The 144,179-nt window shown below is 37.0% G+C and overlaps 1 long non-coding RNA gene across 1 annotated transcript; it reads left to right on the top strand.

Annotated features, from left to right (window-relative positions):
- Positions 1-40,941: 40,941 nt before the first annotated feature.
- On the top strand, positions 40,942-102,327 carry LOC127466967 (uncharacterized). Its single transcript, XR_007902911.1, has 3 exons — positions 40,942-41,209; positions 99,777-99,878; positions 102,199-102,327. It is a non-coding gene; the product is annotated as an uncharacterized LOC127466967 (long non-coding RNA).
- The last annotated feature ends 41,852 nt before the right edge of the window (positions 102,328-144,179 follow it).

Genomic DNA, 144,179 nt, shown 5'->3' with positions numbered 1-144,179 from the left:
GAGTCAGGGGGTATCCACACTGCTGGAAAATTTTTCTATCTGATAACAGCAATCATATCTTTAGAGGTCCACAATAGTTTGGTTTTTGTAATCTTATTTTTATACTAAGAGGTTAAAGTGCACGTTTATTTTCAATATTTAAGACCAAGATTGGTCTCCTAAATTGGAGGAAAAAAAAAAATCTTCTGTATTTACAAGTTTTAGCCTAATCCCTGGCTACAAAGCAAGAATCCTGGAACATATGCCATTATGATCAGAATCACCATCTTGAAGATCTTAGGTGCTGTAAATGGAATATATCAACAGTGCACGTTGATATATAAAAGGCATAAAAATATTATAAATAATTTAAAAATATCAAGTAAACTGCATTTCTTCTTAATTCTACCAATTGCTACTTCCAGTACCAGGAGTAACATACCAGCAATATTCCACATTTCCTGTTAGTTTTACAATTCCTACATAGAAAAAAATACTCTCCTGACAGGTCTGAGCAGAGCCCATATTGATTCTTTCTGCAAAGCTTTTGTTATGCAAGAAAACTAGATATTCTAGAAGTTCTGTTCATTTTTCAGTGACATATCCTGCCCCGTAAAGGCTGAGGAATGATCTGAGTCAATGTTTTTGACATAAATCTCTTCTCATATCTGACTGACTGCATCCAAAGATCATATTCTAAGTTAAACAGATTTAAAGAGAGAGAAACACGAACAAAGGCATATCTGTATTTCAATAGTGCATGGATACCCTTGTGCTCTACCTGGATTGCTCTGTATTAAGTGTTTATAAATCTAGAGACCGCAGGTAGATACAGACAGAAGACAAGTGTTTATACAACTACTTATTTTTGCAGCAAGATTTTAAGAATAGCAAGCAGTTTCTTAACCACTGTAAAGTGTTCCGGCAAAGAAAAGCTTTGAGAGGAGTTTTGCAATTGCATGAAGGTATTTCTACGTAATAAAAGGGGCATGAGAAATCTGAAGGGCACTGAGCAGATAACTGGCAGTGTTGGTTAAGGAGGGAGGAAAGTTTTTGACAATGAAATGGGGATAGCAATTAGAACACTGAGAGACTGGGATAAATAGTTGCATCTACAGGACCTCGAATAAACTAATGGTGACCTCTTCCAGCTCTCGCTTACCACTGTCTGAGGAGAGTCCTCTAAAAGACCTGGATATTCAGTCATCTGGATAGTCAATGACATAAACATTAGCATTCAGGAAATGCCCTCCACATTGTACCATGAAGTCCTACAGGTGGGGTGAACATGACTGATGGTGAGTGCGTGAACTCAGAGTTTTACTTGGTCACTGAATTTCCTTGAGGAAGTCACTTCATGTCTGCTTCTCCTCTGTCCCTTCACTGCACTGCTCTGCTTCTCTCCTTCCCCCATGCCTTAACTCTTTAGATAGTAAGCACTTTGATACAAAGGCTGTTGTTTCCTGATCACAAGCAATGATTTCTTAGACTTTCATTTTATTCTTAAGTCTGCTACATACTGCATGGGTGACCTTGGGAAATTGGATCTCATTATTTGTCAGAGAGGAATGATCATACCTGTTCCCTCTCTACAGTATTTTGAGACTGGCAATTGGCATATTAGTGTATTACTTAAACTATTAATGTAGAGAAACTCCATCTTGTTTTGATAGGCTGTATTCCTTTAAGTGTTTTAGCTGACTGTCCATCTTTTGTGGCTATTAGTTCACCTCCTATAAAAGATACTCCAGAGATCATAGATCAAATATGACTAATGGATAGGTCAAACATTGCAAGTACTTGGAAAGAGCTCAAAGGGCTCCAATTTCTTGTCCAACATAGTAAATGTTTTGGGCATCCCATATTTTCTGCTCAGCTCATCTCAGGAGACTGTGGCTAAATGGCAGCAGAATAAGTGTTCCTAGATTAACTGTCTCCAATTTCAGACTGCAATCATACTTATAGGATTTACAAATGCCACCATCACTCAAGGAAATAACAATGAAAAATCAGTGTTTTTAAAAAGAATCACTTCAATGTTGACATGAGAACCTGAAACAGAGCAGACCTACATCCAAGTTAGAAGGTGAACAGCAAGGATTCTAAAAAGGACTGGCACATTTAAAGGACAAATGGCCATTCCCACTGAAATAAATAAGTCAAAACACATAAATAATGTCGAAATAGGAAGAAGAATTTCAAAGTAGCTTAAAAATTACTTTTAGGCAGCAAGTCTTTAAAAAAAACTTTAACCTCCTTTGCGCATTAATGGCTGAACACCAATGCAATGCATTCAAATGCTGCTACTTGACTATTGAAACTGGCAATAAAATAAACGAAAGAAGCTCAATTTTCTGCTTAATTTCAAGGCATTAAAGTGAATGTGATTCCTCACAGTACTTTCAGCAGAGACTTTGGTCCTCGTTGGCAAGAATCATAAATTATCTTCAGCACCAGAGCTCTGGAACATGTTAACAGATCTAAACATTTTGGTCACATACACTATAGGCCATTAAAAAAAAAAGGCTTCAACTCAGCTTAATAAAAAAAAAAGTATCCTGTAAAGTAGAGGACATAATCTCAGACTGAAACCCAGTGAAGACAGGTATTTATTCAGCAATCAGTAAATACATTTTAACTTATTTGCATTTGCAGAGAGCATTACAATTCTGGCATTCTAACAGCACTCTCATTATTCTAGCTGTTTTTGTTGTTAGGATTGTCTATTTCTTTGTGCTTATAGTTAGGAAGAAATGCCAAATGAGAAGTATTCCTAATAAAATATGATATACGATATAATGCCTGCTCATTATTTATCATAAACAGTATTTGCACACGAATATTGGATAAAAGACATTTTCACATTTCAGAGTATTGAATAAAAGTAGGTTTAGAAGGGAAGGGGCATTTTACTTTATCTCTGCAATTTAATTCCTAAACATGAAGGTTATATTTATAAAGGCAGCATGAAGTACAGTGAAAGACAAAGCATAAGCTAGGATTTTTGACCAAAAACATGGCGCTTTCCTTGTTGATGGCTTTAATATAATTTTCTCCATTTTCAAAATGAAAATAATGAAAAAATGCTTCAGAATGAGTAAACAGAGAATGAAGAAATGCCAAATCTAGCTGTTGGCAATAAAGAATTTGTTTGCACATCATATCATATTTGGTATGAGGGCAGGCTGGAAGTACTGCAGAAACAACTGATAATCTTGTTGGTCTCTGACTTTTTAACTTTACTTGAGCAGCTGTTTATTTATTCTGCTATTAATATCTCAACTGCCACTTGGAACATGGTCAAAGTATGGCAGAAATTCCCAGTAAAATAGCTTAAATCAGATGAACTGTGTTCCAGCTTTCTTTCCTTAAAAAGGGGAAAGAATTCTAGAAGTAATATATCTCAGAGAAGCACACATCTTAACTTTGAAAAATATTAGAACAGGACTGGACTGACAGGTCCAAAGTTTAATTTAGGAGGTTTTTTTTGTCAAAGCACAATTCTTTCAAGCTGTTATCCACACGGAAAACACTTCTCAAGTTTGTTTTTTAAATGTAGGTCCAAATCCTTATTCTTAATTTCAAGTCCTTTAATGAGAACTAGTAAAATATACTTTCTATGCAGGCAATCCTTCTTTGATCACCCAACCAGAATGAATTGGAGAAATTTGCTTTCAGACCCCCTGAGCATCTTGCCAGCAGTAAGGACTGAAATGCTGATCAGGTGATCTCTTGTAGAGGGATGCTACCTTGTTTTCTCAGTTCAAACTAAGCTTTCCCAACATACACTTTGTGGTTGTTCCATCTATGTTTCTTTCAATTTGTCATTCCAATACAATCACTGGAATAAGGGTTCATACTTCCAGTTGAAATTAAGTACCCCACTTGAAGCAGCATGTTGTGGTTTAACTACGAAAAGCTAAGTTTTGCAGAAAGTTATTTTTTACCATCTATTCAAATAAAATATTACAATAATGAGTTATTGCCATGGATAAAAGCAATATATTCTAGAGCTCTAGAGGACAAAGCTGTCCAACTTCTTCCTTCACTTTGATCTTCTCATTCTTTGTCCTTTGCTTTATTTTCTATCCTTCTTTCCTGTTTGAGAGATGACTTAGTTCCTAGTTTCCCACTGGGTGTCTACGCAAATACTGATCTAACTTAGCAGCGGCAAAAGTCAAACTTCAGCAGTCTTGAAGAAAACTACAACCAAGGAAGAATTTAACAGCACAAAAACTTCCAAACTCCCATAAGCAGGGAAATGGTGCTTGCAGTATGCAACTACAAAAACTGAGATAGAGAAATACAGAATGACTTCTCAGTTGAATTTTGAAAATGAATGTAGTTTGAATTTAGGATGTAAGCCCAGGATGAAAAATCTGAAATCCTCAGGTCTGCAAAGTCCTTGTTATCACTGATGAAATTGCAAAGATACCTAAGATCGTTCCTCCAAATGCTCCTTCCTGAAGCTCTGTGTCTTACCTGAGTCCAAACTGAGATCCTTTGATTTGCTTTGCTACCTAGTTTCTTGAAAAACTCTATCAAAGATATGCAAAATATACCTGCAGTATATCTCTGGGATTGAGTATAAAAGCATCACCTACTTTCATAAGGCTAGCTTATTAATTAAGAGGAAAGAGAAATCACTTAATTTCTGGTTTACCTGGATCAGATGTCAGATACCATGGGGACAGGTAACACCCACACACAATCTCTTTATGCTGGAGAATTTCAAAACCATTCATCAGGAAACTATCCAAACTAAAGATGATCTTAGCATCTGTGGGACACTTGCATTTTTCCTTAAAGTCTTTTTGTTGTGCAACCACAGAAGAACTGACGAGCCCCTGGACCAGAAAACTAAAGAATGAGCAAAGGTCTTTAATAACGTTATGAGGAAATTTGCCTAAAAAGGGTAAGTTGTGGATTCCTGTTCTTGTCCTAAGCAGTATTTATTAAACAGCCAGTGAATAAAATAAACTAACATGCTTGAGAGCTTGGATGGAACCTGTGACTTTATCTTCAAGGCAGAGAGCTTTGCTGTCATGATGGCCCAGCTAATCTTAAACTCTTTTCTACAGAAATTCAGGACACCATAACAGAGAAATGATTTCTAGCTTGCAGTCCAAGAATCTTTGCTGGGAAATGGGTTATTTGGCAATATCCCAGGCCAACAAGTCTCCCCTGGGGTGTAATAAAAAGCTTCAGTACCCAGATGAAAACTTCAAGAGAAGGAGTGGCAGGGCATCTGTGAAGCAAACTGTGTGTAGCGTGCACACATAGTTGAGGTGTAACCCAGCTTCACTCTTGAACCAGAAACTTTTGCCCTTGGCCTTGGTTGCTTGATAGAAGTATCAAAGGCTGAATTTCCCCCCCCCTGATTGCCCACAGTAAGTAATAAATGCTTGCATAAAATCAGCCTTGATCATGCTAACTGCCTTTCATTTTTAACTTCTAATAGAAAATATCTGTTTGGGCCTTTTAATATAATTTGCTAATTTCAGTTTTGTGAAATGCTTTTAAACACCATTTTAATTAATGATTGAAGTATTCTGAATGGCCATTTCTAGTTTTGGATGACAAAATATACCAACAAATCTTTAGGAGTCCCTTGACTTACCTGGAGCTGCTTTATGCAAACTGACCACAGAGTACTAGACTATTTGTTTATATTTCAAATACACATTTAAACACAGAGATTTTAAAACTTTGGCCCCAGTGTGCTAATGAAGCAATTTGTCCAGTCCATGGCAAGCCACAACTTTACGTTATAGTGCAAAGACCTCAGGACTGAAGTGGATCTTGCCCTTACTTCATTCCTCTCATTTGGATAGCAGACTACAGTAATGACAGGACCTAATGAGCTGTGGACTACTGCTCATGGATGCTTGAGTTAGGAGCAAGACAGGGCATTCTGGCCCACCTTTGACTGTTGCCACCAGCCTGGTGTTAGACCTCTAAATCAGGGCAATATCACTTCATTATTGCTTTTAATGAATATTAATGCTCACTGAATCAGCTGTATGAGCTGGGCTTAGCTGGCAGAACTGTCAGATGTTCTGAACAGCATTATATCCATAATCCTGGAGAAAATAAAACTCTTATATTACTATTTATTTGGATATTATGTGTAAGAAGAAAACATCTGTCAAGCAACAGAAGTTATGAACTGCTTAGTGTGTTTCTCTGCACATCAGCCACCATCTTTTGCTCTTTAGACAATGTATACAGATTATGGCTAAGCCTTATGGATCATATGGTTGACAAGTGTGATTTGATGTAAGTTTGTAAGTTCTTTAGAGTTGTGGGAGCTATGTAATTTACATAAACTGAAGAGTACTTTTCAGGTTCAGCTTTTTTTGGGCCATATTCTCTAGCTTCCACACACTGACAAGACTGCCTATTTGGATATACTCAACTGTGTATTAATAGCAATATCATGAACTTGTTGCTTGCAAAAATCTCACAGCATTTTGGGAGCATATATATAAAAGTGAAATTAGAATTGTATCTATTTTTTATGTGCCTACTACACGGCAGAAACATGATCTTGGGCTCTAATGGGTCTTGCCATTCCACTTTGTAGCACTCAAGTGTTGATAAGCCTTGTACTAGGCATATGATATGTACAGCATCTAGTCAGAAGTCATTTTGGGGAGGTAAGGTAAAGGGTTTGTAGACAGACAGGTTAGCATAAAGTTTGTTTCCAGAGGAAACTGGATACTTCTGCTTTCTGTCTTCCCCTTGAACTACCCTAAAAATCTGAAATGTCTTTTGATGATAATGTGCAGGGCAAACAAGAAGTTTATCTGAAAAAAGAAGTGTAGTTGCACAAATTTGGCAATATGATTCATTTTATTCTTGTACCATTGCATTTTCCCAGGAGCAGATCCACTGGGAAGATCGCAGGAGGTACAGAAGATTAACTGTTTCTTTTAGTTTTCTTTGATATAAATGTTGGCAAATATTTTGTTAAACCTGAAGAAAACTGGGGAAAAGGTACATTTTAAAGACAGAAGTCCTATGAAAAATTACTTATGACAGAGAGAAAAGATACATTTAATATTAAATACTGTAAAATTTTATATTTAATTCAATATCAGTTTAAAAATCTTAACATGGTCTTTCTATCATTCCTGAAAGTAATTTGTTCCAGAAAGTAATGCCATCTATTGTTTTATTCACCAATATCTGTATATCTGAATTGATCACAACTGCTCAGGAAATAAGTTCTTTTTCTTTTTCTTTTTTTTTTCCCAAAAAGGCAGAAGTTCTGTTTCATTTTCCCTTTTGATCAGAGATTTTGTTCTGCAAGTTTTTTCCATTAAAAAAAAAATCATGTTTTGTCTTTCTGACTCTTGCTTTTTATTTTTTTTTCACAAGAAAAAACATATTTGCAATTCAGTTAATAAGAAATGAGTAATCATTCCCATCACAGAAGCCAGATGTTCTTCTCTGACTGTTGTCTCACATGCAGTTGCAAAGGAAGAAAGAAAGTCAATGTAACTGATATAGTGGCAAAAACTATCTGAATCATACCTGTATTACCTCTTCCAAGTCCTTCAAGCTAGCCAGTTTTTGCTATGTTTTTTTTTTTTTCTTCATCAAGTGTCTTGCTGGTGTGGCTGCACTGCCCTTAGTTTCTCAACTAATAGTTTTCATTTATATGATATATCAGTTTTCTTTTGACTAAGAGGATTGCATTGTGATTTCTAAACTATTTGTAACCCACAAGTTCTTTTGTTTGTCTGTTTGATAATTCTTCTAAGGATATGACAATTCTTACAAATAGTACGAAATCCTATTTTAATTTCACTGTTGCTTATATACCTCACACAAGATCAGGAGCTGAATTTTAAACCCATATAAAGATGGAGAGGGATGATGAGTTATGAAGTTCACCTCCGATTATAAAATAGTTTTAAGTGCAGAGATAGAGCTGGCTAGGGTAATCACAGCACAGCTATGAGCTAATTCTCCTGTATACTACTTTATAGCTTTGGAAAATTGTACAAGATACTAAGGAAATTAGTCATTCTGACATTTAGAAGAGATCTCTTTTTTGAAAGCTTCATCATTCTGTGTATACTGTCGAAGGTGTACAAGGTGTTTGAGAGGTAGCTTACAGGAAACAGGCCAACATCTCCTGAGATAACCTGGTGGAAACTGGTATCTAATTAGTGGATTAAACCATTTCTTATTTATTAGTGCCATCTTCTATTATATATTTATTCATCCCCCATTTTAGATAGGGGAAGTGTCAAATAACAGCAACTTTGTTTGTTACAGAGAAATCAATTTAAAAATGCATTGACAAATCAAGGACTTTAGAGGACATAAAAGTATTACAAACCATTTAACAAACATAAACTATGAGGAAATGGATTTATTTGCTTAAGAGAAAACATGTTCTTAACAGTTTCCATTTCTAGAAAAAGTGATAACAATGATAGATTATTTTCCATGTCTCCTACTGCTAGAATAAAACAGGAATTGCTTGTATTTGCAGCAAATATTTATGCTTGATATTAATAACTTTTTATTTTTTTCTTTAGCTTTCTGGTGAAACTGTGGTAGAGCAGCTACCAGGAAAGGCTGTGGTAACCTGTTTCACTGGATATGTTTCAGAGGCTAATTCAAATATAAATAACCCATAGCACAGTACTAAGACTAGGGGAAGACTTTTAATAGCAAAAATGAAAGGTGAGTGCAGAGCTATGAAGAAGAGCCCCTTGAATTTTGCTGTATGCAGAGGAAAAGAACAAATTAGTTGACCAGCTAGACCCCATCCCACCATGATGCATTCATGCTGGGTGGACCTTAGGAATGAGTCTGGGATTGGGATAAGGAAGGAAAAAAATAGTGATCAAAAAAGTGAACTGAGGAGAGAAGAAGATAAGTAGCATCCAAAAGTATGTCACCTTGAACAAGCCATAGCAGAATTTACAAGCAAGGTAGGCAATGAGTCAGCAAACGGGACCCTAGTGGGATTTTTGGAAGCACTTAGACACAAAGAATGTAATTTTTCATCTGAAATTAGAGTCTAAGGCGCTTTAAAAATTTCACTTGGGCTACGTGTGTCTGTAGGGATGGTGTTACCTTAAAAATATGACCTCTCAGCAGCCCACTTTTCTCCAAAATAGAATAAAAACAGCTCTCTTGCAGCTGCCTCTGAAGACAATGTTGTAAAAAAAGGAGTCTGGGATTCTCAGGTACTGTGTTATGAAAGCTACAAAAGCAGCAAAAATATCACTCTTCTTGTCGGTGTTCATGGTCAAGTGTGGGCCCCAAAGCTCAGCTCTGCTCCTGGCAGGCCATAGAGACAGACAAAGTCAATCAAAATGAAAAAGTCACTGCAGCAAGAAGACTCAGTAGCCACAGCTACTCTTGACCTTGACATATTTAAACCTGAATCTAAGGTGCAGTTATGAACTATGGTTTTTGATCTGATCTAAAATTGGGTGGGATTTAGCTTCAGAATAATCCATCTGACTTCAGGTATTTACACAAGCGCTTGTATATAAGCTACTGTTCAGTGGCCACACAGCCAATACTGTCAGTGCAGCCTGGACATCTGTCCTGTTCATCTTAAATAAGAAAGCTGCCTAAATTTAGACACCAACTGCTATTTAAGATGTCTTCAGGCTTCCAAAATGTCCACTAAAGGCAGGCAGAAATGCACAAGACTTATGGGAGATTGCCTGCCCTGGATACCCTCGCAGTGTCTGAGGTGACATTGTTCAGCTATGTTTAGGCCCTTATCTTGGGTTAGATGGATACATCTGCAGACTACAGAGACTGTGGTGGGAGCCTAAACGTCTCTTGACACGTGTAAATCCCCACCCAGAGAATGACTGCCTTACATAACTATATTTTGGGCAGATAATTATGTGATAGTTTCAACTACAACACTTACATGGACCTACACCTCTGAGCAGCATTTAATAAAAACATACCCTTCCTTCTCAGAATACACCTCTCTGAGCCCATGCAAGAGCACCAGTTTCAGTTTGTTTTGGCTTCTTTCCCTGTCTGTCAGGAGATAAGATGTCCAGTAGCCCTCCTCTAAACTTTGGTTCTCCAGTGTCCCTCTAGTTAGCACAAGGTGATTCTTCTCCATTCCCAGTACATTATCAATCGATCTCTAACCTGAGAGCACAGTCCAAGTTTTGCTGAAAAATTGAATGCATTTACCACTTTTTTATGATTTTGCAAACCTGAGACCTTTACTGAGTCTCCTGCTCCCCACAGAAGATGTTAAAGTGCCATATACTTCTGTAAAGAAAAAAGACAATATATAATTTATGTCAATTATTTATACATTTCCTTTTTATTATTTACTTTGCTGATACAATCTGATTGCTAGGGATAGTAAAGGGCAGAGACTTTAGCTGAAATAACTATCATAGAGCACTGGTTAGTGGGTAGCAAAGCACAGGTTTTGTGTTCTTAATTTTCTCCCTCCTGACAGAAGAATTGGAAATCACAGCCACACATGCTCTCTTAGTACCCTGCCTAGGCATATATCAAAGGCAATCAGTGCCATTTTGGTTCATTTCTGCAGAACTGCAGGGAAACATTTTGGTGCTTAAAAGACTCACTCCGAACACTCCTTATTCCTCATACTTTGGCCTCCTTTAGTTTCCATAAACATTCCTCTTGAGCTGCAGAAGCAGCAGTCAGCCAGCCTTGGATATGTGTGCAACTATTAAAGACCCTTCCCAGAAAGATGCTTGGGAAGATATGCTCTTGTTTGACCCTTGGGCCCTTCATCTACACTGCAATGAGTCCTGTAATCTGGGATACTTTACTGGTGATTCAGAGGCGACAGGTTTTTCTTCTTTTCTTTTTCTCTATAGTTGTTTTTCTTTGCATATTTCCAGGCCTGATGCAAAGTCATTCTCAAATAATCATGTTTGTCTCTATCATTAATGAAGACTGTACATGCCACACCGTGTGTTTGGTGACAGTTACTGATTGATTGATTTGTTTGCTGTAGAACAAGATTATTTTGTTTACGCTGAACTTTTGGTATCTCGGTTTTCAGAAAGGAAAGGAAGGAGAGAAAGAAGGAATAGGAAGAAAAGGAGTGGCAGGAAATCTCATGGGGAGCCTTGCAGACTTGTTGCAATGGGCCACCAACACTTGTTCCTAGCGCAGGAAAGGCAGGGTGCCCGAGGGGCCAGGGGAGGTTTTATTCCTGGAGTCCAGGGGTGAAGATGAAGGCGATGGACAGGGGCTGGTATGCTGTGCCAAACACATTGGAAACTGCAGCAAGAGAGACAGGACTGGGAGGCTGGTGGCAGGCACAGCTTGCCTGCTGGGGGTTACATGCATGGAGAGGTTTGTGCATGTGCTGCTTGGCACATGGAAAAAGCTTTCTCTTGTCAAAGCACAACAGTGTGGAACAGGACTGTCCTGTAGTGGCTCGCTCCATGCAAACATCCCAGCTCCACAGAACGGACCAAACAACTCGACAAAACTTTTGGCTGAAGATGCGGAGAAGAGCAGGTTTGAGAAGTAGAAGGCAGGAGATAGTGTAGTGTGTGTTTCAAATACCTGTTAGCTCTCCAATGAGCAGTCTTTCACAAAGGCTTAGTTAAGTACTAAATAACACTTTACTTTTAGGACAGCTGCTGTTTTTTCACCGACCCTGAGACACACACTTGAGTCAGGGGTATAGCAGAGTCAGCAGCAGGCAACAAATATGTTGAGATGATGGGGTGAGGAAAGAGGATGGTCAGGGATTTCAGAGTAAATATAAATTTAGACATGGAATTATTGTTGGATATTTAGTGTTCCTGTGGAATAGGTAAGAACACAGTCTTCTCTAAAGGTCGCTGTAGAAACACTCACTCAATAAAACTATGTTGCACCCAGTTTGGGTGAATTCCCATTCATCTGCATCTTTTCTTTTATCCTAATTTTCTGAGCCCCTGATTCAGCGCTGCAATTACAGAGACATTTTCCTCCTGTGCTCTGCAGACTTTGCAAGTGATGTCTAATTTTTCTATCATGCTATCCTATTGAATCTACTTGATATGAAAGAGCATTTAAATAACAGGGCTAGTGGATGACAAATATATCTTTTAACACCTTCAGTCACTTTTCACAAGTATCCAAGTGGGTTTTATCAGCCTGTTGTGTTTGTGCAGTATATTCAAAGGCATATAGTGTATACATACATGAACACTAATCCCATTCATTTTGGAGAGGTCAGGCTAAAATAAATTCAAGTCAAATGATCAGAAATTTGTTTCTAAGATGAGAAAACAAATAGATGAGATATTACTTAACCTTCCTTTGTAGAATATTAACGGAAACTGGATTTCACTAGATGTCTAAATTCAAGTAGCTAAGTTAGGCAGAAGAAATCCCATTCCAACACTACCCATCTCACTGCAACAGTGGAGATAAACTGGCAATTTAATGGTGGAAATATCTTGAAGTCTTTGGCTAAAGATAGGGTCAAGAGGTTAGTGGTTATCCTGTAGCTCTTAGCTTTTAATTCAAAAGTCAGGCCATATTTCCAGACTGTAGATAACTCTGTGTGACAATCAGTGATAAATTATGACAATTTAATAGCAACTGCCTTAAATAGAATACCAAACCCCAAATATTTGTTAATGTATCAAAGAACTACATCTGTCAAAAATATGAGTGGGCCATCATTCAAACTTCTGTTTCAGTTCCAGCACTGCAGAGAGCCTGTGAGAACCACAAAGAAGACATTGAAAACATTTTAAAAATAACCTCAGGATACATAGGAATAATAATCATGTCCGTTGCGCCGGCAATAACACTTAGGATAGTCTAGACAGATTCAACATGATAGACCTTTGGTTAGTTGGAAAGTTTAAATCGTAAAGAATTTTTAGTGAGATAAATTGACAATTTTCTGCTGAAAGTGAAAAAAAAGTTTGCCAGCCTGGTCTGTAATATATAATTGCTGCCTGTGGGGTAATGCCAGGTTGCCATGTTAAGGTCAATTTAGATGATATTCAGTCTTCACACTGACATTTGACACAGATTTATTTTTAAGACTAAGGTCAAGTTCCAGTGTAATAACCTATGCTTTCTCAGTCAATATTTATGAACATGATTTAATTCCCCCAACTCTGTTTTCACTGATTAAAAGTCCCCAAACTATTAATCTCATACTCAAGTCAAAACCTTTAAAAACCAGAAAGCATGCCTGCAGTTATGATGTTGCCTCTTTAAAAATAACAAAGGAAGAGGCTAGAAGATAAACTTGGGATAGGCATGCTGTTTATGGTACATGAAACATTCCTCCTCCTAGTGCAAAAAAGTGCTTGAAAGTGTTTACCATTTGATTAGTGTTTCAAAATGAGAAGAGCTGCTGGGAAAGAAAAGAATCATGTGGAACCACAGTCTCAGTCTTCAAATTTAACCTGCTCTGGTAACCCAGACAGTATTAAACCCATTGCTGGTTTTAGTTGCTCATGCTAAGTATGTCTTGCTTAGTGACCTCTGCCACATCACAGAACCCTGATCAACAGTTTTCAGGTATTGTGAGTCTCAGTAAACATGAAAGCTTGTTCTAGAGCAACTACTACTTTTATATCTTGCATAGGTTGGAATCCTGAACTGTGTTATGCATCATATTTGATTCAAGAGGATTTAGAAAGTGCAAATATTAGAAGGCAAATAAACAATATGGAATTCTGACCTGTCATTATTTTCAACAAGCTTTAGTAAGAGCTTTATGGTTGTTCGAAAGAAGGCAAGATTTATGAGACAGAGTAAAGGGGTGGCATAGAATGTAGCATTTAGTAATAATGTTATTTTTTCTAGTGAATTACTTCATAATCTGTGGTAAAAAAGGTTTAGTGAAGGAGAATCTGGACAGCTAATGACACTACCTTCAATAAAGGGAGTGAAACCAAAACCTGGGGCATTCTTGTTCTTCAAGTCCTCTAGAAGGTTATACAGTAGGCTGCAGGGAAAGGGATTGAGATAATGAAAAGGTACCACAGAAAAATCAGCAGATGGTGGTTGTCCTAAAATGCTAAATGAAACACATTTATTTAAAGTAATGAGTATTTTATGATGAGAGATTCCACCACGATCAATTTAATGGTTTTAAAATATTAAAATGCAATGAGTCTAGGGAAGGTAAAAGTATTTTAAATATAAATCTATTGATTATAAACCTAAATGGGGAGGCTTTGTACTGTCAGTTCAGAGAGACACAAAGTTAAGGAACAAGAACACAGTCAGAGGTCTTTAAAATAATTGCTTTTGATCTAAGCACTTAACCAAAAATGCAGGAACTTAAGGGTTGTCTCAATTGTTCAGGATGACTCTTTGACATTAATTGGAAAAGAAATGCAAAGTCCTTTTCTTCTGAATGCACTGTGAATGAAACAAGAGACAACATCTTAGGAAAGTGAGTACACTACTAAAGGAGCTTTTTAGTCAATGCTAATCCCCAAATCCCCCCTTCTTAAAGCCAGTTTTTAGGGCTTGTTCAGGTTGTGGTGTTAATTTTTCTTTATTCTTATTTCTCTTTGGTGTTTGCACTATAGGATCAGGAAACATTTTGCCTACTGGCACGTTTGATTTCTGCTCTGCTTTGGTCCCCAGGTTTATGCATACACACCTTTGCTGGTTTTGATTGAACATCATTGGCAAGCTCCAACATCCTCTGCACAGGTCAAAGTAGTACTATATTCACCTATTTGAAATAGTTTTTGCCAACTCATCATGCTACTATAAGCTTGGTATTTGATTTGCTTTATTTTATTGGAATGGCTCATTCTTACCACTTAGGGTTTTTTACCCCCAGAAGTATATCTTAATCAATGCAAAAAATCCCAAAACAACAAAATGTGAAACTTTCTTAACTGATGGATGGATGCTAGACTTCTAAAGAACAAAGGGAAGCTTTCTTTTTCACTGTAAAATGCCATGAATTTCTAGACCTTCAATATAGTCAATCTAGGATGTAGCAAGTAGAGTTTAACTATGTTCTTAGAGGCAAGCACTTGGCTGAATGCTTTGCTAAATCAAAGCTCAAGATATTTGTAGACTAAAACACGCTGTGCTTAAAGGAGGAGATAGACCATTTTTATTACAAATGTTTGTACAGTTTAAAAAGTGTTATTGCATTTGTTCTCTCAGCATGAGTTAGTTTGCTGTCTGGTTCTCTCTGCATTGCTTTTGCTGCTGTTTCCAGTCTGTTCATGCCCTAAAAGAAATACTTACAAAAGTAAATCTTGCTGTAATTTTATACAATGACATTCTAGGGTTCTGTGCACTTGTTTTAGTGGACTTGATTTAGAAACCTGCAATTTCTAACTATTAAACTTCTTATTTTCTTAACTTACCTAATTAATGTCCCATTTGGCCTATCCAGCATCCTATCAACTCCTAGTGCTGAAGTGACCAAAAATAGCAGTGGTTGACCATGATACATGAAGACTGTAATAACAAAGAGTGATGTTCACCTCTGTGTTGCAAGTGTTTATCCAGAAATTATAATTTATACTGTAAGCAATGCCATGAACCCTTTGGCCATGTGAGTTAAGTTGTGCAGATATGTCTCATAGCTTTGCCATTGGCTCTGTTCTGCAACCTGGCACCATTCCAGCTCTCTGTGAGGATGAGACCTGAGCGTGACCATACACCAGTGTGCCCTAGTTTGTTTTGAAAGGAAATCTGAATATATGGGCTGGGAGAAAACCATGGACTTTTCTAGGAAGTCTCTTGGTCTGCATAGTTAAGGTCCATGGCCATCTCACAAAATGTACCTGTCCAGTGGTGCAAATGTACTGACTGAAACCAGCAGGAATCACACTGCTGTCTTCGATGGGAGTATAGATAAAATAGAACTGGCATTTACCACCTCCGCAGGAAAGTCTTAGCACATCAAAAGTAGTATACTCACTGTTGCTTGTGCAAGCTGTTCAGGAGTTGACAGCTGTGAGAGCACAGTCAACTTCTGTGAAAGATCAGTGAACTACTACCACTCATGCTGGCTTGGTGGCACAGGGTGTGAGAAAACCGGGGAGGCTTACAGGGCACTGGAGACTCACCAGTGCTGCTTCTGGGTGAGTGGCACTGACTACATGGGCTGAACCAGCCCTTCTGCTCATACTGGGGATGCTGCTGCCTCCTGTGTGGGTTAGAGAGCTCCATAACTGGAGTGATTAGATCAGGAACTAACAGCCCAGTTGTTGGTGTACTGAGATCAGCTCAGGTCCATCTTGTTTACTCTGAGCTCCTGCAATTGAGCAAATGTCGAGCTGGCTCAAGCTGGCTTAGACAGAGCTGGCTCAGACAGAGCTTCAGTCAGGGCATGCTGAAGGACATGGTTTAGTGGTAGACCTGGCAGTGCTAGGTTAATGGTTGGACTTGGTGATCTTAGAGGTCTTTTGCAACCTTAAGGATTTCGTGATATTATACCTGACCATTCTAACTAGGCTTGAAGACCTAGACACTATAAAAATCAAAGAGATATTACCATTAACTTCTTTGTAACTTCATGGCCACAAGACTTTATAGTTTCATACACACATTGATACTAATGCCAGTTTTCCCAGATAGCAACAGAAACAAAAGAAAAACTGAGATCAGTTCCTAATAACACTGAGATCGTGGGTTTCATCCCTGTATGGGCCATTCACTTAAGAGCTGGACTTGATGATCCTTGTGGGTCCCTTCCAACTCAGAATATTCTGTGAACTGCCTTTTTGCAGCATGAAGTAAAATTGTCTGCAGTATTTATTTCTTCAGTACTGATTTTACTGGTATTTGAATTATGCCAATAATTTGTAATGTGTTCATGGAATATGGTTAGAACTTTTATGGAAGTAATGCAGAAGTATTTATTTGTTTTCTTTCCCTTTAGAATTTTTCCAATTAAAGAAACAGCTAACTAAAAACCATTACCTGATTCTACAATAACTATTGTAATTTCAGCCGCAAGAGGGAGAAATTTTTAATAAGAATTTACATATAAATTGTTTAGTGATATATTTGCAAAAAAAACCCCAAGCCCACGAGCTTTAATCAGTCAGATGAACTGATGTTTTATGAAAAACAAATCTCAGGCACTAGTCTTTTATAGACTACTATGTATCTGATATGTATAGATTTACTGAGGCCAGAAAAAAGTGGGACTTGTTCAAAGAGCTTGCTGGTTAGACAACCTGTTCTTTCAAGACAGTTTCTTTTGAAAGCTATTTTCCTAGAAATAAAATTAATGGGTTAATACACCCTTCAGACTTTTTCACGGAATACCTAATTATATTGGAAATGTAAATTCTGTACATGCAGGGCCACCATCTCATTTGACTACAGGAAGGACGAAAAAGGATTAAGTATTTGCCTATGGTTTCCCTGGTGGTCTCATTTTGTTACCTAGTTAACGGTGTTTTACCTTTTAAAATCAGAACAATGAAGAAAAATCCCTGTTCCGAACATGCAGCGAGAGAGACTTCATCACTCACATCATTCTGCAATAACAGCAGCTGCACACAAAGACTGTAAGTCAAAGTGAGAGGTAACCCACGACCTGTGAATCACAGCTCTTGACTTTTTCAACTTGAGCTTTAACAACTTGCTCTTCCACTTTTAAAGCACTTTCTGCATGTGATTGCTTTGTGAGATCAACTATTTCTCTTTGTCCTTTGAATAACCACTTCTTTCCTTATGGAAAATTTTCCATTTGAAAGAAGAATATGTAAGAGCACTCAGCCAAGTCAATCTTTTTTTTTTTTTCCCCTTTTTTTGATCAAACACTAATTGAAGACAGTTACAAAGAAAATACTTGGAGCCTTGTTTCCATTTTGCCATCAGAACATTCTTAAAAATAGCTGCAGCTTCAGGGAAACAAACTCATTTCTGTTTATGTTTTATCTTGACTCTCAAATGAAAGACAAACAAAGTAATAGCTTGCTTAGGAAGACATTGAAATCCATGTATTAAGCAGCAATGTTCATATTCCACAAGATAATTTTCATTCTTATAGCTAAGATAAATATTTTTCTCTGACAACATTGATAAGAATAGCAGACGAAATGGCAACAAGCTCAAAACTATTTTATGATCAAATACCAAACAAGTAATTTAATAATCCAATTCCAAATGAAGCAAATGAAACAAGTGTTACAACACAGCACTTGCAACCTTACTGGTATTTGTGCATTACATTAAAGAAAGGCTGTCAGAAATCAAATTCTTGCTTTTTTTTTTTGTTGCTCATACCAGAATTTAGGCCCTTTGCTATGAATGGTGGTGCTTAGAGGCTTACAGACATGACACTGGTTTTGGGCTAAATAAGGGATGTTAGGTCTGCAGTTAACACTACTCTTGCCAGGTAGCGCTGCAGGAAGATAACTGCTGCTATATAACACTTAGGCAATTTGTGAGCAGGTACTTACAGGACATGGAGACCTGTATTCAGGGCAATAACACAGCTGGCAGAAGAGGGGACACCTTTTGCCTGCAGATGGACAGTGTGCCACTGCCACTGAGGTCACCGGGAATCGCCTCTGGTTCATTCTGCTACTGAATCCATTTTCAGGGCTGTAATGTGAACAAAATCAGCATTATCCTCTCACTGAAGGGAGTAGTGATTTGGCTTATTTGGTGCTTTAACTAAATTCCCATCTCCAGATTCTTCCAAGTATCTGACCTGTAGGTGTCTGCAGGCTCTAAAATGCAGTGTATTTTAAACAGATTTCCTGCATCTCCATCATTTCCTGACCTATTTTTGAAATGAGGTGGAGAGAGGGATGTTTAAGATCCCACTGCCCCACATTGCACGGGTTTTTTTTATTGTCAGGATGTGGATCCTTAGCACTTTGCAGAGAGACTTCCAAGTGTCACAGAACTCTATGTAATGCCTCCAGAGATTTACCTAATTTTGAGCATCTGTTCCCCTCTATCTCACGCATATTTCAGAATTATAAATCTTAGTTTGATTGAATAGTTCTCACTGAATCATAAGTTTTTTTCTTAGTGCTAGGAGAATATACCTCATAGGTACTTCTCTTTTTTGACAATAGTCTCCTTGCAGTTACTTTATTTTAAATGACTGGTGAATATGAATGTTGCAAATCCATAGCAGTGTGATACTCTTCTCCCCGTGACAGTGTATTCTATAAAAAAGTTACTGTGGCAAACCAGAAAATGAAACAAAACTGTTTAATTGTTGTTCCTGTCCCTCAAGAAGCAGAGACTGAACAGTCAGTGAATCACTGATTTTATTCTAATAGTTACCAGTATTTATAATGTTTATTTTCAACATCCACATCCTAAATTTACATTTTAGGAGTAAACTTTTGTTTTGTTTTGGTTTTGTTTTGTTTAGTTTTGGTTTTAAATTTTCTTTTTATTCAACATATACTCTAAAGTATGTACTCTAAAATTTCAGGTCATAACCCTTAGAAGCTTAAAAAAACCAACTAGTTCATTTGAAGTAGAAAACATATAGTGAAATTGTCCATGCATTTCTAGATAAGGCAAATCTTAGATGTGATGAGCTGATCACTGTGCAGAAAGATTTACTGGATGTTAATTTAAAACCAGAAGCTGAGCTCACAAAGCAAGACTTTCTACATTTTCATTATGGCTTCCTAAATTGCACTCCTTCCATCAAGGTTATGCAGTTTATTAAATATTCATAAAACAGAGCATGGGAAAAAAATTCTAATTGCAAATAAGTGCAGTTGATGTAGATTATTAATGATGCATTATTTATGATTCCATTTGTTAAATTAAGACAATAGAAATTGATGAAAGACATTAAGTGGACCAAAATTTAAGGTAAATTTAGCACAGAATAATTTTTTTGTCTGTGTTCTCTGATGGATAGAATTTCTTGGCTTGTAGAATAAGTGTAAAAAAGACTGATTATTTCTGTCAGTCTTAATTAAATCACCATTGCCATATGATATACTGACATTATTATTAAATTTTAAGTGTCATTACGAAAAAAAATTAATAAACGGCCTTTCTGTATTTAGGGAGAAGTTCTCAACATCAGACAACAAGGAATTTGTTATATTGACAAGCCCAAGCAGCTGAATTTCAAATTTAGGCCACTACTCTGTGTCTGGGAAGAGAGGAAAGCTCCTGTTTGCTGAGGACCTGAATGCACTCATGCAAATAGATGCATGAGTGGCCTCCAACTAGTGGCAACTTAATGACACGTGGTAGTAACAATGCAGGGAAAACTACTCAGTTCATTTGGTAAAACCAAATCATAATCAAAATATTTTATTGATTTGTTAAAAGCACTTAATCAGTAGTGTACAATAGATTTAGTATCAATATCAACAACACAACAGAAAAGCCACAATATTAACACCTACAGTTTTTTAAATATCCAAATCCATCATTTTTGTTAGGAGGCTAGAGGGGAGAGGAGCTGGGTAGAGGCAAGGAAAGTGAAGGCAAACTCCTTTCCCTTAGAAGGTGCAAAATTTCTTCTGCTGAATCAAGCATGGCAAGGTTATGAACAACCTGATGTCAGTGTGAGTTACACTATTGAATAAAGAATTCTAAGATTTCACTGGAACCTCTTGTATTTGGAGCATTTCTCCTCTTGATCACACAGGTAAAGGATTCAGCTCCTCCAGAAACCTCTACACATGAAGAGGAAGATTTTCAAATGTTTCAGAAACTTTCTAATTTATAGTCCCACTGGGGTATTAAATATCCATTCCCTTGCACTCTGAAATCTTTCTTTCATGTTTATCCTAGGCTAGTTCTGTTTCCTGAGTGGTGCACAGTACGTCTGAGACATGCCTACCTAGCTAGTGCTAGATTAAGATTGTAACCTCCAGTTTCCTATTCCAGCCTATAAATCTGTAATTAAAATGAATCACACAATATTTCTTCTTCTTCTGCTACCCTTGAATTCCCATGAATAGAAAGTTTAAGAGTTTCTAATTAAGAAAGATAATATACTCACTGAGACTAATGAGACATGCTGCTGAGGGCTGCTGCAGAACTGAAACCCTGCACGAATATTAATTTGTCCTATGATATAAAGATTGAACATTTATATCATGCAGGTTTTTTTATTGACTGGTGGAATTATTAAAGAAACTGTTGAGATTATCATATGAGTCCTGAGACTGTTGCATTTTCTCACAGTGAGTGGCAAGGTCTGGACAGACTGCTCCAGTTAATACTGGATGTCATAAGACATGAATATGTGACTTGTGCCTTTCACATATGCTACTGAATACAGCCATGACATGACAGAAAGTAATTACAGTGAGGCTTCCACATTCCCTTGTAGGTGGGAAGGGTTTGAGCTGCAAGGTTAAAAAAAGAGATGGACAGACACTTTATTATAAATGACATGTCTAGGAGGGACAGGACTGGAAAAACTTCAGGGTACATAAGGACTGGGGAATCTATTAGCAAGCCAAGATATTATATGGTGGGATGCTGGAATGCCATTATGGTTGTTGATACTTTTTGAGAGACACTAACTGAGCATGCTTTACTTCTATCTGCTGTTTAATAATTTCCTCCAGCTTCTGCAATACAGTCAGAAAAAGCTGCTAGTGGGAGTCAGTGATCCATGGAGTCATGTCCTTTCCCTTACAGCAGCAAATCATCAAATTCAGGGGATTCATAGTTGGGAACCTTTTTTTAATTAAACTCTGGATGATGGAGAAGAACAAGATTGGCTTAAAATATACATACAGTATAAAAAAGGTATTGAGTAAATATCTGGATTAAAAGTTCCATTTAAAAAGATTTAACCAGACCTGTTTTCCAGACTTGATTCTAAGTGAAAACTCTGGATTTCATTCTCTCAGTTTCACTAGTTTACAGTGTATTACAGAAAGAGCTAATTCAGTTTCACAAGTTTACTCTGTACTACAGAAAATATTATAATATCTTATACTAATATTATATTTTAGACTTTTATTCATGACACCCCACAATTCTTTTTTAAATCATTGTAATGCATTTTTTAAATCATGGAAATATAGAATAATTTTTTTAAACTCCAAGGTAGATAAATCATAGATGTTTGCAACAATAGCCATCTTGTCTTGGATAAATACAGAACAATGCTGAACCAGACTGAATATTGAACAGAGATGAAGGTCTCTCTAAGGGGTAGCTGAAGCTTGGGGAAGGTGTTTTCATTTTGGACCGGTGTTGTTAATTACTGCCAGAGAAATATTGACTCAGAGTTAATAATAATTCATTTAATCAGGCACAGCTCAGTTTGGGTTGCCATTTTCAATTACTCAAGTGGAAATTTAGGGTACTTAAAGCCCTGTTTCATCTCCAGTACAATCAAACAATTGTGGTGATTGGTTTAAGGTTGGACTCAATGATCTTAGATGTTTCTGTGAAATATTTGCTATATGCAGGTGTTTTCCTATACCTGAAACTTTTGCAAGAAGCATTCTGTAACTCATTGCATTCATTTTCAGTCAAGTATATTTTGATTGGCTTTGCCTTTCTTCAGCTCCAGTTTCTTAAAGTGATGATCAGTAAGAACTGGCAGCATCCAGTGAATAAACTCAGTGAAACCGGTGTTGTTAATTACTGCCAGAGAAATATTGACTCAGAGTTAATAATAATTCATTTAATCAGGCACAGCTCAGTTTGGGTTGCCATTTTCAATTACTCAAGTGGAAATTTAGGGTACTTAAAGCCCTGTTTCATCTCCAGTACAATCAAACAATTGTGGTGATTGGTTTAAGGTTGGACTCAATGATCTTAGATGTTTCTGTGAAATATTTGCTATATGCAGGTGTTTTCCTATACCTGAAACTTTTGCAAGAAGCATTCTGTAACTCATTGCATTCATTTTCAGTCAAGTATATTTTGATTGGCTTTGCCTTTCTTCAGCTCCAGTTTCTTAAAGTGATGATCAGTAAGAACTGGCAGCATCCAGTGAATAAACTCAGTGAATGCCAGAGCTGGTCATTCCTTTGGTGTGGAGAAAAAGAACATACAACATTAGAAGTAATCTCTAAAATTTGGGAAACATATCTGACTTCACTGTGATGAGGTCATGGTTTAATGTAAGAGAGAAAGTTTGAGGCTTTCTTAAGATAAGGAGCTTTGATGTACATGCCTGTTCTGTCAGCTGTCTCTGGTCATTAGGGTACCTTGGTAAATGAAGTATAATTTTAGTGTTATCCTGGATGAATGGGTAAAAAAATCACATTGGAGTAGGTGTTTCTTTTAATAAAAATGCAGAGAATAAGCTCCATTGTCATACCAGAAAAATAATTTTTCCAACAGTCATCCTGAGACTTTCTCTGTTTGCTATCTGTTTCCTAATCCTTTTTTTTATGGTAACATAAATGCCACAGGTTTCTTGGCACTCCTGCAGTGAGTAATGTTCAAATGAGGAAGCCATTTGGCAGTGAGCAGAGGTTGCCCTTTGACCATTTGCCCCAGCCTCTGTGGAATGTGTACATTTCTTTTCCTTCTCTTAGAGAGATTATTATTTTTGTGGATGGCTGAGTGATAGCAATTTGAACCAAGTAGTTTCAGACTAATTTTATTAGTATTTCTTTTTGGCCTCATCTGTACCAGTAAAATAACAGTGTCAGGACCTGTTCTTGGCATAGAACCCAGCTGGCACTGTTTGACCACATACACATCATTAAGCCCTTCCATCCTCAGAAGGGTATGGCTCCATCCAGACTACCTCTTGGGAATATTTCCTAACAAGTGCTAATTTCCAAATTATTTCTAAGATTTTCTTGGGATGATGCTTCATGGCATGAGGCAAATGTGAAAAGATTGCTCCAGAGACTTCAGGAAAAGGAGTGCTCAAGTTCCAGCAACCGGGCTTGCTACCCACCATAATTAATTTACTAGTGCATGTCTCTATGACATAAAGTATATCACTTAAATCCAAACCTTCAAGGTCAAAGACACCCACAAATTTGAGAGGAAACACAACACTTTAAATACACAGAGACAACAACTCTTCTGTGTCCCCTCATCTGGAAATGTAAGTGGAAGTCAGGTTTTGCAAGAGCTACTGCAATACAACTAACAGTAATGTTATCCTGGATGGCCATCCCTGCTTCAGGAAAACTTATAAAAATACGCCTCCTTGCTGAAAGTTGACACTTTATTGTAGACCCATCATGACAGCAGCAAGCCTCATGGGTGTCTGTGGCACAATATGAATTCTCTGTGGTCCCAAGACCAGCCTCTTTGTGCCAATTTTATTTTTCTAGCATACTCCAGGAAGGATTATGCAATTGCTCGTTTTTAGTGCCTTTTTTCTTTTTTCCTGCTGCTGTTTCTTTGCAAGGGTCAGTTCATGAAGCCACTGCAGAAATTCTGGGAAACTGCACTGTGGCTTGATCACACACTCTTTAAAGGACAGTGGTAGCTGAAGTAATTTTTTTCTTTATGTTTTTTTCAATACATGAAATATGGCTTTGGAGAGGAATTAGGAAGCAGAGGAGGGCAGGCAAAGGGGGGAAGCACTTGTGTTCCTGTCTGTGTGTAATTGAGAATAAATCTCCTGAATTTCTCCTCTTAGCCGTCACATACCAATAAATTATGCCCTAATGTAGGTGCCAAAATAGATACGGCTTGTGATATTCTGTTTCACCATCAGCCAGCCTTTGGGTTTCTCTACAGCAGCAGTCTCCAGACCTGGTTTGATTATTATGATCACTGTTATAGAAAGTGAGGCTGGTATTATTATTGCTGAAAACATACTGGACTGAAACATAATGTGTTATTGAACTTGCAATAGGACTGAAACTAATGTTTCCAAAATGAGCTGTCTGGACTAGAGTGGGCTCTTCTGCACCTTTAAGCCAGCAAACAGGAAGACAAGTTCTGAAATCTCTAAATTTCCAAATAAGAGAATTGTCTAGAACTTTCTGTCACATGTGAACTAGATAGGGGCCTGGTCTGTTTGGCTCCTTACAGGAGCATCATCATCATGGCTGGGCTTCACGAACGAAGATTTGGGAAGGGCTCTACCCATGTTTGTTGCAAGCACGTTGGTGGCTAAAAAGGCCAATACGAGATAGACATGTCTGGTTGCAAAAGGCACAGCAGAAAGACTCCTTAGGTGGTATATTCTGCAAGGCACAATTCTTTCTGCGTTGTCTTTTCTCCTCAATGGTGATCCTGCGTGCTTTCTCAAAAGCATCAGCAGCGTTATAGATGGTGTGTCTCCAGGCCTCCCGATTGGAGGCAGAGTAGACCAGTTACAGGAGCAGAAGGTTCTTAATCTACAAAATCCTTCACTAGGCAACAAAACACTATACTTATATATTTTTAGATAGGACATAGTCTTGAGGGGAGGTCTTGTGTGAGGGGAAAAACTTTTTCTTTCTGTGTTACTGAGCAGAAATATTGCACTGTCATGGAATATTTTTTTTAATGAACCTCTTATCTGACTTCTGAATAGGCTTTAAGGAAAATTACGTAAACTTTCAATGGCAAAGAAAGTCTATTGGTGTCATCTTGATTCATCCTGTAGCTAAAAATACCACAATGGAGCTGGAAAAACATATTCAAATGGATTGATTTTGTCAGAAAAAGTAGGTTGCCAAAATGTAAACTTATCATGGGAAAATATTCATTTTGTTCTAATGTTGAAAGAGAAAGTGGTTTAATTATATAATAGATATTATTTCCACTTTTTAAAGAATTGCCATTCAAATTTAAAACCACTTAAATGAGGCCATTTTCCCCCCTCATGGGTGTGAATGATTAATTTTTTTATCTTGTAACAAATATTTTAATGTATATTACAGTTTTTAATTGAATTTCCATTTATGCGGCAGTGAATATAAACGAGACCCTCCTGGGATGATGGAAAATGGAGAATCCTTTATTAATGGCTGAACAAGTTCCTATATTTGAAAAAAGGCATGGTAACAAAACATGGGGGGCCATTGCAGTCCTGTCCAAGCACTTTAAAGCTTCTTCCTGGGACACTTCTAATTGCTCATCTCTTCACGGGCTTCCATCAGAACTTCAGCTCCCAGTATACACCGCGACCATTACGCAACAAGCATCCCGTATTAACTTGCTCGTAACTGCACAAATTTATATTAAACTTCTATGTTTCTGTGGTAATGTAGAATAAAAAGCGGGAGAAATAAATAAGATGGTTTTATTACAAGCAGGGATTTCCATGGTTACCTCATGTTGAGATACATGGAGGTCATTTGAGGATATCGAAGAGCCATTTTGTGGTCAGGAGCTGGTGGATTGCAAGTTGTTCTGGTCACTGTTACTGAGCGCTGCTTGCTGCCTTATTTGCTGTTCTTATTGTTCTGGTTGTTCTGATCATTGTTACTACTGCTGACTTACTGTTTTGCTTACTGGTCTAGTAAGAAGGCAAATCAGAAAGTATGTAAGGCAGTGAGACCAATTTGGGCTCACTGCCAGGGGACCATGCAGCCGGGGTAGGGGAAACAACCTGATAGGGGGATGGGAACAACCAATGAACTGTACCAAAAGGCAGAGATTGCCCTTTGAGGAAGAGGGGAGCAGGGCCTGGCGTGGGAGGTGCGAGGGAGTGGTTATGTAAATTAAGAGACCTTAAAAAGGCTTGTCCCCTCCCAGTCAGGTGTGCTCGAACCACCTCACAACTTCGGTGCACCCAGCAATAAAGTTCTTTGTTTCACTTTAATTGGGTGTCTCCAAAATTTTAATTAGAGATATTTCTGACAAAAGGTAACTCTAGAATTTTCTGTGGAGTGAGTTTTTTGAAGTCTTAGCTCTGTTGCACAGTTCAGTGTGTCCTTGCTGATGAGCTCAGGCTGCACATCACCCCTTCTCCCTGGAGGCTCTACTGCTGGGATTACTGACTTGGCAAATGTTTATAGCGAGAAAATGGATTGCCCGGCCTCATCCTTTTGTACGTTCTCCACCCTGAGTAAATTGAATTAAAATGTAACTTCTAGGTATTTACTACACGACTGAATTGCATGAGACGTGTTTACACAAACTGTTTTCCACGTGGATGATTGCTGAGATATAATTAGAAGAAAATCAGATGTGTACTGACTGCTCCCTAGGCATGCCCAGGACTCCTCTGTGTCTCTCAGCCAGCTGGGTGCTCCCATTGCTACTGGGGAGGGATGCTTTTGGAGGGGAGGCATCATGGGCTAATGCCACACACCAATTGCTGGGATTTTGAGTGCACTGGAGTATTTTACATCTGTTTCTGTTTTAAAATACAACTGAGATTTTTCAGAGGTCTAGGTATATAGGTGTATATAGGAGGAACAAATTGCAAGAAGTTTACTGTTATCTTCTGAATATTCCCAGTAGTTAGAAAAACGTTTAGAATTCTACCAAAATACTATGATGGTCTTTTTTTTTTCAGTTGTTCCCCACCATCTATTATATCCTCCCCCTTAATAGCTTAGCTTATACATTGCAATTTTTTTTTCAAAATCAATACATTGGTAAATAAGTGAAAGGAGTCTTCTCTTCAATGGAGAAATGATGGTGCTAAGCACTTTCAGGTGAGTGGGCCTATTATTTCATCCATTAACACCAGCTAATTTTATTCAGCTGCTGTTAATGAGCCAGTAGAAAGGAATCACAAACACCTCCTAACGACTGTCCTTAGACTGGCCAAAGCCACTTAACATGAAAGCTGACCTGACTCATCTCAGGCTCACACGAGGCTAAACCTGATCCAGTGAAAGGAATGAGAATGGGCGTCAGTGGCTAAAAAACCCACCCATCTAATCAGGAGCAACCTGCACAAAATCTGATTTAGCGTGCAGAGCTGGATCTTCAAGTCCTAAGTCTGGGATGCAGACATTGCCTGTTGTGATAGATATTTGTGACAGATATAGAAAAGAAAACCTATTTAGCTCATAGTAAAGCTGGTAAAATTTCAGTAATCATCACCTAAATGCAAAAAATAAATGCTCAGGTAGAAAAAAACCCCAGAAAATAGTTAAACTTTTTTACTTGCTAAGGATTATTTTTTGCTGCTAAAGTCTGATTTATTCTATGATCCTACATTCAGGGTTTTTCTGTGTTCAAATATGCAAAGAATGTCACTGCACGTAGACTGCACAGCATTCAGAAACCCTGCCTCAGTTTTTAAAATCCTTTTCATTCCCTGTAGCATGTGTGCCACATCATTCAACTACTGGCTGTGAAAACTGCTACCATCTGATGAGGCACTTGAGGGAGTCTGAAAAGAGAATGATTGTCTTACCCAAACGGATGTTTTAAAAGCTAAGAAGGCACATTGCACCTGCAACCACATGCTGAGAGTCAAAGCCAGCATTTGGTCCAGAGTTCTGCAATGAAATTTTAATGTTCCCTCTTTAGCCTTCCAAAGATTCCTCTCCATCCCCTAAGGCAAAAAGGATAGAAGTCCATACAATTCTGCTATAAAAGAAAGATTTTAATAACTAGGAAAGGAAGCAGCACAACTACATTTAGTAGAACATAAAGTTTATTTGGGGTGCATAGACATAATATTTCTGGATTTGACAAAACACCCATAGAACTGAAGCTTCACAGACATGAAGTCCCAGAGATGATGGACATTAAAATGATATAACATGATATGTTATATCATCTAAACAGAAAAACAATATCACCCTCACATTGAATTGCTGATCTTAAAAAAAGCAATGGAAACACAGAAAGTTAGAAGCCAGAAAGAGGGGGAGTTTTTTCAAAGGGAGCTGTTGAGGCTGACATACTGCTTCTGAATTTCAAGGGCCATTAACTTATTATCAAATACAGTGGGGCACCTGCCTTGACATCTGGCTTTTCAAATCTATCTGTAATGACCAGAGAAATTGAATTTAAACTCTGCAGCTACTGACAGGTGCTTTTGTTAAGGGAAATGCCCCAAGGATATTTATCATAGGTTAAAAAAAGAAAAAGGCTGCATTTTATTGCTACTACATCCACTAAAAACTTTACTGTTATAGAGTAGATTTTGCAAAAAGCTGTGTAAATTGCCATTCTGGTTAGCTTGTTTTCTTTAGTAATTATAAAGGGAAGGGATGGATGACTGATGACTTTCAACAAAGTCAGATTATTAGAAGTCATATACACAAAATGATGTAGTTCATTTTTAAGATGCAAAAAAAATTGTCCCAGCTGTCCTTAATGTTTGTAAACTGTGGAACTAAAATTTATAAACAATAATGTAATACGAGGTCTAATTTAGGCTTTTAAGATGAGCCTAAATTCCCAGTATAGTGAGGGGACAAGAGTACATGCCTTTGAATGCCTCAGATGAGATCCTGTCTTCCTACCTTAAATTTAATGAAGGAACTTTATTTAATCTTTAGCCTTTCTTCAATACAATCTTGGCCTCTGAAGTCAATATCCGGGGACAATGACACATACAAAATCTGGTTAGCTGGTGAGCTGGACAATTGTATCAAGAGTCTCACTCTTGATTACTGGATACTGGCACAATCCAGAAGAGCTTCACCCTGGTCTGATGGATTTAAGGAAGTTTGGTGAAGGCAGTAATGAGTTCAATAGGAGGACATATCTGAACATGAGAAGTTAGGATATAGTTAGAGCATGATTCATTTCTTTCAGCTTGTAATTTTTGAAAAGAAGTATTTGGTAAGTGATGCCTCAGAGCTTTTTGGATTTTTTTAACCTTTGTAGATTTTAGAAGTAGTTGTGTAGTAAATGTAGATTTTAATCTGTATTATATCCCTTACCCTGTAGCATAATGTTTACACATACCCAACCCTATTATCCCATTCCATATCAATCCCTCTACATTCTGCTAGTGTGTTTAGTCTTCTTTTCAAGACAGAATTGTAGAAAAGCCTGGACCAGAAGATATCACACAGACACAGGCGATTTTCAAGCCCAGAACTTTGGAGGAACTTCAAGGACTATACTTGCAGCGAAGAAGATGAAGATGAGGAAGAAGGAGTCCCATATGCCCCCAGACCCATTTCCCAAGGAGGCGTGCTGGGAGGAGGCAGAACTGGGCAGAGCCAGTGGGTGGACAGATCTGGGATTGGATGGTCCTTATAAAATCATAGAACCACTGTCTGGGCAGGGAGTGTCATGTGTATTCCCTGGCCTGTAGGCTTCATTAAAGGACCTACTCTCTTTATTTTGTCTTATACACTAAATTGGCCTGGAGTCTTCTCCACAGTCTCTTAAGGCAACATAAGCACAGCATATGCCTGTCAATCGTTGTGTCAGTAGTTAATATTAGACATGGTTGAATCATTTTAGGAGGGGATTATATTTTTACATTCTTGTTAGCAGATGCTGTTAGATAACAATATAATATTACTGGCACAGCACTTTGTTGTGTTACACTTTCTACTTTTTTCTTATTTTTTATCTTTCTTCATGAAATTATGCTTCTGCTAGTGATGGATTTTGCAGTGGAGCATAACTAGTGCACATTGTTTTGTTATTTCATGCAAAATTTCATATCTAAATTGCATGTTACCATTGCCCTGGCATTCTAATTGCATGGTCCACTAGACTCCAATATCCTGCAGCATGAAGCATTAGTCAGTATAGAAAAAACCAAATGTTCAGCCTCTCAATATGAAGCTAAGAATACAGTTACTAATGTGTATTAAATGATGCTCTTCTTGCAAGTAGATGAACAGGGCATTTTTCTGCAGACTGTACAGTTTCTTTGAGATTTGTATCACAAAACGTCTTTTCATATGGAAGACATTTTCTGTGATTTAATGTGGTTTTAGAATAAAGAATTTTTTTATGTAATTGCAACATCTTTTATTCTTTTGACGGATCTAGGTCCTTCACATGTATATGTCACTGTAGACACTCAGGGACTATTGCATCCTTCATGTCTTGGTTATGGTAAAGTAACTACATACAATAGAATGCAGATTGCCCTGCATTTGCTGGTTTCAAATTTCTCTAACAAGGATGAATTTTTTGCCTAATTCCATTAGGCAAGAATTCCATTTCTTGCCTAATACTTCTTCCACAAGATTTAATGGTACAGCTCTGGATGATTTCTGAAGAAAGTAAGTTGGGCCAAGATTGATAGCTTATTCAAAACACCTTAAAAATGGGACACATTATTCAACTTTAGATGATACTTATCTAAGCCTGAGCTTATCAGCCATGTTTCTTTATTATAGACTTTATCCTTTTATACTTTTCAGGTACTAAAAGACAGACAAATTGAATTCTACCTCAAGCAACTGAAAGGCAAAGAAGGACAACAACTTGCTCAAAACTAATATTCTCAGGCTGAAATCCTGCAAGTCTGCAACCTGTAAAACAACAGGATGCACCAATTGTTGCAGTTGAATGGAAGCACTTCACCAACATCCCTCAATTTGGTAAAATCATGGACACAGGTGGTGACTTGTCAGAAGCCCCCTTAGCTCATATATAAAGGTGTGTGTAGCTATGTGTGACCATATCCTGGACACATGAAAACTAGTATGAAACTGGAAATGAAATGGATGTTTTCACCTGCCAGCTCATGAACATTTTTGTACATATTTATGCCGTTTCTGGACTTGTTTGTTCTGTTCTAGTCTCTCTGGATTTATTAGTTTGAATCTGTTTCTTGGGGATTTCTACAGTGTGAGACACAAATGGTCGTTAATAGCTTGCCTGGTTGATGGGAGGGGAATCCCAAATGACAGGTTAATGGTTTTGAGATGCCACAGACATACAAGATGCATTCTATCCCCACCCTCTGCCAAATTTTCCACATGCTAGCTATTTTTCTACCTAACTGCCTACACGGTACTTATCTCTGTTCTGAATGACATTTCTTTTAGCCTTATTCAAAACTAGCTAATTCAAGACTATGTAGATACTCTCAGGAAAGGATGTATAAGAAACAGGAAGCAATGCAATTATGAGAAGAGGTATAGAAAAGCTATCTTCTGAATAGTGCCTTCAAGAACTGTTGAATATCTCCAGCTACCATGAGTTCACAGACACATAGAAAATATGACACGTTTTAGTGGTATTACCACAACTAAGAACTGATTGGGATCACAGTAGATGAAAAACCCTACTGTTTTCATTTAAGTTTGGGAGACGGTGTCTAGACCCTGTGCATGCCCACTTAGTGAGGTTCAAGAGAAGGTATTATCAGCAAAAGTCTGATCCAGGCTAAATCAGTCAAAATATTCAGACACCATTGCTACAGTTTGACTTATTTGCTATATGCTTGGCAAGACAGTCCTGGTTGTTATAGTATGGAGGCCATGTTATCAAAGTTGTGTTTGCTATCCAGCAGTTTAGAATTTTTTTTTATTCCAATAATTTTTCTATAATTTCTCTGTCATTTCAAGTTGTACAAGAGCTCTGTTTTGAAGAGGCGACCTTGGAAAAAAAATTAAACCCCAACCAATCAAAAACCAGCCCAAACAAGTGAACATTTAGTTTCAATCATTCCCCAACATGGTTTACCATGAGGCCATGAAAATACTTGTAGTGGCGCAGGGAGAGGCCAGTGGCGTGGTCAGGCAGCTTCTCTTGGCACTATTAGTTCTTGCTAGTTTGAAGGGGCCACACTAGAGCCTTGGATTTAGGGGGCTATAGAAAGGAGCAGTCTATTCACAAGACCTTTCCGTTTCCGAACAGCAATTGTTAAATTTTAGGATGTTCATAAGTTTCTCTACAATCCCATATGCTTTTAATAGGATATGTGTTTTTAAGTCAGTAAGTCAGCTAAGTTCTTGTAAATTTCCATTTTTGACAAAATTTACAAATAAATAAACATATGTAGAAACATTCTTCTAAAATAAAGGTGCAACAATATGTTACATAATCTCCAACGAGGTTGGAGTTCTAGGACTGCAAAAACATTTTTTCTGAAGGAACTAATTTCTGTTGTCATCTGTTCACAGAATGATCTGTGAGAAATGAAAGATGCAATTAGCCAAGCACAGGGAAAATCAAATTGCAATAACCAGAAACCAATCCTGAATGTTGTAAATTTTCCAGACAGCAATCAAAATGAACATAAAGGGCAGAGACAAAATAAGCACCAATGTTAAAAAGGAGAAACAGTAAACTAATTCATGTGAGGCTGTCAGTTATTGGCTGTGATCATGCAAAGCAGAAATGAATTCTTTTTACCTCTGATTTTTCTGATATTCTGCTTGTCACTGATTATGAGGAATGACAATAAAATGAACACCTTATATAGAGAAATGCAGATTTCCGGTGAATCTTGTTTGAGCTTTAAGGCTGTGTGACTCATGAATTTCAATTGAAATTAGAAACTTTGATATGCACTGTTCAAAGCAAGAGGAATGTAAACTTTCTTTTGCTCAGTTGCATTTGTGATATGTGACTTTCTGAAAGCAAGTTGCTGATTTCAGTTAGGAAAGTTCATGATGAAAGTAAGTTTTTCTCAGGCAAATTGTCAAGGCTGAAGTCTGTCTTTTAGAGAAGCTAAGTCCAAAACTAAAGAAGTCATATTATAGCTTCTTAGATTTCAAAGAAGGCAAGAGACTTCCTGGTGGAAAAGAATTCCACCAAGATGTGTGTGTCATGTTCTTTGATATAACATATACACATCCTTGAATGTGGAAACCAGCAACTCTCATGTTCAAATCAGCAGTTTGGCATTTGAAGGAATTGCCAAAAACATCTACATTAACAATTAGGCATAGGACTTTGCCAGAGAGTAGATGAGGTAGCCAAGAAATGCCTCTTTCTACCAGCTAAATGCTAAAAAACTCAACATCTCCTTGAAGACATAAACTCTTGGAAATATCTGCTAGAGTGAAAGCCCCAGTGCAGCAGTTCCATAACTTTCTTGTTCTGATACCATATGCAACCCAAGAGCAAACGCAACTCACTAAGCCAACATGTCCAACCTGCTGGTACTTGCCAGTGTCCTCCTGGTAGCTGGAAATCTTGACTTGAAATCATTGCTGTGGACAGCTGAAGTAGATGTTCAGCCAAAATTTCCCATTTCCTTTTTTGTGTGAAGTGTCAGTACAGAGAAGTGTCCTCTTCTGGGGCTTTTCTCCAGCTTGTGTACTTTACTCAGAAGGCATCATTTAAACCTGGAGCTCTGTAATCTTTCTTTTCCATCCCAGCAGTACCTTCATGACTGGGAAATGAAGGTCGCACTGACAGTGGTTCAACAGCTGAGGTGCATTCATTCCATGGATGTGGAAGACCTGGGATCAAATAGGTTTGGTATGGAAAACACAATTCAGTTTGAAATGAAGTGAGTCTTTAAAACAACCTGCCTGATGATTTCTGTGAGAGTACATCTTGCTTACTTAAATCACATTTACAAAACAGAGAGATTTCTAAAAGCATAATTGATTTCTCTGCCATTAGCTCTGTTTTCTTTTTAGTCTCTCTCTTTGAGCACATTCCCCTTCCCACTCCAGAATAGGAGAGTAGGATTGTTCACAGATTTTAGACACAAAAGGAAATATTTTGATAATCCACCTCTCACATTCTCTGTAAAGCTTTAAAAAGAAAAAAAAATCAAATAGCTGTGATTGAAATTGAACATATTTAGAAAACCACATCTAATTTTAACTTAATTTACAGTAAAATAGGCCCTCCATGTCGCCTAGTAACTTTGTTAAATAGCCTTACTACTAAATAAAATATCACACCTGAATTTACACTTTCAGACAAACACCTTCACCAGATGTTGCAGGTACTTTCGGGATGAGAGCCTTCTCAGTAATCATATTTCTGTTTCTTCTCTTGGAACTTTTGCATGTCAATGATGCTAATTTTCTCATTAATCATGTATATGAATGTATATGAATGACTCTTTCCTGAACCTTCTCAAAAACTTCCTGCTTGAATTGCAGACATAAGATGTAAAGCAAGTGCTTCAATAAGAGCACTGTCAGTGTTTAAAACAGAGGGATGTTAGACTTGCTAGTTCTACTTCATGTTTTCCTGCATATACTTGCAAGACTGTATGAGCTTTTTGATCCCATAATTGGCAAATGGTTAAGGCTCACCCAGGCCTTAGCAAGGGAAATCCATGTTCTTGACGAAGTCTAAATTATAAGTGCCTTCATATGTGACTTTATACTTGGCTTTTTTGAAAATTCTGTAAGACAGTAATTCTGTCTTTTATATTATTTACATCTCTATCTCACAGACCTTATCAGTAATGGCTTTCAGTAATGGTTTTTTCATTTGTTCTGGGCTAATGATCAAAATAAGTAAACAGTTTAGTCAAGATTCAGTCCTCATTGTTCAGCCTGGAGAAGAGAAGGTTGCATGTAGACCTCATAGGAACCTTCCAGTATCAGAAGGGGGCCTACAAGAAAGCTGGAGAGGGACTCTTCATCAGGAACTACAGCGATAGGGCAAGGAGTAATGGGTATAAATTGAAAGAGGGGAAATTTAAGTTAGATGTTAGGAAGAATTTTTACTGTGAGAATGAGAAGATACTGAAAAAGGTTGCCCTGGGAGGTTGAGGATGCCCTAACCTTGGCAGTGTTCAAAGCCAGGTTGGAGAAGGCCTTGAACAACCTGGTCTAGTGGGAGGTGTCCCTGCCCATGGCAGGGAGGTTGGGACTAGATAATCTTTAAGGTCCATTACAACCCCTTAATATTCCATGATTCTGTGATTCTCATTGGAAAGCACTAGGCATACATCTAGTTATGGATAATCCATTTCAAATTAGGCAGTGAAAAGCACCTGCTCCCTAAATTGCAGTATGCATCATAAAGTTTTATTTTTAACTCTAAACACTGCCTGGAAAAAAGCTGTATTTGCTGGTAAAAATTTTTGTTTGCCACCTTCATTTAAGAAATTTACAACTCTAAGCAAGTCATTGCCATCTGGCTTGCTGCCAAAAGGCCCTGGAGGGACTCTTCTATTCTCCTATTAATAATAGTGAAAGGCTATTTTAGGAACATTAATAACCTTGCCAGTGTGAACTACTGACTACATATACAATAAATATCTAAAGATGGTTTATAGCCTCCTCTTTTCCGAATACTCAAACCAGAAAGGACATGAATTGTATCTTAGTAAATAGCCAGCTTTTAGTTAGCCAACTCTAGGAATGCAGTTCACTCTGCTGAGTTTCCTGTGTGTTGACCAGGGAGCCTGGGGCAGCTATAAGTGCCCAAATATCCAGTAGCGAGAGGGTCAATGAAACCACACAGTAGGAAACAGGTGACAATTGAATCTGAAATGTTCCTTATCTTCTAAACTTTGGTACCATTCACACACTTGAGTTAGGTACCTTGTGAAACTTGGAATGACCTCAAGCTGGGACAGAATGAGGAAGTGACATCCTATTCATCTTCAAAAGCTGAGTAGCTCTACAAATTTCACAGGCCTGTAGGGAGAAAAAGTGAGAGAAAAGATGACCACAGCTCACAGTAGGGTGTGCATTAGCAAAGGGGAGAATGGTATCTGGTCTCCAAGGTAAGCTTAGGTATTTAACATTAAATAGCTTTTCAAGAAAAGAGTCCACAAATTGCTCATTTTTATTCTGCCTTGGTAGAAGTTGATGCAGACTGTGTGGGCTGAAGTACCTGCTTTATTTTCCTCAGAGCAGGATTTTGAAGCAGGCCGTGCAAAGCGTGGTCACTTGGTATTCTTTGTTCCTCCTGGTACAGAGCAGTGAGGTTGCAGATGGAAACACTTGTGCATGTAGACAGCTATGGGGTTGTCTATTCATGTTCAGAAGACATTTGGCTCTTTTCTGGTCTCAGACTAGGGATGCTTCTGCATTCAGCTTAGACCAAATTCAGAAAATCTTTGATATTAGGGGTGTTCTTCAGTTGTTACTCTTAAATAAGAAAAAGAGAAAACTAATATAATCAGACTAAATGTGTGGGTGCCACATAAACTTACTACTTACAAAAGATATGATGTGAAAGACCAAATCTACAAGTTCTTTGCAAGCAACAAAAAAACAGTTGGTGATAAGCTTTGCTCACGGTTTTCATACGATCATGAATGGTTTGGGTTTGAAGGGACCTTAAATATAATCTAGTTCCAACCCCTCTGCCGTGGGCAGGGAACCTTCCAGCTTAGTCAGAGACAGAAATGGCTCCGAGTTTCTCAGGTTACTCAGAGCCAGAAACAGCATGCCAAATGGAGGATGGCACTCCACCAACATTGCTCCTTCTACAGCTTTCTTATCTGGCCCACCCATGGTGCTGGAGTTCTTATCTGCAGACAAAAGACACCATTATGGTTAGAGCTAGGGTTCAGAGAATCAGAAAGTCAAAGCTCTAAGGACACTGGGTCTGGGAAAGGCATAGAAAGGGGAGCGTAGCACTGCACCAACATTTCTCCTTTAAGTCTTGGCCACCCATGGTACTTGGTACTTTAAGTCTTGGTACACCCATGGAGATCTCAGCCTCAGCTCATAGCAGTGAATTAATGTTAGGGTTCAGAAAACTACAAAACCTGCAGCTCCAGGGACAGTGGTGCTGGAGAACACATGCCAAGGGGAGCTCAGCGTTGTACCAATATTTCTCCTTCCACACTTTTTAGATCTGGGCCACCAATGGTGATGGGCACCTCAGACTAAGCTCATAGTGGCCATTACAATTAGGGTTAGGGTTCAGAGGTCCAACAAACCTACAGATCCAGGGACACTTGGGCTGGAAAAATCCCCTTTTCTGAGACTTCTATATAATGAATTACAGATCATAAAAATCCCAAGAACATGTGACTTTGCATTAAATCCTCCAGTACTTCTAGATCTTTGTGATCAGTAGAAACATGATTTCCTGACACAAATTACATTTCATGACAGAAAGATATGCTACTGTTCCCTGTAGTTTGTTAGCATACCATATGCCTTATCTCAGGCCTGAAAAAGCTGCAAGCCACTTTCTTTTCACTCTGCTTGATTTCACTTTTGTTGTTTTAAGTTGGGGGTTTTTTTGCCTTTTTTTCCCCCTCTTCAGTGAGGAAATTTCTTCACTTGAATCATATGAAGTAAAGGAAAAGTCGATAGCTCAAATTACAAGTAATGGGAGCCATTGATTTAGTTATATAATTCATAAACTGAATTAGTAACTAAACAGAAATATCCCCGGCATTGTGGCACAGGTGAGTGTATAACTCATTGAGGCAGAGATTATGCTGATTGCATAAATCCTTGAAGGTCACATAGCTCACAATGGATATTTTTTTCCTTTTGATTTCCTTTCTGTCACGCAAGACTGAGGACAGTCTATCCCAGAAAGGATGCCTTGATAGTCAGAGATGCTAAAGTCATGTGTATCTGGAATCAAATATTCACTTGAAGAATTAAATCTATTTAATTTTATAATCTCAGACAAGACAGATTTTGTGGGCTTGTGTATGTTTAACACAAAAAGATCAAAAACTCTATCCAATATTTGAGGCTAGTGCAATGTGAGTATTGTACAATGCTGGTGGTACTACACAATGGCTTCTCTATGTCGCTGTAGAGAGAGGGAATCCTCTCACTGACTTTGACTATCTAAAATTTAGTTAATTGATCTCACTAACTCCTTTGAACTCTATCTATCATCAATGTGAGAGACATATTTCCAAAGAGCAGTTCCTCTGACCTATATGAGGTTTGGTTTAGGATATGATAAATCATTATCTGAATGTACATATTTCTCTCTATTGAATAGAGAAGGACTGCAAACAACTAAATTATAGTCTTAGATTTCTGTGTTAAATTTATGTAAAAGCCAACACTAATCAGGTTTTTATTACCTCCCATATAACAGTTACTAAATTTTTAATTTTTTATTAATTCTGGTAAAATACTGGTCAACTTCTTAATGCCAGGAATAGTAAAATTCTATATTGTAAAAGTTTTAAAAGCTAATAATTCCTATAATCAGGTCTTGTTTTAATTAAATTTTGCTAGCTTGCTTGAAAAATTAAAGTAATTTAGAGAGTCACAGGTTTCCTCTATAAAGAGCAATAGAAGGTTGCCAGCATCACATGTTCATCTAGGTAATCTCAAACTTGATTTCCATTTCCCCCTCCATTTGCCCAATTGGATCATTGCCAATGCAGTTCTTAAGGACAATCACAGTACTTTCCATCCTCCAGTACTCCCTGATAATAGCAGATTAAAGTAAGGTTTTGGGTTTTTTTTCCCCTGGAACTTTCTGGAGCGTTTCATCTGGCTTTCAAACCTTGCAGCTGTTAATCAAATTATTTTAGCACTTCACTGTTAACCTGTTCTCTGACATTGCCTGTATATTACTTGTATGGGTCTGAAGAATATATTTTACCAATTCATTCTGAGACTAAACTCAGCATAAAGAAATTGCTGTATTACTTTATAATCCCCTCTGTCGAGCAGCCATCAAAAGAGAGGCAAAGTGAAGGAAGGTCAGTGGAAAAGTTGTTCATCTGTAAAAAATGAAGGATTTTTTTTTCTTTTAATATTCACAATGGTGGTCTCTAGATTGAATATTGGCATTAAGAGACAATATCTAACTTTGTAACAACTTTGTGAAAACATCAGCTTAATGCTCATTAAGATTCAACAAAGCAAATATATTATAGGTATTTTAGAAAAGGAATAGAGAAGAACCCATCAACTTATATCACTGTAAAAATATATTTTATGCTCACATCTTAAATACTACACATAATCTGGTTTTCCTGTCCCAGAAAGTCTATATAAAATAATGCAGAGAGGATCATAAAGATGACTGAAGCATAGGCTGAGACTGGGAAGAAGTTGTCTAGGGGAGGCAGGGATAACGATGACATATAATGAAAGTCTTTCAGATTTTATAGATCCTGAGTGTCATGCAGAAAATCAAGAAAGGCTTAGAAAATTCAGCGGATTCCAAGAGGGGATGGGTTCAAAACCACCATGCTCCACATGGTGTGTAGTTTAGGCGCTAATTCCTTCTCATGGGTTATTATAGATGATAAATTTTATGTGGGTTCATGAAACATCTCAAAAATCCTATAATATTTATCAAATATAAAGAAGACAGATAAAAGGCTTTCTCGCTCAGGAAGTCCTCAAGTTACAAATTGCTGGAGGCTGGGAAGAAGCTTTGGGTAGCTGCAGACTTGCTGTACCCTGATGGTTCTCTGTTGTTGGGCACTATTGACAACAGGCCAATACTTGTATCTTATATCCAAGCATTTACAACTTTTTTCCCTCAAGTAAAACCAGTGTGGTTATTTATTATACACAGTTTTTCTATTTCTGTATTTCAAAGGTATCATAAAAATATTTATTTTTCCTCCCCACCTCCCAGATTTCTTTTCATTTACAACTTACATTTTCATTTTTCTATCATTTACCTGAGTTACCATTCCATTTTTTTTCCAGTAAAGATATCCACTTGACTTGAGACTTTTGTTATGACTGGACCCCAATCATCCTTTCCCCCATCACAGTCTGTATTTTTTGCTTTCTTCTGTCAAAGAGTGTTTTCCTATCTGTGTTGTAATGAAGAGAAAATAAAACACTTGCTGATCAATTTGCTCTGCTTGTACCATAGAACTTAAAAGTTCTCTTCAGCTTTTTATAAATTAAAGATTATGTGGCTCCACAGGAATGTTTCTACCCTAAACTTGTTCAAAGCCTTTGTTTTATTGCTTCATAAAAGAACAATCATTGAAAACAAACAAAAAGCTGCCAATCAAGACCCACACTGACCACAGCTGCAGGACTGGGTTTTTGCATTCTCAGTGAGATTCTTTTCAGAACTAATTAGTGAAATCGATATCAACTCATTTCACTAAATGTCTTCTCCTTAAAATTACCTTCCACATTGTAGAATTAAGTGTTTTCTTAAGATAAGATGTAGTAAAGTGCTAAATAAAGGAAAGCATATTAACAATCTCTAACAAAGGGATGTGCCATGGAGTTTTCAGGATGTTCTTAGCAGGGAAATAATTTCAGTTACTTGAGAAAAAAATTAATATAGGTGTTTATGGTGGAAAACCACTTAGAAATTCAATTTTTTAGAAATTGTTTATTTTTGAACTTTAGAATGCCAAGAATATTAAAATACTTTCTTAGACCTTTTTTGGCTTTGTGGTAGTTTAGTCTAGGCCTTCCTTGGTGACCAATTTGTAACCAAGGAAGTGCCCAGATTTACCCAGTATTCCCTACGATTTTTACATAAGCTAGGGTATAAGAAGAAAGGAGGAGAGGCCTTTGCCCTCTCTTTCCTTCCGTGGCTTTGGAGGTGCAGGTTCCCTGCTGTTGAGTCTGCCGTGTTGGGGAGCGAGGCCTGGTAAGGCCTTGCCGACCTTGGGAGACAGAGGTTGCCAGCAGTTGTTCCAGTGTGACTTTCCGTTGTCCCAAGGAGAGTAGTAAGATATTCTTTTGCTAATTCTTTTAGTTGCTAGATCTTGGGCTATTGATAGTGTATATTTTATTTCGTTTGTGTTCCTTTTTCCCTTCCCCCTTCCTTTTCCCTTTTGAAATTGTATGTATATTTCAATTGTATATAACTGTAATATAAGTGTAAATATATTTATATATATTGCTTTAGCTGTCTCTCGTTTCGGTTCTCTTGTTTTTTTTTCCTCTTCTCCCTGAGGTTTGGTGGGGGGGGACTTCTTGTGGTAAGGTTTGGAGACTTGGCAGGGAGTCAGCTTCAAACCATATCAGGTTTATAATACACTTTTGTGGAAATTAATGTTCAAGATCATAGGAGCATAGGATAAGTCAAATTGGGAGGGATCTCAAGAGGCCTCTATTCCAGCCTTCTGCTGAAAGCATGATCAGCTATGAGATCACACTAGGTTCTTCAGCTATTTGTCCAGTTGTGTCTTGAAAACCTCCAAAGATGCACAACCTCATTAGTACCGATGCTTGACTGTCCTTGTGGTTTTTTTTTTTCCTTATTTTCAGTCTGAACTTCTCCTAGTTCAACTCCTGAGACATGGTCTTGGTCTCTTGCCACATCCACCACTGTGAACAGTATGGCTCCATAAGCACCTCAAAGTTACTGATAATCTGCTGTTATCTCTTAGAACCATCTCTTCTCCAGATTGAATATGTTCAGTTCCCTCAGCCTCCCATTATAAGCTAACTACTCAGCCTCATGACCACTGTCGTGGCTCTATTTTTTCAACAAATGTTTGATAAAATATTGATTATCCCCAAAGATTATGAATGAATTAGGAACCAAAATTATTCAGGCTCATATTAATAAGCTACTTAAATTTTTTCACATTATCTGTAGCAGTAGCCAGCAGATATAAAATTGCAGTGCATGTCTAGGAAAGTAGTATTTTAAAAATAATTCAAATGAGCAAGACAGCCTGTGATCATCTTTACATTTTATTCTTTTTCTCTGAACAAATCCCATACCCCTCTCAAACTCTGCCTTAGCACCTGCTTTTCCCCTCACACCTTCCTGTACTGATATCAGTTTCAAATAAACACTATGCATATCAATATGCATTCTTCAGTGTGCTGCAGAGCTTTATTCTGTCATATTGTACTAATGAAAACAACAGGGATGTTTGGAGTGGCATCAGCTGTGTGGCTGTGTTCATACATGCAGGCCTGATTACTCAGCTCAGGTGTGAAGAACCACAGCTTTCATGTGCTGTAAAGCCCCATGTGAAGCCCTGAGAACTGGCTGTGGTTCCTGCACATCCACCCTGCCCCAGGTGTGCTACTATCAAAGTGTGAGCATGGTGGATGTCTTGAATACAGCCACGTGTGCTAAAATTACACTTATAACTTCTGGAGGAAACTTATTTTAACTTGAGAAGAACCATGATTTTTTGTCATACCCAACTTCTGTAGAACATAATGTGTGTTTATGGAACTGCACTTCCTACCAAAGTGTAAGTCATAGGCTACATCTATGAGTCTGCTGTGATTGTAAAGACAATTACTCCTACTGTGATATTTGGTTAAAGTTTGAACTTCAAGCTGTCTTGGATGGGATCAAGATGGATGAGGTCTGTACCTTCAGACTCACAAAATTGGATGTATGATACTTTCATGATTTTTTCTCACCTATTTTTTTAATTTTTTTTTACATGGGATACTGCCAGACCTAGCTATCCAACATAATATAGTACAAGTTGACAAGCTGCAACACTACAATACTAGCACTGCAACAGTAATTTGAACTTACAGGAGTACATTAATGATTACAGACTTTTTTATTAATAGTATATTTTTTGCCATTTATACCTTAGAAGCCTGAATCACAGCTTCCCCATTCGTCAGGAAAATGATCACAATACCAAAGAATAAGGAAATTCCTGCTTTTACTAGGGATGCACAGAAATTTCAGCATAATAGATTTAGTCAGAAAACATTATTTACTGAAATCAGATGTGCAAACAAGAAAAGGTCAGGTTTTTATTTTTTAACATTTTTGTTCCCATTGTATATTTAGTCTGTAGATTATTCTACATCAGCCAAAGAGCCTGAGGTTTATGCAATGTGATCCTTTGTATTAGGCTATTGCTATACACACTGTCAGGTCTGTGGTGCTAGTAGTCTTCCAAATAATCAAAGGTTTGTAGAATGATTTGGGTTGGAAGGTGTCTCTGGGGATTATGTAGTCTAATTTGCTGGTCAAAGTGGGTTTCTCAGTGCCTTGTCCATGGCTAATCCTCTGGCATGGTTGGTGTGGTCTGGGGGTACGGTAGTCAGCAAAGCAAATCTGTTGAGAAGGTAAGAGAGTTTAGTGATACAGATACAAACGATTCACATCAGGTTGGCTCACAACCAAAGACAGTCCTTTGACAGTTTCGGTTACAAAGTCTGTTTGTAAAGAAAAACTAAGTTTTCTTTAACTCCAGTAAAGAAATTTGTACACATTCAGAATGTGACTCATCTCACCTGTCTTAGACACACATCACATTTTCTGCTTTGACTTGCTTTCCCCCTGTGATAACAAACTAATTTGATTTGTGTGCCAGGAAAGGATAAGCTCAGAGGTGAAGCTACCTCTTTAGGTAGCTTAATATCTATATTCAGGTTTTCATCAAGCAGTGGCACTTCATTATGACTAAGAATAACAGTCCAGGAAATAAGTATGTACAGTTTCTGGAGAGGTCTCTGTTAAGTTCTATGTAACCCACAGCAAAATTTACCCAACCAAATGCTGCAAATTTCCTTTTAACATTTCAGAAAGTACATCTTGCAACATTTATGTCCAGGGACATTCTTGTGGTCTACAGAGTATTCTGATTTTCCCAATGTCAGTTTTTTCATTGCAGTAGATCAACAGAAAAATGATGCTACTATCTATTTCAACTACATTTTGATTTATTTCTGTGTGCAAAATGCCACTGCATCAACAGTATGAGGAAAAAATTTAACAAATGAGAAAATTACCCAAAGATAAAATTCTCTCTTTGTATAACTGATTAACAAATATGCCATGAACCCATTGTTTTGTTTTTACTGGATTATAAAAAAGAAATCACATGTCTTTCAATATTGGAAAACATGCCATAGAAAGCAAATCAAATACATAGAGCACATTCCCCAAAGGGAAATTCTTCATGAGAATATCATCAAAAGTTTGCATCAACAGATGGAACAAATGATAACATTAACACTGTCAGTATAGATAGACTATTTTCCTGACATGCTGAAAATACTAAAGTTTTTATAGGTTTATAGTAAAGGTGAAAAAAAAAGACAGTGTTATGTCCTTAAGCCTAAGTATTCAGAGCATAAAGTGGTCTAAATGCTCTAACATTCAAGGTATAGAGTTCAAAAGTTCTGATCATCCATTTATTTTTTAAAATGCCACAGCACTGAAAAATGTTCCTAAAATACTGAAATTGAATGCATTATTTATTTTCCAATCCTTACATGTAACCTAGTCATTCATCCCTTACACACTTTTCACACAATGCAGGATTGCCATGGGATTTTTTGGAAACTGAAAATATAATGAAATGTGGAAAGACATTGAACAAACTCAGAGCAGAAATTCAGGAAAAAAAAAGAAAAGAGCCTGAGTGTCATTTTCAGCTCAAGAAACCCCTAAATTGTTGTTTGCTAGAAGCTGAAAACAAAATACCTGGGGGAAAGAAAAGGCTCCATGCTCTTATTCTATATTCTCTCTCTAGGTATTATTGATGCTTATGGATTTTCAGTTGCATACAGCTTCAGTGATACCCTCTCTTATTTGATTTGGCAAGGTGAGTCCTGCACTTGAGTCACAATAATCCCATGCAGCGCTACAGGCGTGAGGAAGAGTGGCTGGAAAGCTGCCTGGTGGAAAAAGACCTGGGGGTGCTGGTTAACAGCAGCTGAACATGAACCAGCAGCGTGCCCAGGTGACCAAGAGGACTTTTATCAGGAATAGTGTGTCCAGCAGGACCAGGGCAGTGATTGTCCCTCTGTACTTGGGACTGTTGAGGCCACACCTTGAGCTTTGTGTCCAGTTCTGGGCCTCTCAATTCAGGAAGGACATTGAGGTTCTGGAGCACATCCAGAGAAGGGCAAGGGGTGGTGAAAGGTCTAGAGAGTAAGTCTTATGAGGAGCAGCTGAGGTAGCTGGAACTGTTTAGCCTGGAGAAGAGGAGTTTCAGTTTGTCGCTCCATATAAGAAGTTGTAGAGTTGACCTCTACTCCAGGCAAGTAGAGTACAGGATGAGAGGAAATGGCCTCAAGCTGTACCAGGGGAGGTTCCGGTTGGACATCAGAAGGAATTTTTTCACTGAAAGCTTGGTTAAGCATTGGAACAGGCTGCCCAGGGAGGTGGTGGAGTCACTGTCCCTGGAAGTGTTCAAGAAACAACTGGATGTGGCACTCAGTACTGTGGTTTAGTTGACATGGTGATGTTCAGTCAAAGATTGGACTCGGTGACCTTGGAGGTCTTTTCCAACCTTAGTGATTCTATGATTCTATATTTTATATTGCTATGTTCCTATGTCCAGATATGATTCTTTCATTCTGTGTTGTTGGAAATTTAGAAGGAAAGATCCGTGAAGCCATACTACTACTCTGTGCTGGTTTAAAGGTAAACTTGCAGGGGAAATGGACTCAACTCAAAGGAGAGATTATAAGTCAGAATAACAATTTAATAAAATAATACAATAAATACGATTATACAGACAAACAGTTGGTTTTAATCCACAAAATCCAAATGTATAACCCAGCACCTTGGGGCATGAACAGAGTGGTGTTCTTTGGGCCCCCTGAGTCAAAAGTAAGAGGAGAGGGAAAAACCTGTTGGTGAGAGTGCTGTTGCAGTCTGGTCAAGAGTGGTGATTGCAGTCTGGTTGAAAAGTGGTGGTCTGCAGTCTTCCTCTGGATCCCATGAGTGGTTAAAAAAGTTCCAAGACTCCAAGATTATATATATCCTCCAGTTCAGGCAGGAATGCCCAGTACCTCCCTCAGGGCAGGGAGTTCCACAATGGGTGTGAGGACAGGAGCATCCTCCTATCTCGCAGGCCTCTTAACACCCAGTTTATAGCCTGAGGAGTCAGGCTGCTCTGGGCAGAGGGTGTAAATGGTCTAGTGATAACAGTTTCTGGGAAATGGCATGGAAGGCTATAGAATACACAGTTTTGGGTTACACCCATCCAGTGATGAACTGGTCCCAGCTGTTCTAACTCATCATCATGGCTGAGCTTTGCGAATGAAGATTTGGGAAGGGCTCTACCCACGTTTGTCACAAGCGCGCTGGTGGCTAAAAAGGCCAATATGAGACAGGCATGTCTGATTGCAAAAGGCACAGCAGAAAGACTCCTTAGGTGGTATATTCTGCAAGGCACGATTCTTTCTGCATTGCCTTTTCTCCTCAAGGGTGATCCCGCATGCTTTCTCAAAGGCATCAGCAGCATTATAGATGGTGTGTCTGTTCTAACTAGGACATAGTCAAATTCATGTAGGTAAGTAGGTACTTCAAGAAGTTATCGAGTAGTATTGTCCTGAAGCAGAAATCTCAAACTTACCTTCAGATGGGCTAATCACTGCTATAAATCTGAATCATTTGAAGAAGGCCCTGGTAGCTTTTATCTTCAGGTTTATAAGTTTTTTTAAGTACTTTTTAGAGTACTGACCTTGCTCCTGAAAGCATGAGCTTTGTATGGATGGACTGCAGGTACATCTATATGGACCGGTACACCAAACAGTGCCAGGACTAGCCTTGTAGCACAGTCTAGACACACTTAGGCTACAAAACAGGGCTGTTGAATGCAAACTGCCTATGGAAACTGTTCCTGGTCTGTCTTAACTCTGATCTGTTCCCAGGCATTGCTTAGGGGCAAATAGGCTGTCCTGGCCAGAGGAACACTGAGACGAGTCCAAAAATGTGATGGTGCTGGTAGCAACTCCAGTGACTGTCCCCACACTCTGTTACAAATTAGTGTAATACTACACACATCTTTGTAGGCATCTGCACTTCTGCCACATTTGGTAGGGAGTGAAGTATACAGACTTGTTCTAAGGCAGTGGATTAAGGACAGTTTCAAAACCAATGGTGGCTTGAAAAATACAGATTACACATTGACCTTTTCATATACCCTGTGGGTAGGAATGACTACATGCCAAACTTTTCATTTTCCTTTTTTTTATGGAGAGCTTCAGTTAAGCAGTTTGTGACTATCAATTATAATAAAGACAGAAGAAGATGAGCTAGATAATTGAATATGCATTATTACAGAGATTGAACTATACCGTGGTTGTTACAGTGGGCTAATTCTGTAGGTTAAATTGCTTGATAGCACTTTACAACTAATGATTAATGATAGTAGCCTTTTACTGGATTTCATTTATGGAAGCATTAGGGGCTGTTATATGTTAGTGATACTCAAACTTGTTCCTGCAATGCAGTGGCTGAGAATTCTTACAGGAAATATCTCTATAATTTCCTTTGTTCAATGGTACTAGTGTACAGTAATTGTCCTATGAGTGGTACAACATATTCTGCAATCCTTAATTTGCCATTTTGCTCTCAGACAAATTGATTACAAGTTATAATTTATTTAACTACATGTATTTTTATGCATTAGTGACTTTTTTTGGTAATTTAGCAAGCAATTAATAGTTTCTGGTTTGTTTCTTACCTGCAAGAGAGAATGCCAGCAACGGGGCAGATGAACTACCATAGGTGGGTTCACATACTATGGCTAGAAAATAAGGATCAACAGACTGTGGTTGTTTCTTATTTACCAGAAAAAGGCATAGTTGTCTTGGCATCAGCAAGGTTCCCTATTTACCCATCATATGTGATTAAATAGAATCTGCTTGCAGATATGAACAACATTCCAGTCCAGAGGCATTCCCCACTCAATGAGCAGAATCAGCTGTCCTGTCAGGTACAAAGCTGTACAGGTGGATGTTATAATATAGTGCTCAGGGGAGTCTGTACTGCAGCCAGCGCTTAGGATGTAGCTAGTACAGTCATATCTGAACTAGTTTTACTCTGCTGAGCACTGGTAGTAGTTGCAATAAAAATTATGTGAGTTTTAAGATAGCTTAGAAACTGGAGTTGATGCTCAGGGTCCCCTGTGGCATACTGTTTTGTTATTCTCGGTTAGTCTAGTTTGGGTATGTCTACTACAGTAACCACGGTCTTCTGCAGGTAAAGTTACTTAAGGTATGGGTATTTCTCTCAAAGGTTAATATTTCTGGGTATGTGGAGGAAGACAAGTTGCCTAAAATGTTATGTTTTATCATGGGATCTGAGTACAGCAAAGGTGCTACTCTAATGCAGCTGGCAATTTTTGAATTGTCATCATAACATATTTGTTATTAACAGCTGCAAAGTACTTGCTAAACCTAAGTCTGTAAGTCTGTAAATATTCTCCATCCAGTTTCCTAAGAGCTGACTCTACATTTTCCCTAATATCCAGTTGTATAGCCCTACAGGATGTTTGCTGAGCAGTAGCAAAAATCTTAAGTACATTCACTCTTTGCATAATAAATTTGCCTATTCACTGCAGAATACTAATAGTCTGGTTCTGCATCTTAGTTTTTTCTAGAAGAGGAAGCAATGAACTGAAAGTCTGGTAATCAACAAGGAACTGAAGCTTGTAGTTCTGCATTCATCTGCTGCCGGTGGCACAGTGATTATGATTAGAGTGGGATACCTCTGCTGCAGTAGCAACCACAGCCTGAACTCAAGACTAGGGTGTTCTCAGCTAGTATAAAGTATGATGCTCTCAGCTACTAAATATCATATTATATCTCATTGACCAGAGCTACATTTGAAGTGATTTGTTCTGCTTTGGTAAAAAATGGGTATTAAAGTCATAATTAGATAGTGAACTACTGTTAATAACTATCTCCAGCTTTCTCGCTCCTTGGCATTGCTGTCACCTCTGCTTATGAACCATGTTGCCTGGAGAGCTATGAGGATAACTCCTCTTTCCATCCAGAAATCACCATCCCTGACTGTGCAGCAAACCTACAGTCTATTTTCAGTCAAGTATTTTTCCCAATACAACTCTGACCTGACCCTGAGCAAAGCCAGGTATTTAGTCTATATAATGAGTTGGTAAACATACCTTCCAATGTCTTTAGCTGTTTGAAATGCAGCAGCTATGTTAGACAAAGAGAGATAAATACTATTTCTGAAATCCTAAATAAACTGGAGACTACTGAAAGTTGCCATCAATTCCCACACAGTTAAGAGCACAATCTGTGGCTATCATTTATTGCTCAACGTCAATAATGTACTTGGCTCTGTAAGGTAAAAAAGCTCTTGGAAAATTTCAGACTTCATTGACTTCAGTGGATATTGTTTTTTGATAGTGAGGACTGGATATGTACCCCGGGGAGGGAAGTTCAGAAACATAAACATCTGTAATGCTTTCAGTTTTAATACAAAATACCAGAATTTTAAATGAAGAATGAAAGGTCTAGAAACAAGACAAGGATGGTATGATCAGTACAGTAAAACACAAAAATATGAAAAGAAACAGAAAAAAATTTCATCATCTGATGGAGACGATCACATGTATAAGAATAGAGAAGATGGTTCTTAGTACAAAAGAGTATCATGGTTATTAAGAAACTACTACCATTATTAATCACATCAAATGAAGGAACACAAAAGTAACATGTGGTTCCAGATCTTCTACTCTATTATTCATACATAATTTAAAAAATGTATATTTTGTGACTTCTTATGACTCACAAACACTGATTTGTACATTTGGAACACAAGAAATGATACCTGAACAATATTTATTCTAGTCTAGCCAAGTCTCAGTGACAGACAGACATAAATATGTGATAAGCCATAATGCCAGATGATTATTCTAGGAAAATATGATGCAAGTATTAAACACAAATGTTTATATAAAATGATTTTTACAGTAACTTTCACAACATGTAGTAATCATTTGAAGTTTGTGCACTTCATTAGCAAGTCTATTTGAAATGTAATTAGAGTGGTTTCTTCTCCATCTTTGATCCCATCTCCATGTACTTTTTCGGATTTTTAATGAAAGTTTATTTGTTTGATTGAGCTTTGGTTCACATCGGTTTTTCCAGTTTCATTATTTTTATTATTATTTAGTGTGTGTTTTCTTAAGGTGCTAAGTATTGTAGTTACAAAACATTATGCAAATCTAAAGACATTATTATTACAAAAGCCTCTTTTCCTCCAGACTACTGCTTTTTTGTTTGTTTGTTTATTTTTTGTTTTGTTTTGTTTTTTTTAAGGACAATCTTCAAACCTGTTTAAATTGAACATTTAAAGCTGACCTACAGTAAAATGGGAATCAGTATTGTCATCATCAGTGTTGCATATATCTTCTCAAGAATTCTATTACACTGAAAGGTGTGTAAAAATTTTAAGTACAGAAACAAATATATGCTTATTATATATGTTAATATAGTAGATGAAGGGCAGTAATGCTGATTTTCCAGTAAACCTTCTTTAGCTCTGCACCTTTAAAGCACTGATCTCCTGCTTGTTGCATTGTCATTTATACCTTTACAAATTAAACACAACTGGGAGAGCTTCACAGCTGAATTGAAGTCACAGGCTGTGGGAGACCAAGAGAAGTTTGACTTTGAAATGTGGAAAAGAGAAATAAATGTCTGCAAGGAGATCTGTGGAACTCCTGAAAACAACACCTTTAGCACATTTAAGTGACTGCTTGGACTGTTGTGACTCTGTACCCAAGTTTGTATTTTAAGCACATTGTATTTCTACCCCCAGTTTTACCCTATTTTACAATTCTCATAAAAATCCCCATTGCTCTGTATTCCCTGTTATTCCCCTTTTCCCTAATTGGCTATTTAGTGCTGCATTGCAGCATTTCCTTATATAGTTATCCCTTTTCATTTATGGTTATGTCCAACCCCTACTTTCTTTCTTTATGTCTTCTATCAGCATTCTCCTCCCTAGCTCCACCTACCCTTCCAGCACTTTCCATTGTTCCATTATATATGCCGGCGCTGCCTTTCAGTAGAGGTCCATTTCACCCTCTAACTCCAGAGTGGTAGAACCCTTTATTCCCCCAGGCTGTGTCAATAGATCTTTTTGCACATGTGTAAATGAAGTTTGAAGCAGTGAGCACTGCCAGAAAAATTTTTGTAATATGAATTCCTGCTAGGAAACTCTGACAATACGTCAGGTAGATGTGCAAAAGAAAGAGGTGAACATTTCTCACTACCTGCTGCTGGGTTCTGTGCAGAAGGAGTGAGGCAGCTTATAGGCTTAGGGAGACCTTGCCCCAGGATTGGAATCAGCAGCTGACAGGTACGTGAGAGAAGTGAGAGCTTAAAATTCAGCTCTAAGTTATTTGCTCTGTGTGACCAGGTTTGCTCCACAGGTGAACTCTGCCTTCCAGCTACAGCTGGACCAACATGAAAAGTTTTTAGCATTGTGTCCATAACACTGTAGAGCCAGAACAGGAATCAGGACCATGTTAGGTACAAGCTGATAACAAAAGGACTGCCCTCCTCAGTCTGAGCCTTGTGAGGTGTAGGAAGCCAGTGCTAGGACGAGAGACAACAGTAAGAACATGGTGTAGAGAATAAGAAGAGTTAGTGAAAACACACCTTGCAAACAATTTTAATGGAGTTGATGGTAAAAAAAAGAGCTTTCAGGAAGGATTTGAAGAAGGAACAACAGTCATGTGGAAGGCGATGGCTCTCTTGAACTTTGTTTCTGCTTGGAATTGCGATGACTTGCCCCCAGTAGGGCAATACGTGTGCCTATGGAGATCTGTAATAAAAATTGGAGCGAAGTAGCAGGACAGTATGTGATTATTGACTGTTTTAGAAACTGGAGATGTGTTTCCTGTTGCATCTGCTAAGTTTTCAAAGGAAAAACCATCCCCAAGGTAAAAGGGCAATTGCTGCACAGCACAAAATAAACAGAAACCATTTAAATTGAAAGAATGCTGTTGCTTATAGTAGCCTTGAAACACAACCTATGTCTCAACAGCAGAGAGTATTATAACATCCTTGATACAAGAAAGGTCTTGATGTGTATATTTATAGATTTGAGTACAATAGGTTCAGAATCTTAACCAATACTTTGCACGTCGGTATGAGAGCAAGAATTTGTACCTGCAATCCAAACACAAAAACACTGCAAAGCTTTGTCTTGGCTGCTGCACAAAGATGATCTTGACTGTTGAAACTGAAGAGACAACACAGTACAAGCTGAAAATACTCTTTTGTAAGCTTTAATCTTAGTGTCAGGTATTGCTCAGCTACTAAAATGTACCCTTTCATGCTTTTTCCTCTCCAAAATCTCAAATAAACTTTTTCTTTCTTTTTCCCAATAGCCCAAAGGTCAGAACCCTTGTTTGTACAAACATTCTGGTGCCTGAGGAAGTCTGAAGCTGTGTTATAACTCTGTATTATAGCTTAGGACAGCCTCACTAAGTTTTATGTGAATTTACAGAAATGGATGTTCTCCCAGGGGGAATGTTTTACATGCCATAAATTAGAAAACGTTCCCTGGAGTCAAGCTCTGCTTTTGCATTCTTTGCCCCAGGCAGAGTTTTTACTATTAAACTCTCTCTCTTTTACTGCAACTTACATATTTTGTAAACTATCGAAACAAACACTCTACAGGAATTCTGTGTGCAGAAAGGAACCCTCTGGCACAACTTCAGTGAATCTTCTATGTCAATCTTGACATAGAAATGTCAGTTTTAGTGTCCATTTAAAGGTAAAGCTACTGCCTCTGACTGATGAAATAACTGAGCCAAAACTTGCTGGAAGGTGGGAGTCATGTTGGTGAAGTTTTGCCATCTACTTTCTCTGTTTTTCATGTGACTTCCTAAGCATCCTAGGCCAAGCTCAAAGACATAGTCTTCAGATTGACGAACCTTGATTTTTGATGATTTTTTTTAAAATTTGTGTCACACAGGATCTTTGGTGTTGAAATAAAAAAAATTGAATAAATAAATTGTTTTTGAAATTTTGCCTCATATTTGGGTAACGGCATTAATTGAGATGCTTAAAATTGACTCTAAGTCAATCCTTTTTCGGGAAGACAATATAGCTGCTGGGTCTGTACATGAATGGAACTACCAGCCCTGTCCTTTCTGTTGGTTAAGACCAATGTTAAAGATATAAATTTCACTGCTCTATTATCTTGGTAGTAAAAACTCAGAGTAGTTTCTGGCAGTCTGGACTGGATATTACCTTCTTTCCTGTTAAGCACCTGATCAAAGTTCTGGTTAATTGAGAAGTCAGTTGCAGATGGAGAAAAATGTTCTCTTTCATAAGGAAAGGGTATTATACAGACAAAATGAAGAACACTGAGATTTCTATTTCTGTCCACTGAGTAGAGGAAAAGGCTAAACACTCCATAGATTATATACATACATTTTCAGACACTGATGCTGAGGGAGATTAATTTATTCTAAGTGGAAAATAGTTCTGGTTACCAGTTTCAGAGGAAGCTCATACTTTCCACAATTATATATTCTGCACAGCATGAATAGGAACTATAAAGACTAATAAAATCCTATTCAGAATGGAACTTCCTGCCCACAATGCTTTGACATGAATTAACTCTGGCAAAGTACCAAAAGAATATTTTCTGTTTTGAAAATTTGCTCTGACTCTTCACTGGAATTTTGCAACTGAACTCTGACAGTTTGTATTCTAGGATACAATCTATAGGTTTTACATGAAGTACTTGATTAATTAGGAAGTTTTTCTATTAGCATTTAGTAAAAATGATTATTCATTGATTTTACTGGCATTTTCCTTTGATGACTCTGTAGTATTAAAAAGGTAAAACATTTTTCCAACAGAGTGCTGAAAAAACTGAGGCCATTTGTGTTGTCCTTTTTTTCCACCTGATTATTTATAGTTAAATTTCATGAGAACCATGAGGAAATATGATACACATTTTAACAGGGTTTTTCAAATTAAACCATATGAAGGCCAAATCACATCTGGCAGAGACAATCTCCTTTTGCCACAGGGCTTTCAGAGGTTTGGTAAACTGTAATGGATCATTATATATTGCATAGTATTGAATATATCTCACATACATTGCAGTGCTTCCATTTCTTCTGTGAGTTACAGCATATCCCAGAGGACAAGGCTGGATGACAGTGAGTTAACATATCCTATACAAAATGTGCAGATGGGCTTTGAGGGAGAGAGCCAGCTGCCTGAAGTCCTATGGCTCTTGTATGGCAGCACAATGCTGCAATGAAAAAGTGCACTATGGAAAGTGTTCAGGTTGGCTCAGGAAGCAGATGCAAACTTTCTAATGCTCATTGGCCTTCCTCTGGGTGACTGTGCTTTGGTGCATGTGCGAACTGGCTGAGTAAAATAGAAAAAAAAAATCCAGACTTCCATTGTTTGTACAACTAAGCTAATTTTTGGTAAAGAAGAATACCTGAGACTTCAGTACACTGGTTATGAATTAAACATATGAGCTTTTTCCTAGCAGTTAGTGAGAACAAATATAGTCTCTGATTATTTATACTTCTTGCTGCTCCTTTTTTTCATTTACCCAGGAGTTGCTTTTTCTTCAGTTTTATTTTTCTGGAGGCAATAGTGAATGCAATATTTAATGATTTCGATGTACTATGTGGTTTATTATTGCCTAACATCATCTTTATAATAAAAAATACATACACATTAAACTGCTGGGGACAAATTTGTGACAGAACACGTGAATTTATTTTGTCAGTTTTCTCCTTTTCTGTGTCTGTTTGTCTTTCACTCCCACACTGTGGTGTGGGTTAGTGGGAAAAAGTACCTCACTACGTCCTTCAAGTGAATTAAAGACATTCTCTAGTCTTGGAAACCTTGTCATAAAACTACAGTCAATGTTTTTTCATTTTTTTCTTTGTCAACACAGAGAAACCACATCTTTCACTGATTTCATGCTATAGCCCCTTGTCTCCATGTTGTGCTCAAAAACATTTTGGCTTAAAAAGATGTGCTTATTCAAGGAAGACCAAATTTCAGAGAGTCCTTAACCAGCCTATAGTAAAACCAAGCAACCACACTTCTAGTTCAAGGCATCTCTTCAGATGTGGTAGAAATAAACCCATTAAATAAGCAAAATGACACAAAATATACCTTCCCTATAGTAAGATATTTTAGGATCAATGATATTTTCACTTGAGTTCATGACCTCTTGATTCCCTAAAGCAATTAGAAAGAGCTGTGTGGATGAAAATTTGACAGAAACATCTTCACATCTGTGTAGTTAGTGCATGGGACAAAATTTCCAGTGGCACAGACTGGCACAAGTCCAGCACTTGTATGGAATTGCACCAAAGTTGAGAGTCAGAGCCTAGGCTGAGAGTCAGAGCCCTTTTATTTTCCTTATTTTGTGCATAACATGCTTTTCTTAGAAAACTCATAGCATCCTGTTTACCAGTGGGGTGGCAGCTAGGACTAACATTTTCTACAGTCTAAAAAGGGATAAAAACCATCTGCACTGACTGCTTGGTAGCTGTGCTTTTTATCTGGAATTTCTTTCTGCTAAGTTATACTTCAAAAAATCTTGAAATGTTTACCCATATAAGTGACAGTTTTTCTGCAACATTTCAGTTTCAGAGCAAAAGCCAAGTTTTAGCTCAAAAATGGAACAAAACATCATCCCTTAAAAAAAAAACCAACAAAACAAACCAAACCCCAAATCAAACCAAAAAATGTTTCCCTTCCATCATGGAGATAAAAAGTGAATTAAGAGTCTCTGACAACTTGTAAATCTGATTTTGAGCTGATGCAGTCTTAAATGGCTGAGTTATTGACCTCTGAAAAATGGACCTTGTAATGGAAATACTGACAGACTATAAACTACAGCTATGCTACTGGGAAGGGGGCAAGAGGGGGGAAGGAGAATACTGTAATTACTAGTGTATAAATATTGTTCTATGATTACCTTCACAGATGAAATCCAACAAGTCAAATACAAACCTGTCATTTCAAAATCCTAAAGCTCCAACCAAGCTGGTGGAAACCATGAGGTGCCTTTTTGTTCTTCTCTTCTCTTTCCTGTCACACCCTTGTGTCTTTCCTTAAATTCTTAAGTGGAGTGTGAAAGGCTGCCAATTTCTAAAGCAACTACGGTTCTTAAAAATTTATATTTCCCCCTCCTGAATTGGATGGCAATGAGTACAGGTGAAGAGTGGAAAAAGGCAAAAGTGCAACACCTGGGAAGAAAAAACCTAGTAGGAAGGAATGAGCGAAAGAACTGATTGAAAGCTTAGAAGAAAAAGGCAAGGAGAAAGCTTGTGGAGAAAACAATGGAATGATGAGGTTCGGATCAGTGCAGTGATGGAGGTAAATTACAGGGATTTGGTCTCATTGACAGAGAACAGAAGAGGAAACAGTTGCAAGTGACAGAAGTGAACAGTTATTTCCCAACAAGTTCTGTGAATAAACAAAGGCACTAAAATGGACAGATCCTTTCTACACAGAACTGCTATCGTAAGGAAAATTTGGCTTCCTAATATTGAGCAAAATATTGCTTTTCCCTTGAAATCCATAATCCTAATTTACCCAAGCAAAGAAAAAAGCTTCTATGCTTTGTGAATGCTAAGATTGGCAAGATTATGCATCCACAACATAAAGTGGCTAATTAATATGAACAGGATGTGTTTTAAAATTAGTCATACAAACCCAGTACAGAGTAATGAAAAGTTGTTAGATTGACAATTTTTTTTTCAGAATGAAAAGACATTTTGTAAATAATTGTTCATTATTTAGTGAAGGACCTTGATCCTAGATTTGGGAATAACTGCAAAATCATCCAAGCTCTCAGTTAAAAAACATGTTATTTGACTTGTAATAAATTTTCTTTTTTTTTTTTTTTGTGCCAGGTAAATCTATTTTTAAGTAATATAGTAATTATTTTAGTCCCTTGATTTCCTATGCAGTTAAAACCTGCAGAGTTTCTTAATGTATCAACATAGAAGTCTCAACGATCATGTGGAACACTTCACAGGTGCTCAGGCTTACATCAAATGACCATCAGAAAGTCAGGACACATTACCTAAGGTGGGATGGCAATTAAAAGACCTCAAAGAGAATTTGAGTTGGATGAAACTAATAGCCTTGTGTTAGGTTTCTCCTCTTTGGCAAAGTTTCTGCAGAACACTCAGGTCAATAAGAATCTAATACAAATGAGTGCACTATAAATGCCTGCACCTGTTTTTCTAGTGAGTGGATTTTTGTTTTGTTTTGTAAAGCCAAAGATTGTATTGTATATGGCATAACGTCAAAGTTGAAATATTATTAATAAACCTTGGAAAGTGAACCATTACATTAGACTTGACAACATGAATGAGTGTCATAGACTTTTGTCTGAGAGATGTAAAATGTGTTATTTCTTGCTTTAGATTCCTCTCTCACAAATGTAATACGTAGTTGGAAGGCTGGTGAATCCCAAAGGATGATATAATCTAAAGGGACAAGTATCTTACATTTTAAAAGCAGAATAGTGTCTCTTGACTATTAAAGAATGAATGTTTATATGTTAGCCTAAATGTTAGAAATTAAAATGGGCTCCTTGTCTGTGTTCAGCACAGCACCATCAGTGTGCTACCAGTGCCAAGTCACGAAATCCAAAACACTGGAAATCTGAATTCTTCATTGTGAAACCAGATATTAAATCACAAATTTGCTTCATAAATATGCATCTACAGTTTTGGATTAGTTCTAGTGGAATGGGACATAGAGGTCCCCATCTAATCATTGTGGTAGCTCTGTGGAAAACAACCTGGGGGTCTTGGTGGAGGACAGCTCAATACGAGTGAGAAATGTGCTGCGGCAGCAAGGAAAGCCAAGATCCTGGGCTGCAGCAACAGGGACATCACCAGCAGAAATAAGAAAGTCATTATCCCACTCTGCTCAGAGCTTGTCAGACCACGAGTGGAATATTGTGTTCAGGTTTGGTCTCCACTGTACAAAATAGGTGTGAAGAGTGTTCAGAGAAGGGGCACAGAGATGTTCAGAGGACTCGGGAGTCTGACACAAGAGGAAAGGCAGACTAACAACTGGGTTAGTCTTTAGAAAAGAAGGCTTGGGGAAGACCTTATCCCCTTATCTCTTAGGGGAGACCTTCCAGAGTTTAAAGGGTGGCTACAAAGAAGATGGACACTCCCTTTTTACAAGAAATCACATGGAAAAGATGAGGGTTAGGGTTAAAAATTGCTTCTGGGGAGTTTCCAATTGGTCACAAGAAGAAAATCTTTCACAATTAAAACAATCAACCACTGGAAAAAACTCCCCAGGAAAGTCGTGTGTTCCCGAACACTGGGCACTGTTAGTATTCAGCTTGACACAATTCTGGGCTGTCTTGTTTTGACCATGCTTTCTCCAAGAAAGGCTGGATCAGATGATCCTTGATGTCCCTTCCAACCTGATATGCTGTGATTCTAGTGTATAAACTAACACGTTTTGACCTTGAAAGTTGTTGCAAAGAAAACTGTCCTCTATCTGACAGCTCTTCCCACCATTTGCAAAGAATCTCGACATCCAATTAACCAGTCTTAGAAAAGACAGACGTTAAAAAATGTTCAGCATCTGTTTATTTTATTACTTTGTAGGAGGGGTTCTCTCTTTTGAACTTCTTTCTGTTGTTTGGATATTCATTCCAGAAAGTTCACTTAGCCTGAAAAATCAACAAGGTTTATATTAGGATAGAGAAGAGAGAAAAATTATCATTAAAGCACAATTTATTTTGAAAAAGAGGTGATTTAAGTTACATTTATTCTTTCCCAGTGGCTAAAGCTTTGATGAAATTCTGGCAGAAAAACAGGAAAATAATAAAGACACAATTTTATTCAACATTCAAAAATACTAAATTACATTTCATATCTTGATAGCTCCACTTTTTTATTACTTTAATGTCATTTCATGTTGCATCAGTGGTATGCAGGACATAACAATAGTGAGAAGGTGATGAAAAAATAGTGAAAATGATGGACTGGATGAAAGAAATTGAATAATACATTTGTTGCTCCGTAGGAAGGGTACAGGGTAAAATAAACACATTAGGAAGGTAGTGAGTGTTAAAATTTTCTAAATGCATTTGAATAAGGAGAAAATTTAAATGATAAGCACAGTTAGGTGACATGAAAACCTATTTAGAGTACATAGTGTTAAGTAAAGAGAAATAAAATTTCTGTTCTTTGAAAATACAGTATTTAGAAGATGTGTAGATATGGCATTTAGGGACATGGTTTAGTGGTGGACTTTGCAGTGTCAGGTCAATGATTGGACTCAATGATCTTAAGGGTCTTTTCCAACCTAAATGATTTTATGATTGTGGAACAATAGGAGTAGTCTTGGAGAGGCAGAGGGATGAAAGCCTGAGACACACACTGTGTCTGTTTCACTGGGTTTCCTTCAGATTAACTCCTCTCTTTTTCTCTGCACCAAATGCTCACTCATGGCTGGAGTAGGCTTGTTCTGGTCCTCAGTTTCTGGCCTGGTTTAATCTGAAAGGAGTCTGGTCTATATGCTTTGAGACCTTTCTGAGTACACATGGAGGACTGAGAGGTTTACTTTAAAAATGCATTCCCCATCTGAACAAAACACTGCTGTCGATGCCACCTATGTGATGGCAGCACAGTGTGAGTACTGCGCTCCTCTGCCCTTGACCTCGCATGCAGCAGGCTCCAGAGAGCAGGGGCAGTCACTGTGCCTGAGAGGGAAGCTTCTCATACTGTTTATGGGGACTGCTGGTGTGGATGAGAGCCAAGATGGACACAGCTGGCAGTAGACTTGCAATAGCTGCAGCCGAGGTTTTAAAGTCCTGGAGGCATCACCAGCCGGTCAAAAGAGGTGATTGTCCTGCTCTACTCTGTACTTGTGCGGCCTCACCTTGAATATTGTGTGCAGTTTTGGTCACTACAATGTAAAAAGGGCATCAAGCTACTAGAGAGTGTCCAAAGGAAGGCAATGAAGATGGTGAAGGGCCTTGAGGGGAAGCCACGTGAGGAGCAGCTGAGGTCACTTGGTTTGTTCAGCTTGGAGAAGAGGAGACTGAGAGGAGATCTTACTGCAGTTACAACTTCCTTGTGAGGGGAAGAGGAGGGGAAGACACTGATCTCTTGCCTGTGGTGACCAGTGACAGGACCCAAGGGAATGGCATGAAGTTGTGTCGGGGAAGTTGGATACTAGAAAAAGGTTCTGGAACAGGGTTCCCAGGGAAGTGGTCACAGCACCAAGCCTGACAGAGTTCAAAAAGCATTTGGACAAGACTCTCAGGCACATGATGTGACTCTTGAGGATGGTCCTGTGCAGGGCTAAGAGTTGGATTAGATGATCCTTTGTGGGTCCCTTCCAACTCAGCATATTCTGTGATTCTGTGATTCTGTAAAGTCTCTTATTCTGTTCAAAGCTGCTGCTTCTGCAACTGTGTGTTTTGGAGGTTTCAATAAGTGGTACTCTGAATAGTGCAGATGGAAAACTGAGATTGAAGTAGAGCCAGTTTTCATCACAGGACTAGAGTTTGTCAAGTGAAAATACATGCAAGATTTGCTGCTGACAATCCACAAAACTGTGAAAAAAACCCACCTCTAGCTCATCCATGGTTTTATTTCTCTGTGCTTGTTTTGATTTTATAAAGGCCTCCAAAAGGACCCATACCTTGATGCTTCTAAAGAAAGTATAGCTACTGAAAGTGAAGGAATTTCAGGTAACCCATCACAAAACTCATTCCCTTCCTTTCCCCACCCCAACAGTAATTCTTTACTACATGATTACAGTTCTCTCTAGTGTCTTCAAAATCTTCCTCAGTAAAAAAGTCTGGTGAAAAAATGGATTTTGCAACATACCCCGAAGATTGTTGCATTCACAGTACTTGATTTCATAGACAGGAGCAAATTCTAAGGTAGCGGCATTCCTGTGAGAAAGCTTCTGCCATACACAACAGAGCTGTTGCATGAGTACTTTTGCTGATGTAGGTTTTCATATGCCTCAATTTATCAAATATCCAGCAGGAAGTTTTCATTGGAAAGCAAAATTTGTCCATATTGCATATAAAGGATTGCCTGTCACTGAATTCATTATTCTCCGAGCTTACCTTCTGGCTCCTAATCATCATCCTACCTAGGATGTGGTTATGCATCATTTGGCTTTAATGTCCACTGTGAAAAAGCATTTTCAACCCTTAACAGTGAAAAAAATGCATGAAAATTTAAAAACATGTTGAATGATAAGAAATAATTTCCTAGTGGTGATGACTGTATCTGAACCTGGAAAATATAATTTCTTCTACTTTCAGAATGAATCTGATAAAAAGTTTACATTTTCACCTAGTATTATTTTCAACCTACAATAGGTTAGACCTAGTTACCAAAAAGGTACTTCTTCATGTGCATCCGTTGTGAGATGAAACAGAACTAATCAATGGAGTATAGTAACAGTAGAGACAGATTTATCAGTTAACTTAGCTGGAATGACTTGTGGTTAGGACAGAAAAGTTTAAAAAGAAAAGAAGTGTATTATTTCTATGTTTTGAACTAGATTAGAGATGAAAATGCTTCTGCCACTATATTGACCTGTGAAGTGAGGCATCCAATTCATTGTGTGCATATTTATATTTTGATTCCTTATAACTATATAACTAGGCCTTACTGGCTCCTACTGGAGCCAGCTGCAAGAGTATTCTCTCTGGAGAACTCCTTGAGCCTTACATCTCTTTGTGTTGTCTGGTACATGATTTCCCTCTTATGAAACCCATTAGAATCTTTTAATTGTCATTAATGAGAGTTACATCAGCTCCTTAAATCAGGGTGAGTGAAATAGCCTACTTTCAGCCTCAAAGTGAATTCTGCACATATAAAGCTGCAGATCATTGCATAGTCACTCTCAGATCTTATTGCAACTTTGGCAGGATAAGGAAATTTTCTGAATGTGACTGCTTCAAGACTTACAATTCAGGGTTGGAGAGGAATCATGAGTTAAATCTCTTCTTGTGAACTACAGTAGTGCTAGAGGATGCTTTCTGGATCTGTGAGCAGAAGTGCCATGGTCAGACCATAAATTAGTAGACTGTTCTGGGTCCCAAGACATGGTGACTGCTTGCAAATTACTGTTAGAAATGGTCTTAGGTCTATGACAGTTCTAAAATTGTACCTGGTGTAGTTTTAGAGACTACCCATATCAAAACATTGCAGGAGGTGCTCTGTCGGTGTAAAAAGGCAGCGTCCACGTTGCAGCTCTCACACCTATGCCCAGACTGTTTAATTTCTTAACAGAGGTGCACTCAAAGACCTTTAGGACTTATTTGTACAGGCAGCTGTATGCAAAATATCTGCCTCCATTTTAGGGTCCAAAAAGCTCCCATGGAAAGCAGGATGCTGCATTAACATGACACTGTGCCACTGCCTTCAGCAGCCTGGATGCAGCATTGAACTGATGCAGCCGCACTGCTTCCCAACCTGGATCATTTTTGCTTAGGGTGGAGCTCACACAAAACATGCTCAGGATCACTCCTTTGCTCACAGTGAACATGTCCCTAAAGCAGAAGAACCTGGTGGAACATGTTTGTGCCTGTGATTTTATTAGGTGAGGGGATGTTTATATCTGAAGGAAGAGCACACACAGCTGAACTGATGTTTATAGTTGTTTGGTGTCACTGAGCTCTGTTCAGTGGAGTTATTTCTGTTTGATGCTGGTGTGACTGAGATCAGACATTAACTTAGCACAGGGCTGAGAACTAGGAGAAACATGTAGAACTCTGGCAGAGACTAACTGTGACCCTAAATTCTAATGCGCTTTTACCAAAACAATAAGTGGATGATTTATCATCATCAGTGAAATTCACTTTTGAACAATAGCATTTTATTTATGTTTCATTAAAGGCCGAGAAGGTTCAAGGGTAATCCCTTGTCTCCTTAAGTTTCTATGATTGCTAAAATGGCATTCTTATTCATTTGAGTTGTAGTCATCTACTTTTCTTATTCAGGTGACTTGTTTCAAGATTGGTTGTGGATATAAATTAATTTCGTTGGAAAAGATTAAATTAAAATCAAAAACATGCCTTGAAAGAAAGAAGTAGAATTTAATCATAAGGTAGATATACATGCAAAGAATCAAATATTTGAAATATGCCTATTCCACTCAACTTTTGTTGGAGTTAGGAAAGAAAATAGTACCTATGCATATGTATTGTGCAATGTGCATATATATTGAGCAATGGGCAAGTGACTATGTTGTGACTATGCTGGGTGATGCACTGATCTGCTGTAGGGTGTGTTCTCTGCAGAAATCTGTGCATTGAATTTGAGAGCATGATATGCACTGATTGCAAGAGTGCCCTTCACTCCAGAGCATTTCTTGGGCTGGTAAGCTAAATTCCCTTAAGAGATGCTACTTTGCTTCCAAGCAAGTATGAGCCTGAAAATTGAAGTGAAAGCACACTGACAGATTTTCTGTGTTTTCTAATAATTTTTTATTAAGGATTCAAAACAAAACAGTCTGCAATCCTGAAATCATACATACAGCTGGCAGTTCTGCTTTTGCTGAGCCCAAGTGACATACACCAACAGGGAAAGAGAATATTTTCTCTGTTCAGGTGTTTTCATGCAGCTTTCAAAACCAGCAGCAGTAAAAGTGAAGCCCTCATTAAGAAGAAAAAAATTACAGTGGTCTAAAAATTAAGTCAGATCCTCAGTAAGAGTTAATTGACAGCACCTAATGGAAGTCAGTAATAGTTGATTTGAAGCATCTGATTCACCATTTAATGTGGAAGAAAGGAAGAATAACATTGGATGACTAGAGGAGCCTATGCAATATAGGATTTTTCTTTCCTAAAATACAGAGAACAGGGTAACAAATGTGGACATTTGTTCAGTGTCATGCTGCCTGCTAAGGCCTGAGACATCTTTAAGCAGCTAAATGACACTGAAGTGTTATTTAGAGAGGGAACAAGTGAATTCAGAGTGATGGCCCAAAAATGCTGCTTTTTAACCCTTCTTCCCTTTGCCATCCTAGTCACTAAACAGACTCTCATGTCTTCTTCCTGTGTGTTAAGTTTTGATTTTCTAACCAAAGCAACTTTTGTTTAGCAAAAGCTTTAACTGCTAGGTTTTATATATTATCATCAATAGCAGTGTTGTCACCTGCAGTTGAGCTGGAGCTTTGTTAGAGGTTCAGAAGAATGTGCAAAGGCACCATGGAACTATGCTTTTCTTCTACTTGTGTCCTGAGGATAATTTCCCAAGTGTTCTTGAGGGAGCAGTTAACTTTAATAGGTGGTTAGAAAGAATTACAATTGTGCAGTAGATTTAAGAACCACATGCAGCATCAAAGTATTTGAATGTCCCATAAAATAAAGAATAAAACTCTTATAAAGTTATGTGGGCATAAAAATAACTCTAACCTAAATATTTTATTGTTAACTCTATCACACTGTTTCATTGTTATGATGATAAAACTTGATAAACTTGACTTATGGGCCGTACTTGCTGAGTTGGTTAAGTGTGAGCTGTAGGTTAAAGATTATTATCTTCTAGCAGGAAATACAACCATATATAAAATATATGACAATATACTAATGTATTATATAAATGCATACATATATATGTTTTATATAAAATTTAAATAAAAATATTATTGCTTGAAATATAATAATTGAATTTAGAAGTGGTGCATTATGGCTGTGCTATACCTTTATCCATCTTTTTCTCCTTTTTCAGGTATGTAGCAGCCAACATACAAAACTAAAACTAATCTTCTATTGCAACTCATGAAGAGTTAACATTTTGCAGTATTTTTAGGAGTTATTTGAGCCAATTAATGGGTTGATATTCATCATGTGTTTGTGTCCACTTATCCTTTGTGCTATTTTAGGCTTGAAAGCAATAATAAAAGAGTGAAACAAAAGATTAAGACTATCTTTAGAATTTATTAATGGGAAAAAAAGCTCAAATTAAAAATGCTGGACAGTTTTAGAAGGAAATTCTGCAAGATATTCAAGTCAATTTTAATCAAGTCCATTAATTTCTCCAATAAAAATGTTCTATGACATGCTCTGTGTCCAGCGCAGAAACCCTGCCAACGTACTAAGCGGTAATTTAGGGTCTGACCAGGGAATTATAGATTCTGATATCTATTTTAAAGACTGCTTATGCATTCTATATAGAGTAAAACACATAGTAGTCCTCATGACAAAAACTAGAATCCCAGTCTTACCATTTGTTGTCCCCAAATGCTTCTATTCTCGGCCCAGTAAACTTGTTTCTTTTTGCAAAGCAGAATTGTTGAAGCAGATGGTATTCATATTGTAAACAAGCCAGATATATTCTCCATGTAGGTAGAAAATACAAATTTGTGTCTTCTTCAGTTTGATGAACTGTGAAACCCATGAAAGTATGAAACCCATCCTAAAGAATAAAAATTAATCCCTAATGGATGGGTCATGCAGCGATCCACTGAATACAAGGAAGAACCTCCTCACTCTCCTTGGTCAAAGCAGAGCTGTCTTTTGAAAGGTAAAATTTAGAAATCTAAATACAAGAAAAGAATGTGAATCCCAATCTCTTTTTGGCACCTGCTTTTCTGTACAGCAGAGTTAGGTTTTGCATTCATACCATGGTACATAACAAACTCTCCTTTGAAATTCCATGAACACATTATATTCAGCAGCTCTAATTAAGGCTTCATTGCAATGTCATCATGTAGTTTCACTTTAGTATCTATTTAATTTATATAACAGAGCCCAAATCTCTGTTTTACTTTACAAAGATAAGTACTTTTGCACTAGAATATTCTTCCTGGCCACCAGGAAACTTGCCAGAGTGCTGTAGTTACCCCAAAAGCCTCTGGCATTTCTGCTGGGAACTCTGGTCCAAGTATCTTGGTTCTTCTAGGATGCTTTAAATTGCACCATACATTTTTTAGGACCTAATTAGTTTCCTTTACTTCTTAACATCATTGTTTTTGATGAGCTGGTAGTACCTAGTAAATTCCTGTACAGGAAATGCTAGGATTGAGTGCAAATTAAGACTGTGAAGAATATCACAAAAATGGCATAAGAACACATTTTTTATTTTTCCTTCTCTTGGTGATATGTAAGAAGAAGAATCTCAAAATGAAGATGTAAGATTTTTTTTGTCTTATTCAGTGAAAAGAACATGAACAGGCTTTACTAGCTAGTGAAAGAAAAAAGATTTAAAAAATCCTCATTGAGTTCATTAGTAAAAATTAAAGCTGAATGTGACATGTGAAACACCTGAACCACTTCTCTATCAAGAAGTTTTTATCAAGCTATCTATTCTTTTTACAGCTTAATACCTTCAGCTCTGTGCAGTCACCTTCTCCTAGTGATTAGTTTTTAAGGGGGCACTCACTCTTTGGTTTCTAAGGGTTATGATGTGGTTTTTTATAAGAAACAACACACTAACAAATTCAAGTAGGGTAAAGTATTTGTTGCTGCACTAAAACTCAAACAAGAGAGAACATTTCACCACTGTTACCTTCAGGTATTTCTTTTCCTAAAATAAAGCATTAGTTTGTCTACAAAGGGGTTCCTGCAAGAACCCAACCATGCAGAATGCAATGGTTCACTCTGCTCTGGCAGGAGGGACACAGCCCTGTATTTATGCTCTGGATCTGCTGTAAGTGCCTTCCTGGCACCAGCCCCAGCAGCAGAGCTCTCAGGACCTGTCCTTGTGCAACAGCCTTGTGAAACCTCTGGGGAACCAATCAAGCAAATATTTTCTTCTCTTTTTGACTTCTTATGAATGAAAAAACACAGTGCTTTTTCTAGATTGTTCCTCTACAGTCCACACCTAATCCATTAAGTTTGCCATTCCCTATTCCATAATTTCCCTTGGGACTGGACATATGATCTGTACGGACTCAGTAAAAAGAGCAAAACCAGGGACCTTCTAATTCTGTGTTCATAGGCCAATGCTATGCTTGAACAGGGGGCAACCTTCCTTCACCACCCATGAGAATGGCAAAAACTTTTCTGAAAACCCAGGTTGAGCAGCATTTTATTTCCTCTAAGGAAATCCAGCTATGCTCATATGTACATGTACATATAGATAACTTTATCTATATGTAAATAGTTTCTGGTTACATCAATCTATGTTAACTCCGAGTGTATAAAAATAATTTAAACTTTTACAGAGGCATTTTTATCTTTGTATTCTGAAGAGCAACCAATCTATGGCTTCTTAACTACCAATGAGAGGTAATTCATTTTCAGGGTGGGGGGATGGGAGGGGGTAGAGAACAAACACTTATAACATTGTTTTGACAATACCACTAATTATGACTAATCTGTAAGCTGAGGTGGTACAAAGTGTTGCTCCAGCACACATATATGACTGCTAAGTGCAGTGCTTCAGAGCTTTCTGATGTCTTCTGTGTCTACTCCTTTGTGATGTGCTGAAATGAAAAGTAACCTGTCCTTCACATCCATCTGCTGGCGAACAGGGTGATGAATGGAAGTGCTCTGAAAAATGTAATTAATGTTGCAACGCGCTCTGTCACAGTGCTGTTCTGTTAGTGCTTGAATTCTAGTTATTGTCTGTACACACTTGTCTAGTACGTGAACGCTTGTGATTTTTATGCCTTTTATTAGTTGAAGGAGAGCACCATATAAGGCGAAAAAGATGCTGTTTTCTCATTTGAGGTAGGGACAAAATATGTTCCCAGCCCACATTCTCATGATGAAGCACACACTTCAAACCTCTTTCCTTCACATTTTTTTAACAAAAACCTTCAAAATCTTCTGAATCTTTCAGGGTTTGCCTTATTGACATCAGCTCTCTCTCTCGCAAAGATTGAAGGGCAATAGGAAACTGTCTTCTGCCATTAGATTCAGTAGTTTGAGTTTTGTTTTATTGTTATCTCTCTTGTAGTGTGTAAAGGTTCATGTGTAAATTTAGATTGAGTTCCACTTAAAATCCACTAACAAGTAATGCATTTATACTGATTACTGTAAATACCTCAAACATTTAGAATATTGAAATATAAATTCTGTGATATTAAAAATTAAGATGTCAGCTTTGTCCACTCATAGTGAATGGCCACGGATTTTTTTTTCAGGAGTATAGTTTTTATTTTGTACATGGTAAGAAAAGTTTGAAGTCTCTAGCCCATCATGGCTTGGAAGGAAGCTCGTAGTTCCTCAGAAATGGGTTGAGATGAGACCTGAAATGATAGAGCTGGTTCATTCTTGTGCTCCAGCAAGGAGAATAATTCTATTCATGACACACAGCTGGGAGAGGATGAGGACAGGAGAGATGGTGGAAGGGAGAAGAAGGGGTCCTTGGCTCTTTTTTTTCATAGAATAAGAGATAAGCATGAGAGAAAATTTGTGAAATTTCTCCTAACTTACCAGGATAGCTGGATGTCTAACTTTGCTCCCATAAATTGTATTTTATATCTTTGTCACAGTGTAACTGGCTAGTGACATCTTGCTAAAAGTGATATTAGCCATATTTCTTAAATCTGTCTCTTTCTAGAACTAGGTTTTGGTCTATCATGTCAACTTTGGCTCCTCCAAAGCACTTGGGACGCTCCAAGTTGCAAAGGATGTGTTGGCAGACACAGCTGTCCAGTAGCAGACAATGTTGATCCAACCTCACCCTTGGTCTGCCACTGAGAACTGGTGTTACTGGATAAATAAATGCCTGTCTATACACAAACCACAAACATCTATCCAGAGCTGGTCAAAAATTGATATTGACTTCATGTAATATTGAAAAGAGAAAATGAAAAAGTACACATTACTCAAGGAATATTTATACACTTTCAACTCATTCAGCGTTGGTGTGGTCGCACTTTGAGCACTGTGTGCAGTTCTGGGACAGAGTGATGTGATGGTCCTTGAATGGGTCCAAAGAAGGCAACAAAGCTGGTGAAAGGACTTGAAGGAATGTCCTGTGGGGAGCAGCTGAAGGCTCTGGGTTTGTTTAGTCTGGAGAAAAGGAGACTGAGGGGCCTCATTGCTCCTGTAGCTTGCTGAGGAGGGGAAGTGAAGAGGGAGTTGCCAAACTCTTCTCCTTGGGATCCAGTAACAGGATACATTGGAATGATACAAAGCTGTATCAGAGGAGGTTTAGACTGGGCATTAGGAACCATTTCTTTACTGAGAGTGGTTGAACACTGGAACAGGCTTCCTAGACAGGCTGTCAGTGTTTAAGAGGCATTAAGAGAACAATACCTCTAAGAACATGCTTCAGCTTTTGGTCATCCCTGAAGTGCTCTGGCAGTGGACTGGATGATTATTGTAGGTCTCTTGCAGCTGAAATAGTCTATTTAATTTTTTTTTTCGAAGAGAAATCTAACGAATGCAATCAATCACAGTTTGAACATCAATGAAGATCTTACACTGACAAAAAATAAATATAACACCAAATGAGTAAAATGAGTGATTGGTTTACACATAGAGTTGAGTCTGAATCAATTAGATAGACCAGGGATAACATTTATTTTGAGGCAAGATACAGTAGGAATATTAAACTCAGTAATTGCCTATATTCCTGTAAGGCAGAATTTATGAATGTTGCTGCTTATGGCTATTGACTGAAAATAGATATGGAGGGTCAGATTGATCTCTTGTAACTTTATTTCTGTGAAGTTAGATGTCTGGTCTGTTAGTCATTTGTACTACTTCTGTTTTCAGATTGTCATAGAAATAATGCAGGGCATCTGAATGCAACTCTCACGACTTGATGTGTACGTGTCCCTGAGTAGGTATGTGAGACAGAAGACTTACACAGATAATGTCTCCTCTTTGACTATATAGAGAGAAGGTGAAGACAGCCTACCTAATCTCAAATTTAATTTAAAATTAAGCTGAATCCCATTCTGAAACACTATCCAGACAAACTTTGTATGAAATAATGTCTTATTCTTCAGTCTCCTTTCTGAAAATTGTAGGAACATGTGGAGATGGCAGAAAATTTACTAATGTAATGGCATCTTTTAAGGGGCAAAAAACGTACCTTTTTAGTTTTCCTGGAGCATCTTACTATAGTATAGATCCTCCAATGTGACTAGGTAGAAACAGGCAAGTTGCAGTGCTGAGCATGTGAAGGTCTTTGCTTATTTTGCTAGAAGTCTGATGAGGAGAAAAATAGCTTTAAGAAAAAATTATGTTTGGAAAGAATACTTTAAAAGGAGCTCACATTTCTACACCCTCTTTAAACTCTATTATCCTGCTTTCGTGTGGCACTGGCATTATAATTACATATAGAGAACTTTTAGATTTTAGGAACACCAGCAGAACTCCACAAGTCCATCCAGTAGTCTAATTTTTTTGTCAGCTCGAATCTGAATTAAATAATTCTTTACCTCAGAATCTACATAAACACAGAAAAACATAATGGGTAAGTTTGGAAGGGACCACTAGTGGGGTCATCTGGTCCAAACTCCCTGCTCAAGCAGGGTCATCCTAGAGCACATTGCACAGCATTGAATCCAGAGGGTTCTGGAATATCTCCAGCGAAGCAGATTCTGGGCTTCTCTGGGCAATCTGTTCCTGTGCACACTCAAACCCCAAAATATTATCTCAAAGGCACATCCCTCAGTGATGGCTTTTTTTTTTTTTACAGAAAAAAAAACCATCTAGAATTGTTCATAGGTTTAATGTCACCTCTTCACATAAGAATCTGTGTCCCTTTAACCCTTTAAATTGAGCTTAGCTCAGACTTAATCAGTGGCTGAAAGACCATGCTACTCTGCAAAATATAAATTCAAGCCATGCTGAGCCACTTATTTATGGAAGAGGAATGTTTTTCCTCTCTTTTATTGGTGGTGAATGGAATACACCACTTCCATCTATTTGGCAACACCTGAAGCAAATACTGGCTGGTCTGAATTGTTTATTTGATTTTATTTGAGCAAAATGTGATAGATCAGGCTACTGTTGTAGCCTGAACAAGGAGAAATTCTTTCTGACTCCACAACTTGGGAATTAATAAGTTAATACAACGTAGAAAAGCTGGAGCTCACAAGTTTGGGCCACGAAAATGGGTTATCCATCAGTCATTCTAAGCACATTCTTACATTCAGCATTTCTGAAATGTCTACAGATATACAAAAGGTCCAAATTTTCACATTATTTTTCACATACAGTTATAGTTACAGCATTGCTGTATAGATTTAATATACAGCAGAGAACAAGAGTGCAGTTAAAGGAAGGAAGCAAAGACAGGTAATATAACTCTAGAGCCACCACTGAGAAAGTTACTGTGCATCTGCTCACCTTTTGGAACTGCTCATGGACATGATCCTAATCTGAGGGTGTACAGGTTACTTATCATTTACCAAAATCTTTCTTATTGCACACAATTATTGCAGATGCTGAGAGCTAGGAATACATGAATGAAATGTTACTACATGTGAACTGGCATGACATAACTTACCATAGCCAATTGTTAGTGTGTCTGGGCTGTTGGATTCATGAAATAATTGAGGCAAACTCTTGCTATCTTAAGAAAAAAAAAATTATCTAAAGCAACATAAAGACTACGGATCAATTCCAGCTCCCAATTAGATCACCCTACCATGGCAAAAGGCAGGAGTTATTTTGGCTTCTCAGAGTTTGATGAGATCTGGAATTAGTCCATACATGACCAGAATTTGTATAAATTAAAATACTTGAGAATTGAGAGTTTTAGACACTTTTCAATCTGTATTTCTAAACTATCCTGATACATCCACACATGCTTCTTTCCTAATGAGGATGCTTATTTGATGATTTCAAACTTTAACTTTATAGTCTTTGCAGATATTATTGCAGCTGGAATGGAAATTAAGCTTTCCCCCCATGCTCACACAAGAATTTCATTTATGGTGCAAATGCGTGAAGTTTAAATTGCCAAAAATGATTTAAATGACTAACATATCTGATCCCACCTCCAGCTCATTAAACACAAGGCTAACACAGATACACTATTATTGCATAAGTTTGGCAATGGTAAGTAAGATTTTTGATTTCAAGGTGGCTGGTGGAACTCCACGCGTTCTTTAAATGAAATGCAGAAATCAAGCAATAGTGCCATTGACAATTTAGCAGTGATTCCCTCTTGTAGCATCCCTGTGGATTTCAGTGAGACTGTTCACTCAGTCACCTAATTTTTATCATGAATGGAGGGAATTAATTATCATTTTTTCATATCATAAGCCTGGGGGACTCTTAGCTCCATATAAAAAAAGTAATTATAACTAAGAAATTGGGCAATTTTAAAAAGTAAAACAATAATTTCAAGGTTTTGGTTCAACTTTGGAAATAAACTCAATTCATTTGTGCATCGTCTCTAGATGATGATGGTTCATGCCAGTTCTTTGCATTTGAACAAGGAATGTATGGATTCACATTCCAGAAAATTTAACTTAACAAAATACATGATTTACAGTCAGAAATTGTCATGGCAAACTTAACTGAGTGTATCTATTTCATTGCCACTGGCTATGACTTTCAATTTCAGTTTAAATTCTCTCCATGTAGGGAGCACTAAATGTCTGGTGCTGAGAAAAATATCCATATTAAAAAAACAGTGACCCTTAAGGTTCATATAGCTAAGAAGAAGTAACAGTAACAATAATAACAACAACAACTGTAATAAACCATTATTGGAAAAACTATTTGTTTTGTATGTGATGCACTGCCAAAGACTCTGTTCTGAACATGGGCTTAGGGATGCAGTTTGTTTTCATTGGCTTATGTTCTTTGTTACAGTGAATCATGTTATAAACATATGGATCTCTGACATTAGTAGGATGAACTGCTATGGGAACAGCATTTGAATCTGCTGGAGCAGCTAAGCATCAATAGTCTTGCTCTGTAAGGAGCAGGAATTATCAGGAAAGAAGCCTATCATCTGAGCAAAATTGCCCCCATTCTCTATCTAAGACAGTGAGAAATTAATTGTTTATTACACTAAAATCAGTAAGGATGACAGAGAACAAAACTCTATTTTATAAAGATTTAATTATCACAATACCTTAAAGGATAATTTCATATATATATTTATTTTTATAGGCCAATCTAGGCAATAAGCCATAGTTTTTAAAACATCAGCATAACATTTAATATACAGTAATCAATCAGTAACGTGCAATATAAGCAAGTAGACCTGGCCAGCTAAGATATTAAAATACCATTAAATTGCCTTAACACTGTGTAATCCAGTGTTGACATAACCTTGAGAATGTAGCTACTGGTCTGTAAATGTTTAGTCTCTCACATAACAAATATCTTCGCACACACAGAGCTTCAATTTAGGGATTTTCAAAACAAGCAATTGTTATTTATGGCAGGGCTTAGGCTGTCTGTAAAACCAAATTCAGCTCAGTACCAGAGGATCCCATGGATTCCTGCACCACTGAAGCCAAATTTGTCCTTTCCTCTAAATCAGTCCTTAAAGTGGAGAAATATTGCGAATTAGAGCTGAATTTTTTGTTGTTGTTGTTGGCAAATCTTGCACGCTCCAGAAAAGCAGACAGGAAAAAAACCCCTGGGAATTTAGGAAGAATTGGATTAGCACTGTGTCCCTAGCTCTAAACTGGGAACAGCTACAGACTCAACTTTAACATTCCTGAAACAGAACATTCTGATTTTTTGTTAGATTAGGTGTTATTCAGGGAAATGAGCTGATCAAACAATGTCTTTTTTCCCCCTGTAACTCAATTCAATGATTAAGGTAAATAATTTCCAAATTTCAAACTATTTAGTAAAAACTACAAATCATTCAACAATTTAACTCTTCTAACATTGTTTCCTCTACCCCAGTAAATAAAATACATCCAACAGTTCGTCCTTCCTCTTTCAGGGATATGTGAATAAGGACTACAGTTAAGCTAAGTCTAGGTTATGAATTTGCAAAATGATGAATATCTGTGTGGATTTTTTGATACCGTGCTGGTTCAGACTGGGATAGAGTTAAATTTTTTCACAGTAGTTGTATGGGCTTATGTTTGGGATCTGTGATGAAAACAGTGATGATATCACAGGGATGTTCTATTTATTTATTCCTGAGCAGTGCTTACACAGTGTTGAGACCTTTTCTGTTCCTCAAACTGATCCACCAGTGTGCAAAAAGTTGGGAGGAAAAAAAAATCTTAATTAATTTTGAGTAAGCATGAGTAGATAAAAAAATCAGAATATTATTGTTTCACGGATGTGTAGCTTAGAGCAATTACTCCTCAAAGTTAAGTTTCTTTATGGCATCATCTGAAGGAACTGTACTGAAAGAGTTGACAGAATGTCTATTTAAAAGGGACTAGTCTTTTAAAAAAGTAAAAATCACTTTCAGTATGTCTATGAGTACCCGCCGCAGTCACTGAACTTTTTCATCAAAATTCATGAAGAAATTTGAGTCTAAATACTCAAGATGGATATCATTATTTCCTGCTATTCTATACCATGGATACTATATGCAGTATAGTATGGAAGAGGTATACCATCTGACTGCTGCTTGGTGATGTAAAGGAAACATTTTACGGAAGTTTATCACTGATATTCACTTAGATAAGAAAGGAAATCAATTCAAACTTTCCTCAGATGAAAAAGATGGAAGTACAGAAAATCATTCTTGCCTCCTGACAATTGAAAATACTGAAAAAAGTCCTAGGTAACATCTATGAATGCTCAATACTATCTTGATTAAAAATCCAGTAGTTCTATTTTTCAGTATTACACAATAGTGTTCTGGAGTTGCAAAATAGCACATTTTCCTAACTCTGTCATGGGGAAATTTTAAGGTAAATGCAGTATTCACAGTGGCTGTATTTTGTAACATTTCAAGTGAGTGTCAGTGATCTGTCCATCAAAGCCTTGCTGAAATACTTGAAAAAGCAAAAACTCTAATGACAACACTCTTCACTACTTCATCCAGAAATGTCAGCTTAGCAGATAGGAGACCTTGTAGTCATTATCCCACACGTCATTTTGAGAAAAAAAAGAAAAAGACTGGTTAAAGTGAAATATTTCAGTGCCATTGTCTGTATTTATGTTCGTTGGCTTTGTCATACTGTGAGTTTTTATAGCACACTTGTCCTCCACACAGTACTTATGTATGAGGTGAATAGCATTATTCCATTGTTGCAGTAAGAGGAGGGAAAGGACAGAGAAGTGATTTGCTTAAGGCTATTTCTCACATCACAAGAAGTGAGGAGAAGTGCCCCTATGCTTTCCAAACGCTAACCTTTATTCAGTCTTTACCACTGTAAAACATGACTCACTGTGCTGTTCTACTCCATCATTCAATTGTTCCTATTGAAGTCAAATGTAGACTCCTATTGCCTACAGGGAAAAAAAAACCCCAACCCAACACAAACCGAACCAAAAAAAAAAGAAACCCAAAACAAATAAAAAATCCCCCCAAAAACCAACCAAACAAAGCCTCAGATTCTTTATGTGTTTCTTAGGTTGTTACCTGGCTTCATCTTTGAATTTTATTTGCTTTTCCTTTTTTTTGAAGTTTATGGAACTTTTAAAAAGAAATAATTTTTTTCATGACACTTTACTGAGATAAAGAATGCCAGCTATAGCTTAATTTTACAATAAATAAGAACTATAGAATTCTGGTGATTTGCTTATGAACTAACAACAAAACTTAGTAAGACTGAGAACTGAATTAGAGATCACCAGTCCTAACCACTGAAACATAATTTTTAATAAATGTCACTTCAGTTAGCAGAGCTATTAACTTTTTTTTTTTTAATGGAAGTTTAGAGTTTGCATGCTGGGTCAAAGACTTCTAAATTTTTAAATTATTTTAATTAGTTATGTACGTTTTAAATGCCAGGAAGACATCCAGAAACTGTCAGAAATCTTGGGACCTTAGGTTGAAACTACTTACTTCACCTCATGACATCCTTGAACCATGACCTTCTTCAAAAGAAAAAGATTCTTTCCTTGTGATACAGACTGCCTTACATGGTGTTGAAAATATACAACTGGTAAATTGTATTAACATTGGTAAATAAAAATATTTTTCTTGGTAGTGCCCAATGTTATGACAAGCATTGGTGGTTCCTAACTGCAGTTAGGCAGGTTCAGATTTGATATTAGGAAAAGTTTTTACACTGAGAGGGCTGTGCAGTCCTGGAACAGGTTTCCCAAAGAGTCTATGGAGTCTTAATCCTTGGAAGTTTTTCAAGATTTGGCTAAGCAGAGCCGTAGCTGACCTGATCTAGTGCCAGCAATGGTTCTGCCTCAAGTGGAAGTCTGAGCTACTTCTATGACTCCATGAAGAGCAAATCAAATTATTTATTTGATAGCATACTTGTCTTTGATTTCCTTTAAAATGTCTGAATGTACTTGTTCTATAAATAGGCCATAATAGGGCACTTGCAGTTCAGAGCGTTGCAATATATACTAAATTAGTGTTCCACAAAAAAAGTGAGCAATTGATTCAGCAGTCTTAAGAGAATAATGAGGAATTTGACTGAAAAGATGAACCTTAAATACTCAAAAATAACAGACTTTAATCTGGAAAGCCAGTCTACTTAAAGTCTGCATTATAGTGCTTACTGACCTTCATTACAGTGCTCACTGACCTCACTGAAGATATGCACAGCCACTCAAATGGCCACGTAGATGACAGGATTCACCCTCTGAGCACACTGGGGAGCACATTTAGTAATTTGCTTAGAATGGAGATGTGTTGCCAGGCGAATCACTGATGGACAGTGGTACATACAACAAGATCCTTCCAGGGGAGGAGGGAAGGCTTGCAGAAGTGAGAGACTCATCTTTGTGTGCAGCACTCAACCAGCCTGCCAGGGTGAGACTGCAGCTTTGTGTGTGCCAAAGGCATAAAAACACTCATCCATTTGTTTTAAGAGGTTGTAGCTGTATTTTTTGATCCTTTCATATGTTGAAACTGCAATTCTGGTAATGCAGAAAGAACATATAATTATATTAATTTCCATATGATTTTTTTCCCCAGTTTGTTAGATCCCACTGATGGCCCAGTTGTACACGTTCTATCAGCAGATTCTGTCAGCAATGTCTCAAAATTAACTGTCTACAACCTGTTCTCATAAAGCTTTGTCAGGCAGGGTTTATTTATAGGAACATGGCTAAATGGTAATGTTTACTGGTCACAGGCACTGCAGTTACTTTTGAAAATGTATTTGAAGCAGGTTTGATGGGTACTGGCATGCAGCTGGAATGACATTCTTACTCAGCAGACATAAATAGCAGTTTAATTTAAGATCCTTAAGTCACACTGCATAACTTTAAAAAAACAAAAAAAAAACCCCAAAAAAACCAAACCAAAGCCTTTTGTTCCAGGTCAAGTAATAAGTGTAAGTATTGCTGCATCGAACTTTTAGATCCCTTGCTTGCAGTGAAATGAATTACAAACTTGCCTGCATAATGAGATCTGAATCTCAGTTAAGCTCGTCACACAGGGTGAAAACTGACAATTTGAAAGTCCTATAAAAAAATCCAGGAAATATTTACTAACTGTAGGTGAACACTGATAACAAGGTTCTGTCTGTGTTAATGTCCATCCTCATGCCTAGGTATTTGAGGTATGTCCTAAGGTAAAAAAACCCCAAGACTATAAGCAATATTATGACAAAATAAATTCTCTCTGGCAAAACAAATTCTCATCTATTACCTATTTGGTGAAAGTTTACAACTTCTTTTGCATAGATAATTTTGGCATGAAGATTTCAATTAATTATATTGCATCATATCGGCGGTGGCAGCAGCACTGAGTCGAATGCAAATTTGGGGTTTTTTTTAAAACAAGTCATTATAGTCTGAAACACAGAGAGAGATGGAGTCTTTAATGCACAAAACCCCTTCTCTGTGCTCTCTGGCAGATACTTGAGTCTCAGAGCCACATGAAATCAATTGACCTCTATATTGCAATACATTTAACACTGATGTTTCTGCTTCTATTGTGTGCTTAATATAAAGCAACCTCCATTTTTCTTTAACTGCATAACAGAGAGCAAAAATGTTCTCTGCTGCTACTGAGGGAAGCTAATGAAGGACAGAAGTCTCAATGAGACACAGATGTCTAGCTGCAGTCTTGTTCACTGAGTTAAGGTAAAATATTAAGGAGGCTTTTCCAAGCCTTGTTCTTCCCTTTGGATCTCTGGTGCAGCCCTTCACTCCCTGTATCCTTGGTCTTTGGATTTTTTCCTGCCCATTATTGAAGGAAGAGTAGCTTTAACAAACTGTATTTAGGAGCAACTTAAGAAGTGATGCTCAGACACTCGTCTTCTGTAGTACATTTATACAGCTGAAAATGCTAACCTAGGTATTGAGTACTTTATCACTAGACAGTAACTGAACAATTAGGAGGATCTGGGGAATGTGGGTAGGAAATCAGAACTTCCCAGCTCTCAGCTGAGAAACCTAAGCACTGGTCCTACACAGTGGTATACTTTTACTCTCTTTCTTCCTGCCCTTGGTAATTTTGGGAAGATGTGTTTGAAGCTGTCAAGCTGCAGAAGGTCTGGGTTTCCCTCTTTCTCTCTCTCTTTCCCTGGAAATGTAGACTATTATGTAAGAAAGGTATTCTTTAAGAATAACTTTTGTATTTGACTTCTGTTGACAAGACCTATCCCTTTCACCTCTATAATCTCTATTTCTACCTCTATCTTTATAATATGTCTATTGCTAATTGCTGAGGTATCAGTTAGTTCTGGTAAAATTAGTTATATGTTGCAAAACTGCTTTGTAATGCTAAGGTCAGCTCTGGTAGTGCTGAAAGGTTTTTTTTATTTACTTCTAAATTTAGGCAGGTGCTTAAAAGAGGTGTTTTAGAGTGCAGTTTCCGACTTGAGCTCCCTAACCATTCCTTCAGATACTGAATTTGCTTTTATCTTCTGAACCAAAGTGACCCGGCTGAGATAGTGCATGAAATCCTGGAGGAAGAGTCCCTATGTACACAGACAGAGCTGGCAGGTCAGTCAAGGTAGGGTAGGTAGAGCACAGGTGCTCAGTCATTGTCTAATTCACAGCAGGTCTGAATTCAGCAGCCTCTGAGTACCAGTTCCTTCAACCTGCATTATTTTGGTTCTCTGAATAAACAAAGGCTTTTATTCCTTATAAAGGCAATGCCAACTACTCAGTCACCTGACTGAGCCTCTTTTCCTATATCTTTAGATTAGTCAATACTTTATATGACACATTATTAGATATTTCTTGTGATAATGGAAAGCTAAAAGTGAGTAGGCAAATTAATAGTGAATTAATTACACAGCTATAACTGCAAATAATGAGATTTTTTTGTTATAAGCAGAGAATTGCTCATAAGGGGTCCAGTTCAGGTGGTTTTTTTTCCCATTTGATAACTTTTTCTCGTCCTGATACTTGAATTGATTAGAGGACTTCCAGAACAAATTCGGGCAGAAAAATCTATCAAAAAAGATATCAGAATAGGCTGCTGATGTTGAGGAGGCAAGATTTTGGTTTAAGAAACTCAGAAACTAAATATACAAGCAAATATTCTTAAGAAAGCATAGTAAAAGTGGCTTAATAAAACTGCTCAGACAGACTTGACATTTATGGAGATTTTCTGTGGAGTGATATATAAATAGATGTCTTAACTAAGATCATCATTCAAATACATTTGCACTTTTTTGCACCTGCAAGCTAGCCATGTGAAAGAACACATAAAAATAGATGATCTCTTTCAATTTATTAAGAAAAAGAAATGACATACTAATTTCTTTTACAGAACTAGTGCTTAAATCCACACTAGACAAACCAACTAAGATATTAATACATAACATAGATGTTTAGATGTTCTCATTATTCATCACATTTACGTTTTAAAACATGAGAAGTGCAAGGTTTATGGTGCTGAACTGACATCTGGACATTCAGACTGTCTGGGTGCTGTTCAGCATCATTTCTTGGGACTTTCCATCCACAAAGACCCCAGAGTGCTTTCTAAAATGTGAAGCTGATGGAACTTAGCACGGTGCATAGTCATGCAACACCACTGAACCTCAACCATCTCTGAGGGATTCAAGGAGGTAAAGATAACACAGTGGACAAGATGGACATTTGGAAGGGAAAATGGCCAAGGGCATCAAGGCAGCACTTGCAGTGCTAAAAAATATCAAATATCTCAGCAGAACATAACAGGCCTTGATATGCTGAAGTAGCACTAGCACTAGAACCAGTCATAGATCCTATATATCTGCAAGATAAACCTGTCAGAATTAGATAATTTTTTTATCCTTATGAAAAACACTCCAATTTTCCCATTACATGAAGTGAGACCTACATCAGGGTGTATCATTCAGCAAAGCACTTAAGTATATGGTTAAGTTTTTATCATACCAAAACTGCCTGTAAAGCCTCCGTGTAATGTGCTGAATGGAAATGAATTATTCTAATATCTTAAAGGGTTCCCTTTTAACTTTCTGACCATAATACAATTTATCAGGGAAGATGTTTTATACAGTTCCTAACTAGGTCAACTATTTCTGGTTTTCAGTCTGTGTGTTTGGATCAGTATTTTCCTTTGGCTTTATACAAAGATTTTAGTAATGGAACTACATTTTTTCATTTAAACTATCATAGCTGTTATAGTGACATATCTTAAAATCCCATGACCCAGAACATGGTGTACTCTATATTAAAGAATATGTAACTGTCCTAATTAAAAAATAATAAAGACTAATAATAAAAACTATATTATTAATTCTTCTGCAGGCATCGTAAATAGTAGGGTACAGTCAAATATGCTTTTCATATTTCCTAATATCTCATAAACTAGATATACAGTGAATTAGCTGAAACCAAAATGCATCTCCGCATGATCTAAATAACAAATAATTACAAATGTCTAATATGTATGTATAAATGTTCAGCTGGTAACTTTTTATTACCTTTTACTTAGTAGTTTAACAAAAAATTTTGCATGAGTTTTCACACGAATCTGTTTACTACTATTGAACACTGCATCCAGCTCTGGGTTCCTCAGCATTAGAAGGACATGGACCTGTTGGAACAAATCCAGGGCGAGAGCAACCAAGATAATTAAAGGGATGGAGCACCTCTCCTATGAGGAGAGGTTAAGAGAATTGGGCTTGCTCAGCCTGGAGAAGAGAAGACTTCAGAGTGACCGAATTGCACCTTTCCGGTACCTGAAGGGAGCCTACAAGAAAGATGGAGAGGGACTAGTTACGAGAGCATGTAGTGACAGGACAAGGGGGAATGGCTTTAAACTGAGAGCTGGTTTAGATTAGATATCAGGAATAAATTCTTTACGTGGGGATTGTGAGTCACTGGAACAGGTTGTCCAGAGAAGCTGTGGATGCCCCAACCCTGGAAGTGTTCAAGGCCAGGTTGGATGGGGTTTTGAGCCACCTGGTCTAGCGAAAAATGTCCCTGTCCATGTCAGGGGAGTTGGAACTGAATGATCTCTAAGGTCCCTTCCAACCCTAATCCCTTCTATGATGTTATTAATAATCAAATGGAAGCAGAAGCAGAGCTCAAGCTCTAGAATTCATTTATTTATTGACAATAAAATAAATTCATAATAAAGGACATTCTTTTTGGAACTGAGATAACATAAAGTACCTGACAATATGATCAGAGGTATTGTTCTTCAAGTACGTTGATTTTAGTATGGGATTCCATATTACAGAAGAATGTAGGCAGTATGACATTGGTGTGAGCAAAACTGTATATTCCTTGAAGTTCTTCAATTATTTAGTGCTATTTAGTAGTTAAAATAAACATTTTCCAGACAACAGGATTTATTGCTTGTTCTAAATGACTGTAACTTACTATGAGCTTTATTTATTGCAGACAACTTCAGTAGGGTTATTATTGTGACTAGAGGGGATATCTGAGCTCACAAGGCTTGTGAGTGCAGCTCCCAGGCTTTTGCAGTGAATTACTGCAGGGAAACAATTGTGGATTGTACAGAGAGAGGACGGGAAGCTCCCAAGGATTTTTTGACTAGTGACAGCATAGGTCTTTTTGAACTCAAAAGGAACAGTAAGCAAAGCCAAGGTCAGATATTAAACCACTATTGAAAGTGAAATGAACAATTTAGTGAATTCATTGAATGAAGAGAAATAATCATATAAATATAATTCAATGTTGTCATTCACATACCTATGATTTTATTACCATTTGTCAACTTTTTCTGAAAAATCTCTATCATCACTAAAGGCAGAGCTTTTTTCAATTATACAACTTTCAGGTAAAAAATGTTAGTGAAGACCAGTGTGTGTGCCAGGAAAATGTTGCTGTTCCCTGAGAATGTTCTAGAAGAAAAACCTTTTTGCTCTTATCTGTATTTGTCTTGTTGCATAAGCACCAAATTTTTAAGTGTCTTTCAAATACTCTCCAATCATGTCTCCCTGTGTGAGGAGATAATGCAAGAACAAAAAAAATAATTCTTTTGCCTTTATTTAGTTTTCCACTCCACAATTTTCCAAGTGATTGAAACTTAGAAAATGGAAAAATATTCACATCAAGACAAAGGAAAAATTGTGACTCTTTTCATTAATGTTATGATACAGATCTTGAAAGCAAGATGAAGGGGGAAAATAATAATAAAAAACCTATAAAAGCAGAAGGGTCTTTTTGAACAGCTTTCATTTTTCAACAGGTTGCTGGAATTTATTTCTGTGATTCATTTTGATTAATTCTTAGTAAAAGCCTTTTCTTAATAACATAAAAAAGTAGTACTGTATACCTTCTGCAAAATGTTCTTCATCCTCTAAGAGGTCAAAAATTCATTATTTAAAATCTTACTGACATATTAGTCAATGAAGCTAGAGAACCCACCTCCCCACCATTTTTAATGATCAGCAGAACACTCTGTAGTGGCACGAAATCTATCCTCCCCTGATATCAGAGATACAAAAGTCACAATTGAAAGCCAAGATGTGGAACATTTTAGAATGGGCCTAAATACAGAAAATATAGATTGTCATATAAAATAAAGGGACATGAAGGATACTGGTTTGTCATTTGATATAATTTTTTCATCTGTACTGGCAACTTGAAGACTGAAACTGCTTATCCTGGGCTTAGTTTTGAAGACTGCACATTGAAGGGAAAAATGTACACAAATCTAATAGTATGGCTTTATAGATCTTGTTTGTTTTTTTCTTTTCTTCATATTTATTAATTATGTTATTGTCTGATAGTGAAAGCTTACTAAAGATATGGAAGTATATGAAAGCCAAGAAAACCTGCTAAAACTAACACTGCAGATATATCAACCTCATATTTAATCCACTCGAGTGGAACAATAGCTTGAAAATATGGAAAATTTCTCAAAAATAATCTATTATGGAAACTTTTAATCTACTAGTTCATTGAACTCATGAAATCTTGAACATCATAAATTATATTGATACCCATCAGAATACTGTTTGCCTTTTGAAGTCACATACTGGTTGTTGAAATCACACATTTGAGTGTGAATTTTAGTACACTTAACATGTTCACCATGATTCTACTGATTTTTAAAAAACCCTTTAAAACAAAATTCATATATATTCATTCCTTAATTATTCCACTTTCTCAGTTGTCTGTGTTCTGTGGACAGCTGGGACCTGAAATATATTTGTAGTGACAGGAGACTTGGCCTCCCAGTTGTCAACATGCTTGTTTTTTCGGGTTCTTGTGCTGAAGGATGAAGGGTTCAAGCAAAAGCATAAAGGCTGGCTTTGGCTTCCACCCCAGTTTTACACCAGGGTAATTTCCCTGGATGTAGATCCCAGTTCCTGTGAACAAAGCTGGAGTTTCCAGGCTCTGATGAAAGCTTCCTGTGTGAAGACCAGCAAGTTACTTTAAGTGTGAAATCCATCACACTGTAGGAATGCAGACCATTAAACTTCTGTGCCACTGAAAAGTGGTTTAATTCTTGAGTAACTATTTTTTATGTTTTCAATTTCCAATATTAATTTATATAGTACAAGAGTACAGAGATTAATATTTGCCCTATGAGACCAGAGGTCAGCAGTACAAAACAAAAAAATACCTGAAAACAGACCTCCAAGAGTGTAAAAAAATAAAACCCGTGAAAGCCTCATCCTGGTGAGCTGAAACACACAGTGGTTTTCTTAAAATGTGAAACATTACCTTGTATTTAGATAGATAGCAGTGACGCCAGGAAAACAGGCTTTCATGGGCAATGACTGAACTGTAGAATTTCCTTCTATCTCACGTTAATGGAAAGCAATTAGTGTTCATTAAATTGCGCCTGACCCGTTAGTCACTATGGATTTGGTCTAGTGCAGATGTCTGAACACTGAACATTTGGGATCCTGATACCAGAGGCCTTTTTAATGGAGAACAGGGGATAAGGGATAAAATTACCTGAGTTCCAAATATTATTGCACAATCTTATTTTTGAAAAATCAACTAGCACACACCACAGGGTGAAATGTCTTAATTAATCCTTTGCTTGAGATAATTAGTTTTACTAAAGATATGGGGAATGTGATCAGGTAATACATGTTTTTAATTATACTAATCATATTTTCCATATATTTTTTTTCCTGAAAAGTTTGTTTGTTTTGATTATTGTCCAAGATAAAGACTTATTTGGCTTTAAAGTTGCTTTATCCCATTTCCTTAATGGTAGCAAGTAGATGAAAAAAATGTTCTAGAGATATCAAAATATATTAAAAAGATTTTACATAATTTTAACTTCGTGTTTTCAGTCCATTACTTAGCCAGCATGGCATGGTTGGATGCAAAATATAGTTCAGCAGAAAATAAAAGACAGCTTGAGTTTTGCATCAGTAGTGAGAAGGATGCAAATTGATCGGGTCATTACAGTCTTTTAATCACTGAATGATTGTTGTAATTTGACTGCAAAGTAATGGCAGTTTTCATCCAGCATTCTTTGTCCATTACATGAGATATAGAAATGCCCACGACTACAAACATACTGCTTTTACATGATTTACAGCCTTTTAAAATGTCTTGTATTAATTAATGTGTCAAAAATACACTATCTACCTCTGTGGTTCAATAAAATAATATTAATTCTTGTGTTTCTCACTAAAAAAATAAAGTTTTAAAAAATGGGTTTTATCTGAACTGTTCGTAAATTCTGACTAGTTTCAACTAAAAAAAAACTATTTAGAAAAGATTGCTGACATTTTTCAAATTATTTTATTGCTTTTCAATTTAAAGGGTGATTTTTTTCTATCTTTAAGGAATTTTTTTTTTTAGTAAGCAGGATTGTTGTAATTCAACTGAAATTAAATTAATGATTTTTACTCAGTTGACATTTTCTGAATTTGAGTTTATCTAGGTAACTTTTTCATTTTGGTTTAGTAGTTTTATTGCAAGTGTCATTCACTTTTTTTTCTTTTTAACTTTGAAAAAAATTCTATTTACTGACTACTCTGAACTCTGCCCACAAAACCTTTTTTTTTCATCTTTTTTAATGTATTTAATTTTGGACATCATATTGTATCTTAAACTGCCATAAAAATCCCACAATGGCTAACATAGGTCCTGGTGAAATGAGACCCAGGAATAAACTTCATCTGCATGAGGTAAACAACTCATTCTGTTGGAGTAAAGACATAAATCTCAGTGGAAGACCTGCCCCACGAAAGGTATCAAAGCGTCCCCCTCTACAAGCTTGCCTTGGAGCACACGGTAATTTATCTCAGCTCTGCAGTGTCAGGAGAGAAGGCAACAGCAGGAAGGGGAGGCTCACAGCTCTGTAAATAGAGTCTCTGCTGAAAAACCTGTTTACCCAAGATGAACCTCTGGCCTTCTTAAAAGTGGTGACAGAATTCCCATCAACCTTATCTGCGCCAGAGAAGGTTTTGAAAAATGTTCTCTTGTTGAAGGCCACGGAGCTGCGTTTATCCTAGGACAGGTTCAGTACCAGCACTTTCAGCAGCACATTCATTAGACTTGGAACTTGTTTCAACACTGAAACTGCTACACTTCATTATGATTAAATGAGGGCAGCTCCCCTATCATTGATTCAATTTAATGAAATTTAAGCAAGTGTAGCTTGTTCTTCTATCAGAAAAAGGTGGAAGTCGCACTAGAATAAAGCACTTTTCTACTGATTATGCGTCTACTTTTTGTTTGTGTATCAAACAAGACAGGCAGGAATTTGATTTTTGGGTAATAGATAGTATATTTCAGCAAAATATTTATACCAACCAGAAAACTATGATTGCAGGCTAGGTTAGAAAACGGAGCATTAGAAACGTGGCTAATTGTTAAACTTTGACCAAGGCTAATTTGCAAGCTGGCTGTATTGTATTTCCAAAGAACTCTTCAGAGGTTTGAATGATGTCACTGGGACCTTTACAAGGCAGCAAGACTACACAGTCCTCTCTCCCAGTGATTGGGTGGAAAACACGCTTCAGGAATGGTAGGAATTTTAAAGGCTACAGAAATTGTAAATTCAATGGTCTGGATTTTCTGTGGAGTGTTCTGGCTGCCTTTGGTCACACAGTGCTGAGTGTAAACTTCTGCCTTCCCTGGGGAGCAGGGGGCAAGAGAAAAGCTAAAAGTCGATGGAAGTTCAGTAGCAAGGGAAAAATTCATCACAGTGCAGACAGGCTGTGACACCAACATAGTCCTCAAAACACATCTCGAATGGTGCACATACTTGCAGTCAGATGACTTTTGGAATAACGTGAGACTTAGAGTCACAGAGGCAAGAGAAAAAATTTTAGCAAAATAAACAGAATATCTATAACTGCTACAGGCAGGACGAGAAAGAATCTTAGAAGCCCTGTGAGCGACTCAGGCATCCCCTTGGGTCTAGCTGATGGACTTTACAGACAGAAAATTATATAAATTAATTACATTTGCGCTAAATGGGAACATCTGATTTAGGTGGAATCTGGCTTTATTCACATTTTTAGAAATTATGTTGCAAGTAGTGGTTTCAGGAATCTTTCAGCTAAGATCTTTACTCTGTAACTAATGTATGAAGGTAATCACAGATAGAAGCATCTGTTTGGTCAAACATGCCTTTTAAATTATGTTTGTCTCAGGAAACATTTTAAAAGAAATAGAATAAGTATCAAAAAATACAAAGAAATAAAGAAAGTAAACTTTTAAGTAAAAAGTTTTGCAGTACTCAGCTCATAGCTCTGAAATAGTGACCCAAAGATGGGCAAATTAGGATTTTTCAATGGTGACCAATTAAGACCAGTGGAGACCTAGGTCTTAAATAAGACCAAGACAGATGGTAAAGATGATCACTGGTCACTCAGAAATTCTAGAGGTATAATTCTACCATACAGTTTATTTCCAAGAACACCGACATATTCTCAATAATACTTGAATTACCTGCCAAAAAAAGCTGGGACTAGAAATCAGAAGGAGATATCTCAACACTTTAATTAAGACATTGGGCAGAAAGTCAACAGTTCCCAAACATTTTATACTGAGTGACTGTATTAATGATTAATTGCTTTAGTTTTCTACCTGCAAAATGAAAACTGCTAAAAAAATACCAATGTATTTTTATCCATGTAGCCCAACATTACTATTTCTCATAGACAGCTATTGAGATTAGACACATCAACAATAAATGCTGAATTAATATAGTAAAAGCTGAATTCTCTCTTTTTGCTTAATGCAAGACAGCTAGTTAAATTTCAGTGTTCCCTAAGATATGTCTTAGTTGATTCATTGGTATTATGACATATTGGTACCTTACTATTGAATTATTATACATTGCCAGTGCAAATTTGTAATGTTTTAAAAAGAAAAAGCAAATACAACTCCATATCAGAAAAAAGTAGCTCAGGTTTTCCATTTATTCTTCTCAATTTTTTTATGTCAGTCAGTTGCCACAAAGTCCAATGTACATATACAAAACCAACAACAGGATGGTATAATTCACATTGCTATGAATTCTTAGACAGGAGAAGGAGTAAATCATAAAAATGATTAATGCTATGACCTCAGTTTTCACCTTGAGTGTCAAATTGACACTTATTTCCCATTAATTCTGTTGAAAGTCAAAAGCAAAATACAGAAGATACATCAAAAAAGACATTTTAAAGACATATAAAATAGCTGTTTGGAGTTCTATGTCATGCCAAAACACTGAACTGTATTAGATCTAGGAAAGGGAAAATCATTATTTTTTATTACAGAAAAATTACCATAGAAAAAATATAAAGGAAGATAGTCATGAGTCATCCAATCTTTTTACAACTTTTAAATTATTATTTTATCTTAGTTTGCATATATATAGTTTTTTTATATGAATGTGTATACACAACTATAATTAATACATGTACTTCTGTACTTTCTTACAGAAATCATATACATACCTGATGAAAAATAAAGTTAATGTAAGTTTTAAGGGACTGCAGCTGTGACTGTTGTTTGAGTAATACAGAAGATTTATTGTTATTAGTTACAGAGAATAGTTTGTTATTAGAACATGGAATCCCTGTCCCAAGAAATATGCAATGAAATAGATTTATAAACAGAGCAATGTGCAAAGGAAAATACTGGTAAATTTTGAACAACGTGGCTGCTGTGAATTAGATTTTTTTTTTTTTAGAAAAAGAAAAAAGTAGTATCAATATAGCAGATAGGTAAGGTTCCCCCTCACTGTGCTAATTCTCTCCACACTTATCCTTCCCTTAGGCTGCTGAATGAAGAACATTTAGTGGTTTTTGTAGATCAGATAATTATACTGCGAAAATGACCACATGTAAGGGTTTAACAGAGATCTGTAGAAGCAGGAACTCCAAGAACATATAAAACTCTGAGGACTGGCCCCAGTGACTTTTGCTAATATTTGGTCACCGGCCACAGTGACTTTTTCTAATATTTGCTCACAAAACATTGAAGAAATTCTCTAGGTATATCAATTAGACAGCATAAACCAAGAAAATATCAGATCACTTTTTTGTTACAGCGTATATTTATAACAGGAATTAGTCCCTTAAAATTCAGTGCATTCTAGATAATTCAAATCTATTTTTCAGGAAATATAAAAACAATTATAATTGTATAGGTGGCTATTCAGGAAATGCACGTGCACTTTTTTTATTTCAAGTGACATAAAACTTTATAATTGGTAAGTTTTCCCTAATACTGTTTGGGTGACTAGAGAGAAGCTTGTGCTGGAAAACAGAACAGATTTGGTAGATATGCTAAATTTTTGACCCATACCTTGAAAGGATAAAAAAAAAAGTGTTGAGTGATTCTAGCTTTGTTCTCAGAATGACAACTATCCAGTAACAGCTAGTGATTAATCAATACAACACAATAAAATCAAGGTCATGGTGAGTTATTGTTAAGCATTAGTTCATTTCTAAACATTATGCATGCAGCTATATTTAGCTTGTTCTACAAATACTACTCTTACCTGTCTTCAGAGCTTTCTACAGCTATCACTTGAGATATATGTTAGTTGAAACATTATCCATATATCAGGGAAGAAATTCTACAGTAGGGAGAAACCTCATCATTTTTTATATCCCATCATGAGAAAGGAGAAGAAAAATGTTAATGAAAAACTTCAACGAAATCTTCCAAAACAAGCTACCAGCATGTAAGGCCCTTTGCATGCTGCAGAGAGTATAAGGCACTAAATGGGCAGTTTCACTGACTGTCCTCTAACGTCACTATTTTTACTACTTCATGAATTCAAAAAAATACATTCTCTCTATAAATGGCTAAGAGTTGCCTTTTTGATCCATAGTTACTCTTTGTGTTGTACAGAAATATGCATTATCTACGAAAAGCATCTGCTGAGTAAGGGATGCACCTGGACAGTAGTGAATGAAAAGACTTGGCAGGTGTTTAGTTTCTTAAGAGAGAAGACTTCCGTAGTGATTTCATGTTAAAAAAACAGCTTTAAAAAAAATCTTCCGAAAAGCATTAACAACATATGCTTTTTTATTTTTTACTTTATGAAGCCATATGCACTTTCTCCTAAAGTCTAGGTTAATAATTTAAAAGCAATAAATAGTAGAAAAAATGCAATCATGCTTTATAGTCTTTTTCTTAGAAACTGTTAATTATGTTTCTTCATTACTTGAAGTAAATTCTCATAAATTCTGAACACTTTCTGTGGCTAATACAAAGGTACCATTTTTTTCCCTGTGAAACTAAACTAAAACTAGTTCAATTCATGTTGGAAAGCAGAGACTATAAAACAAAGTAATTGGATAAAAAAATCAGGAACCGATAAGTGATGAATCCCTCCTTGGATTAGTGTCAATTTTGTGACTTGTAAACTTTTTGCTCTTTCAGTATTGTGATTTTATTGAAATATTAACTTTGTTAATGAGGCTTTTAATATTGCTTAGTGTAAGTAAGCTACTCAGTGGTATGTCTGAATAATTTTTGGATAGCTGACTTTTAAAAACCTACCACTTCAGTATCTGGGAATATTAGCTCTAAATATTATTATCTTGGGCACTTTTTTATCTCCATCCATTCATTGAAGTACATCCATTCATGGAAGGGAACCCTAAATCTATGAGTTTTGCCAGTCATACAAATTAAAATTTCTTTACAAATTTCTTGACAAATGAAACCTATGTAGACAGAGCATCTCAAGGAGGAATGAAAGAGGATGATTCAAATATTTAAGTATATAGCTATATGTATCTCTAAGTATCGATACATGTTAGACTAGCTTGTAAGTCTGGCCACCAAGGTTTTTGCTGGCACAGAGTACAGTTTCTGTAAAAGTTACATTTCACTGTTGCAGGTTCAGAAGGAAGCTGGCACACTGAGCTTCTGAACCATCTATGTCGTAGTAGCTCCTCCATAAATTCATTCTGCAGACCTTCATGAGAAAAACCTTTCTAAGTAGTGCTAGTCTGCTTCAGCGGCTTCTGATAAAACTTGGATTTTTTCACAGATGCTTCAATTCATCACTTTGATTCACTTTTATTTTCGCTTATCTTTGCTGTGATTCTTTTTGTGCTTCCTTCACCATTTCTGAGTTTGTCATAAAAAATTGTGTCTTTTTTATTCCAAGAGATAAAATGCAATTGGGAACAGCATTAACCAGAAAATGTTTAATGGTTATGCTGTTACTTGACATAGGGCAATCTTTTATCAGCATGGTGATAGAATCATCAGTGTTCAGTATCAAAATTGAATATTGCCTCCCTGATTTTTCATCCTTGGGTTTCTAGTTTTGTTCTGGTTTTGGACTTTTTTTTTGGTTTATTTGTTTATGTTTTTCTGCCCTGTTTGGAGGTTAATTTTATCTACTAAACATCATATTTTATATCTAGTACAGGGTCTCTGGATTTTTCATAGGCATAGGCTACAGATGACAGAATATTTAGTCACTCAAATGAAAACATAACAATTGGCTCAATCAGAGAGTTTTGCAGTGGTTTTTGTACTACCCTTGCAACAGTGGATGTAGTATTGCCTTCTCTTTCTGCGATGGACAGTTGGCACTCTAGTTATCTATTTAACATGCCCCTGAATATCTCAAGAGATATTAGATGAGTTAAATCAGAAAGTTATTTGAAGGTCCTGGTAAATTACTGAATTTCTGTGGCAGACACTGTGGTAAAATTCCTCTAATATCAAACAAATACTGAGGATCATCTGTGTGGGAACTAACCATTTCACCACCTGAGTTTAATGACAGTGTTTGGTTGTTCAAAATTCAAATCCCAAAGACAGATGTTAACGAAGTGGTATTTGTTTCCTTGAAAGTCAGAAGATGTATCAGTTTTTGTCTGAGAAGACGTTCACTGAATATTGCTGAAAGTCAAGCAGTAGAGAGTCTCTTTCTACGGATTTAAGCCCTACAGTTGTTTTTTTCTGTCATAATCACAGAAATCTAGGGCAAAGCATCTGGTCACAGTTGCGTATCCAGTCCTCACAGGAGGGAGATTTCCTGCCATTTTCATCAAAATCTATAGGGGTTATAAACACTGTCATTTAAAGGATGCTTTGCATTGTAGGAACAGTGCTATGTAGCTTTTGTTTAAATAAGGATCATACTCATCGGTTCACTGTATGCAATTATTAGTGAAGTTATGCCTTGTAGTTCCAAAACTGTCCAGAACTTGGAAACTGGAATGGATAAGATGGGAAAAAAAATCTGCTAGTTCTTTGGTTGTCTCTGTCATATTTAAAGATCAGCTGGAAATTAAACACCACACAGCCACTTGCTCAGCATTCCTCTCTCCCCCACAACCCCAGTGGAATGGGGAGGAGAATCAAAAATAAAACTTGTAGGCTGAGATAAGAAAAGTTTAATAATTGAAAACAAAGTAAAATACAGTAATAATTGTAAATAACAGCAACAACAATAATAATAAAAAGGGAAAGTGAAAAAAAGCCCAACCAAACAAGTGATGCACAATGCAATTGCTCACGACCTGCTGGCTGATGTCAAACCCCCTTCCTGTACCCAGATCGGCCCTCCTTTCCAGGTTACTCCCCCAGTTTATGTACTGGGCATGATCTTCTACAGTGTGGAATATCCCTTTGGCCAGTTCAGGTCACCTGTCCTGGCCATGCTCCTTCCCAGTTTCTTTTGTTTACATCCTCACTGGCAGGGCATGAGACACAAGAAAAAAATGTTTTTGACTTAGGATAAACATGACTTAACAGAAAACAACACTATTCTCATTCCAAGTCCAAAAACACAGCACTGTACCAGCTACAGAGAAGAAATAACCCTATTCCAGCAGAAACCAGGACAGTCTCAAGTAAAAGTTAACTAATTAACTTTTTCTAACAGAAGCCTTATTCATGAAAAAAATGCAAGGAATAGAAATACCATATTCCACATCAGAACTGTTTATGCAGCAGATGACTACCATCATCATGTGAAAGTTTATATTCAAAATTCACCTAAATCTCCATCTTCTTTGAGATGATTTTTCACATAGAAAATATGGATGAAAAATATGATAACAAGTCTTTTCTGTACAGAACAAATACATTTTACTCATGCCTGAATCTCCCATTTGTTTTCTGGTTTTTGTGATATACTCTGAAGCTCTTCTATCTTTAATGGAAGTGACTAATTGGAGTTTATGTAAAAAAGTTGATCACTGTAAACCTATTATCAGTGTGGTCCACTAATGCACACATGAGCTTTATATACAAGCACAGTATCTGTTCTCTATCTTACACATCTTGTATCTCCGAGGATGTTTTTCCAGTACAAAGGAAACAGTCATGTCATTGATTTATCTGATATGATTCCCTCTTCATAAATCAACTTCATTACTTATCAATTTCTTTTGGGAGATTTCTAATATATTTTTAATTTTTTTTACTATTCTTTTTCAAGATAAGAAGTTATACTGAACTACCACTAATACCCTTGCTTATACTTTTAAATAATTCCATTACTTAGACTTTTAAAATCAGGCACTGGATTCGATATTTTCTAGTAATCCAAACCTACATTTATTGTCTAGTAACTTCCAAAGCAATCATTAAAATCCCAGAGATCCATTCATTGCGTGTTATTAGTGCTTACACAGTTTAAACAGGAAGAGAACGAAACCACAGTTGTCAGAGTACACTTAGCAAGGACTTTGATGGGATTTTACAGGAAACCAGGTAAGATATTGAGATAAAACCCAAGAAAGAAGAGGAAGTATCCCTCTTATTCTTTTCTTTTCTCAGTTCTTCAACACAGTAAATCTAAAGCAAAGCAGTAAAACCTTGTATTTCTCCATGAAGTCTGCAGATGTTCTAAGCTTGGTATTTTAAAGCCAATTTTCAGGCTGACATCACAGTGGAAGACAAAAATATACCTTTCATATAGGGAATTTATTATAAAGAAGGTTATCTTTCCAGAACTTCATAATGAATGTTGGTATTTTAAGAGTTTCATAAGATTATTGTATGTAATAGAATTATTTCATCATAGATTAGATCAGATATTGTAAAAGATATATAGAGAATAGATGCATTACTGGAAGCAAAATAGCAGTAAGGAAGCACATTACTAACCTTACAAACACATCACAGAATCATAGAATCAACTGGGTTGGAAAAGACCTCTGAGATCATCAAGTCCAACCCTTGATCCAACACCACCATGGTTACTAGACCATGGCACTAAGTGCCATGTCTCGACATCCAGTCTCGTCTTAAAATCCTCCAGGGACAGTTGGGCAGCCCATTCCAATGTCTGATTACTCCTCTGTAAAAAATTTCTTCCTAATATCCAACCTAAACCTCCCCTGGCATAGCTTAAGACCTTGCTCTCTTGTCCTACTACTGGTTGCCTGGGAGAAGAGACCAACCCCCACCTGGCTACAACCTCCTTTCAGGGAGTTGTAGAGAGTGATGAGGTCTCCCCTGAGCCTTCTCTTCTCCAGGCTGAACAACCCCAGCTCCCTCAGCCTCTCCTCACAGGACTTGTGCTCGAGTCTCTTCACCAGCCTAGCTGCTCTTCTCTGCACCTGCTCCAACCCCTCAATATCCTTCCTGAACTGAGGGGCCCAGAACTGGACACAGCACTCCGGGTGTGGCCTCACCAGCACTGAGTACAAGGGAAGAATCACTTCCCTGGACCTGTTGGCCACACTGTTCCTGATCCAAGCCAGGATGCCATTGGCCTTCTTGGCCACCTGGGCACACTGCTGGCTCCTGTTCAGCTTCCTGTCAATCCAAACTCCCAGGTCCCTTTCTGCCTGGCTGCTCTCCAACCACTCTGTGCCCAGCCTGTAGCACTGCAGGGGGTTGTTGTGGCCAAAGTGCAGGACCCGGCACTTGGCCTTGTTGAACCTCATCCCGTTGGAATCAGATCAACTCTCCAGCTTGTCCAGGTCCCTCTAAGAGTCCTCCTCCCTTCCAGCAGATCAACACTCCCCCCCAGCTTGCTGTCATCCTCAAATTTGCTAATGGTACACTTGATCTCCTCATCCAGATCATCAATAAAGATATTAAACAGAACTGGGTCCAACACTGATCCTGAGGGGACACCACTAGTGACCAGCTGCCAACTGGATGCAGCACCGTTCACCACCACTATCTGGGCCTGGCCATCAGCCAGTTCTTAATCCAGCAGAAAGTGCCCCTGTCCAAACTGTGGGCTGCCAGGTTTTTCAGGAGAATGCTGTGGGAGATGGTGTCAAAGTCTTTACTGAAGTCCAGGTAGACACATCCACAGCCTTCCCCTCATCCACCGGGGGGGTCACCTGATCATAAAAGGAGATCAGGCAGGTCAGACAGGACCTGCCCTTCCTAAACCCATGCTGGCTGGGTCTAATCCAGATTAGATTATGATTTACAATCATAAATTTTATTAACAATGGCATTCTGGTTCTAGGCTACTAGAGAAAATTGCCTATTCCAGTAATGTATGTAATGGGAAAAAGTTTGAGGAGTGGCTTATGCTTGCAGTTAGCCTTTTTCATTTTATGACTGTAATATTTTTATGGTGCCTTATTCTTGGCCAGAATTTCAGAATATTGCTTAAATCAGTAAAAAATAATACAAGTTACCTGATTTGTTTCTTCATTTTAGTATTCTATTTGGAATAGAACAGGCAGAGGTTATTTTGTGTCTGTATTTATAGATAGGTTTTTGACTGGTCAGCTTTGCTGAGCAGTTACACGCAGACTTGACAGGTGCACATCTTTCATTAAAATTCCACTGGGCATTGAAATTGGGATTTTCCAGACACCACAGCAAGCACTGTGGCATTCACAGCAAAATGAAATTAAGTGACCTTTGTATTTGCATTCTTGACATGGAGTGCACCTGGGACTTAAATGATTGAGCAGGCACTGCTGAGGAACCACTTTTGCAGTTACAGAATTGAGTCCAGAATAGTGGTTGTAGGGACTGTAAAGTTTCTTCATAACCTCAGCAAAAACTGCAAGATGATTTCTTTACCTTCCTTCAAATGATGCTGAAACTCCTGTTGCCCAGGTGAGTTTTGCACCAGATCTCTTCTATTTACTTCATAGAATCATAGAGTGGTTTGGGTTGGAAGGGACCTTAAAGATCATCTTGTTCCAACCCCCCTGCTATAGGCAGGACAACCTTTCACTAGACCAGGTTGCTCAAAGCTCTCTGCAACCTGGCTGTGAACTCTTCCAGAGATGGGGCATCCACAGCTTCTCTGGGCAACCTGTGCCAGTGTTTTACCACCTTCACAGTAAAGAATTTCTTCTTAATACACAAGCTGAACCTGCCCTCCTTCAGTTTAAAGGCATTATCCCTTCTATTATCACTACATGTAAAAAGAATCTCTCCATATTTCTTGTAGGCTCCCTTCAGGTACTGAAAGGACCCCTCTGGGTGCTGAATTGCTTCATTAAATAATTGAAGGATCTTATTTTTTTCATTATGAAGCCTTTTGAAGCCCCTAAAAGATTTTATTTTGGAAAGTGCTTTGGATCAGATGCCACCAGGCACAGGTTTGACAAGTGTCCATGCCCTTCAGTGTGGGTATACTACATATTGGTAGTATGGTCAGAAACAAACATGAATAAATAAAACACCTGGCAAAATAATAACAGTAAAATAATATGATGATTGAATTTATGGGGATTATAAGAGTAGAAACTACGAAAAGGAGTGCTTTTGACAATTAACAATTAAATTCTCTCTAAACTTTTTGTCTCTAAAGGCTGGTCTAATCCTTGCTTTCTTCCAGAGGCAACTCTTCAGATTTGAGTATGTTCTGTGGTCTATTTCAATAGGTTTACAGTAGTTCATATGGAAAAAGCTTCTCTTTGAGTAAGAGAAGATAGTGAAAGGTTGTAGAGCAAGACTTGAAAGCTGAAGTATGACAGTCTTAGGGAAATATTTCTTAAATCATGTTGCATCTATTAACATTAAAAACTCTACCATGGAATTTATTATTCTGTACCAACAAAATTTGTCTTACAATAATGCTTGAAGTCCTCATTTCTGCTAGAATCCCACTGGGCCAAGCATACTATAAGTGCATGGAAGGAGGCACTCCTTGTCCTCACATATCTGATCAAACTTTCACCATGTGAGATGATGCAAACATCCTGCACTACTTAGGCACCTATTTTAGCAGAGCTGCAGTTTCAAGACACAAACTTTCAAATGGATTGCTTTATGAACCCTATGTTTTCCCTTAGTCAGAATTTAGCATTTAATCATCTGTGGTTACCTGCCTAATCTCTAGATAACTGACTTGAGGTCACAGCTTTATAGGCTGTACTACTGCACCCAACAGACAAGGCTACGTTGTCTTCCTATGTACTTGCCCTTCAACTTGCTTGTATGGAAATGTGTTTTGATTGATGGGACCCAATTTACCAAATAATCCAGTCTGCACTGTCTAATTGTCTTTCGTCAGTATTTTAGTCTTCCATCAGTTTTCCTTAGATTTATGGTCTATGGCTTTGTGATTATTTGCTGAACATATAGAACAACCCCAGCTCAGAAATAGCCTCTCTAGGATGCCAAAGGAAACATTTTTATTTTGCAACCTTTTTTTATTAATAAATTCTCTTTTGGATCTCTTAATAACTTCTTTAATGTCTTCACTGGGGACTTAATTCACATTAAACATTAATTCCTATTTATGCAGTTGCAGGTGAATCATCCCACCAAAGACTCAATACCAAGAAGTATTCCTTATTTGGAAGTAATTTTTTCTACCTTTTATACTTCTCCACTACCAAATGGCATGGTGCAAAAGGAGTGAATTTGTAGAGGTTGCAGCTCTGAGGACCCGTCACCTACACTAAAAGCATTTCAGTTGCTTAAAACTAGTTTTAATGCCCGCTGAAACCCCAGCATGGCTGGTACACGTGGGTACAGTAGGTGCACAACAGGAACCAGTCCCAGGCATCCCCTAGTAAAATCAGTCTATATGGAATTCAGTTTGTACACAGCTGTGAGATGAAAACAATAAAATGAGGCTGGATGCTGATTTGCTTCAAAGTTTGAATCCTGACCTTATCAGAAATGCTAACATAGACACTCCTTTCTTTACAAAACTAGCAAAATCAGCTGAAAATATGTTTATTTGGCACCATAGTGTCTATAAAATCTTGCCAGCTATAAATCGTTTATTCTTCATAGTCTAAATCCATTTTCCATTTTCCTCACGTTTGATGTCAAGTTTATAACCAACCAAGTCATCCTGTTTGGCACTTTTAAATAACTGCAAAACACTGACACGTGTTGAGCCTTTTGTTATACTCTGAAAAATTGTGGGGATTATCAAAATTAAACATCAAAGACAAGAGATTCCCAAACAGTCTCAGTTAGAACTTCTGTCTATAACGTGTATTAGGTTGATAATTTGAAAATAGTTTAAATGTTGCAGATTAAGTCTCATGTGCTACTAACGTCCTGGAAATTTTTGTAAGCATTACAAATTTAATAACATCTTTTTTCTATTTACTTCTTTATTCCTCTAAAACAGATCAAACTTTTTTTTCCCCTTTGGAAAAGGGGAAAATTGGATTTTCTAATCCAGTCAGATTTACCATTTTAATCTGATAAAAAACTGGGACTGTTAGGAGTTTTTTTTCCTTTTTTAGTTCTTAATGGACTACAGTTCCTTCTCCTTTCTTTTTTTTAGACACTGCAGTGTCAATTTGGATTTTCCACTGATGACTTCAGCTTGCCTTTATTTTGTTGATTCTGACTTTCTTTTATCATGTCTTTTTAATGTAATTTAACATATTCTATATACAAGCATTCTAATTTTTGTTTTTGTTTCCTTTTCCTGGGATGTTTGTATTTTATTTACACTTTCTTCATTTTAGAAACTTTGACATGTTTAGCTCTCTTAATTAACTTCCCTTAAAAAATCCTTCTTTTCCATTTCTATTATTTCCATTTCATTGAATTTTACTTATAATACTCTAGCTTTTAAAGCTAATCATCTTTGATGATGAGGTTCATCAAATATTAGGATTGCTTCTGTTTCCAAGAAAAAATAATAAAAATTTTTTTATGAGTTTATATTTTGCATTTCCTTTGTCTTCCAAACAGAAACTGGACTAAAACTCTTTAGCAGTTTGCAGAAGAGATATTTTAAAGAGGATGCCTGATCCAGGCTGGATTAAATCTGCTGGTTTAGGGCTAAAAGAGACTATTTAACTGGAAATCTTCAGTCCTGGTTCATTGTCTGTTTAGTTTACAGTTTTCAAAAACAAAGGAGCCAGATGGTGCGGAGTGGAGACACACTGCTTGCCTTTAACACCAGATTTTCTGCATGTAAATTTAGATGTATTATTATCTTCATAATCACTATAAGAGCTCTTTTGCAAGCTGTATTAAATACTCATGTTTACTGAATATGTATCCATGTCCTGAGGACAACTTTGGGGTCATCTCACCCTTCTGCAGAACTTGGACTCTGAACTGGGTATACAGATAAAAACAAAACAGACAAAATCACCTTCATATTTTAGGATTAGCACCATATCCTTGGTTAATGTCTGCTGATGTAAGTCTGTTAGTTTTGGGAGACCTGTAGCTGCCTGGGCATGCCATCCTAGAACTTTTACTTTGTTCATTAAATGCCTCCTTGCACAAATACTCAAGTTCATGAAATAATTCCTTGAGTATTTGTGAATGTAAACTCGGTTCAGTCAGCTGTAATGCAGAGACACTTGGATAGCTTCTGACTTGCATCAATTTTTCAGGTAGACCAGTTCTTGCCTCCCTGGTATCCCCGGTGTGATTCACTTCATCAAAGAGAGGAATCAAGCCCAAACAAGGTGCTTCTGCTACGTCCACAATGAGAGGTAAACACAAAGGGAAATTTGTCCTGTGTTTTTGTACTCATTTTCTCTTTCCAGTATGTGTTCACTTTATGGGTTCATTACTACCTGGACAGCTTTTAGGTGTTTAGGAAGAAAACCCAAACAAAATCAAATAAAAAACCACACAAAACCTCAAACAGCTATAGCACAGACCACTGATTTTTAGCTAGTACAGATGCCTCTTTGGGCAAGACAGTTGCCCCAGAATAATTAACTTAATAAATTCCCCACATCACAAATTCTTGAGTCAAAAGTAATTTTGAAACGATCACTTAATATATCAAATCTTCAAAGTTAATTTACAGTCATAAATGTCTATCAAGCAGAAAGTTCCAAAATCATTATTTGGCAGATTCCAAGGCCAAGGATAGGTGCAATGAGGCCTAAAAATCCTTTGGCTGGCAAAATGAGCAAGAAAGTAAACAAATATGCTGGTCTTGGCATTTGGAGTTATAGGCACATTTTAAATAGAATTGCCTCTAAACACAGCTGCAGAACTGAATCTCTGATGTAATAAAGCTGTCTGGTTTATGGTAGACATACATCAGCACTGCTCTGATGGCTCAATCCCTTAGAATCACAGAATGACAATAACTTCTTTGTGTATTACTAATAAATCATTGCTATCACTCAACATGTTTAAAAAAATTGTAATTCATCTTGTGTAAGTTTTCCTTGAGAAATATAAAGCTGTTGGAGTTCGAGTGTGTAGAATTAACAGAGAAAAAGGTTGAAGATTTTTTCTATTTCCTCCATCAGTGTTTTTATTTCACTCAAGGGACTTAACCACATGCATTTGGAAAATTAAAGTCAGTAAACTAACACTTTAATAATTTTCTCCTCCTACATCCAGACTCATCAACAAACCAATGAACTGTATGTGTAGAAGGTTTTTAAATGGATAAAAAAAATTAAAAAGGGTAAGGTTTAGGCAAGTTCTTTTTATTGGTGTTTGAATCCAAACAACTTCATCCTCAAATAGAGTTGTAAACATGAAATTTTCAAGACAAGTGTTCATCTTGTTTCTAACTACATTTGTATCTTTGCACGTACAAAAAGGAGGAATTTTTGCCCCAATTTGGCCATGAGATTTTGTTTATTTAAATTACTGTGTCCATAGTTGTTCTCTGAAACCATGAAAGTGAAGTTGACAGAAGTGCTTCTACTTCGAAGTGCAAAACTGCACCTGGACCCGCAATGTCCTGTTCATTCTCTATTGACATATAGCTTCACATGTTTGGAGATATGAAAAGAAGTGAAATAAGTGTTACATGTACATAAACATATACATATATAAGCATGTGCTTGTACATGTACATAGGCGGCATAAAGTTGGTCTTGTTTCAACTTGCTGACGCATAAGAATGAGAGTGTATGTGCAATTTTTCAGTAGAAATTTAATTTCTTCTGCATATTAAAACAAATCTAGAGTTTTTAATTTAATCAGCTGGGTATTGTGTAGCTCCCTGTATGATACACAAGCAAAGTTTAAGCTGAATGAGATGACTGGAAGGACTTCCTTCCCTGATTGCAAAGCATTTGATGTCCATTGTAAACCAGATAATATTTTGCAAGACCTTTGTCTGAGCTTTTTTCTTGAAAACATACCTATGCCCATAAGATGTTATTTTTATATGATGAGACTTTCTTAAACTGATATTAAAGTAACAAAAAAAAATTAAAATAAAGAAAGTTCAGTAAGAATAATTTTTCTTAAAGTCCAAAGTTTGGACTAGATTATCTGTTACACATTACAAAATTGCTTTATGTTACAAATGTGTTTCTTTCACCAGTTTTAAGCCAAAATCATGTGGTTCTCAGCCTGGTATAGTTTAGAGTAGAATGGGAGGTCAGCATGAGTTTCTTCACAAGTTCTCAAGAACAACCTGGAAAGAGTTTTGCTCAGCTTTCCACATGCTTGATGTCACATCCAAGCAGCACTCATAGCTGTGTAAGTGTGATTTGTTTCCAGATTATTTCACTGTGCTTCCTGGAGAAGCTGGGTGGAGATGAAAGAACCAGCTTGGTACTGTCAGCATGTTCTAATTTTTATTGGACAAGTTTAGAAAACTGACTTAATCAGTTAAAAACTAGTTAAAAACTAGAACTCACAAAAGGATCAATAGATTTCTGTTGTGATTCTAATTGCAAATTAGCTCCCGTTTCCCAAAAATGGACGAGAATCAAATTCTCAGGAGTTTCACTGAGTCGTGAATAAAGCCAGCAAAAAGTAAAGTCATCTTCCACTAGAGCTGCAGCATCTCAGTCACCCTTGATTACTGACAAGGTTTAATTTTTTTAGTTAGGTTCGTGGAGACAGTGAGGCCAGTCTTACATCATCCTGATCCCAGAAAAACCTGAAGCCTGAAGCAAGCTGCAGCTACTGGTGTGAGCTGAGTGTCTCAGTCAAGACAAGCAGCATCACAGCTGCAGCTTGGTGAGTCACTGTGCAAAGCAGGAGTCTTGCACTAACACTTATATAAATGAAACACAGCTCACTTCGTCAAGTAAAGATTTTAAAGACATTTTATGCAGTTATGGGTCCCTTTTGGTGTGTAAAGTCATGAAAAAGCATGAGCTGATTCTTTGTTTGCTGATCAGCTGATTCAGCACTATTGCTGCTCAATTGAATTATGTTACATGTGTCTTTTATACACTCAATTCTAGAAAGAGAAGCCTGAGCCTGCAAGTACCAAAGACAAACCATTATTCTTAAGATACTGATAAGTAGATGGACATTTTTATTTGTTACCATATATGTCCCCCTTGCCATAGCTATGTCTCTTCCTCTTTTTTTCCCCACCATGTTTCTTTTGCTACACTATGACTCCAATCTCTATTACCAGGGATGGTTATCTATAACAATCTTCTCCATGAAAACAATAACATAAAAGCTGTGAGTTGAAAGACAAACAATACCTTCTCTGAATATTTTGAAGGAACATGATTGTACAGAGTGACTTTTACCAGAGGAAAGGAGGTTTCTTAGAGGCTCATCCAACCTGATCTTGAATAATTCCAGAGATGGGTCATTCACAGCTTCTCAGAGAAATCTGTTCCAGGGCCTCACCTCTGTGCAGGACAGTGTCTCATTCTGGTAGGATTCTGTCTCATTCCATCTGATGTCTGTCACAAAATGTCTACAACAAAAAAGATAAATGCTTTTCTCAATGCACTAACAGAAATATCAGTGAAGTTTGTTATTGTGCATTGTACAGAAATATCTGAGAGGAACAATTTAGTTTTGGTGGATTTTACCTAATAAAGTTTAGTACCAGAGAAGCATATGATAAATACGTTAGTGATCATTGTGCAAGGAAAAATTGACTAAACAACCATTCTTTTGATATGCTTTTCACTCAAAGACTTCCAACAAGACATAAATATATGAAAATTAAAGGGCTCCACAGGCTGACACCTACACATACACACAAACTAATTTCATTTTGTTTAAAATTGTAAAAAAAAAATCGTGTTTGAAAGAACCAATTTTCTCCTTAAATCTATCTATATATAATTAACCTCAGTGGCCTTCAGTAGTTCGTATCTGTATGCATTTTTTTCCCAATTGTCTTTGCCTCAGGACATGGCTCAGCATAACTGAGACTCGATCTTCTGAAATCAGGGCTGAGATCTGGCACATTACATAGAATAATCTTTGATGGTTGATTAGCATCTGTAAAATAATAGCAGTGAAATGGAATTGTCACTTTCCAGACTGAGGTCTTTTGTATGGATCTCATGCTTTTGGAAAAGTGACTGTACTGCCATCTACTGTCCTAATCGGCAAAGTATATCCCAAGAAGTTTGACTATAGTGCTAGGAACTGGTTATCAATATAGGAAATATATTGTTTAAGCTCACAGAGGACTCTATTCTGGTGTAGAATAAAAATAGTAGGGATTAGGGAAGCACAAAGTACAGGTTTTTTTCTTTGTAACAAGTGTATTGATATGAAAATCACAACAAGATCCTGAAACTGATATTCACACTGAACACAATGTGATCCTATGAGTATTTGTGTTTCTGAACTTCTTCCCTTTTTCCTCAAGTTATATGCAGTGTGCTGATTTTGGCTGGAATAAAGTTAATCTTCTTATTATTGTCTAGTTTATTGCTTTTTGTAATTTGTGTTGAAAACAGTGTTGTTAGCACAGAAATGTTTTCATCATCAATGAGCAGCAATTACACAGAGTTAAGGCCTTTTCTGCTCCACATCCCACCAGCAAGGAGGCTGTGGGTGCACAAAGACTTGGGAGGGGACACAGCTGGGACAGCTGATCCCAACTGACCCAAGAGATATCCCAGACCATGTGACATCATGCTCAGCATGTATAGCTGGGGGAAGAAGAAGAAGAAGGAAGGATGGAATGTTTAGACTGATGGCGTTTGCCTTCCCATGTCACCATTACAGGTGATGGAACCCTACTTTCCTGGGGATGGCTAAACACCATGGGAAGTACTGAATTAACTCCTCATTTTGCTTTGTTTGTGTGCATAGCTTTAGCTTTCCCTACCAAACTATCTTTATCTCAACACATGAGTTTTCTCACTTCTACCCTTCTGATTCTCTTCCCCATTCCACCATGGGGAAGTGAGCAAGCAGCTGCAGGGGGCTGAGTTGCTGCTTGGGGTTAAAGAACATCAAATAGAAAATTAAAAAAAAAAAAACAACTCCACAAAGTAGTTTTGGTGTTATGAAGAAATCTAGGTGGAAGAAAGAGTCACCAAGACAGTTTGAAGAAAGACCTGAAAGAACAAAGATAGTGAGTAAGACCAATGCAATGTGCTCACTTTTCCATTACTAGATGCCAATATTGCAGTTTAGCTGCAGGTCTCACTATTCTGCAGTCTTGGGTGAGGCTTGAAATCCCACCTGATTTTGGAATGTATAGGAAGAGACCTCAAGCTAGACAGTGTTATCATGGGAGCAAATGGAGTATACCATGTGGCCTAGCCTATCTGCAACTAGCTGGAGGTTTGGACTGACAGGAGTAGTACAAGCTTAAATTCTCTCCTTTGGTAATTCTTGAAGATACTATGTCATCACTGCCAGAGTGACAATGTAGATGAGAGATGACTGTGCCCATAGAGAGAACCTGTATTTACAGTTGTCCAAAATACTCTCTATCTTGTTTATTAATGATATATTTTTGAGGTTTCTATTAGCACATATTTATTGGATTTTAATGGTTTTGCCAAGTTTATAAGTGCCTTGGCAGGGGGACTTGATAAATTCTTTCCTTACTATTGCTGACTTAGTCTAACTTAGTAAGATGAATTTAATCATGATGGTGACATCCAGTAATTTTGTAAAATAAAGCTCATTAGAAGTCACTTCTTTTTAAAATCTCACTGTTCTTTAAGGATGAGCAATTACTCCTCTTTAAATCTTTTTAGCATACTCATAACCAAGATTTGCAATAACATCATTCTAATAATTTGTCATAAAATCAGGTTGCACACACCTGAACACATACAGACTATGTGCACATCTTGATCCATTAATAATTTTGTTTGAGGAGTTAAGGTACTTTAAGGTACTTTATTATTGTCTATTTATGCTGCAAATATTATTTATCATTTCTTGCATTCTGTTTTCAAGATTGTAAAGGTCGATGTTATATATTATTTGGATAGGTTAATATTTCAAACATCTTTGAAACATCTAGTTCCATACTAAAACAAGACATTCTCAATTCTGTCATAAATTACAAATAATGGTTGTATTCCATGAAAAAAAAAAAGCAACTGTACAGCTGATGACATTTATGTGCCATAAACTATGAAATAAGGTGTTATAAAAGCAAATTAATAGGATACATTTATCAGAACTGGGCAGATGCAAAGTAAGGATTATGCCACTGTTACTTCCATTTCCTTTTATAAATCAAATACTTTGGATTTTTAACAATCTGAAATCAAACATGAGGTTTGCCTACCCCTGGCAATCAGCAGAACTTCTACCTTCCCAGAATCTGGTATGCAATCATCATCAACACTTTCTGAATATCCTTGTGGGTTCTTGACCATGCTGTCTCTTCCAGCATGAAAGTTTGTGCAATACTGTAGCCAAGCTTCTTTCTTCAAGCATACAATCATGCAATCAGTATTAAAAAAATGGGTAGTGGAAGTGCTGCTTATGTCCAATTCCACACTTCCTAATACTGATAATTCTTTCACAGGGCCTAACCAAAACCAGCTACAAATTCATATAATTAAAGACTATGCTCCAGGTTTAGAACAAGCTTTCTGAAGATCAGACCATCTGTCTTGTTACCAGTGCATTAAGATAAGAAGTCTGTTTGGACAGATTTTGACTTCTTTGTGGCTTTTCATGTGAGAATGGCACAGTATGGTTTAGTTTGTCATGAAAGAAAGAATCATAGAAAAGCAGAGTGATTGATAGAATCATTGAATCACACAAACATTCAAGTTGGGATCTCCAGAGGTCTCTAGATCAATACCTTGTTTAAAGCAGGGTCAACACTAAATTCAACATGTTACTCAGGGCTGCGCTCAGTCATATCCTGTAAAGCTCCAAGGATGGAGCCGGCACAGCCTCCCTGGGCAGCCTGCTCTGCTGCCTAACTGCCCTCATGGGGAAAAAGTTATTCTTCATTTACAGCCAGAATCTGTCTTGGCTCGATTGATGTCTATTGTTTTTATTCTTCCACCACAGACCATATATAAAAATGTGCATTTATAGATATACGTATGTGTGTGTGTGATGTGTATGTCTATATATATTCACACATCTACTTTTAATTTATAACCACAGTCTCTTATTTTCCTGCTATGTCCCTTCATAAAAAGTCTGGCTACACCTTCTTGGTAACCCCCTCTCAGCCTCAATTCACACTTCATGGGAACCATTCCCCTGACCGGGCTCTAAACTTGCTCAACTTCATCAACATCCTGGTTGCCCTGGGGAGTTCAAAACTGGAGGTACTATTCCAGCTGCAGTCTAGCAAGCACCAGGCAAAGGGAAGCAACTGCTACCCTCAGTCTACTGGCAATGCTCCTGTTATTGCTGCCAAGGATGCTGTGACCTTCATCAGTGCCAGCTGTCCCTCAGGACACGCAGGATCTGTTCAGCACAGTTACACTCTAACTGCACAATCTCCAGCCTGTAACAATACAATTCCATTTGCTGAATTTTATGAAGTCCCTGACAACCAATTCTTTTAGCTTGTTTGGGTTTGTCCAAGTGGTTGCCACATCCTCAATCATATTGTCTACATCCTATGCCTTCGTGACATCTGCAAACTTAGTGAGGGTGCATGAGAAACTACATCTCCAGAACTGCCAATGTTAGGGTCTGACTCTTCTCCTTTTCAGCCTTTAAGGCAGATACTATTAAAACTGACCAGAAGAAAATGACAATTAGAAGTTAATGACATACAAATCCCTAGTAAACATTCCCTAGAAATGATGTCATGGATTCTAACAACATATTCCAACACTTCAGCAGTTGATACATTTCCAGGAGCTGAACCCGCATGAGCAGTAGTCACACCAGGGATGAGGACACTAAAACAGCTCTGATACTTTGTCTCCCCTGCTGTGACCAGGCAGCTGGGCCAGCAGGGTCTGTGGGAAAGTATCTGCATCACTCTAGACTGCAACACAGCAGTGCCAAACTCCTGTGTCAGTAGTGAGACAGATGACCCTGTTTCACTCTTACAGCAAATTGTTTGGCTTTAATAACTCATGTTTTCATCACCCTCTCAGCCTTGTGATGTACCTGGTTATAAAACAAGGTACTATCTGGGTGGCATGCAAGGTTACTCAGCTCACCTCCTATCTTCTCTGTGCTCAACAGAGCAAAATATGGCTCTCTAAAAAGAGCAGGAGATCAGCAGAGGCAATCTGAAGTACTTTCTTCAGGAAGCTGTTTATTTCCATTGAGTTCAGCAGGGTCTTATTGAGTGATTTAACTATTAACTGTAGATGTCTAAATTTATGTAGTAATACATATCCTTGGGGTCCTTTACTTTCAGGATATTCCTGTGAGAGAAGAATATGTTTGTCCTTAGCCAAACCATAAGAACACAAATATTTCAGATATATTAAATTTTTCCCCCAGTTTTATTTCAACTTCCCATAGAGCTTTTGAGCTTATTTGGACTCTCAGGTTTTCCTTTTGAACTGCTCTATAGATTAAGATTAGTGTATTGAAGAGACAGCCCAAAAGGCTGAGAAGATTCAACAGATAGCTCTGTTGCACTGGCAAAAGACTTTTAGAATAAGGTTGAATCCAATCTGTAAAGAATAACTTTCTTGGATGCAGCTCCAGAAAGCAGAAGGAACAATGGTTGACGTATAGGTTTTAGCATTGTCTCCTGCAAGCACGGGATGGGTTTTAGCAACCTCACTTTGTCTAATGCTTAATAACAAACATGGTCACAAAGAAACCCCTCTAGAGAGTTCATCAAAATCATGGTATTGACTTCAACTATCTAACCAAGGAAATCACTTTATTTAGGTTTATCTATACAATTTTTTGTGTAGAATTAAAATTCTAACTCTATTATATCTTTTATTTTATCTTATGCTATAACCTAAAGATGAGGACTTCAAAAAATTATTTAAAGAATTAGAGAAATTATTTCCAGGTACTCTATAAGATAAGCAATAATTCACCTTGTTACTGTGGTAAATAATATCCAAAATTCAATTGAATATAGGATTTCATTTATATGGACCCAAATTGATCTATATAGGCATTATTTCTATTTCTATCTTTAAAGATTTTATCAGTTCTTAGGTTTCTATTTAGATAATTTGAATGTCTAAAAAAACCTTGCAGACTCAAACCAGACTGCAATCACTGTGTCAAGTGTAGTATTAAAAACAAAGTATTTGCAAACTCACAGATTTGTTGCCCTCAAATAGGAGAGATTTTGAGAAACATATGTGCAGTATCATTGGAAGCCGTCGTCAGTCTTCTTATGGCTGCCCAGCTTCAGCTTTACTCAGGGAGAAGCTTCTGTCATTATTATTTCCTGAGCATTTCCAATAGAAATCTGTAGACATATAAAGAGCTACTGGGAGATGAGATTTTTTTTTTCACTCCTTCTAACTCCAAATAGCTTGTGAGTGTATACTGTAGGTTGTCATTTGTTCATCAGTAATACAATCCATGACATATCCCAGTACCTCGTACCGGGTTGGCTTGAAAACTGTGTGGGAGAGAGTGTACCATGAAATTCTGTATTTGACAACTAAAGCCATCTAAAATAACTGTCACGAGGGGGTATATAACTTTCACAGTATGCCAATAGCCAACTGGAAGGTAAGGTTTCCCTATCTATTGCATTTTAAAATATACTCATAATTCTTAAATGCACATGCTCTACAAAAAGATTAAACTGTAGTTCTCATCTCTCTTCTTGGTGATAGAATATGAGAAAAGGTTGCAAAAAACAAAAATTCACTGAAAAGTCTGTGCTATCTTATTTTTCAGTACAAAAATTAGAACTACTCAAAATACAAAAATGTAATTTGAATTAAATACCCCACTTGGGTGAAAAGCTGCAACACTCCCAGAAATGTATTTAGAATTGTTCAGTCAGTTGAAAGATTGATTTTTTTATTATTTTATTTTATATGATTTTGTTTTATTTATTTTATAAAAGCAAATTTTTAAATACTAGCTATACCACCCAAGAAAAGAATTTCCAAACAGCTGAATTTATAAGCAACGGTATGATAGTGGGATTGGTAACCAAGTTTCCTATAAGGCTAGTATATCTTATATATATGGCAACATGAACTAATGGATTAAATTTATCATAAATGATGTTATTTATCTAATCTAAATTACCATAATGTTACCTAACCATCAGAGAGCAACTGGATGTAGTACTAAATGTATTTCAGAGTAGAAAATTAAAAACCACATCTAGTCTTCCATTTGTCCAACTCTGTTACAGGGCATTTCTTATCTCTTCCTCTCTCTTATTACACAGTTTCATTTGGCAGTTATTCAAATTAGCTAGTGGAAAAGTATCATTAATGAAGTTCTATAATTTGTCAAGGAAATAAGAGAATCCTAAGGATTTCTTCATAAGGAACTATTAGTCTATTAAAAATTATTTTTTAATAGGAATTACGGTAGATGTCTGACAACCAGACCCATGACAGGCTTTTAAATAAGATTATTAACACAACCAGGAACATCATAGACTCTGTGGCTCTCTGCAGTTTTGATTTAGGGATTGATACACTGCTGGGCTATCATTTTTAAAATGTGTGAGATAAAGGACAAAACTAAATGCATTTTTAGGCAGTATTATGCTAAGCAAGGTTGGGTGTAAATAGTAGAAATGGCAAAAATCCCATGATAAAAGGTGAAATCTTACAGTCCTCAGATCTCATTTACAACATTTATAGGCAGATGTTAATATGTAAATATGAAACCATTCATGCCCAAACTGCTCGCAGGACTACACTCCGTGAAATGTGTATCAGGCAGGTAGATTTGCTTATGCAAGCTGAAGGGCAATTTATATTTTGCAGTAGAACACAAATTCCTCATCTTTCCACACACACATGTAAAAAACTTATTACTGACTTAGCTTGTTAAAATAAAATTCTCATTAATAATCAGGCAGCACTTTTATGTCTCCAAGGTAGTGATTTGACAGTGGATGCTTCAAATTACTGCTAAGTGTCCGGTGTCCTATTTGATATATGGCTTGTAATTAGCTGGGGATTATTTATAGTGTTCTGGATTGCTCTCTCAAAGCCCTTCTCCATTACTCCAGGAAATTTTTATTTTTAGTTTTGCCTTGAACACAGAAGAATATTGAATATATTGATATTGACATTGAAGAATATGTGTTCTTTAAGTCACACTGTTTCAGCTAAAAGAAGAGGAAATTGTCTTGATACAGCTCATAGTTCTTAGAACTGACTAGAGGTACAAAAAACATCATTTACCTTGATACTTTAGATAGATTAAATACAAACACATGAAATCTGGTGATTGTGCAATAAATATATAACAAGAAGTTCCATATAACATATCTTGTGTAGATTATAACCCCCCCTGTTCATCACTGCACATTAAGAGAATGTGAAAGCCAAAAGCAACAGTTCAAAATTCATAAGAGAATGTAGCAAAAAACCATTTGCCAAAACCAGAAGAACTGGTCAAGTGTGCACTTTCCTTCCTTTATTGCTAAGTAGTTGTCCTTGACTAATTTAGCTGCTTGGCCTGAAGTGTTTAACTCATATTCTTAAAATCTTGTTGAGATTCTTCTGCACACACTACTTGCACAGAGGGAAGATTTTTCTTATGTAGTGTAGAAACCATGGATACTTTTTAATTACACTCTTAGCATCAGTGTAAATCAGCCTGTAAATTACATTATCCTGTAACTTTGGTTTGGGTATCATTTTAGGATAAACTGCTTCCAAGCCTGCATCTTTATTTAGGTTTTGTGTAAAAAGTCACTAGAGAAATATTTACTTTTAGAGAAAATCGGTATTTCTTGACATAGTCTGAAAGGAGGAAATTTATATAAACAGAAAGGTTTTAACACCTTCACAGTTCCATTTGCAGACTATCATTGGTTCCAGAAATTTCCTGAGAAAAGAGGTATCAGTCACTTCCAAAATATACTTCCCATAACTATATCTCAGAAAGAGCTGTGAGATATACAGAAACCTGAAGGCATTACCAGCTCTGAAGAGCTGTAGTTTTGGCTGGAATCATATATATAAAAAGTGTCCTACAGCTCTTATGGACAACACTCTGTATGATTTAATCAAGTCTGTCTTGTCCTACTGCTTAAGCAAACACTCATAGTGTTTTCACTTTTTGTCCTAAATCTCTCAGTCCAGGTTTTTCCCCAAAAAAAGTAACTAGAAAAAGTTCTAGGCAATGTTTGTTGCTGGTTTGTTTTTTTTGGGGGGGGTGGTTGGTTTTTTGCTTCATTGGGGTTTTTCCATCTCGTCTGCAATCTAGTAGAAGCCAAAACTTTGGAGTACCAAGTCAAATTGACCACTTTTTGGGGGGAGAAGAAACCTCACATCACCTCACATCATTCACTGCTGAATTTCTTTTCTGCAGTGAGGAGGGTTGCCCTGTGTCAGCAGCCACCCCAGGGAAACATCCTGCACACAGGCCCACAGAAGGCTCTGGTCTGACCTGAGCTTTGAGGTGCCATATGAAGTAAATGACCTAAACCTGGATAGTTCTTGCACCAAATAAGTGTGTTGTTCACACATCTTTACTTGAGTCACCTATGAAAACCAGTTTCCATCTCATTGCAAAGAAGGAAAGTAATGATGCTTCAAAGAATTGGAAAGCTGTTTTCCTACAGATTTGCTTTAGGAGTGGATTTATTTTTAATGGCTTTTTAACAATCTTTGCATCAGGACTTCAATTTATATGGAAGTGTAAATGCAGATATTGTGCTTTTATATAACTTAATCACAACATTCCTTCAGTTAATATATATACACATATACACATCTAGAATGCTGACATTCTACTGAGATAAATAACAAGCATACAGACCTTCCAAATTCACTGTAAACTGGATAATGATAGAATGTAAACTTAGATGTTTTCATTACTGAGACTAACAAAAAAGAATTCTGAAGACAAATTTGCTAGCCTTTTATTAATGAAGCTATCGACTCATTGCCTAATAGTCCACTTTGGAAACTGCCTCTACAGTTTGCCAGTCAGAATTGTTCAAAGAACAGAAATCAGGGGAGGGTGACAAAAAGCTGTTTTAAGGGGTGATCCAAAGAGGAAAACCAGAAAGTCCTTAAATTCTGGGAATTAAAGTGAAGCAAAACCATTGGTGGGGATGATTACAAAGAAAAATTATTTTTACATTTATTTTTGTGATGTAGTTCAACTGTATGTTTAATCATATATTCTGCTAAGTCCAGAGACTATGAATAGATTTTTTTTTTAATCCAAATTTCATTTACAAGGAATATTTTAACATGACTTTGAAATCTCCTTTTTACCCTCCAAATAATCCTATCACAAAAAATTCTGATGAGATAGTCAACCCTCATCAAGGGCAAAATACTTCCTTGAGTGTAGTGTCCAGTGTTGGTTGTCCATAACAGAACTTCTTAGGATCTGAAATACATAAATAATATTCTTCTGATTAACAATGTTGTAAGAATATTTTTAAAGACATACATGTTTTATGGATGTTAGTATTAGGCCACCATCAGAGTTTTCTCTGATGAGTAAAGTGTCCAAGATTAAACACCTCTTGTCCAGGAAAAAAATAAAGGTGAATTATTTTTCTTTCTTCTGTTTTTTAAGAGAAATTCCTTAAAAAAGGGGGAATGAGAGAAATAGTAATAAAATTGATAACTAACTCTCCAGGCTACTTTCAATGTTGTTTCTCATTTAATCACAGAGCAGCCTCAGGTTAGACATTAAAAGTTATTGCCTTTTACATGATTTGGAGACTATCCATATGAAGTGAAATGCAGATTTATTAGTCTATTTTCAATTAAGTTGCTGCTACTAATCAAGACCTTTTACCGTTGACTGAAAACATTTAATTTATGGTGAGCAGGAAAACAAATTATTTTAATTGGCTACAGATAAAAACACTTGAAGTTATAGTTTACTCATACTAAATACTAATAATAGACAACACTGTCTACACAGAAGATATTTCATACAGGTAAAGAATTGTTTGAGATTCCCCTACTGTTAATTTGACACAGTATATAATGTCTCAAAATCATAAAAAATTGAGTTCTTTTACAGTTTTATCTTTAAAAAGAAGCCATTAAAGAAAAAGCAAAACCATCTCAGATAAGTCATTGTGAATCTGAAAGTTTTATCATTCTGTTTGGTTATGCTGATTAGTTAAACAAAAACAATTATTTTCCCCATTGAGAACTCTAAATCTTCAGATGCTGCATATAAACAATTTAACTGCATAGCACTTCTTTTTGACCCATGAAATAAATTCTCAAATGCATGAATTGTCAAAGAATGGATGCATGTTTTAGGTAAGAATAGATATAATTTCTATACAAATGTGCAGTTCTTCAGTAAGCAAAAAACTAACTCCAAGTTCTCATGCTTTTAATTAATGGCCAGTTAAATAACTTTCAGTGTTTGTACAGAAAATTCTGAAGTGACAGAAAGCATTAGAAATAAAGAGTTCTTTAGTCAAACAGTTTACACTCCCTGTGGGACTTGCTCTGACATAGTATAAACAGGGCTTGCTTCAGTGTAAGCAGTCAAGTTTCTTGTTTGGGCATCAGCGACAGAAGCTGTGGATGGCTGCTCATGCACCAAGCAGGGCAAGCAAGGGGTGGAGGTTTCCTTGCATAACACCAAAATACATAACCCTCAGCCACATTAACACATTTTATTAAGTTTATTTCCAACATTTGATACAATTTATAATAGCATTGACTGGACTGTTTTCAGCCTCAGCAATGGAAGAGTTCTGCTGGGCGAAGTCACCTAGTAAAGATTTCCATGAAGACACTTACACAGGTGTCATTATGTGACAAAAAGGACACCAGTCATTTTAAGCTTTTTTTTATCTCTTGAATTATTCACGAAAAGATTATTCATACATATATTTCAGTATTTTCCATCATCAGCACAATGTTACAGTATCCTTTATGTGCATTGCTTGACTCTATTCTACTTTGAGAAGTATTTAAGCTTATAAATTGTGTTTTATTTTATGATGGTCATCATAAAAAGACGAGAAAGTATGTGGAATAAAGACATCAAGCAGTTCAAACAGAAAATTAGAGAAAAGGAATAAGAATATATAGCAAAGTATAATTCAAAATCATTGCTCAACCTAGTGGTGCTTATGATAAGGTATAATGTGATAGCTCAGTAGACTAAATATAATAATATAATAATTCAGAAGACCTAAGCATTGAGATCATCATATCTTAACCTGACAGTTTAATAAACTTAACTGTATTCATAGTTCTATTAATTATGGTAATGACTACATCCTGGACAGCACTGATAGACATCTGAACAGCTGTCCACATGTCCACACATTAAATGTACCTCTGTTGCAGGATCCTATCTTGGACAGCAGTCATATGTTGATGACCAAGGAAGAGTAAGAACAGAGCAAGCATATATACTTTTTCCCCCTAAGATTCTCCATCAACCAAAAATTTTCAGCTCGGGTCAATTGTGACTTTAAGACCTGATACAAAGTCATCAAGATAAAAAATTTACACTAATTACAGTAGTACTGCTAAGGACTATGGAGAATTTTGGTCTCATTTCATTCTCAGATTTCATTAAAGGTGATTTAGTGAGAAATTATTCATTACTGACTAGTTCTAGATAACTGGTTCTGTTTCTGTAGGTCATGATCCTGTAAGTCATTTGAAGGTCAGTTTATATTTAAAAGCATATTTTATAGTCCTCTCCTTTGAGAAAGGTATTATTTAAAGCATGATTCTGTCTTTTAAAGAAGTTCAGAGAATAAATTAGTTGGATTCCCTTGCAGAGCAGTTCTAGAAACATAAGTTTTAAAGTGCAGTGCATTAAAAAATTATTATTAATTATTATTATTGAATACATGCTTTAAATTAATGAAATCTCAATTTCTCTGCTACATCACGAGAAAAACTGTTTCCAAAAACAGCCACATGTAAGCCAAAGGTTTTAAAAACTCTGTTGACAGTCTCTGGCTAACAAAGCATGCCTTAGAGGTCTTTAAAGTAGAGGGAAAAAAATCTTTAAAAACTCCTAGGAGAACAAGTAGGCACAAGGATATGTAAGACTCACTGCTGCCTTTGACAGAGTGAATGGCCATGGTTGGATTCTGGCAGAGAATCCCTCCCTTCCCATGGTGGCGACCAAGTTACAAAGATGGTTCTGGTTCTCAGCCCCCAGCAGTATGTTAATCAGAGTAGATTCAATAAACTAGAGTTGAAGATCCTCACAGACCTGGGGGTCTTTAACCAGGTCAACCCAATGGTGTGAAGTACAGATGTCACTGGAAGGTTTAGGTGATTTTCCATTCATTTCTTTGAAACACTTTGAGCTGCTTGCTGTGGTCACCTCAGCACTCTGTGCCTTGCACCTCAGAAAACAGATTCTTCCTTCAGCAACATACTTTTAGACACTGCATCTGCAGCTGGTGGGAAGCAGAATTTGAGATGAGTAAATCAACAGTGCTTGTCTTTTCTGAGTTTTGGCACACGTGATATTTACTCCTTTGCACATCCCCATGAAGTGAGCGGTTACTTAGTAAGCAAAGAGGAAGCACTGTGTGAAACAGAAGGATGAAGTGTTAAACTGTGTGTCAGAAGATTAGAAGCAACTATTCTATATCTGTAAAGTGTTGCTAGTGCATTTCGGTGTCGGTTACAAACTGTTTGACATTATTTGTTGAAGTATTATGGCTTTGCTTTTACTTCTGCAGATGCAAAGGAAATTAAAACTATCCAAAATACCAAGTGTTGCCTCACACGAAACTTACAGTCCTGTGAAACTCGTGATTTCCAGAGAATGTCTTGTACCTTAGCATTAACTGAAGTGGTTGTAATGATCCACTGAGGGGTCAGACATAAATTTCATGTTATTACCCTGGTGCAAAAGACAGATAAAACCAGAAATATCTGTCTTCCTCAGACAGACAAGGTCATTCAGGCAGCAATGTAGGTGTGTAACCAACACCTAGATACAGACCTTGACATCAGATACTGGATTTTTTCCCTTTGTTTTCTGCTCTTCCACTTTAATAGCCTTATTTCATGTATTTCTGGTTCTCTCTTGTGTAAGATGTCAGACTGGGGGCCTCTGATCCACGCTATATGAAGCAGTTGAAAACCTTTTCAGTCATGGGAAGCAGCAGAAATCTATGCCACTCCTTATTATATTGTAATATTATATTGTTTTTCCATTCTCTTCTTAGTAAAAAGTTCTCAGATTATATTTCTTTAGTCTTGTGAATACTGCCTTGCAATAAAAGCAATTAAACAGCAGTCTCATTTGGATCCACTTGTATCCTGATGTATTTTCTTCTCAAGTACCAATGAAAGGCAAAGACCAGCTGTTATCTCTGTTCTGCAATAGCTGCCAGCCAGCACTGCCATCTCCACTATAATAGAAAAACTTATCTGCCTCCAGGTACTTTTTCCTAATGAGAAAAATTCAATTGCAGACTCTTACTTATATTTTGTGTGGTATCTAACAGCACTAAGACTACATCTAAGACTACAGTCTCAGATGGGCTTTGAAGGTGCTATTATAATTAAATAACAAATACTACTTACTCCCTGGTGTACATTTTGCAAAGAGCAACTCAACCACATGCGAAAATGAAGCCATAGCCCCTGCCCTGAAGATTTCACTATCTAAAGATATAGAGTAGTCACAGATAAGAGAGGTGATGGAAAACTTGAACAGAAAACTGAATTGCTCTTGTGAGATGCTTTCTTTGCTTTTCTAAAAAAAACCCACCAACTTTGAAATGTAAATATTCTATGTTTAGTCCCTGCTCTTGGTTCATCTAATCTAATAGAGCTGAAAAACATTTCTTCTGCTGTTAATGGTCACATGGGAAACAATACTTTCCCTTCATAGGAAATTTTCTTTGACATTTCTAGGAATTGTGCTTTCTACAGTTACAACATTAATAAAGAAGAGAAAAAGAACACACAGAAAGATCTAGGTTGCTAATTCCATGGGTTGGGCTGGAATTTAATGTTATGCAGTAGGGTCCTAGTTTGTAACCAGAATTACTGTGATATACCATAACGTGACTAAAATTCATATGCACTGTAGAATTTCAGAAGTAACCAAAACACCAAGAAATATCTTTTCCATTACTGCAATATAAATGAGCTGAATTCTCATGCTGCCTTGCCAGATGCATAATAACAAAATTCTGATAACTAAATGCATGATAATTTTGTTTAACCAGTTAATGCTTTCCAGTTTATAAATCAAGTGACAGCTGGAGGCAACAACACATTCCAGAGAAAATGAAATTACCATACATAAATGTTCTCATAAAGAGATGCCCTTTACCTATAACGTGAACACTATATCTGTAAATAGTGACAGCTTAATTAAAAAAGGCTTGAGTTGAAGCCCACTGGAAACCTGCAATTTTCCTCTTAATGTAATGGTCTATACACATTTTACATATAAAAAGCTTTTCAGAACATGAATCCAAGTCTCAAAGAATGCCAGAGAAATTCACCTTTGTCCGCTGCCTTCACCTATGGAGTGCTTTTCACTCTGTCCCTCAGGTCCAGATGTGATCACCCTTGTTATTTGAGTATCCTTGCTTTGCTGTATGGGTAGTTTCAGATTTCTTCTTGCCTTAGCAATTATACAATACTATTATGCAAAAGCAATCAAAATGGAAATCTCTAGTACAAGGGAAAGCAAATACTTTTCTCATGAAACTACCATTTTGTTCATTGAAATGAACTTTGGATACCAAGGAACAGGTTTTCTTGTCCTGAGCTGTATTTTAAATATTCTTATCTCCAGATCAGGTTCTGCCAAAAACAAAATAAGTTTCTGATAAAGTTAAAACAGAACGGCTCAACTTTTCCTCTCAAAAGATTTTTTCCCAACTCTGGGGACCTTAGTTGCTCCTTTTCGAATGGCTCCAAGTGTGGCCTTCAGTTTTCAATGAGGCTTAAAAAATAATCTTAACTAAAATGTAGAGGAAAATTACCATAAAAATTACCATAAAATATCCCTCCAAAAGATTACTTGCAAATCTGTCAGAAGTTGTTAATGACTAGGGAAATCGCCAAGGAGGGGAGGGGGGGGATAGGGGGTGGTGAACATTTAAAAAATTCTTTTGTTTCTTTAGATACATAAAATCATAGAACAATTTGTGTTTAAAATCCCCTTTGTGGGTCATCTTGTCCAATGTCCTTGCTGAAGCTAAGTGGAAGTTCAAAATTGGATCAGGTTGCTGGTATCGTTTTTAGTTGAGCTTTGAATGTTTACTGGGATGGAGTTTCCAGATCCTTTCTAAGCCTTTGTTTCAGATGCATACAGACAGAATTGGCTACAAGTATCAGGATTTTCTGTTTCAGTTATTTTAGTCACACCTTATAATTGTTCATCTCCTTGGAAAAAAAATGTTGAAAGGAAACTATATTATCTCTTGGACATTAAAAAACCTTTTTAAAAAGTGAGAGCACCTCTCCTACAAATAAGGATTTGTTTGAGTTTGAATGCTCCAGACCTTGAAAAACTTTGTATTTGGTTATGTTTTAGAAACTCCACAAATCTCCAGGGCAAGAAAAAGCACAACTGTATTACGCTGTCTTTGCAATTAGAAAAATGATACATCGACTATTTCACAATAAATGGTTGGTAACCTAATTCTGAAATATGAACAAAATTGTCAGTGGTTATAATCTAGGATAAATACAAGAAGGAAAATGGAGAAATTCTGCTTTACAGCAATAAAGCAAAACAAAATTACTAATTACTGTTAAACTTTTTATTACATCAAAACTATCATGTTCCCCTCCATGGCAGGAATTCTTTCACTAACTTTATATTTACAATGGATTGTATTTTCATTTCATAATGAAGATTGCTTTATTTTCCTAATGCTTTTGACTACACCTAGTAGAAATTACATTTCAAATCATACTTAGGATGACAATGTTTGCCTGTCCTTTGCCCAGGTAGGTGGACGTGCAGAGTGTCGAATGCATGAACTTTCGCATTTGTCTTCAAGGTTTGGAACAGTGCCTATATGTTTCAATTAAACTGAAGGATCACCTAATTATTCACAGTAAGGCATAGTTAGGTCATTGGGGAGTTATTCTATAGCACATAACAAGTTGCCTTTGGAAGCTGTACTTATAATAGTAACTCAAATAATTAGCCATCATGAGCTGCTTTCTCTTCTGCTGTATCTTTTATGAAGTGTCTCAATGCTATTTGTTCTGTGCAGCAAAATTAGTTCACAGAGCAATAGAAAAGTTATTTTTCTGACTGCTTTGAAAGAGTTTGTCATCTTCATAAACATATCCACATGTAGGAAGTTACAGGCAATATAAATTACAAACAAAAGCAGAGGTTGAGTACTCTGCAGTGGGTCCAGTTCAAGGACCAAAAATCATGAAATTCAAGCAAAATAAAAATGCAGGTAACAAAGGTCAGTTTTGGCTCCTACTTACTCAGTGTACTATCCTTGTAAGAAATTTTTCCCATGTATATATATGGAAATATAATATACCTAATTGCCACTATGCTCCTACATAGTTTAGTAACCTTCTCAGTGGAGGATCACACACAGATCTAGTTCTAAAACCATTTATCCATGTGGTTAATGTTCTGTGGAATCCAGTTTGATTCTACACACCTACAGATCCAAGAATGCAGAGAAGATCCATACAGTCATGTTTGTATTCCAGAAATCATGTTTGTATAAGCAGCACACAACAGGTTTAAAAAACTCTCAGTTTTGTTAGATTTTCTGGGCATTGAAAATAATTTATTTCTCTCTTTCTCTTATCTTTTTTAAAATTCTAATGCTTCAGGAAAAACTATTGCCCAAACAACAACATCTGACACTTCAATTCTTTCACACAACTTTTAATTTTAAGACGCAAGAATTGCTGACTCATTCTGAACATTAGCTCTCTACATTTATTGCTTTTAACTAAAAACAAGAAGAAAAATGCTGAGGTGATTTTATATTGGGCTCTAACCTATGCATCACAGCTAAGTAATAAAATACTTTCATCTTCTACTATAAAAAATTTCTGTGTGTGTCAAAGTATATCATCTTAATATCAGCTTCAAAGAGAAAGTGTCAATTTTTGTGAAATAGTCCCTCTGCATATGAGGGAAATGGTCTGTCATCAGTTTTCCACTCACTGTTTAGGCTGCATTTTAGTGGAAGGGTAAAGTATTTGTTCTACATTGATATTAGGAATCAAAAGACAACACTAATGAAGTAGACAGACTGGTATCACAACTTCATTTGTAGAACAAATTTTGCAGATAGATCACAATAAATGCCAAGTTCCTACATGTCTTATAAATCACTCAAGGAATATTCTTGTAGAAATCCAATTGCTTTCTATGAAATAGAAGAAGCATCACTTTCATAAATGCAAATTGATTATTTTCTTGGAAATAGAGATAAAATAAAATCTTTCCACTGTAGGATACTTCATAAAAAAATCCCACCTAACAACTGCATTTCTAGAAGGCATGAACAAAGTACTGGCGAGAGATGAGAAATAAGCAGCCTTGCCAGTGACCCCTCCTTTTGTCACAGGTGTGACATGCAACTTCTGCCATATCTCACTTCTTAAGTGCTTGTTCTGTATTTATAGAGAAACAACATTTTGCTACTATATCAACTGAAAGTTGAATATTCTGTTGTGTCCCATGTCAGGTATTTTATAATTTTAAGTAGCTTTGAAATGTAAATGCATCTTATAATCTTGCTTTGGTGAGGAAATTGATGAAAATATACTTTCCTAGTTAGCCTCAATTTAAACTGTTTTCCTGTCCCAAGGCAACTAGCTACTCAAATAGTCCCACTTACAATGTTTTGCCTATAGACAATTGGATTTGAACTTTGCTTTGAAAATCTTTGCTTCAAAATATAAAACACTGCCTAATGCACCACATAAAATACACAATGACATTCAGTTCATTCCAATATGTCTAGCCTGGATCTGGAGGCTTTCATACCTACTCTCCTAAGTAAAATGTATCCTGAAAACTGAAAATGTCATGACTCAGATTGATCAGCTCACTAACTACTTACAGTATTCTGCTGTCCCAGAATTTATTGGTGCAACCATCTAGTTGTCTAACATGTCTGAAGATGTCATAACATGTCTTTACTCAGAGTCATTGTCAGAATTGCATCACTTAGTGGCCTTTGGAATTTCTCTATGCTATTTAAGTTGTCATATCTCCCTCAGAGAACATCAGTCAGAATACCCCCTCCTTTTTTTTTGCTATTTCAGTCATCCCTTTAAGACTACAGCAATCACTAGGGTTTTGCAGCATTTTAACACAAAAGGCTCATATTTCCCAACACTTTTCAATGTCCTGTATTCTTTTTCAGTAGACTGCAAAAAACTTGAAAATTACTAAGGTTAACACAGGGGTAAGGATCATGGAGAGAAAAGAACAGGTCTGCTGTAGGGGCTGCAGCTGAGGACAGGGAGGGAAGTAGGGAGCCAAGAGAATGCTGGACATTTGAAATGAAGCCTAGAGACTGAAGGCAGAACTGAGGTCATACACTGGAGCTCAGCTGGATTGCTCCAGAGTCTGGATTTACTCTGAATTGCTTGTCTTGATTTGCTGCCTCATATCTGTCTTTTTGAATGAGAAATTTAAATTATACATTGAAAATTAAGTCACAAGAGCTTGAAATATATCGGTAGGTTTATATTCAACCACCACGACATTCTCTTAATGATTTTCCATTCTTCTTTTGCTGGACTGGAAGAACGTAATAATAGCAGAAGAAGGATCATATATGCTCCTATGCTCTTCCCTCTGCTGCCTGTTCTTGTTATAAATGCTTCAACAGTCTCTCTTTCAGACAGTGAAATTACCTTGGTGACGTCCAGGATATCAAGACTATTGTACAAAGGTAAAAGTACATACTATTCCTAAATGTCAGCCAGTAGCCAAGTTCTGCTTTTACCTTAAACATTGCTTTTTCTAAAGACACATGGAACTAATATGTACAACAAGAAGTAGAAAACTGATGTGCCAATAGGATACTACATCCCAAACAGACTTGATTAAAAAACTGGGGCCAAATTCATCCTCAGGAGGACTTCTAATAGGGATACATGAAAGAATGGTTCTTCTTTCTGTATTACAAGTATCAAATAATATTGCAGATTACTGTGAACAACCATGCTCTTGCCTTCTAACACTTGCAATTTGTGACCACCTTAGAAAACAGTCATTGTTCTAAGACTCTGAAGATTTTGATTTTTCAAGTACAATAAGCTATTATAAGAGGGTTTCTTCACAGTCTGACATCAACCCTGCTGTCCTAGCAAAGAAAATAATGTGATAGAAAAAAACACACATTAGTCTTTCCTTAATTTAACTTTCTCAGCAAAACCCACACAAAATCTGCAGTCTACATTAATATTACACTGTTTTACTGATTCCACTTAAGTGTCTCATTTTATTTTACTTTTACTTCAGTTATTGCTTTTTTCCCCTGATGTAAAATAATCTTTCTGCTTTCAATTTCTTCTGTAATTTCTCACCAGAAACCACACTTTATTCCTACTTGAAAGGGTGCTGTCTAATGCTGCCACCACAGAATAAATCATAGAATAGAATCATAGAATCAACCAGGTTGGAAAAGACCTCTGAGATCATCAAGTTCAACCCTTGATCCAACACTGCTGTGGTTACTAGACCATGGCATTAAGTGCCACATCCAGTCTCATCTTAAAAACCTCCAGGGACGGTGAATCCACCACCTCCCTGGGCAGCCCATTCCAATGCCTGGTTACTCCCTCTGTAAAAAATTTCTTCCTAATATCCAAACTAAATCTCCCCTGGCAGAGCTTAAGACCATACCCTCTTGTCCTACTGCTGGTTGCCTGGAAGAAGAGACCAAACCCCACCTGGCTACACCCTCCTTTCAGGGAGTTGTAGAGAGTGATGAGGTCTCCCCTGAGCCTCCTCTTCTCCAGGCTGAACAGCCCCAGCTCCCTCAGCCTCTCCTCATAGGACTTGTGCTTGAGTCCCTTCACCAGCCTTGTTGCTCTTCTCTGGACCTGCTCCAGCACCTCAATATCCTTCCTGAAAAATCACTGAAGTTGTTCAGGGTTTTCTGCATCAATGTGATTCAGAACAGACTTGGAACTATAATCCCCACTGCCCTGTATTTTCAAACACTTTGCTAGTGTCTTAGCTAAGAAGTGAGAGCACTGGGTAAAAAGTGACTAAATCTCTGCCCTGTACTAGCTACCTGGGCTTAGATCCCTGTGATTTAAGAACACTGCTTAGCATGTAATCTGCATCCCCCTCCCCTGTATATGGCTGGCCATAAAAATAAACTGTTTGTTTCAAAATCTGAGAGGATCAAAAACTGGGAGGTTTGAGAATGGAAGGAGAGAGGGAGTCCTATTTTGTACAAGAAAGAAATCAAGGGGTTTTGTAAAATTTTCATACAAATAGTGAGCATAAAACATGCTGTTGCCTCAGAGTAGTTAATGTAACCTTGATCTTCCATATCCCTTTAAATCATATGCCAGTTTATCTTTCCCTTCCTATTACTATAAAGTCTTCCTTGGATGTGAGAAGCTCTGAGAATATATTTCCATCTTTGCTAGTGAAGGGAAATTTCCTCACAAAAAACATTTTCATAAAAATTCCCCTTTTTAAGTTTACCTCAGTTAAAATAATATATAACTTTGGTAATGCATACCACCCTAAGAAATTATGCAAATTTTAGACTCAGTTTCACTACTGATTCAAGTTTGGGATATTGTAGGAGTAGCTGACCTGTCTTGTCACCTGCCAAGACACAGATAATAGTTATCACCACAAACCAGCACACATTTGCAACCAAGTAATTTCTTTCTTTATACCCAACATTGTACTAAATCACATCTAAACATTGCTGGTACACACATACTGCTTGGAAGACAGCTTGCTAAAAGAATAATTGCAAAACTGGCCATGAAATTATATCTAAATATATTCAATATTTTATCTTCATAGAAGATTGAAACTTGAATATTTTTCACCATGATGCCCTGATGGAACATATTACTCACAGAAGAGCGAGGAAACTATAACCAGAGAGAAGAGATCATTCTTTCTTCTCACAGTTTCCGAGTGCTATTTGAAAGAGGGTAAACACCCACAAGAACAGGTCTGGACACGATGTCTTGGAGCAGAACTACATTTAGGGCAGCACTGAACTAAGTGCTGCATTAAAGGCCAGAAATATTTCTATCAAGTAATCAGAATGGAATCAAGGAGACTATGAATGTCTGACACACAAGGTCTAGAGTTATATCACAATACATTTCTTAATCAGTCTAAGATGGCAAATGATTTTTTTTATGTAAAGAATGTTTAATATTTCAATTTCAGTATGTCAAATTGTTTATGAAACATAGGGGAACTTCTGCAACACTCAGAGATGTCCAAATATTAGTCTATCACTTTGCTTTGTATTGCATTTTGCCCAATTTATTGGTAAACTCAAACCAATGATTCACACCAGGATTTGATAAAATCCTTCATACAACTTTAGATGTGTACTGAACTTTAATTTTCGCTTTTCTCCTGGTAATATTTAAATTAAGTAATCTGCCATGATAAAACAAATTCAAAGCAATGGACATTTTGCTGTTAGGAATTGCAGCTATTGAGGTTAACTCTGAGAGTAACACCACCTATATTTGTTTGTTTTGTGCAGTGACAATTTTCAAGCTAAGCCTTTCTGAGCAGCAAATGAGCATTCCCGGTTGGGTAGAAACCACCTTGTGTGTTCTGGATGCTGTCAAAAACTTGATGATTAATTATTATACATACTGCATCTCAGATTAGCTTTTTGGTGCCCTGTTAATTATATATAGATTTCTCTAAAACTAGCTTGTTTTCCACTGCTGATGCCCATCTCCACCTGTGGTTTGAACTGCCAAGTCCAACCATTTCCATAAAAATATCTCTCCATCTCAGGAAATCCCAAGTCTATTCCTCGGGCTTTTGCTCCCCTTCCACTTGGGTCTCAGAAGGAGACCCTTCTAAGAAGGGGACTCATCCCTCTGGTTTCTCTGGGGTCATGATAAAAGGTGCTGGAGTCAATGTTTCTCCATTTCCCCATTGCTTGCCTTGCCCCTTTTCACTATGTTTTAAGAGCCAGGCCTACCTATTGTGTTGACATAGTTATTAAAGCAGAAGAGAGAGAACTTTGCTAAAGACAACTGCAAGGGTTTTATTCTATTTGCTTTAAAAATGGCAATCATTAATTCTAGTTATCATAAAATTATATTGCTAAAAATTGAAGTCAAATAATTCTTTAATTTGAATCATAAAGACTCCTCATAAAGCCCACAGAAAATAAAATTGCAATCACTCATTTCCTTCTTTCTGAAACATTATATTGCAATTTAGCAGATCATCTTTGACTGTAGAGAAATTATTAATTTAAACACTATTAAATCAGGGAGGTGTCATGTAGTTAATGTTTTACAAAAGCAAAATCTACTCTAGCAAAGTCATTTGCCTCAGAATCATTATCATTAAATGATTGAAGCATATAATCTCGAAGACTTAGTTGCTAATTGGAGTATGTGTGCTCTGTTGTTGAGGGGGTGATATTTGATTTGTGACTTCTAACTGAAGTAAACACCCTGTCTTGGTTTGGGTTTTTTCTATCTTTGTGATAACTGAAGTCCTATTGAGCAACCAGGCAATATTAGCGAATATCCATGATCTTTTCCTTCCCTGTTATTTCAGCACATACACATTATAGTCTGTGGATTAATCTCTAAATCCCAATTCAACCCATAATTTTGAGCATCTGTGCAAAAAGACACCAATAATTGCCTGATGGAGCTAGCAGAATTTAATACACCACAGAGGATGCATAGAGGGGAGAAAAAGCATGAGCAAATGTAACACCCTCTGGCACAAAGGCCAACAGAGGCATTCACCCTCTGTTCTCTGTCCTTCAGAGAAGGATCCTCTCACTGTGATACTCCTTTTCCAAGAAGTTTACAGCTTTAACTCAAGCAGGACACAAACTGACCCCCAGTGCAATGTGGTTAAATGCTGGCTTTGCAAACACACAGAGTAAGTTAGAAGGAAAATTTTTCTTTCTGTCGTTCTTTTTTTCTATGAGCTAGCCTGAATCTTTGCCCATGTCTTTAGATTGATGATGAGTCCTTAGATTGATGATGAGCTGTGAGCCACACAAAGCTACAGACCCTTAAAAAATTGTTTACAAAGATAAGACAACTCTCATTTCTCTCAGGTACACCTGGGTTTACATTCGAGCCTCCTTGATGTTTCATGTTCCACTTCAAGCTAGCCAATTACAAGGATCTAGCCTCAACACAATAATTTATAACCCTCGTCTGTTCTTATACATAGCACTTGACTGTCTAACGTGGACTTGAAAATCTACAAACGAGAGAAAAGCAACTTCACAACTACAAATTAGATTTTACTCAATAGTCATTCAGTAAATGATGCAAAGGACCAGACTGCTGGAGAGCCTGATTTGTTGAAAGGAAAAAAAAGCCGTTGACAATATTTTTGTTTTCCTCTTTTCATTCTAAGACCTTAGTTTTGTTTTGTTTTGTTTTTTTTTTTTTTTATTTTACCATCTACTTCTCTATGCTAAGCAAATAATAATCTGAAAAGGCAGTGACATTTAACTGTTAAATTGATGCTGGACCTTAGCTTAACACTGAGAGTACAACAAACCTGTACAGGGACCTGCTATTCTCATCTCTAGAGGTAAATGATTTTCTAAGGAGAATTACCTTTCACTGAACCAGGATCAACAGCTACTTCTAAATACAGTATGAGGCACTACAGCAACAATCTGGCTTTCAGTAATTTTTAACATGTACACAATTTTGGTACTTTTTAGTAATTCAGGGCTTTTTTGGTTTTATTTTGTTTTTAGAAGCACAGATGCTTTTGAAATTTGCTTCTTGCCATTGCCATTGCTAGAGAAATGACTGTTCTAACTAAATGCCTGAAACTGAGAACTGCTGCAAAACTCATACCAGCATACTGCTGCTGCCCATGTTCTTAAAATTCTGGTAGCAAGTTCAGCTGGATGTCAGCTGGCAACACAGGTATAACTCATTCATCAATCTGTATTGTGCAAGAAGTGAAAACATAATGCTAATGTGTGGAAATACAGAAAAAGAGTGGAAAAAGTGTCTGCTTTCTTATTCCAGAGACATTGAGAGAATAAGTGTGGAAGGATAATTATGCCTGCCATGGATAGATGAGTTATATGCTGAAGACCTCCATGAATTCCACCCCTGCTTCAGAAGTTTTGGGAACAGGCCCATTTGCCTGCCTGTTTAAACAAATACAAAGGCTGGAGGGTCCAGCTACCACCCTGATGAACTCATGTCTCTTTGGCTTCATCAGAGCAGGGAAAGGAGAACACACAACTCTAGGACTCCCCAGCCAAAGGTTTCATTCCTTGATAAATTCTTCTATTGACTACCACAAACAATTTTTTTAGCATCAGGGAATTCATCAAAGCTAAGTTTGACTTTAGACTTTCTCTGAGGAAAAAAAGCAAAGTTTACTCAACCAGGTGAATAAATCCTCTAAAGTGATCAATACTAGCAGTTAGGAAAACAGTGTTGCCTTCCCTTTCATAAGGCCAATGCAAAAATATTTTCTGTCAAAAGGACATACTTAGGTTGAAAGAAGACACAAAACATTCTTTTACTTATCAGAATGTCTCGACTAACCCTTTTGGGGAAGAATCCTCATCCCTTTACTGCTTCTACATCTCTCTCACACTATGAAAGTCTTTCTGCTCGTACCTAGAGCAACACACCTTCTCTTATAAAGTCACCACAGGACTAAACTCTTTCTTCTTCAGTAAGGTGGGATAAAGTTATATAGTATTGGCTGGCACTGACAGTATGCCTGAAAAATAGGGGTGTTTTCTTCCCCTTCAAATATATTTCTATACAGCTCAGAATCTCACTGAATGATGCTTGGACATAGAAGCAGAATTTCTACTTCAGATGCTTCACAATTTTATCACGGCACCAGTGAGGTCTTGTTTCTAAAAGGCTTTCACAAGACTACTGTCCTCCATCTACTGTCTGGTAGTTTTATCAGTTCAAGAGAACTCTCCTGCAAGAGTGACAAATATCAGCCCATGAAGCTGCCACACTCTCAGCAATCAGCGAAAATTCACTGCCGCACATCAAAACAATTTGGCCTGAGGGAATTGGGTAACGTGCTGGCATATCTTGCCTTTTGAGGTAATTAAAAATCACACTTCTGAGAATCCATTAATGACACAACTGAGATCCCAAAGGACAGAAGTCATTATGTGTATGAATCATGCTCTGTCATCCTCAGTTTTAGCTATCATTGACAAAACTCTGTTAGATCTTTGGAAGATTAAGTCCACAATGTGAATCTCTTTCGTCATGATCTGCTTCCTGACTGTGTCTCAAGGAAGGACTTTTGTGCACTGAATCAAGAACTGAGCAAATTGTCAAGTGACTGACTATTTTGTAGCTAGAGATGAAGCCAAAGACTACATCAATTTACATCTTGTTGGCACAAATTGGCTTCTCTTTGTTTTTGGTTTTCTAGAAAGAGATCCTTAAGGCAAAAGTAGCGGCACACACACAGCTAGAGAGTAAATAAAAAGAAAATCAAATGAGGAAATATTCTAAAATATAATAGAGAAGAAAAGAGAAGAAAAAAGAGAAGGAGAAAAAAGGAATTTGCCTTAGTAAGCTGGACATTATTCTGAAAAAGCAGATGAAGGCTGGGTCAGAGATTAGAAGAATAACTCAGGATCAGAGTCCAAAAGTTTGTTCTGCACCTCTGGGCAAGATGATTGTGCTCACCTTAAATATTTAGAGGTAAATAATGAGCTGAAGGAGTACTGCTTGTTGTGATAGGAAGAAAGCAACAGCTCTGTTAGCTATTTGCAGTGTTTTCCTTCTTTCCTTATCTCTCCTCAAAGAACCCTGTATCCAGGAGATGGAAAATCCAAGTAGGTATGCTTGTTATTTAGTAGTTTTGTGAATTTCAATTGAAATTTGGACAAGTTTATGAAGCAGAAATATACTTAAGTTATTATGCCTATAGAAACCATACTTGTTTCAGGCAGACACTAAATTGTAAGTGCTGGGAGATGTGAATATTGTGAGGCATAATATACATGCTTAGTCTGTCCTTATATTTTTCCGTAAACAGTCCCTTTGGTTTTTAACACCCAGCAAAGCTTTGAATTGACAGGTTTCTATCCTGATCCAGTGGCACCATTCAGGGATAATGCTGAACTCAGTTTTACCTTATTAATAAAACTGCAAACAGTGAATGCTGAATTATTGGCAGTGACAAGCATGCTGTACAAAGTCCCTTAAAAGCCTTCACAGCTCCCTTTGAAGTTGTGCTTCAACTCACTATTCAGTCAGGTTATATCTGAACACAGGCAGAAAAAACCTGTGTTCCAGTAACATAGAGGAAGAAAAATATGTGCCTTAGACAAGCATACACTTAATACAAATCTTTAAATCCAAATACGGAAATATAATTTCAAAAGACTTAGAATTATGCATGCGGCCTATAATGCAATAAACTCAGTTTGATGTATCTTCAGTCAAGCTGTGTCAAAGGTCTTTGCATTTTGGGTCAGTCCAAGGAAACCTCTTAACATGGGATCATCATTTGAATTTGTCTTCTTGGCAGTAGCAGCCTACTGTGGTTGGAATTGGATGATCTTTAAAGTTCCTTCCAAATCAAACCATTCTATGATTCTATGATATCACTACAAGGAAGAGAACATTTATTATTATTATTATTATTATTACTAAATTCAGTTAGCCTAAAAAGACACACTTGTTCACACCCATGTCTGTACTTGTTATCATGTATTTGGTAACAAATAAAACATTGGTTTTATATGCCTGATCCAAGTGGACTGTCAACATTTCTGTAAATTGATAATTTCACTTTGTTTACCTTGATTTTCCTCATCCCATCATGATTATGTGGGTCAAGTGGTTAATAATCAGGACACATTATTGTTTAATTGTGGCTGTGAATTAAAGTTCAACTTCCATTGCAAATATTACCTTCACCTGTAAGCACCGTGACAATCCAAACTGGAGCTGAGCACATTAGCAGTGAAGCCAAGAGTGTAATGGATGGTTAAGATGCTTTTTTTTGCCGTCGTCATGGTGTGTGAGGCTCACTGAAGAGACCAGCTGTTGTTACTCCTTTCCTTGTTCTGAGAACATGTGGGGAATTTCTGTCTCCAGACTTTTCCAACTAATACTGAAATTTGAAACTGAGGTAAACAAAAGTGCTGCAGTATGTCTCCAGCCATACAGACTGAGTGAATTACATCTGTTGGGGAATCTGGACAGAGACTGTAGCTGTGTTCATGGATTTGGGCTTTTAGGTGGATTTGGATCACAGCAGTCTCAGTCAAAAAGAAACATGAGCTGACCAGGAAGTGACTTGAGGACTCATGATATAAATCCAAACATCCAGTACAGTAAGTCACTAGCTCATCAGTATAATAAATCTGGACCAATTCAGATACCAGGCTTTACAAGGAAAATTTATTGCCATTTCTATGCGATAGATATGTCAGTGGCACAACAGTGACAGAAAGAGTCAGTGTTTGTCTCAAATAGCAATGATACTGTCCAAGCTGAGCATGGCATATACTGTTCCTGCATCAGGACCTCACCTTGGATTGCCATGAACCTCATAGAACCACAGAGGCCTTGAGATCACCTCACTTCTGCACGAGCAAGGAACTGAAAGGCATACCAATGAATTTTAGGATGAAGATGGGATTTTATTTGGTGTGGGAAAGATGCACACAAATAAAAAACTCTCTCACGAAAAAGGAATGGCATTGGGAATAAGGTTCAAAAGATTTACTTCAATAGGACTGTCATGGTTTAACCTCAGTGACTACTAAACCTCCCGTAGCCACTCGCTCACTTCTCATGGTGGGATGGGGGAGACAACTGGGATGATAAAAGCAAGTAAACTGCTGGATTGAGATAATAACTGTATAATAATTAAAATAAAATATAAAAAATACTTAAAATATTATTAATAAATGAAAAGGAAAATAACAAAAGAAAGGAGAAATAAAACCCAAGAGAAACAAGTGATGCCACCTACTGACCAATGCCCAGGTTTTTCCTGAGCAGCAGTCCCCGGCCAGGTTTCCCCCTAGTTTATATGGTAAGCATGACACCACATGGTCTGGGATATCCCTTGGTTCAGCTGGGGTCAGCTGTCCCTGATGTGTTCCTTCTTCACTTCTCCTGCACCCCCAGCCCCATCACTAGAGCGGTGAGGAGCAGAAAAGGCCTTGACTCTGTGTAAACACTGCTCAACAACAACTAAAATATCAGTGTGTTATTAACATTATTCTCATCCCAAATCCAAAATACGGCAGAGTACCAGATACTATGAAAAAAATTAACTCTAGTCTGGCTGAAACCAGGACAAGGAATCTTAAGAAATTTTCCCAAAGATGCATTCTCAGAATCAAAAAATGCAGAATAGGGATTTAGTACCTCTTATGTAAGCCTGAGTCCAAGTATCCTTTAATAAAGTGAAATAAGGGGCAAATGAGTAAAGGCCATAAGGGAATAAAGGACAAGTAAGTAGGGTTTTCTTATCACATTTTGAATTCGTATTTCTTCAGTAAGTATTTTTCTTGGTTTTCTACCGACAACTTAATATCTGCAATAAAACATTTCTTCAGTTAGGTACCTAAGATGGGTCAGAATGGAGTAGAATACTGAAAAACCATCAAGCATGCAAATAGTATGTTTAAAAATCAACGAATTTGTTAGAGCTCTGTGACCATAGTTGTATTCTGCTGCCCTCTCCTGCCACTTGCACATCATTACAACAGTATAATGGCTATATACAGGAAAATTATGAAGATTCACATCCAATTGCATAAAAGCAAACTAGTGCTTTAAAATTTTTCTAGGTCTGTACAGATCGTTTCAAAAGATCCTTTGAAATTTCCCTTTCCTCGCTGCTTTATTGCTTTGTATAGTAGATTAATTTATGTCTCTGTGTATGGCTCTATGTTTCTGTATTTGTAAAAAAATGAGGAATTAGATTATGAGATAATTCTGGATAAGAGCTTCTAGATGAAATCATGAATCCATAGAAAAAAGAAAAAGTTCTGATGTCTCCAAAGAGTTCAAGGTTTTACTTTCTGGCTCTAAGGAGTGATACCTACCAGCAAGTGAATCTAACTTGAACTAACTTATTACCAACTGATTATAGTTCCTTAACTTTGCCCAGAATGGATTACACAGTCTGGTAGTTAAGTGTCTCCAGTTTTCATTAGCAAGTAAACCCAGAGTGATCAAGCTAGTTAAATTTGGTGCACTGCTCCAGAAGCATAGGAGGCAATGACTTGTTACTACTTGAATTCAGACTTTGGATCCCAAAAAGTTCATGCTCAAGCCATTGGATCAAACTGACAAGACAACTATTTCTCAGGCAACATTTGGGTAAGAAAATTCCTTCCTTTGTCTTAAAAGTTCTTATTGATCCATCTTATTAAAGATGTCAAAGTTGAAAATATTTAAATTACTGCATGGAACTCAACACACTTAGGAAAATAATTTCATTTTGCATAGAGTGGGTGGTTTATCTTTAACGTAATTCTCTGGAGAACATGTACAATTTAGAGCCATAACCTTAATCCATTGAAGGACTGTGTAGAAATGCTCATACTGAAAGAAGACCACATGTTTAGTGGAAGACTGTATGTTCAATGAAAGAACACATGAACAGTGAACTCAGCAAGGCTAACAGAAAAAAGAAAAGAACAGAATTTACCTAGCTTTTAATTTTTTTTTAATCCTGCAAAGGGATCCAGGAACTATAAAACCCAAAAACATATTTAAGAAATGAAATGGCAGTAAGGAGGTTTACACACTCATACAGTGTAAGACAGCCTTTGCCTTCTCATGTCTTTCTGGACACTGACTTATTCTGTCTGTAAGTAACTTTGCTCTGTGTATTTTACATCTCAGTTTCTGAATTTTGTTAATACTTCCCCACTGTGAAATAAGAGATGACTTAGTGTTTTGCTTAGTTTTCTCTGAGAGCTGTGTCTGTTGCGTGTTATGAAACACCACCACAGTTTATGAAATAGGTGTTTTTACATCTGAAGTGGAAAATTCTTTCTTAGTGTATGTGCAAGGGTCTGTAGTGTCTACATGATCTAGCTCTTTAGGGTTGAATCTCCCAGGATAACTTCTGGTACCAAGGGGCAAACTTTGGTTCTACTTACACTGTGGAAAAATCCAAGAATTTTCTTGAATTCATGACATTTGTGAAATTTCACTGGTCTTGTTTTCCACCTACAAACCTTATTGTTTTCTATGACTACAGAAAACCAGGAAACGATTCCTCTTGCTTCTGTTTGCTTCCCATTGTAAAAAGAATCAAGCCTTCTTGGATCAATATGATAAGATGTTTCAAGGAAACAAAGCAGTGTCAGGACTCATCCTCTCATCCCAATTCTGAACACATTGTATCTTCCTTTAATTTTTTTTTGCATCTTAATTTGAATCTTTTGCAATAAAACACTCTACTATTTATTATAATTGAATCTAGCATGTTCTTAGATAACCTTTTGAGTTCCTACTGGTTATTATCATTCTAAGTGAGAGATGGGCCAGTTTGTCTAAATGGTGATATGAAATTCGAGGAAATCTGTCTATATTTTCTTTCCACGCGAAACCATTATTGATTCTATTGAAAAAAAATCAAAATACTTCAGTATGAGAGCAGTGGGACATGCGAATTGAGTTTGTAAACTTTCCAGTTTCTGGGTTGAGTTGGAGCAGCACCTGAAGGGGCAAATCATAAAACACAGTTTTATCATAGGAGTTTTCCTTTCATTAACACGGATTTTGCTTACACATGAAAATCTTACCAGTTATAATAGCTTAGTTACACTGGTGTTACTATTGTAATCTAACTCATTATGTTATTGTTTACGATATTACTAAATTACCTTCCCACTGGCACAAGAATCCTGGGCGCAAGGTGTTCCAAATCTGGAGAACACCGCTAGATGGGGATGTTTTCTCATGTTGGCCTCATTCTCTGCGTCTGTCGGGCTGTTATTGCTTACTATAAGTATTTTCATTTCTGATGACTGCACACTAAAAAAAGAAAATGAGTTCAAGTAGCTTTCATGTATAAGCAAGTGTCATGTGCTTGAAATGTTTGCACATGATGATGTACTAACACTAGTACAACTACTACAACCAGTGCAACTAGTACTACTAGGGCACTAACTAGTGTACTACTAACAGTACAACTAGTGTATGGTTGTTTAGACTCAGAGGAATACATAGTGTTTTAAGAGTAGACAAAAAAGAATGGAAGAATACATGAGGCCTCCTTATTTTTGTAAAAAAGACCCCAAATTATCACTTATTTAGCTTATGTCACATGGTGAAAAACATCTTTTAGCAATATTTCTTATCCACAAAGCAGCTTCCAGCTCCAGAGTACTTAAATGTATTCATCCCCAAGGAAACAACCCAAAACACGATATGGGATGTTCAGTCAATGCTGAAGTGACAGCATGTATTGTCTTTCTACCCTCATCGGTATTAAATATAATGGCAAGGACAAAGACTGATTTAGAAACAGTTGAATAGTTGAAGCAAATAAGGAGATCTAACTTAAACCATTCTGTGATTCTATGATCCAGAAAGACCTGCCATTCAGATGAAGATGGAGAAAAAACTGATCAGTGAGGAATTGTAAAAATCTTTTAAAAAGTGTTTTAAGGTGCATTTTTAGTCAAAAGACAGAAATTTTTAGTTTAATATTTCCTACATATATTATAATTTTTAAAAATTTTGCATGAAACAAAGACTTCTTTTCTGAATTATTGTTTTCAAAAATTTTATTACTGACATTCAAAAATAGGTTATCATTCTTAAAATCATAGAATCATAATAGAATCATTGAATGGATTGGGTTGGAAGGGACCTTAAAGAATATCTGGTTCCTATCCACCTGCCATTGGCAGGGACATTTTTCACTAGACCCGGTTTCTCAGGGCCCCATTCAGCCCGGCCTTGAACACTTCCAGGGATGGAGCATCCAGCAATTCTCTGGGCAACCTGTTCCAGTGCCTCACCACCCTCACAAGGAAGAATTTTGTCCTAATCTCTAATCTAAACCTGCCCTCTGTCAGTGTGAAGCCATTCCCCCTTTTCCTACCACTGCATGTGATATCACCACATGTTTCTTCTCAGGTTCTGAATGATTTTGCCTAAACACACAGGTGTTCACACATATCTGCTTTCTCTTTTAGTTTCTGTATCTGTTGCGGAACAATTGCAGTTGGAGTAGATGTATATAAAACTATTACAATTAAAGTTGTCATCCTCTGTATGATACCTTGCAGCTGGGAGCTGTACAGACATCAATGTGAAGCGTTTTGCTACCCTTGCCCTATTAATTGCACTGTACCTGTTGCAGCTGCTACTGCCTATACAGCACTTCTGCACTACATAGTGATGACAATCCCAAGCATCTGAAGAGTTCAGGGACAGGGCCTGTTTTCTAATATCTCTAGGACAAGTTGTGCCAGGGGATGTTTAGATTGGAAATTGGAAAAAAAAAAAATTATTCAGTGAACGAGTTGTCAAACATTGGAATAGGGTGCCCAGAGAAGTGGTGGAATCACCATCCCTGGAGATGTGGCACTTAGGGATACGGCTTAGTGATGAACATTGCAGTGCTAGAGTAACACTTGGACTCAATTATTTTAGAGGTGTTTTCCCATCTAAACGATTCTATGATTTGCTATTTCCTGGCTCCAACAAAATTACCCTGGTTAGCTGTACAGTTGCCCTGGTTCCACAGTCCCACTTAGATTACCTGCAAATGCATCACAAAGGGAGTGTGGACAGACAAGGAACACAAAGAAAATTTAAAAAAAATCATCCGTGTAATTGACATAAGAATGGGATCCCTTTCTTATGGGTTTGTTTTGTTATGTTTTGTTTTGTTTTCACATATCAGTGACCTAAAACTGTGGATTTAAGTTTGAGGAATAAGAATTTTCATATGAGGTTAATTAAATCTTGACTCCCTCAAAGCTGTTTTGGCCATTCATATTACAGAGCATATCAAATTATAAGCAGTTTCTAAAGCTTTAAAGTTTCTATTTAGTAAGCAGAAAGAGAAATAGACATTTATAGGTAATTCATGTTATGCATAGCTATATTTTTACCTTTGTATTAATAGGCAGAAAACAGAGAACATGGTATTACCTCTACTCTGTGCAGGTCTTTATTGCTTCTTCTAAACCACTTAACATAAATGTACATCCCAGACATCTCTGGCAGAGACTTTTTATGCCAATAATGAGAATTAAGGGTGTGTATGTAACCCCATTTGGAGAAATCATCTGCAAAATGTATATGGCTCAGAAACAAGTTGGAAGCATAGTACATCTGTTTGAATACACAGAAAAAAGACTTTATTCAATTGCAGAGGAAAAAAGTATTTTCCATTGTACTTAGGTGATTTAGAAGCCTACTTTCACTGACATTGAAAACCCAGAAACTAATTACTAGATGGTTTTGATTAACTTTACTTTTTGAAATTCTCTCATTCTCATAGTTACTTTTTTCTCGTATATTCTGCTATATAAAAAATTCCAAAACAGAAAACTGAAACAAAACAGAAACAAGAACTGCGCATTTGCTCATTTGTAATTTCTCTGAATTCAGTTAAATACTAAACTAAGCTACTAAAAAATTACTTGTAATGTGTTGCACTAAATCAAAGATTCCCGCTGAGTCAGAAGGCACACAGTTTATAAATCAGACCGTAAACATGGGTAAGTAAATCTGGGCAATATATAAAAACTCTGGAGTTAGCACATTTGAAACAGAAGCTTTAAAAGTAAACCTTTATAAATCAAGTCCTTAAATCAAAGAGAAAGCAATGATTTTTCTTGTAGACCAGGGAAAGTTACTCCCCAAGTAACTTGTGCAGATAAAGGCTCTGTTTTTAATACAGGTTGATGTATTTATGTACGGAGAAACTACAGACCAATGTTAAGCAAGAAACATAAAAACTCTTAAGTACCAATCCAGAAACATTTTGACACCAAATAGTTTAACAGTTGGATAATTCAGAAGAATGTTTGGACAAATACAAGGTCGGGCATGACCACACAGCAAAGGACAGTCAGCAAGGGGCCTTCGTCTGCTATAAATTATGCACAATTTAATTAGAGAAAAGTCATTAAGCCTAAAGTGAGCATTTCCTACCAGTTTATACAAAGTGGCTTTTAAAAGCTTGTTAAACTTTCAGCATCGAGGCCTACACATTCATCTCTTGTTGGGAAACTTGTTTGTGAGTATTTATTTAAGTATACATTTGTATTGCGAGTTAAGCTCTAGCTTTGCAGGCTCTGGTAGGACTTTTATTTCTTTACAGTTCAGGCAGCATTTCAGGGATTGTGCTGGCAAATGAGGTGTTAGTGTTCAGATGGAACATAAAAGTGAACATTTTACACATAGCCATAACATTATTTTGTAAATTATTTTCTTCTCCAAATCTAATAATCTTTCTGAAACTCTCAAGGTCAGAAATTTCTCCCTATAGTAGCCAGACCTCCTATCATTATTAGAGACGATATCTAATGAGGACATTTACGCAGTGAATAAGGAGGGATTATTATAAAATGATATAGCTACTAATAAGTAACCAGGAAAAACATAGGATTTTAAAAGATACATTTTCTTCATATTTTACAGTTAGAAGCTGGACAAAAGTGAGTCTTTTTAATGTGGATTTCACCAGGATTTTTTCCAGGACCGTTTCTGTCATTCTAGGATTTTTAATGAGTGGAAGTATATACATATCTATGTGTATACGTGTATATATATATTTATATATGGCTAGCTACACCAGGCCATACTTTAACAGACCAATCTGTTGAAACAACACAAACTTTGCAATTCTATTTATGTTATACATCCAACTTTATCTTCAGTGTGAATTACAGCCTTTCTGCAGTTTCCAGATGTAACTTTTTTCTTTCAAAACTGGTAATGAACCAGGTCTAAGCTCCCTTTAAGACTGCATTTTCATCAAGGACCTGCCAAGACTGTTGTTCCTGTCAAAGCCCAGGCATATAACAGACCCCAGGAGGAACCACAGGAGACCAGAGGACAGAGCACAGTCATTTGTGTATCTGTCTGCCGCATGAACTTCCAGAGAAGATTAATTGAATCTGGAATCTGACTGTCTTTTAGAAAAAAAAAAAAAAAGAAAACAAAAAAACCAAAAAACAAGTAAACCTGTAATCCCTTCCTCTTTGATAACACTTTTGCTATAACCAGTGTTATGTGCACAATATAAATCACATATCCTCTACACTTTTTAAAGTCGTATTACTACAGAGAATTCTGTATCCTACTAAGGGAGAAGAGCAAGAATCCAAGAAACCCTTTAGAGTCTTTGCTATCACCCTGTTTCATATGGAAGTTTCTGAGTGGAGGGTAGACATCCATATATTAGAAACCTTTTCCTCTGTGTGTGCAAGCATGCATATGGGCATATATACAAACTTTTATGTAGTCAAAATTTAAGCTGTTTATTTGAACTTTATGTAGAATTTGATATGTGGATTGCATTTGAAGGCATGTCAGACAGAAGTGAATGTGTAGTTCCATACTGTAGACCTTTACTTAACTATCTCTAAACTGAACCATGTGAAATACAGATTTTGTAATAAAGGTAAACTGTGAAAAATGAAGGTAGACTTCAAAAATGTAAAAAGAAAAACAGAAAAATAATATTTTTTTTCCTGATGAATTGTATTTTCAGTTTCTGCAAAAGAACTGTATATCCTATGTAGAAGTGATCTGCACAAGACTCCTGAATTGAAAGAGAATTCCTACATGGCATATCAGCTCACTGCTCCTCTTTGGACATCAGGTCACAAAATGTTTGGCTGATTAGTTCAAATTTTTGATACCTTCAGCATATCAGAAGATATGATAGGATAGAATAGCTGAGCTATCCTGCTGATAGCAAGATTGTGTCAAATCTCTTCTAAATAAAGGAAAAAAACAAATCCGAATAATAACTAAGTATTCCAAAGAAAGTGTTTTGGTACAAAGGTATGACAGAAAATCAGTGAAATAAAATTAATATGTTTTCATAATTACGTTCTCATCAGGATATTGAGAATTCTCTATGACACCTAATATTAGTGCCCATTCTAGTGAAAATACATGTGCTTGTGTTTTGCTCCCTCAGTTGTAGCTGACTTGCCCACACTGGCTAAGCTGAACAGAGGTAGATCACCCATTGGCATGCAATGGATCAGAACAGCTAATTATTAAATGTTTTTCCCACAGTGCAGGTGATTTTGCTATTCCTATTATTCATCTTTTTTTTCCTTATACTGTATATACATTATTTTGTGTTGTTTCTTTGGACCATGGGCTGTATTTACTCATGCCCTTTAAAATATGCATGGCATAGTATATTTCAGGTCTAATGGAAGAATTTGGATCCCTTCTTTGTTCAAATAGTATTAATTAATTTATTACTAGATTGTAAACTAGCTTTTGATCTCTGCATCTACTTGTGCAATTTCTCTTATGTGATATGTTACATGGTTTTTATCACCACTGTAGAACTTTCTTTTTTTGTACTTGTTCTGAATAAATACAAAACCAGACAAATTTTAATATTTGAGTAAAGAAACGTTGACAATTCCAGAGAAATAGAACAAAAACATCCTTTCTGTCAGGGGTGTGTCTATGTTATTGAATGATTTGTGACAAAGGGAATTTATTTCTGGAAACTGAACCTATTTAAATTTTCTAAGCTTTCACTGTCCCAATGGAACTGGCCTATTAATGTTCCTGCTTCTCTGAAGTCCTTTGTAGCAGCTTCCAGCAGGAGTCTGAATGACTCTTCTCACACCTAGATCAACCATTTCTCTCCAATTGTGGTGTCTGGGCTGTTATGTGACACAAAAAATGGTGGATGAGGAGTGGAAAGATGAAATAAAGATGAAGTAACAGCATGATACAAAAACTTCACATCAAGCTGGTGAATAAAAGGCCTATCCAGAGTTTGGAGGAGTGTACATGATATATCTGTGACATCTTTCTTATTGAGAAACCCTTTTCCATTTTCTTCATTATTTACAGGATTCAAATTGCTCTCTGCAGATGGGTTCAAGCCTTGGTTTTCCCTTTGAACATATGAGAAAGATCACCTTTTAACAAGACTTGGTATTTAAACCATGTGCTTTTTGTGGAGCTGAACTACAAAGGACTTTTTTTGTCTGAAGTTGGTTTCAGACCTGAGAAAGAAGTTAGCACCAAAATTGAGTGGTGCACATAAAAATTAGTGTGTTAATATATCATGTAATAAGATGATAACCTATAAAGGGTCTACACCAATGGGTTCTCAGGAAAAGAAAAGTGGTTAATTCCTGCTGCAGTGGTTAATTCCTCTTTTGCTCAGGATGAATAGGAATTTGAAAGAAGGGATTCTTCTCACACAGATTTGAAGATCACAGTCTGGCCTGAGATTTAAAGGATTGAGCCTAGAAAGAAGCCCATTCCCCTCGTCAACCTTCACCCAAAAAAGCAGCTGTAAAGTCCTAAATTCAACATGAAGGTAAAGAAAAGACATGGGAAGATGAAGAGAAAAAAAGAACTGCATAAATCCAGTGAGAATTGCAATAAACCAGAGATCTCGTGTAAACATTTCCAATATTAAATTTCCACTTGTGTTATTTTATAGACTTAGCAGGTATTCCAAGCATCCAGATTTCTGACTGTTTCTCTGAGATGAACACCAACCAGACAAATGTGTAATGTACTCTTCAAAAAAATAAGCTGAAATTTTACTCAGGTATTTTTGCTTAGTTAATTATTTTTATGAGGACCAACCCGTTTCAATGAAAATCAGTGGGAAAGATATCACCATATATACACAGGTCATGCCCTCTAGTGATTTTTAGCAGCTGAAAGAGAATATAGGGTATACAGCTCCTACTAATTTTAGAAGCTGAGATAGGATAGAGTACTGTATAATATAACAGAAAAAGATACAAAGAGATACTTCATATATTAAATTTTTCCTTTTCTCTTTAGCATGAAGAGAAGTTGCCAAGAGTAAGTAGAGATGTTTGAAAGACATTCAGGTTGCTAAAAATATATAGTTATCAAAGAATACTCTTAATAGCCACAGGGAAAGCAATCAGTCAAGCTCCCAAAAGGAGAGTGGCATAGTGGTGGTGGTAAATGCAGTTGAAACATAATTTTATTTAATTGTCAGTCTGCTTGAAAATGCTGTCTTCCAAAGTGAAGCTTTTTTCCCTCAAAATTTCAATAGACTAAGGTGCTTTTTATGAATGCACCCATGTTATCAATTGTATCTGATGTTTATATGGTACCAGGTTTCTCAATGTTGAGATGTGGCAGTTTAAGCAGGCATAAAAATGTGGACTTTTTCATGATTTTGATTTTCATAATTGGTTATCCAGATGTGTGCAGTGGGAAAGAATGGAAGATGATTACAACCTCTTCATTGTACATTGGCTTACCTGGGAGCTAAAATGCTGTGGTGGTGATGATTTTGTGCTGGACTTTTATAGCAACCATTTTTTTGGTGGGTCCTCTGCCAAAATTTTGATAGATCTGACTACTATGGGCCAAGTTCTTGTCTGTTACTAAGCTGTGGAAATTTAGATATCAGGGTTGCAGAAGAAGAGCTATACAAGAGTAGGAATTGAGTAGGAAACCAGGGTGGGACAATGTAGACAGGGACTTGCTTATCATCTCAGAAACTAAAGTGGATGCCTTCAGAGTCTGAACATGGTCTTACAATTTTTTGTGTGTTTTTTTATCTTGTTAGGATCCAGATCAATGAGCTAAATTTTTTTCAATTTATTAATGGTTCTAAAGGACATTGACCTAAGCTGGATGGGATATAGGACGAAAAAACATGGGAGGACAAATAGCATCAGAGTGATGCATACACTATATAGTATATATATGTTTTTTTAACAGGGATTAAGAAATCTGAGAAGATGAGGATAAATATCACAAAAAAGTTTGGATTGTTATCTTGATCTTATCTGAATCTTAAGATTGAACTGGAAATCTCACAAGAATGGGCTTTCTCACAGTATTTCCAAAAGTTTCAGACATCATAAATACTTGTGGTATTTCAACAATTCCTTTTTCAGCACTGACTTTAGCCTGGTGTTGTAGAGGGGCAAAAAGTGAAAATTAAAGGGAGGGTGGGAAAGGAAACTTGACCTTTTAATTATTAGGAATTCTAACCTTTTTAGTTGAGGAAAGCAGTGGCAGAAGAGTCTATTCCAAGGATGTTAATGAAATCATCTAGTAATAAAACAAAACAAAAAAAAGACCAGGTTAGGAAAAAGCAAAATTCAAGAGAAAGATGAGTGAAAGGAAAAGAACTTCCTGATAACATTTTCTGTTTAGTTGAAGAGTTGTGCCCCAAAGGAAATAGCAAAGGTCTTATAGATTAGGACCTTCAGGACATAAACCCAAGTCCTTTGAAGATAACGGGGAATCCATGGCATATAAATACAATACATACTGGTTGCTGAGCATAATCAGTGTGGCTTAGTACTAGAGAAACTGGACAGATGGCTTTCTTTAGAAAAGACATAATTCTATTGCGTATTTCTTCCACAACTTTAGCAATACAAGGTATGGTTTTAATGATTTTCATTCTCACCTCTTCCTGGAGCCACTGACAGCTCCTTTGAGCTGTGGGTTACTGTGTTGATTTCTAATGGAATATGGTTACCTAGTTCACAGGTGCTAGTTAGAAACTACTTAACATTTGAGCATAAGAAAAGGGGAAAGAGCATTTTCCCAAACTTTTATTACAGAGTAACTACAGAACAATCTCCAGGGGCAGAGATTTTGAGGTGCTCAGTTTAAGACATTTGAAATACTGTGGCTTTCACCTCTGCTCTGATCTGTGGTTTGTGAGCCTCTAATCCCATGGAGGAGAAGAGCCTAGCAGGATTTACACTGCCGTCCAGAAGAGCTCAGACCACGCTGGGCCTGGGTTTGCCAACATGAACAGATGCAGTGGTTAGCATTAAAATGGTGCAGATGTCTGTAAATATTACTGCAAACACATGCTTTTCTTGACCTTTTGGAAAGATAATTTCTGATCAGTTAACTGTGTGAAAGACACCACACAGTTTCAGTAGTTTATTTCCTTCATCCTTTCAAAGATCCTGTAGGTAAGTAATAGCTCAACAGCACGTGTGTTTGTGTTATCCAAGGATATTCATACAGTTAAAGGCATAGCTGACTGGCAGATGATTTACTGTTCTTGTTTCTCCATCACGCAACTCAACTCTTATCTCATCATAAGTCAAGTGAATGGCTTATGGTGTGCTCTGCAGATGAATCAGCACCAGTGATCTTGCAGCTGGTTTGTATTTGACATACAGGTACAGCATGTTTGTATGTAATTGC

This window comes from Manacus candei, unplaced genomic scaffold (assembly GCF_025592945.1).
Source record: "Manacus candei isolate 608988 ecotype Guabito, Panama unplaced genomic scaffold, ASM2559294v1 h1tg000011l, whole genome shotgun sequence".
Taxonomy (NCBI): Eukaryota; Metazoa; Chordata; class Aves; order Passeriformes; family Pipridae; genus Manacus; species Manacus candei.
The sequence above is the reverse complement of the archived record's forward strand: the minus strand, read 5'-3'. Positions and strand labels throughout refer to the sequence as shown.